Source organism: Mirounga leonina, unplaced genomic scaffold (assembly GCF_011800145.1).
Source record: "Mirounga leonina isolate KUSES-001 unplaced genomic scaffold, KU_Mleo_1.0 Mir_173, whole genome shotgun sequence".
NCBI lineage: Eukaryota > Metazoa > Chordata > Mammalia > Carnivora > Phocidae > Mirounga > Mirounga leonina.
Window position 1 is genome coordinate 1,290,523 of NW_023270447.1, and position 144,179 is coordinate 1,434,701.

General features: G+C 42.4%; 3 protein-coding genes across 4 annotated transcripts in view; 1 reads left to right on the forward strand and 2 right to left on the reverse strand.

Moving 5' to 3' along the window:
- Positions 1-1,679, reverse strand: part of DDX20 (DEAD-box helicase 20) — a 10,354-nt gene extending 8,675 nt beyond the window's left edge. The window contains exons 1-2 of one of the 2 annotated variants that reach the window (XM_035017767.1): positions 1,357-1,679; positions 879-973 (exon numbers count right to left, since the gene is read on the reverse strand). In XM_035017767.1, coding sequence (XP_034873658.1) covers positions 879-973; positions 1,357-1,657 — 396 coding nt within the window. In that variant the 5' untranslated portion in view covers positions 1,658-1,679. The other variant, XM_035017768.1, reaches the window with a different exon arrangement.
- Positions 1,680-15,960: 14,281 nt separating this feature from the next.
- On the forward strand, positions 15,961-29,789 carry INKA2 (inka box actin regulator 2). Its single transcript, XM_035017769.1, has 2 exons — positions 15,961-16,140; positions 27,181-29,789. Exons 1-2 carry the CDS (start codon positions 16,105-16,107, stop codon positions 28,006-28,008), a joined length of 864 nt encoding a protein of 287 aa, XP_034873660.1. The 5' UTR covers positions 15,961-16,104; the 3' UTR covers positions 28,009-29,789.
- Positions 29,790-37,502: 7,713 nt separating this feature from the next.
- RAP1A (RAP1A, member of RAS oncogene family) lies at positions 37,503-110,511 on the reverse strand. Its single transcript, XM_035017770.1, has 8 exons — positions 110,167-110,511; positions 60,872-60,955; positions 56,475-56,543; positions 54,433-54,489; positions 51,983-52,123; positions 50,012-50,155; positions 44,586-44,701; positions 37,503-41,535 (listed from the first exon to the last, which is right to left on the reverse strand). Exons 2-7 carry the CDS (start codon positions 60,926-60,928, stop codon positions 44,615-44,617), a joined length of 555 nt encoding a protein of 184 aa, XP_034873661.1. The 5' UTR covers positions 60,929-60,955; positions 110,167-110,511; the 3' UTR covers positions 37,503-41,535; positions 44,586-44,614.
- Between the last annotated feature and the right edge of the window lie 33,668 nt (positions 110,512-144,179).

Here is a 144,179-nt window from a genome sequence, read left to right on the forward strand (position 1 = left end):
AGAGGAAAATATGCCAAAACAGTTAACAGCAGTTTCTTTCTGGGTAGGTAAAATTATGTGCTGTTTCCTGGTACTTGTTTACTTTTCTGAATTTTCCAATTTTTCAAAAATGAATATGTATTACTTTGAGAACACAAAGATCTGAAGTTTAAAAATTCAAATTTGGTTTATGGAACTTATTCAGCGTTTTGGCATTTCACCTACTGCCAAATTGTCAGAAGCCAAAATCTCGACTACATCTCAAATTCACAAGTAGACTAGCTGAAGTCTTTGGGAAGCAGAAGGATTTCCTATGTGCAAAACCCAGAATTTGGTGGTTATAAGACTCAAAAAGCTCTGAATATGGATGTACTGGCATACTGTTTATACATAACATGGGCTCAGCCAAACTTTGTCGAAGAGACGATCCCCAAACCTCAATCGCTTATTAATCTGGGTAAGGCCATCTTTAGACCTACTCCAAGAGAACCTAGAAGATGGGAGCTCAATAGAACACACTCACTGAGCCAGCGACAGCCAGAGCACCACGTTATCATCAATCAGGCCAAATACTAAATCCTACCACATTCGGGTCAGCAAGTAAAAGAGTAAAGAAAACCTATCTGTATTTTCAGGTAATGAAAAAATTGACACACACGGCAGACTTAATCTATTTAAGATGCAGTAACAGAAATTTCCAAACCTCTAACACTGATGAGGGATCCTTGGTTACCACCCACACCACAGCCACGCAACAGCTTTAATGTCTACTTTGTTTCTGTACTTTTCATATGGCTTAACTCAGTCATCATCAAATTCATCTCAGAAGCTACTGGTGTTGCATCCAACCTGTGATAAAATCCACATACCCTCCTTTGGGTCCTCTGAGCTACACTCACCTGGGTACTTAGGTTTTCAAGAACAAGAGAGTCCAAAGCAATGGTAGAGAACACACAGGTTTTCCCAGTGCCAGATTTGGCTTGAACAATTAAATCTGAGGAGAAAAAGGTACATGCATCACTAGCCGGTACTGACTAAAGAAGCTTAAACACCAACACGAAGTCACAGAACCAGAAGGTTCTCCAGAGATCACCGAATTGGCGCATTCGTTTGTAGTTAACTCAGAAAAGCATGAGGCCACATCCGGACACATGCCTCTTCCCTGAACCTCTACTTCGTCTTCTCGAATTGAGAGTCCCCTGCCACTGTACCAAGGGCCGTAACCATCTTCCAACTGAACACCGCGTCTCTGTTCTACAAGAAGGGAAACTGAGGCTCGAAGGCGCACAGCGCCCGGCCGCAGGCCGAGGCCGGCAGCGGCGGCCGCCCTGGGGCTCCTCCCGGACCCCCCCGGCCCGAGCGCGGCCCCGCCCTCACCGAGCCCGCAGCGCCCCAGCGGGATGGCCTTGAGCTGCACCGGCGAGGGCCGCTCGAAGCCGGCCGCCCGCAGCCCCTCCAGCACGGGCCGCGACAGCAGCAGCGACTCGAAGTCGGCCGGCTCCGCCAGCAGCACGTCCCCGGTGCGGGTCCGCGGCCCGCTGACGTCGTGAGCCGTCCGCAGGCTCCGCACCGGCCCGGGGACTGGCTCCGAGGCCGCGAGCTGAGCGGCCACACGCTCCGCCGGCACAGCGGCCTCCACCGTCGCTAAGGCCGCGGGGGCTTCAAACGCCGCCGCCATCGTCGCCGCGCCGCCCGATCTCGCGGTACTTGAGGCGAGGGAGGGAGCCTGGGAGCGAGAAGAGGAAAAACTTTATTGGCAGTCCTCCCGGCAAGACACTGACATCCTTGGCTTGAGAGAGGGGCGAGGGGACGGAAGTCGGAGGCTTGGGAAGTCTCGGAAACAGCGATAACGACAAAAAATGAGGCCCGAGGAAGGCGGGAAGAGGGAGGAGAGGAAGGCGGAGGCTACCGGCGTGCGGCCGCGGGCGGCCTGCAGAGGGCGCCGCGCGCTCAGGGTGGGGGCGCCGCCCCGCCTCCCGGGCCTCCGTGGGCGGCCCGCCCAGCCCCGCGCCCCGCCCCGCCACGCTCACAACGCGGGCTTTGTGATGCGCGCGGGGCGTCACGCTCCCCGCCTCCGGGCCGCGGGCGGCGGGCGCCTGCGGCCGGGCCTGTCCCCGCCCGCCCGGAGCTCCGAGCACGGCCGGGCAGGACTTCCCCGTAGTGCGGTCCGTGTCCGTCTCGGTGCCGCTTCACTCCTCTCTGTCCCCAGCCCCAGCGCTGTAGCTGGCGCGCTGAGCGCCCATGCGGTCCACTGAATTGCAGCCAGGCCCCGACTGACACCTCCCAAAGCCCTAGCTCGGCCTCACACCTCCTGAACTTAGATTTGTACATCCATCTGCCTTCTCAGCAACGCCACTCAAGTCTGATAGACATCCCAAATCTGCTCCTGTCCCTGGCGCTATGCACCACCATCTCACGGGTGGCAACTGACAGTCTTTGCCACTTTCCCTTCCTTTAAGGTCTCTGCTCAAATATCGCCTTTCCAAAGAGGTCGTTCCTGACCTATTATTTTTTAATAAGTTTTTTTAATTTAAATTGAATTAGCCAATATATGGTACATCATTAGTTTCAGATACAGAGGTAAGTAATTCATCAGTTGCTCATCACATCACCTGCCCTCCTTTTTTTTTTTTTTTTTAAAGATTTTATTTATTTATTTGAGAGAGAGAATGAGACAGAGAGAGAGAGAGCATGAGATGGAGGATCAGAGGGAGAAGCAGGCTCCTTGCCGAGCAGGGAGTCCGATGTGGGGCTCGATCCCAGGACCTGGGGACGACGACCCCAGCCGAAGGCAGACGCCTAACTACTGAGCCACCCAGGCGCCCCAGCAGCGGCCCTCAGTTTGTTTCCTATAGTTAAGAATCTCTCATGGTTTGTCTCCCTCTCTGATGGCTTCCCATTTAGTTTTCCATCCCTTCCCATACTATCCTCAGCACCATTTCTTATATTCCACACATGAGTGAAACCATATAATTTCTCTGATTGACTTATCTCGCTCAGCATAATACCCTCCAGTTCCAACCATGTCGATGTATTTTATTTTTTTTATTTTTTTTTAAGATTTTATTTATTTATTTGAGAGAGAGAGAATGAGAGAGGCAGACACCCTGCTGAGCAGGGAGCCCGACGTGGGACTCGATCCTGGGACTCCAGGATCATGACCTGAGCCGAAGGCAGTCGCTTAACCAACTGAGCCACCCAGGCGCCCCCGTGTCGATGTATTTTAATTCCAGTAGCGTTAACTGTGTTATATTAGCTTCAGGTGTAAGATATAGCGATTCAATCATTCTATACATTACTCAGTGCTCATCATGAGAAGCTTACTCTTTAACCCCCATCACCTATTTCACCCCGACCTATTATTATCATCTAACCTAGTTTCCCCATCCCCTGAGCTCCCCTACCTTTCCCACCACTCTGTTCCCTTGTTCTGCTTTATTTTTCTTCATGGTACTTACCACTACCTGAGATTGTGTTTATTGTCTGTCTCCCCCCCTCTGTGAGGACAGGGACCTGTCTAGTTCTCTCCTGTATTCCTAATGGGAAAAAAGCAGATCTGAAACATAGTAAGTGCTTAATATTGAATAAACAAGCTCCTATGACCAAGTCTTAGTCATAATTCCAAATTTAAATATTTCTGGACCCTAATCTTATTCACAATTTAAAACCCAAAGATATTCTACGTCCAACTCCCAACTTTTTCTTTTGTCCTTATATCATCATTCTGATCATTATCTCTCCCCCTATTTTCACACATTTGCACGTACCCAGATTCCAAATGATGGGGGGGGGCGCTTTGGCAAGGTAATCCCATTGGAAAGAGGTCCCAAAGATGTATTTTGCTTAGAAATTTAGAAAACATTGAGAAAATGTCAACTGCCCATGTGAAAGAGGGGGGCCTGTTGGGATTGGGCACTGAATTTCCAGGCTTCCCCATAGTACCCCCGCCTCTCACCCACCTAACCCCCACATCCCACACCTGAGAATTATTGTAGACCCCACCATCTACCATCCCTCTCCTTTTCTAACAATTACCTAAGGGCAGGTAATTTGACCTCTACATATTTTATTCATTCCTCTATCCAGTCCCCCTGGCATGTATCCTATTTTAAGCCCCTTTATCATCCTAGCTGTTGAAACAACGTCCAGAATGGTCCCCCTGCCGAGTTTCTTCTCTCTCCCAGCCACTCAACCCACAGGTGCCGGAGTAATCCTTCTTAAGTGTGTATCTTAGGTTGTTTGGGTCCAGCTTCAGGTCCTGTTCCTTTTAACAGCCTTTTTTATTTCCCACACCAGACCCCCACTTCACACTATAATAACTCCAGTCTCACTCTCACCATGTTCTATTTACTTGTTTGCGTGTCCGTTCCTCACTATGAGCATCTCAAGGATGGGATTTTATCATTCTGTGCTCTCCAGCCCAGCACAGGCCCTTGGTGGACTTAACAAACATTGACTCTTGCTCAAAAGTCTTTGCTGGGTCTCCATGCACATAGCAGTAGTTCTGTAGAATTCACACCAGTCACTGATGAAGCAGCCAGCTCTCATGCCAAAAGAAACAAAAGGATTACTCTTCCAGAAAAGAACATTTCCAGTTTTATAGGCATTCTGTGATTGTGTCTGTTGTTTATGATGTCTCACGGACACAAATATTGCAGTAATGTTGATAGGAATAAATTGTATTGCTCCAGCTAAAAACACAAATCAATAAAATGTTTTCCTCAGTAGCGAAAAATGTTAATAATGTTGTTGGCTGTAACTTTTAGTGCCATAAAGATAAAACCCAAAGGTAAGAGACCATTTAATAACTGGGTAAGTTGTGAGGGTAACATACACAGTAAGGAGTCGGACTCTTGTGTGCCTCCCGGCCTCCCCCAGGGTAAAATCACACTGGGACCCCAGCCTTTTCTTATGGCATTCTGTCTACCTTGGAAAGCCTTTCCTCACCTTCTGTACCTGGGAGCTAAAGAAGGGAAGGATTCCTATGCACTGAAAAGCAAGTAAAACGTAGACTCGGGATGGATGCTGAGGATTAATGGTCCCATACGATCATTTCCAAGTGGAGGTTTCTGTACCGGAGGAGAGAAAAGCAGTGGAAATAAAAACATGGACATAAGGTGGCCCATCCTGAGTGTGAGGATCCATGGGGAAAATGTAGAAAAGAAAAGCACTACCATTTTTACAGCAACTTCTTCTCATTTAACCCTCAAAGCAACAAAGGGTAGGCAATACTAGTTGCATTCAACCCGCAAACATTTCTTTATTCTTTCTTTTGACAATCATCTTCTGAACACGTAATATGAATCAGCCCCGTGAGGGAGATACAGAAATGGGACAAAATAAACAGAACTTTGCCCTCAAGGAGAAACATACACGCAAACAGGTGGCCCCGATCAAGGAGGAAATATGCAAGTGGCACGAGGTGGTATAAAATCATATGCAATCCTGACATTTTTCCAGGGCCTTAGTTCAAGTGTGGCTGTCATGTGGGAGAGAGTGAGAACTTCTGAGAAAATAAGGAAAACAGATTTTGGTATTCAGAGAGCAATAGCTTTCTTCCCTATACCCTCCTCATCTCCACCCCAAATCAAAGTGCCTCAAAGCGTGCATCGAACTATCGGGAAAACTCCATGCATGGATCATTCCTTACCTAATCCCTGAGTCTAGTACTTCTGCCAAAACGGCAGCACCAGGAGGCAAAGCTCAAGTCCCATGAAGCACTGGGGGCTCATTTTCTGAGCCGATCCTGAAGGATAGATAAGGAGTTCATCAGGCAGTGGGGGTGGAAGGAGAGCTCACCAAGCAGACAAGTCAGAGAGATATTCTGGGCAAAGGGAACAGTTTGTGCAAAGGCGTGGAAGCCTGCGAAACCATAATAGTTTAGGGAAGACACGAGCTTTAGTGTGAACAGAGGCAAGTATGGCAGCAGGTACCAGGAAATGAGCCTGCAGAGATATATCGGTCCCACGTTATGGAGGACCTTGTCTGCTACCATAAGGGCGATCAAATGAGTGTGCTGTGCTCTCCCAATGCGGCAGCAGAGCGGGGGGGGGGGGTGTCTGTTATGTAACAAGAGAAATACAGTTGGAAATGTGGATGGGGCTTGATTCATGACAAAGCTGAGGGGTTTGGGTTTTAACTTGCAGACCGTGGAGCATCGTCTAAATTTGGGATCTAATTGGAGGCAGGTAACTGCAGGCCCACATCACACACTGTTTCTCACACCCGATGGCTCTTGGGTGTTTTAGGTGTTGGCACAGTGCTTTCCGAGTATCAGGGCTTACCTGCGAGCGGCTTATCCAGCAAACTGACTCAGCATGCGTTTCCTCGCTCTCTCTCCCAGACAAGGGGGACCTTTCCTCCTGCGTTCTTCCATTCGTCTGCTCAGTGAACTACTGCCATCAATAAACTTCAGTTATATGAAGTTTATCAAGTCACGATATCTGGCCATCTGGACGGAATTTATTGTTTCGTGATCTGTTCAATCCTATGTGATTACCTCCCAACACGGAGAATAACTATTTTTACATGTGCCCCTGGCCTAGGGGGTGACCCTATGTTCAGTACCTTTTCAGACGGGAATTAGGAGGTGGGGAAGCAGCCAAAGCCCAACCCCTGAGCCCTGTGTAGCCACCTACCACCCTGGGCATTTGCCTGGCAGGCTTTCGGGAAAGAACCCCAGGTCTTTCTCCCTCTCTCCAGACCCGGGTCCCCTCTGCCCAAGGCCCACGTTGATTAATTGCCCCTTTTACTACCACGGCCTCAGTCTTTAGGGAGGAGGGCGTCACCTTTGCTCTTCTCCTTGTGAGAACGGGGCCCCATTCATTCTTGTCCAGGCAGCATAATAAATAACCTGCCCCTGTTGGCAGGGAGTTTATTAGAGACTGATGGGACATTTAACAATAACTGGGGGCCTGTGATTTATTAGGTAGGGAGGTTCATGGCGTCTCCAAAGACTGGGAATGTGGAATTTAATTGATAAAGCGGCTGTCAGCAGCAATGAGATGCACTCAGTAGAATATGCATTTGAGGGATTCTCTTTGGAGCTGTCAGGAAGGGCTTCAGCTAATCATATTCAGCTCCTGCCGATGGTGGTGTCTGCTGGATATGTGCGTGAGAGACAAGTGGCAGGGAGGGGGACTCTGAAAGGGGCCCGGGGAGGGAGGCACCTGTCAGTTGCCCAGCCCGATGGAAGAATGTGACACAAATGAGCAAACGGAAACAAGATTCCCATCACCCTCAGTGAGGACTCCCCTTCCAGAGGCCTTAGTCTCTCTCCTGCGAGCTGCTCAGGAGAGCAAGAGGTGCTGAGCACCCACTTCCTGGAAAAGAGGGGAAAGGAAAGAGTCAAGTGGCAAGAAGAGCGATTTGCTCTGGAACTCTAAACTCCCTGCACCCTGAGGTTTCTGCGCCAGAGACCCGTCCCTTGCTTTCCAGCCACTGACCCTCAGATACACAACGCGCGCTGCCACGCCCCACAGTTACCCTGCTGTCCCCACACCAGTTTCCACGCGCGTCCCTCCAACCCCTGGTTCGGGTGGCAGCGCCCCCTGTCACTGCTGCTTTCATGCCAAGAACAGAGCCTCAGAAACTCGGGCGGAGACTCACCTTTTGTTGTTGTTGTCTCCCAGCTCTGGAGCCCCCAGGATTCAGGCTGAGACCCTGGGAGTAAATGCCTGTGGTCTGTGCAGAGCAGGCAGCTACCTACCCCCCACTCCGCCCCCCCCCCGCCTTGGCACACCCTCCACCCCGTTTCCTGACAATAAGCACAGATGATGGCACAGCTCTGTCCTCAGGCAGTCTTGGGCTTCCCTGAGGCAGCTCTGCTCGAATTCTCTTAGCCCCCATCCCTGGGGCTGTCGCTCAGCCTTAAACAAGGCATGGAAGGCCCGAGAGGGGCTTTCTCAGGTCAGGCTGCTTCCCTCCTTTGATCCTCCTGCATCTATTCTTAGGCCCCAGGAGACTGGTCTGCCTCCTTGTTCCCTTCAGGGAGAGAAAGGGAGGGGAAGGAAAGCGCCAGGGAAGAAGTAATTGTCACTGTCTAATCTGAGCCTCGGTGGTGACACTGAGGGACCTCAGAGCAGAAGGGATACAGCAACTGGTTTGATTAAATCCAACCTCTCCCGCAACCTTGTTAAATTAAACTGACAGGCCGAGAGCAGACGCGGGAGGGCAGAGGGATCATCGCCTCGGGCGGGGGTGGAGGCGGCCCAGGGCCCAGGTTGGTAAGAAGATCAGATGGTAGCGGAGCAGCGGCCTGCCCTTTTGTTTATTTGCTGACTACAGATAGGAGATGAGATTTATGGACGTACGATGCTTAAGTACCTGTCTGAGCGCAGGCTGGTGAGGCTGACGCAGAGGCAGACGCCTACCTCCCTGTAGGCTCTGCAAACTCCCTCGGCAGCCGGTCCTCACATTTGGAACTGTGCTGGTGACATTTCAAAGGGCTTCTACACATCTAACCTTTACAACAGGCAGGGAGCAGAGGGATTATCTGCCCCACCTTACAGTTAGAGAAACTGAGGCACGGAGAGATTACAGGGCCAACCAGAGTCGGGCAGAGACGGGCAACAGAGACTGTCCAAGACCCCTGGTCTCCTGCCTGTGTGGCTTCTGGCCCACATCGCCTCCAACATTACGCCATATGGCAGAATTTCCCCGGTTTTAGTCCCCGGACTGCTATTTCTTCTCCCACCCACCAGAGAAATGTAAGCCACACAGTTTGCTTTGTGGGCCGTCAGCAAAATGCCAATTCCCAATTGGCTTGGGGCAGCCCACCTGCAAAGCACACAGCTAGCTTCCAAAAAGTCACGAGGCCATTCTGTCATACTCATGTCACCCTCCCACACTGCCAAGCTCTTCCGAGCCATTTCCACTTCACCTAATCACAATTCAGAGGAGAGGGGGTAAGCCCGAGAGATTGTTAGCCCACCAGCAACAGCAATCGTAGGAGGCAAACACCGATACCCTGCTGGCTTCCTCACCTGTCACCCAGTTCCTCACCTGCCAAAGCTAATTTTCCACTCACCAGTGGGTGAGAGCTCATTTCAGAGTGTCTGAGCCCCCCCCCCCCCCACACAAACACATGGATACACACTGTTATTGTGAACAGAGCGCTGCCTCACCCACGATGCCCTTGTTCCCACTTCGGGTGCACGCCATCGATTTGTTCATGGACACCTCCAGCCCTCCCCGATCTCTGTTTCCGTAGGGAAGACATCGGGATGAGGATACTCCAAAGGGGGTGCACACCGATTGCCAGAGTGCACGGTCAGACCTGCCTCCTCCAGGGGCACACTCATCACACACCAACCAGTTCATGATCAAATCCCGCAATAGGGGAACAGGGACAGGAGGAAGGGGGAGAGAGGAGCAGACTTTCAACCACCATGAAGGACGCTGGGTGAGAGTGGGCACAAGGTGGTAGCATTTGCTTGATGAGGATGTTTGGTTTCACTGTGAACATCACCCACCATGGGAGGGCGCATATGTGCCACACCAGATGATGTATCACCATGCTCTTTCTCTGTGGTTACCCCATGATTCGGATCGCCACTCTTGACCCGAGAAAGATAGGAAAGGGCAGATGGACTGGTAGGTCGAAGGCACTTAGACAAATACCACCAGCCTCCTAAACTCATCTCTGGTGTTGTCACTCTCCACACCCAAACCCAACATCTCCAATCCATCTGAACTCCTCTTAGGCACCGAGTGGGATTCCTCTAGAAAAACCTGCCCAAGTGAGTGGAGGGGAAGGTCATCTTGCCTGGGAGGCGGGGAGGAAAGACCACGGGGTCCGGGCTCTTGTGTTGGTTCTGCCATTCGCGACCTGGGGGATCTAAGGCAAATCACTTAGCATTTCTGGGCTGCACTTTCCCGACCTGTAAGTCATAGGCTTGGGCAGGAAACACAGACTTTGGTTAGAGTTTTAAAACTTTAAAGATCACAGAGGCGAAAAGTGAGACACAGAGAGGTTGAATTACTTGTCTGAGGCCCCGTGGTGAGGCAGTGGGGTGACCAAATGGGTGTGGGTTCTGGAGCGAGAACCAGAGCCTTTGTGTGACCGGAGGGGAGTTCTGGCTCATCTCCCTTCCTCATCTGCAGAATGAGGCAACAGGAGCCCCTGCCTCTGAGGGTTTGGGAAGAATGGATGAGCGCCTGATGCAGGGAAAGTCTTCCGTAAATGTTAGCGAGCACTATTTTTAGTGACAGACCGGAGGTTCAGACCCACACATTTGGTCTCTCCATGAGGTCACAATCCCCTGACTCTCTAGAAGGTCCTCCTCAGCTCCAAAATTCTATGATTCCAACTCAGAAAGATGAAAATGCAAGTTAGTTCCAAAACCCTCCAGGCAGAGACACAAAAGACCATTTTGGGGCTTCATTATTCACTCTCCAGTGCTTCAGTCACTTCCTATGGGTGATGATTCATGGGAAATAATCACAGCAAAGAAAACCTGTCCAAAGGCGGGCAGGGGGTGGGGGGAGCAGTAAAACCCAAACCCCTTTGGACGTTCAGCGCCTCTTCTTAAAAATGCATCTTCATTTGTGAAGTGATGACAAGTGCCTCTTGGTCTCACTGCCATTCCACTCTGGAACTTGAAGCTTCCTTTAGGTGTAGACTCCTGCCCTGGCCCCACCCCCACAGAGCCCCAGGGAGAGGGTCCCACCTCTCTGGCCTGGCAGAAGCCCTCCCAGCACCAACTGTCACCCCGGCCCTGGCTGCCCTCTGGGTCCCCAGCCATACTCCAGGGCTGACATCTGATCAGGGCTAGCACAGTTCTCTGGCCCCTGCAGAAGACCAGAAGCCTGCTGGAAGCAAATACACAGTAAGCCAACCCTGAGACGTGACCTCTTTATCTCCCGGACCCATGGCCTCAGGAGGAGAAGCAGGTAGCCTTCTTTCTGTCTTGCTAACAAGTCCCTCCCTGGCAGACCGCCACCTCCTGGTTTTTGCTCACAGCTCCCCGAAGCTCCCGCTCCGCAGGGATGGTAAGTAGCGTGTAATGAAATGAGCGCTCACTCTGAGTCACAGGCCATAGGAGGGAAGGTTACAGGGAAGCCAGCGCTGGGCCTCCGAGTTGGCGGTGGCAGACCTGTCCCCAGGAGAGTGCTGAGAACGAGTCCCTCTCCTTTTCCGTGCAGTTTGCGTCTGCAAGCAGTAGTTTGCGCAAATTGCATAGCATTTCCCTTAGCCGTGCCCTGACATTCTTCAGGAGTTCTTTGCAGTTGAAAAATACTTGCTTTTCCAGTAAATGTTTGCAAAATGGAAATATTTGCTTCCCGAGTAGCAACGAGACCATTGCTTAGGCATCATAAGTGCAAGATCCATTTGCAAATAATTCCAAAATAGGGCTCAGTAGCCGCCCATATTTGGACTGGTCTAAATTACGGTTCATTATTTGGACTAGTCTAATTTGCACTAGTCGATTCCCTCTGAGTTGTTCAAGAGAGATAGCCCATTCATACCTGGAGTTTTCCCAATGTACTCTACTGCTATTTCTTCCTCCAACACTTTCCTTCTGTGCCCCTCGAAGAAATTTTAGCACCTGCAGGACTGATGGCCTGGTCTTGCAGGCAGGTGACTTGGTAGAGAAGTTAAGGTTGAGGGTGGTGCTAGGTTGGCACTAAGTGTAAATCGATGGTGGGGTTTATGGATGGGGAGCTACAGGAGCTCGCCCCCTCAGTGGCTCTAGTCATCTCTGGTATCCCATGCTAGGGCACATCCCTCCTGCTTTCCGCAGAATAGGTAGTAGAAAGAAGGAACGGGGAGACTTTGTTCCACCAAGACAGTTGCTCTGTCTTTAAGTGGGGAGAACGAAACTCCATGTTTGAAGACATGAAAGGTAAGGAGCTCTTTTTTTTTTTCATACCCTTTGATTCCTTCAGCCAGTCAAAAGATTTTTCAATTGAAATCCAAAGTGAATCTTTCCTTTAGAACCGAGAGACCTCCCAACATATAGGCCACTTGGTCCCTCTGTTGTCCCGCCTGGAATTGGGATTGCATGAGGCAGAGACCCAGTGCCCTGTCTAAGGTGGGACAGAGGACTAAAGCTAGGAGTTAGATTCTTTCAAGAATAGCTAGGCCTCACTCCGATCCCCTCCCCACTACCCTGACACGTTCACAATCAGACGCGCAGTCTCTGCTCAACACCTCGGGGCCTGCCTGCTAGGCAAGGTCCTCTGCCTGGAGAGCAACAGTTCCCCAGTGCTATCTGAGCACATTCCAGCAGCACGTGTTTATCTCCAGGGTCAGCCTTTCCTGTTGATGCTCTGGAGGTGTGTGTGGGGGGTGGCGGAGAGGGGGATCGGGATAATGGCTGTTGGCAGGCACAGGGCATGGAGGCAGGAGGGCAGTGGTGATACGGACCCCACTCTGGGGAGGGGGGTGTTATGATGAGGTTCCCAGACTGTGTGTGGCCACGTATGTCTTTCCTCACATTGGTATGAGCTCCTTGGCTCTTCTACTGCTAGGGGAGAGGAGCACTGCCTCACCCAGGGATGCATCTTCCAGAGCTGGCTAGGACGCAGTGGGTGGGGACCTCCAGGTGGGGGCCACAGGATATGGAGCCAGGAGAACAGCAGTGTTTCCATTGTTTCGCTTAGGATGTGAGCTCTGTTGGGACACAACTGGTTCTGCCTCTCCCTGTGAGCTCAGTCATTGCTGCCAGGACCTCCAGGCTTTGGCAATGGGACAGAGGAGGCCACCCTCCCTGACTAGGCTGGGCAAACCCCATGAGTCTGACACCCTTAAGACACCGGTTTCCAGGAGCTGCACCCTCTCTCTCAGGAGAAGTACCCACCACACACCGATCCCCACTAGCAGGGGGCAAATGCCGAGCTGCCTTTCTGGAGGGCTCCACCCCAGCACTGGATGGCTTTGAGAAAGTATGTTCACAGCCTATCTCAGACCTTTGAGATACTCTTTCATTTTCAAATGAGATAATCTCATCCTCCCTCCAGGCTGAGTTTCGGGGTGCAGGAGAGAGGAGTTTGAACTATTTGAGTCTTCTTTAACAAAAATGAATCATGTCCCCTGCCCCCCATCCTCAGCCTAGGAATATTTACCCATGTTTATATAACTATGGCAACAGGCTTTATCCTCCACCACTTAAACCCTTATAAAAAAAGAGGAGAAGAAGAAGAAGAAGAACAAGGAAAAATGGAAGCAGCAGTCCTTTTTTCTGCCCCGGCCTGAGCTGTCTCTTCAGAAGCAAGGTAAGAGAGCCCCACACACCCTGGTGCAGTGTCGGCCTTCTCAAGGGCAAGTCGGCAATGGTCCAACATCGTGAAAGGACTTAAGAGTCTGACAGCCATTTTCTTCCAAAATCCTGTGGGAACCACACAGTAATAGCACCTCTGACTTGTCTGGGACCTCTCTTTGGAGTACTGCACTGAGATTATGGTCATCAACTTTTTTTTCTTGCCATCTCCTTGACTTTAAAAGTAGATGGATTTCGTAATGTATATAATTGTCATATACCTGAAACTAGCATATTATATGTCAACTATACTTCAATTAGAAATTAAAGTGGATAGAATGCAGTCTGGCTTTGCTAACAATATAGTCTTCATCTCCGAGATGGATTCCTCTTGTCCTGACTGCATCACAGATCATTGTCAAAATAGAGTTTCTTAAGAGTTTCGTAAGGAATAGATAAGTGTTAGGCTCACATAGGTTTAACTATACAAGGGAAGCTGAGGCCAGTAAAAGGAAAGCATTTGTGCAAGTCAGACTGTGCTGTCAGCAAGCTAGGGGTGCTAACCATTTAGTCTAAGGTTCTTACCAGGAGATCAGCCTGCATCTCTTGGAGTGTGAAGTACGGCCATCCTCTTAACTTCCAAGAGGATTCCAGTCCAGGAGCTCTCAGGATGGCAAAACTGGGGCTTAAACTTGACTCCAAAAACTATTTCAACCATAGACCCACTGTTTACTCACTGCCTTCTATAGCCGCCACTGCTGGGTGCTGGAGCTCTAAGAGTGAGCAAGGCCTGCAGGGGTGGAAACCCTTTGGTGGTGTTTCTCCCAGTGTAAGATTATGTGTGGATTATGATAGTGGCCAGGGGCCCCTTTCTATCCCAATCCCAGAAGATTCAACTCCAGAAAGGGTTCAGTCAGTCTGGGGACAGCAGCTGCGTCCTTGGGGGTGGCTCCCACTGTGAACAGGCCTGGGGTACACAGAAAGGCCCCCCTTGGGGATCTCGGGCTCCCAACTGCAAGGAAGCCTGCTGGCCAAGCACAGCGCCTCACGTGGACCGGCGGGGCCGCATTGGCCCCGGTAACCTACCAACCTGGAGAGCAGAAGGAAATGTGATGTCAGGCTAAGCAGCTTGGGAACGCCAAAGCAGATTCTCAGCTCCATCCTGGGGCCCTCAGGTTTTCCGACTGACAGGGGATCCTGAGCAGGGACCGCGAAGGGAGCGCTGGTCCCTGGGCTTGGCAAGGAGCCACGGAGACAGAGACTTCGGACCGAGTTCCGACCCACCTACGCCTCTTCTTTCTTTTCTGGAACCATCTGCTACCGCTGCTGCAGCTTCATCCAAAGGGGGCGGGTGGGGGGGGGCTCAGTTCTAGGCCGAAAGATAGGGGCAAGGTCCCCTGTAACTGAGGACCCAGGGTTAAGTGAAGGCATCCAAATGGACTCTGCAAAGTCTTCATTTCTGAAGATGTTCATTTTTATCCTCCCTGCCTCTACCCGCCCCCCCCCCCCCCCCCCCCCGCAGGAGTGGCAGTCTTTGCTGACCATGATGGGAATGACTGCAGCGCCTGCATTCTCTGCCCCTTCTCCCACGTCTGCACGGTTCTGTCACAGAGACCCCAGATTCTGCCTGGGGCAAACTTTCTCCCGTTAATTATCTTGAAATAACATGTCGCTAATTACCCTATTTACTCTGGGGTCCTGCAACACCGCACCCCCCCCCCCCACAGGCCGGGGCGGGTGGCGCGGAGCCTGGGCCCCGGGAGTGACCCACAATCTGGCCGCACGCGGAGGCTGGCGTGGCGGGTCCGGAGCTCCGCGGGGAGGGGCGCCCGGCCGGCTTGCGGCCGCTCTTAGGTCCACCTGCCCCAGCTCCGGCCCGGGCTCGGGCCGTGTGCATTGACTAGAATCCGAGCAACTTTGAGGCCCCCTCCCTTGAGCAAGAGTTAGGATAACTGACACTGGGGGAGTACTGGGGAAGAGAGGGGCTATTCCTCCACTCCCTGCCCACCCTGTTGAAAGCAGCCCCATCCCATGACCCTGTTTGCTGTTTTCACGAAGAATCACTACCTGAAATCACCGCGTTTGTTTATTTTAACCTGTCTCATCCCTCCCCTTCCCCGCCTCCATGCACGTTCTTGAGAGCAGAGACCTTGCCTGTCTTAATTCTGTCCCCCCAGATTTACACCCTTGCGGGGAGTACAGCAGAGCCTCTGCTACGGTTCTGTGTTAAATAAGTGAAGTGGCTCCTCACCTCCACCGGTGAGGAGTGGGCTGGGGGGGGGGGTACCCTACACCTTGGAGGTGAACTAGACCCACACTTCAGGCTTCCAGCACACTTCCAGAGTTCAAAAGAGCTGTTGATTGGCTGCTTGGTGGAGGATGTTCCTTTTCTGATCCGAGTTTGGGAAACAGGGTTGAAAGAAACTAAGGCACTCGGCCTCTTCCTGAGACCACTACCCAGTGCCCGCCCGTAAGACGCTGCTCTCTCTTTATGACCAAGCGGGGATCACGTGCTCTGTTGGGGGACGTCGGTACAGTCTGGCGTCACCATACCCCCGGCCCCCCTGCGAGGACCAGGTGTCGCCCGGCCAGCCCCCAGTCGCCGCTGCCCCAGCCCTGTGCCACCCCCCGCGGCAGGGTCCACTCGCCGCAGCCCAGCCCGCGCCCCTCGGTGCGCCCGTCTCATTGGCTGAAGGCAACCCCCCTGAATTCTCATAGGCTGTCCCACTTTTCCTCCGCCCCCCGCACGGACAGCGCGCCGCGAGAGCCAGGGAAGCTGCTCTAAGTCCGGGCCTGGGAGCCGTGGCTCGGCTCGCCGCTGCGAGAGGAGCGGAGCGCGGGGCCGGGGGCCGCTGTTCCCACCCGGGGACGCTCTTGCGGAGCCGAGCCCGGCAAATGGGCGCACGAGGAGGAGAGCAGGGAAATGGACTGCTATTTGCGCCGCCTCAAACAAGAGCTGGTAAGAGCGGAGCGGGCGCCAGGGGCGCGGAGGACTGCTCCGCCCGGACGGCACCTGGCCCCCGCCGCGGGCCGGGGAGCGGGGAGTGCGCGGCCGGAGGAAGGCCAGAGACGAGGGGACGGGCAGGCAGAGGGCAGGGCCTGGCCCGAGGGAAAGGGCCGCGAGGAAACTTGGAGCAAAGATTTGTGAGAGTGAGGCAGACACGAGCAAGTGACGGAGACCGAGCAACCCAAACCCGGACTGAAATGCGCCCAGAGAAGGCGCCGGACACACGGGGGCACACTCCCAGACGGGGCGCCGGGAGCAGGGCCGGGCGCGCGGGCCGGAGGGCAGCCGGGGACCGCTGGCTCGCAGGGAGCTGGCACCGCCTGAGGCCCCCAGCCCCGCCGGGCTTGGCAGAGCTGGCGCGGCTGCGGGGGCAGGCCGGGCCGGCTGTCTGCCCGGGCTTGTCTGCCAGCGGGGGGGCGGGGGGGGACTGGCAGCTGGAAGGGCGGGGGAGGGCCCCGCGCCCGAGGCGGGGCGCCGCCTGGCAGATCTCGAGCGGAGCTGCGGGGGCCCGGCCAGATGTCAGGGCCGGGCGTGGGGAGTGCGGAGGGAGCTTGCGGAGGCCAGGGGTGCAGGGGTCGGGAGAAGGAGCTCCGTCTGGGATCCGGGCATCACCCAAGTGGGGGAGGGAAGGGTGCCCCCAAAGCTCCGTTAGGTTGATTCTCACCGACTTCATATACCACCCCCTCCCGCACACACACCTGCCACCTTTCTGGTTCCCGCAACCACCCGAATTCACACAGATAAGCACGCCCCGCCCCACCTTGGCCCCCAGGCCCGCCTTTCTCTCAATCCGACTCCCTCCTGTGCCTTTGCCTCTGCCTCTTTTAGTTCCTTTTAGTTTCTCTCGGAGTGGACCTCTCCTTGGTCTCACTTTTCTCCCCTCTTCTTTCTTCCTACTTTCAAGAGCCAGGGGCACCCAGGCTCTCAACAGCAGACCTGGATCCATGGCTCTCCAGATTCCATGACAGCCTGTCCCGCTCCTGCAAACGCTACACTTCCCCCCCACCCCCACCCCTCCAAACTTGGCAGCTGCATCTGGGGCCAGTTTTGGGGGAGGGCAGCTTGCAGAGCAGGTGTTCTCACTGATGCTTCCTGGTCAAGGCTCCCAAGCACTCTTCCTGTCTGTTCCACTCCAGCGTCTGTTTCTCAGGTCAATGGTCACTTCTCTGGGACTTCCTCTTCAAGCCCCTTTTGTGGTGACACTCAGATGGGAAAGTTACCCAGAGAAATGCTGCCTAGGTGAGGGACAGAGAAGTCGCCACTGTGTCCCTTCCCATGCTAGTTTTCCCCGGCTTCCCATGTCAGTTTGGGATGGTCAGCCCCAGCCCACACATATACAATTCTGACTCTTCCCATTCATTTGTCCAATATCAGAAAGGTCAAGGTCATCACAGATCATGTCTGAAGTCCAAGGCCCATGCTGAGAAAAGAATCTAATAGAGTCCTCTTTTTATGCTTGGAATCTGGGACCACACCACCCACCTCAGGATCTGCCTTAATAGAGGGTTTGTGGGTGTTCCTGGCATAGGCTTGAATTTTAAAATCCTACTGATTTGCATTTTTTATAGCACCCTAGGTGGGAGGGGGTGAGGGGAGGAAGACAGTCTGTGGATGCCAGGAGAATAAAAAAGGCAAATAAGAATCTGCACTGAACTGAGCTCCAGGTCTTGATTTGCACCCTCTCCTGCCAAGGACTTGAGCCCCCAGTCCCTGAGAGGAGGAAGGGGAGAGGCTGAAGTCACTGAGCTCCCCATTAGCTTTCATTGGCCCTTTGTCTGAGCAGCTTCAGCCTTTGACTCTCTCGGAGAGGAAGCCAAATGCCTGGCCTGGGGCCCAGAATGACACTCAGATGGGAGAGCTCTGCAGCCTCCCCCTCCCCCACCCCCACCCCCAGGGTGCCCCGCCTCCTCCCCCTCCTCCCCTGTGCCAGGCTGCCCAGAAATGAGACAGAGCAGAGTGACAGGCAGAAGCATTAGAGTCTCCTTTACTCTCCAACACCTCAGCCCGGTGCTTAGGTAGCTGAACCAAACCTCAGGGCCTCAGTTTTCCCAATGGGAATGAAGAAGAAAGTAGAGCTGAGTTAGCCCAGGCTCAGTCCTTTGGCTCCTCTAAGGACTGTGCGGATTGACTTCAGTGCAACATGGTTGTGACTAGGATGGGGAGAGTTCATTTGTTTATACCCCAGGTCTGCAATGGGGTACAAAAGGCATATGGTAGTCTTACGTCATGAGCTTGTGAGGGTGGGGGCAGGCGGTGGGGCTTGTGTGTTTATCCCAGGCAGAATCTTCCCTGCCACCGAGGGGGACTGTGTGTTGCCTGGCTTTGCCTTAAGTTAGCATGTGCTCAGGAATGGCACGCATGTAATACTAGTCACGTTCTACATTCATTTATGCCACCAAATCCCTTCAAGAAGCCTGTGTCCTACAGACACTGGGTTAACCTGCTGGAAAAGGAAACGTTAACAGGTCATGACATTATTTTTGTCAGGGGTGTTCTGTGTCCCCTCCTGCATTCTGGCCCTACTCTAAAAGTCAAAGGAGGCCCAGAAGATCTAGACAAGAAGAGCATGCTCCTGAAAACCAAAGTGGCAGAATTTCTCAATTTCTCGGAGCAGAAAACTTGCTCTCTAACAAGTGAGCCCTGCGGGGAGGCCAAGGGTTTGGGGATCCTAGCTCAGTTAGATTGATGCCTAGAGGCCTGGCCCTTTCCCCCTGCCTGGAAGGAGACCAGGATCCGTTTCGGGGATGAAATGGGGCAGGAAAGTAGCCGCAGCTGACACACTTCTTCATTAGGATGAGGGGGTCAGGGCTGCCACAGCTCAGCAGGGAACATCTCTCTCTCCCCTCCAGCCACTGGAGAGGGGCCCTGCACGAACACAAGGCCTTGGGACCAGCTGTTCTTACACACCGCTCCCTTGAGGGCTTCCAACAAATGGGGTAGACACAGGAACACAGAGAAAGCAGATGTAAGATGCTCACAGCGTGTTCCTCATGAGTCAGTACCAGTGTAGAGCAAATAGAGTGTACAGAGGCTGAGCGATAGGGGCTCAGGAAGTCCAGCCAGGCAGGAAGGCTTCCTGGAGGAAGAGGAGGTTGATAGAGGCCAGCTCCTGGAATGCCTGTCCTAGCTGAGGCATGATGAAGCAGCAGAGGGACTTCTCTGGGGCTGGAGAAGGGCCTTCTAGGACCACTCCGTATTTCTAGAAGGAAGTTATCTAGCCACTAGTGGCCACAAGTTCAAGAGGTTCTGACATGTGGAGGAGGACCAGAGCCTAAAGGCAAGATAAGGACAAAAGAAGGTGATGGAAGAGATAAGAGTAGGAACAGCCTGCAACTCTAGGGACCAAAGAGCAAATTTCCTGAGGTAGAAAAAAGCTTTTACCAAGGATCTCCTAATGTGGCCTCCTTTGACTTTTAGAGCTAGGGTGAAGAACGGGGTAGGGTCAGTGAGGGAGGAGTGTGAACTGTGGGACTTGGGGGCAGGCCAGCTTGAACTCAAATCCTGGCTCTGTGTGACCCAGGCAGATTACTTAACCCCCCTGTGCCTTGGTTTTCTCATCTGCAAAGCGGGTTTTTTAAATTTTAAAACAATTTTTAAAAGATTTTTATTTATTTATTTGAGAGAGAGAGAGAAAGCACTAGCTGGCAGAGGGAGAAGTAGGCTCCATGCTGAGCAGGGAACCCAACACGGGACTGGATCCCAGGAACCTGGGATCATGACCTGAGCCAAAGGCAGACACTTAACCCACTGAGCCACCCAGGCGCCCCTAAAACAGGGTTTTTAAAATACCTACTTTAGGGGCGCCTGGGTGGCTCAGTTGGTTAAGCGACTGCCTTCGGCTCAGGTCATGATCCTGGAGTCCTGGGATCGAGTCCCACATCAGGCTCCCTGCTCAGCAGGGAGTCTGCTTCTCCCTCTGACCCTCCTCCCTCTCATGCTCTCTGTCTCTCATTCTCTCTCTCACAAATAAAAATAAAAAAATAAATAAAAATAAATCTAAAATAAAATACCTACTTTATACAGCCACTGTGAAGATTAAATGGCAGCTGTCTGTCCTTAGCCTGTATCACTGTGCCCGGTGACCTCCTGACGGATGGATCAGGCTGATATGCATGAGTCATTCATTCACAGGACACATTAACGGAGTTCATCCGATGTTTAAAGCACCTGACCAGACACGAGCACTGTGGTTACAAATACAAACAGACACAGAGCCTGCCTTTGGGGGAACCCCCCTGTTCAATAGGGGAGGTAATAATAATAACAGTTATTGGGCGCCTGGGGGGCTCAGTCGTTAAGCGTCTGCCTTCGGCTCAGGTCATGATCCCAGGGTCCTGGGATCGAGCCCCGCATCGGGCTCCCTGCTCTGCGGGAAGCCTGCTTCTCCCTCTCCCACTCCCCCTGCTCGTGTTCCCTCTCTCGCTGTGTCTCTCTCTGTCAAATAAATAAATAAAATCTTAAAAAAAAATTTATTGATGTTAACACCGATATGTCAGGCATATAATGGATTATGTCATTTAATTGCCAAAGCAACTCGAAGTTGTACTTCCCTTATTCCCATTCTATAAATGAGACATGGGGAGGTTAAGTGAGTTGGCCAAGGTCATAGAACTGGTAAGTGGAAGAGCGGGGCTTCAAACCCAGCCAGTCTGACTGCAGAACTTACACTCTTAACCAGTACATGTAGTCATATGTCCGGTATAGAAATAGAGGGTGCATGCTACATAGAGGGGGAATTAGCTCCAGCCGGGGGATCAGGGAAAACTCCGTGGAGAGGTAGCATTTGCGCTTGACCTTGAGGGATCAGCAGGGAGGTGACCAGGAGAAAAACAGCATTCCAGGCAGATAATGAAGCAACAGGAGCGGAAGGCACCGAGATGGAAGCAGAGGGGATGTTTGAAGACTACAGGAGCTTGGCTAGGATATAGGGTATGTGCAGAGGAATAGTGAGCAAACAGGGCTGAAAGAATCATTGAGAGCAGCCCATGGGGACCTTGAATGCCATGCTAAAGGGCCTGCCCTTCTCTATGTGCACTGCGAGAAGCAGGATGGGAAACGTGCCCTGGGATCTAGGAGGTGCGTGGTATGGGGTGGAGGGGAGGAGGGAGGAAACTGAGGCAGGAGGATGAGTTAGGTGGTGATCGCAGAGTCCATGCAGGAGAGTAGGAAGGCCTGAACCAGAAACGAGAAAAGGAAGGTAACTTCTGGAGGTCTTGATGGACTGCCTGTAGCAGAGAGGAGCTAAAGCCGGTCAGGGGAGGCAGGCTCCCTGCGGGGCAGGGTTGGGCCCCTCTCTCCGAGCGTCTGCCTCTTGCCAGAGCACACGGCCCCTGGTAGATGGTTCGGTCAAGAGAGGGCTCATCCATTTCGTACTTCTTTCTTTACTCTCCGCCCTCCTCCAGCTCTTGGCACAGTTTCCTCTTTACCTTCCTGTTGCGTGTCCCAGCCAAGAGCAGGGGACTGTGAAGGTCCCTATTCACTGGACTGGAGAATGGGCCCCTTGGCAAAAGCAGGGCTTTTCCCGTTTCCGGCCCCGAACCTCCTTGTAGCTTCCCGAGGGGCTGAAAGGAACTGTGTGGGGGTCTTGTGAGTCATGGGGGTGGGGGGAGTGGGGCAGGGCACACTGCCAGGTCCACGGGCGAAGCCGGAACCTGCGTCAAAGGATTCTGGCTGAGCTAGGAGAGGGCGTGAGATGGGTGGATGGAGGGCACAGCTGTGGGATCAATCGGAGGCCGAGGAGAGGGCTTGGGACGGTTGCCGAGGATGCTGGTGTCACTTTCCCATCGCCACGCCTCCCATACCACAAAGGCCCAGCGAGTGCCAAGGGGGACAGTGCTGTCCGTGCGCAGCTGACGCCACACTACCCCTGGAGGGCACAGTGCTGCAGGTCCAGGACGGTGGGGTCTGCTTCCTAGGGCATCTTCACCTTCAGCTCCAGACAGACAGGCCTTCTTCCTTCTTCAGATGATTCAGTGAAGAAGCTCTGTCAGTGGAAAGCAACTGAACTGGGTCTTGGAGTCCCTCCAAGACTTCGTGCTCTTCCTCCCCATAGGATGATAACTGTGCTTTGCGTATCGCATTGACTCTCCTGGGTTCTTCTCACAACAACCCCACGGGGCTGAGAAGCCACATCATGATGACCCGGGAAGCCCACTGGCCTGGAGTAAGAGGGCCAGGCTTGGGGGCCCAGTCTTCCCATGAATACGCCTCGGACCCAGCCAATAAATCTGCCTTTGCACTGGAGGCGCTCGGGATGACATTATGTGATACTCAGGTGAAGAACTTGTAGTTTTACATAGTTACCATCTGTTTATGGCAGGTGTATGCATTTCATGTAAGTTCCTACATGAATACGTTTATTTACACAAACAGATTTACATGCAGCATTAAGTAGGAGATGAGCTCCTCCATGGATATGGTGAAAACTGTGAAGTCAGTCTAGGGAAGGATGTTGAGGAAGAAAATGAACATCTCAGATCCCATTTCTTACTCCGTACAGTGGGGTCACCAGCTTACCACAGTAACTGTGGGGGTCCGACAAGGCGAGAGCGAAGAGCATCACTTTAGGGCCGGAATCCTCTGAGTTAGGCAGCTAGGACTCCCGTGGAGGGTGCCTGGGGGCCATCCAGCTCTCACACACGGAGGAAGTTTGAACTGCAGCAGGAGAGACTGAAGCGTGACGTGAAGAAAATTTTAGGGGACGCCTGGGTGGCTCAGTTGGTTAAAGGGTCTGCCTTTGGCTTGGGTCATGATTCTGGGGTCCTGGGATCGAGTCCCATGTCGGGTTCCTTGCTCAGCAGGGAGCCGCTTCTCCCTCTGCCTCTGCTGCTCCCCCTGCTTGTGTGCTCTCTCTCTGTCACTGACAAATGAGTAAATAAAATTAAAAGAAAGAAAGAAAGAAAACTTTTAGGTTGAAACATTTCGAGGCCCAGGAGGCCCCAGGAGATAGGAGATGGCTGGTGGGGGCAGGGGGTGCTTGCAAGGAGGGTGGTGAGACCTTCATGGTCTTTCTCAGCAAGGAGTCCCACACCCGTCTCTGGGATGTGCTGCTGGGGAAGTATGTCTGATGGTGGAGCAGGTCTGCCTGGCATGCGTGCGGGTCAGTGAGCGTGACTAGGGGTGGACAGAGGGGAGGTGGCTGTTAGATCCACTCCCACTCAGACTAATCAGAACAAACTAGACCCTCTTAGGGCTTTTCCAACTGGCCCCCGAGGGCAAGCTGGGTATGATTTGGTCCCTGTCCTGAGGAAGGACCTGAGGCTCTGGCACTGGGAGGCCAGAGAGGAACTCAGACCCCCACAGTCTGGGGACCGGGATTTAGTGGCGATCATTTCTAGTTCGGCATCTTCTCTGATTTGGCCCCTCTCCTTTGCTCCCACCCCACACTGTTCCCTCTTGGGTTCCTGAGGCAAGAGAAACCCTGGGATCTGCGAAGGTCCCACGCTCCAGACGAAGACAGCAGCTTGCCCTCTGGCTCTTTCTCCCGGGGTGACATCATTCCCCTTGGGACTGGGAAAGGCAACTCGCTCTCAGTCAAGACCCAGCTGATGCCCCGGCCTCCCCGCCTCCCACACTTCCTTCTCCTCTGGTCTCCCCTCTCACAGCTGTCTTCTACCCTCAGTGTCAGCACCGCGGCTGGCCAACCAAGCCGGCCTGAGAATGGGCAAGAGGATGCGGGGCTTCCCTTTCCTTCCCTGGCTCTTCCTCTGTGGGGGGCAGGGGTGGGACAGAAGGGACAGGACAAGAGTCGTGTTTCTCCTTGATTGCACTGGGTAGATGAATGGAGTCCTGTCATTACTATGTGCTAAGGTCTACTGAAGAAGAAGTGTTCTGGAAGTTCTTAGGAAGTCTTATGATAACCGCCAGAACTCACCTCCAGGTCACGCATAAACACTTATGACCTCACCTCATCTGGCCAGAGCTGTACGAGGCAGAAACTCTTATTCCCATGTGGGAGAACCGAGAAACTGAAGAACAATTTAAATAACTGGTCCCGGTCATACAGCTACTACTATGTGGCCGAGCTGGGATTTGAACCCTGTGCCATCTGTCTCTAGAACTGAAGACCTTAACCAGTGCAGAATATCATTTTCCAAAGGGCTGTAACTTCACCCCCTGTTTACTTAAATGGGGCCTCTGTTTTATGGGCAGCCCTGAATTCATACATACCCACATACATTTCTCACTGGAAAACCGTACAAAATGTCAGCATTATTTCTTCAGGATTTTTCCATACTGGAAGAGATTGAATGGGGTCATTTCATTCCTCCCACTGCCTCTGACCTGGACTGTGTTCAGCCTTCTGGAAGGAAGCCTGCAAGCTCAGACTCCTTGCCCGTTGGTGAAATGCAGCTGCGAGCCACATCCCTGACTCTTTCTCCCTGTGGAGTGTGTTACTGCCCGAGGGCAGCAGGTCTGGAGAGATGACTTGGGGCATTCAGGGGTACTCAATATGTTTTCTGGGTGTGTGGCTGGGGCAAGGTGCTAGCTGGGTTCTGGGGAGACCTAATAATGCGTAGATCTCCGACCCTGCCCTCAATGGTAGATGCTCAATGGATGTCTCACGAACAACTGAGCCTTTAAATGTGTGGGGGTGCCGGGGCGGGGAGGTGAGTAGCACTCCAGGGAAGGGCATTTGAGGTGTGTCACTTAAGAGGTTCTGACAGCAGCCGGGGGCACACATATGGGGACTGAGACACGCTTCTGAGTGACATGATCACAGGAGCGTGCTGGGAAGCCTGATCTGGTGGCCGGAAGCCTTCCAGGAGGCTTCTGCATTCCAGGAGACAGAAAAGCAGATGTGAGACATCTGGGGACAAGAGCAGGGGCCCTGGGTGGAAAAGCCAAAAGGGACTCTGAGGTCTAGGTTGGGGTGAGGAGGAAAGGGGTATGAGGGAAAGGGCAGATAAAGGGAATTCAGAGAAGCGGTGAGCAGTTAGAGACCTGGAGGAGTTTGGTTGGAGGCTTAGGGTCTCCTCCGACTCTGCCCTGGGTCTTCTCAGCTGCGGCTGGGCTGTCTCAGAAAGGAGAATCGGTCAGGAGGCTGGAAGCCAAAGAGGTCAGAGAAGGGGCCGTCAGCAAGCACAGCCACCTCCCAGGCTGCATCTCTTGCTGTAGCTGCCACTCAAATGGAGCCTGCTTGCCCGGGGAATCTGGCAAATCCCAGGGTTGCCAGGGCCCCACCCCCACCCCCCCGCCCCTGACCACCACACTCAGCAAAGGCCTCCCAGTTAGTCCTCCCGGTGTTAGTGCTGCCGGCTCAGGAGAGCCTGGTGTGGTTCCCCCGCCCCCGCCAGGGTTGGGGTGGGCAGGGGAGGATTTGACCCAAAGCCCAAGAGGGTCAGCTGTCCGTGCTCCCCTGAGCACTTCTGTGCCTCCCCTCCCAATCCCTCCAGCTTTCCACCCTGTGGGCTTAGTTCTGTGCATTAGGACAAGGCTGGGAGGTAAGATGATCCCAGCGGGTCTCTGGGGGGCTTAAGAAACAGATGGTCCCCTCACGCGAGGTTTGCTGTTGGTAACATGAGCAGATCTGGGGAGGGAGCTGGCGGGACCAAGGCAGCTTGGACTGTGAATGTTATCAGACCGCATCCCCTGCCCAGCCTCCAAACTCGGCCCTCGCCCAAGTCAGCCTCTCAGCCCCTTCCAGCTGGCACCTGGGACCCGGGCCTTAGACGCCCACAAAGGGACTGGGGGACTGGCCTCCAGTGTCCCCACTCTTGGCCCGAGCCGTGAAGCCAATTGGGCTGAGAAGGCAGGAAGAGCACGGGAGCCAAGTCTAAGAGCAGCTGAGGGAGGACAGGTGTTTGGAAGGCAGAGAAGGGGTGGGAAGAGCTTCTGCAAACAGGAGCTTCCTGGCCTCCATCTCTCTCTCCGGACTGGCCAGATGTGCACAGCAGTGAAAGGAAACCCCCGGCCTACCCCTTTTCTTCGGGAATCTGAGCTCCTTGTCTTACCCTCCTGTTCCTTTCCAGCCTTCTCCACTGCTCCGGGGAGGGCAGCGTCGCCCTCAAAGCCCAGCCACTGCCCCGCCATCCTGAAGCAGGCAGTGCTCGGTAGTTAGGGCCATAGCATTTGGAGTGAGTGTCCCGTGTTTGAGTCCCAGCCATATGAGCTGCGTATGTGACCGTGGGCAGGTTACTTCCGCCCCACCAGGGTTAACTTGTTAAAATGAGAACAATAGCAACCTCATAGGGTTTATACAAAGATCCTAAGAGGTGAGGGGCATAGAGCATTTAGCTCAATCCCTATTAAATAGTAAACACCTGCAAACTGTCGTGGCCGTCATCATCATCATCATCTCGGGGAGGCTCGGGAAGAGGAGGGCACAGCACATAAAAGGACAAGGATGGCCACCAGAGCTGCGTGCACCCTCGAACCGGTCTCAGCTCCACCTCTTCTGTTGACCTTGAGCAACTTACTCACGTGCCTCCTCCCCCTCATCTGTAAAATGGCAACAAGAATAGTCACTAACTCATTGACTAGTTGGTGAGATTAAAGATAGATCAACTCGGGTCACCTGGGTGGCTCAGTCATTAAGCGTCTGCCTTTGGCTCAGGTCAGGATCCCAGGGTCCTGGGATCGAGCCCCGCATTGGGCTCCCTGCTCAGTGTGGAGTCTGCTTCTCCCTCTCCCTCTCCTTCTGTGCTCTCCCTCTCTTTCAAATAAATACATAAATAAATAATCTTTTTTTAAAGAAAGATTAATTGATATATGTGTATGCATAGTCACATACATGTGGCCGAGGACAGCACCTGCCTTAGCATGTTAGCGGCCATTCACATGTTATGCAGCCATATCAGCGTTGAGATTCCTCCTCTCCCAGCTTTGAGCTGCACTGTACTGGGCCCCACGGAGGTGGGGTCAGTGGCCGGCTGGAATGACCTGGAGGTGTATATGTGGGCAGTGGGGAGTCTAGGTTCAGGGCCAATGAGGGGCAGCGCTTCCCCCAGCCCCGCACGGCTCACTGGCCTGCGCTCTCCCTCTCGCCCGCAGATGTCCATGAAGGAAGTGGGTGATGGCTTGCAGGACCAGATGAACTGCATGATGGGCGCGCTGCAAGAACTGAAGCTCCTCCAGGTGCAGACAGCTTTGGAACAGCTGGAGATCTCCGGAGGGAGTCCTGCCCCGGGCTGCCCGGAAAGCCCCCGGACGCAGCCCGAGCCCCCTCCATGGGAGGGTGGCAGAGGTCCTGCCACGCCTGCAGCCTGCCCCATCTCCAACCAACCTTCTCTTGGCGCCAAGTTTCCATCCCATAGCAGTGCCTGTGGGCGGGACCTGGCCCCCCTGCCCAGGGCACAGCGACCGGAGCATCGAAGCGGTGCCCGGCAGGGGCCAGAGCTGGTGGAACCGGAAGACTGGACCTCCACCTTGATGTCCCGGGGCCGGAACCGACAACCTCTGGTGCTAGGCGACAACGTTTTTGCAGACCTGGTGGGCAACTGGCTGGACTTGCCAGAAGTGGAGAAGGGTGGGGAGAAGGGGGAGGCGGGGGAGCCCAAAGGGGAGAGGGGCCAGCCCAGGGAGCTGGGCCGCAGGTTTGCCCTCACAGCGAACATCTTTAGGAAGTTCTTGCGCAGTGTGCGGCCTGACCGAGACCGGCTGCTGAAGGAGAAGCCAGGCTGGGTGACGCCCACGGTCTCCGAGCCCAGAGCCGCCCGCTCACACAAGGTCAAGAAGCGGAGCCATTCCAAGGGCTCTGGGCATTTCCCCTTCCTGGGCACTGCAGAGCCCAGAAGGGGGGAACGTCCTTCCACAAGCTGCCCCAAGGCCCTGGAACCCTCACCTTCTGGCTTTGATATTAACACAGCTGTTTGGGTCTGAGTCCTAGAGACAGAACATTGACTGAACCCAACATGACCGGGTCCCAGTGCTGGGCCCTGGGAAGGATGGGGTGTGGGCACTATGGCTTTCAAAAGCCTAACTCCGAATTCCTTTCCTCCAGAAAGGAGGGAGAAGCAGCAAGAGTGTCTGGAGCAGGGCTGACCAGTGTGTGGTTGAGAGAGGCTGGCTTGTGGGGAGGTGAGGGCTCCTGGGCTGAAAGAGAGACATTGAGAGAGACAGTGGTGCTCACTTTGGGACTGCAGGTGACAATGAGGGGCCGGGGGAGGAGACCAGGCAATCCTGACATTCCTTCAGGGCCCCCAAAGACTTCAGTTGAACATTCTGTATGGATTAGGGCCCTGGGGTCTCAGGTTCCCCCAGAGAGGCCCCCGACCTGGCCCCAACCTTATAACCATTGGCTTCCCTGGCAAGGCACTGCTCCAGACACAGGCATGGAAACCCCAGCCCTCCTGGGATGGGGATCAGCAGATTCCCACCCCCACTCCCTGTCGCCTTTAAGATTTCAGCCCGTACCCGGGTCCTGAGACATGGGCCGAATAAGGAGTGTACCCAGGGGAGTACTTGAGATAGCCCTATGTCTTTTCAAAAGCACAGGAAAGATATCTATCTGTATAGCACTTTAAACGTTGGAAAGCCTTTTCATGTCATCTTCTGAGTAAGCAAGTAGGGCAGTTACCACCCCCATCTCCCAGGTGAGGAAGCCGGCCTAGATACGCCCCCTGCGGGCAGGAGGCAGACCGGAGCAGTGCAGCCCTGGAGTCACACGCGCTCCTTCCCCCCGCACCCCGCCTCCAGCACCGAACCCGCACCCCGGACACAAGCGCACGGGCATCCGCCGGCGCGGCGAAGGTGCGCCCACTCGACGCGCGCACTCAAGTTTAGATTCCCAGCCTCACCCCGCGGCCTCCCTCCCCGCTGGGCGCGGAGGCCCGTCTGGCCGGACCAGACCGGCGGCGGGGAAGGGGAAGGGCCGGGCGGGCAGCTCCGCTCCGATCGCGCGGCGCCTAGAGCTTTCCTGGAGCGGCGCACGTGGCCCTCCCGCCCCGCAGGGAACGCCCGCTGGCTGGGAAGAGACAATGCGGGTCCCTGTTTGGGCCCGGCCCCGCCCTGCAGGCCCTCCCCCTCTCCTCCCCTCGCCCCTCCCGGCTGATGGGGGGTGACAGCTGCAATTAGACGCAAGCCGCCTTCCCGCCCTCGGAGCATTAACAGCTAACTGGAGGAGAAGAATAACAAGCGAGGCTCTTCCTGCATCCTGGACCCCTGGAGACCAAGATGGCGGAGGGAGGAGGCTTCGCGCGGCCCCCCCACAGCCGGAGGTGGGGCCAGTTAGGGTCACTCTCAGACCCCCGCTCCATCACGTGGGAGATGTTTGGTTCTTGGTGGCGGAAGCTACCAGACGAAAGGTGCTACTTCTAGGTGTTTTCTCCAGTGCTCGCTATTTGCCAGGCAGTGTGCAGAACCATGCCTTCCAAACTTCAGAATGGCCCTAGAAAGTACCATCTTCCCGGTAAATCAGTGGGGGCTCTTTAGGGGTCAGAGAGGCTGCCCAGATCAGGCTTCTAGCTAATGGAGGAGCCAGGATTTGGAACAGGATTGTCTGGCTGCAAAACGGCCTTTTCTCCTGTCCCTGGAGTTTGCTGGTAGAGCCAGCCCTTTTCTGGAGGAGCAAGTCCCCGCTCATCCTTTCTGTCTCCCCGGGGAACTGAGATAGTTCAGTGTGGGGTGAAGGCCCATTGGCTGTGTCTGCCTTGCTGGGGGGCGGGGGGGGGGGTGCGTGTGTGTGCGTGTGTGTGTGTGTGAGAGAGAGAGAGAAAAGGGTCCTCTCACTAGGCCGCGGTGAAGTCACCAAGCTTTCAATCCGGAATGATTCCACAGGAAACCAAGTCCCCTCTTGGCCATTCATCTGTGACCCATCTGTTCTGTGGACCGGCCATGGCAATCCGGACCGAGTGAACCAAACTTTATTGCACACCTCCCAGTGCCAGGCACTGCGACAGGAACTCAAAACAGCAAGGAAAAGGACCCGGCTCCTGGCTCAAGGGGTTCAGTGAGAAGCAGCAACTCCTAACCCAACGGTTGGCCAGAAGGGATCCAAGGGAATGAAAACTCATTTTAACTCAGGCCAGAACAAAACAATTAGGAGTGACATTTGCCACCAACAGAACTCACAGGCATCGGGCGCCGCCATCTTTGTGTTCTCATTTCCTTCTCACCACACTCTGAAAGGGGCTGCTGATCCCCTTACTTTACGTGGAGCCGCTCAGAGAAGGCAAGCAACTTGCCCAAGGTCACAGCGGCGGAGCTGGGAGTGAACCGGTCGCGATAGACTCCCAGCCTGGTGCTTTGCACACTACCCCACAAAGTGTCCATTTCTGCTCCAAAAGCCAAGTCAAGAGGAACAACAACAAAACCTGTCCTCCCCATATTATCCATGCATGGATAGTAAATGGAATGCTCACTGTCCGGTGGGGGAATTTTGCCCTGGTCTTGACTGGGCTGGTGTAATGCCCTCATCACTAGGTCATGCTTTGCTAATGAAAGACTATGGCCAGTTCATTTACACACACACACACACACCACCACCACCACTAGTTTTTCCTTTTCCTTCTTTTTCTGGGCTTTTGTTGTGACAGGATGGAGAGTGTATTTCACTGAAGCTGAGGGGAGAGGTGAATGGGAATGCCTGGGGCCTAAGTGATGCAGGAAAAGTGTAGGGGTGGGGAGCAGCGGGATGAGGGGGAGGTAGTGGAAGTTAGCAGAGGGAAATTCACAGCTTAATTCTGCCCCTGGGGCTCATTTTATGGTTAATTAGGACATGCAAATAAGCTGGAAGCTCATTTAATACTCTCCCTGGCATGGAGCCCTGCCTCACACCTAGCCCACTTCCCTGGCAGGTACAAGGACCCCCTGATTGGCCCAGGCCCCCACCTGCTTCTCTGTGGCTCTGTGCAGAGTGTGTCTCTAGATGTTCCCCCACCATAAGCAGGAGCTAGAAGAGTCCTTGCTGGGCCTGCCTGGTTTCCCTCCTTTCTTTCTCTTTCCAACCCTTCAGGACTGGGACCCCTCTTTCCCAGAGGGGCGTCCCCAAGCACCTCCCCTGCACCCACCCCTCAGGTTGAGATCTGAACCCAAACTTGCCCAGAGGAATAGAGACCTGGTTCGGCTCTGTCCCCACGACATCCCCCTTGCTCCCCGTCGGGGAGGGAGCACCCCATCTTTCCCAAGTCACACCATTTCCTACAGGGCCTCCATAAAAGCAAAAGCACAGCTTGTGACTTTGGGTAGCAGGGGCCTGTCTCCAGCTTTCAACGCACCTCAGGTCACCCCCCACCTTCTCCACCCAGAGCAGTTAAGGCACTTCTGCCAGTACAATGGAATGTGCACTGGATTAGGAGTCCTCCAGGATCTGAGACCCATTTCTGTCCCTGTCAGCTTGAGTATGTCGCTTGACCTCTCTGAGCCTCATTTTTCTTGTCTGACATGGGGATAATGCAGGGCTGCTGGAGCTTTGAAGGACGTAATGCACACCATGTAGACACAGCAGAAGCTCTCTACTGGGTCACCTGACCTTCGGTTCGGGCACTAACCATGTGAACCAGAGCGAAACTGCTAGAAAATAACAAAAACTTTCACTGGGGCTTGGTTTCCTCTTCTGTTAAAAAAAATGTATACTGGCCCTATTACCTCACCAGACTGTAGCAAGGATCAGAGAAGACAATAGGTTTCTGTATTGTCTTCTATTGTCTTCTCTGCAATGTTTTTGTACATGGTAAAAATATAACCCAGGTGGGCTGTTACTTGCGAAATGGCAAACAATTTACACTTTCTCATAGAGGATGATGTGTGTTGGGGGGGCTGGGTATGGAGAGAGCAGCAGGGGGGCTGAGCGCAGAAATGGTGCTTGAGGACCCCAGTGCCTGAGGATGTGCTCTAGGGAACACTGCCACCCGTCTGTCCCTCACAGTCCCTCTGTCCCCAGCTGGCCCTCACAGTCAACCCCCGGGCCCTCACATTCCTGGCAAGGACTGGAGAGTTGAATGAGCCAAGTTCTGAAGGCTTTGAGAAGAGTCCAGCCCCTGATCTGCTCTCTGCTCTTTAAGGCCTTGGTCCCTAGAGTCCCTGCTAAGCTCCACACCTCACCCCCTACCATCCCCCCAGTCACCCTGGGGACTAATGGCCTAAAGATGCTAGTGGCTGTCCTGCTAGGATCCACTCCCCCCGATGGGGCTGGAGGTGCCCTGAAACCCTCTCTCACAGGAGGTCTCGGGGCCCAGGATGGTGCAGATGGAGAAAGGGCCTAGTAGATCCAGGGCACAAGGCAAGATAAGCACCTCAGACTGTAGTTACCCCCTTGGTACTATTTTTCTTTTTTTACTTTTATTTTCAAACTATGCTTTACACCCAACGTGGGGTTTGAACTCAGGACCCTGAGATCCAGAGTCGCATGCTGTACTGACTGAGCCAGTCGGGCGTCCCAGACAGCAGTCACCCCCCTGGTACTATTATTAGGATGTTCCTGCCTCCCTTTTACTTCCTCTACCCAATCCTTAGAACAAAGAGGATGAAGAGAACTCTCCCAGATTCACTCTGAATTTGACAAAGGACTTAGAACCTGCTTCTCTGCCCGTGCTCTTCAATCAGTCTGGACACGCCCGCTGCCCACCACCTCCAAGCTTCAGGTGTACCCCACCCCCAATTCTGCCACATGCGCACACAGGGGTCACGGTGAAGTCAGCCTTGCCTGAAACATCCCTGGGTCCACATTCCATCCCCTCCTGAGCCCTCCTCTTTCTTCCTCCCCCTTCCTTCCTTTCTTCTAGGGTCCCCCCGCCCCTGCCCTGGTCTCTCCAAAGTCATCTTTGAGTTTCTGGTCAGAGAGAGGCCCCTGAGGAACACTGAGGCAGGGAGCCCTCCTGGGGTGCCTACCCCTCAACACAGTGCTTGGGGCAATCATAATCTGACAAGGGACTGCCATACTTGTTTGTGCTGCCTCTTGGCGGGGCCCGGGTGCGGGAGGGAGCAGGATCTCCAGCTCCATATACTAAGGCCTCAGGCTGCAGCTGCTGCACTCCCCGGCTTCCACTCCACAGAATCCATTCTCTCTGGATCTGCCCCTCTGGGCATGGCGCCCAAGATGACCGCCCCATTCCAGGGATCTAGGAATCCCTGCCAAAAATCACCTCTCGCATGCTCAGCACCTCCACCCTCTCCTGCCCATGACCCAGCTCTGGGCTGTCCTCCCGGCCCCTCTTCCTGCCCTCTCCAGTCCCAGAAAGAAGCCCCCTGGCAGCCTCCAACTGGTCAGGGAGGGGGGCTTCAGACACAGCAGATGCCACCAACTGAGGCTACCTGGTGGCTCTCAGGGGCACTGCTTGTTGGGGGGTGGGGGGGGAGGTGTCTCCTGCCAAGGGAAGAGTCCGGTTTTGTTTTCTGGTTTCTGGCTCTGCTGTCACCCCGTCTGGCCGCTTTCCCGTTCCTACCGTGCCTCTCCCTTAGCCCCCTTCCTCTTCTCCTCCTGACTGGAGGCTGCATCTGCAAGGAAATGCTGCCCCTCGGCGGGGAGCACAGGGGAGGGGAAGGAAAGGTCTTCAGGTTCTGTGACTTCATCCTCACCTGGCCTCACTGTTCTAGGTGTCTGGAGGCCCCGCCCTGCCCACTCAGACCCTGGGGTCTTGCTTCTTTATCCTCCAGGGAGGTGTGTTACTGAGCACTGCAAGCGTGGGCTCTTTGCCTCTAGGTCTTTCCATGGGCTATTCTCAGAGACTCCAGGTTCCTCAAGGCCCCAGACTGGCTTTTTACTCAGCTTTCGCTGCAGTTTAAAGGGCACCTCCTCTGAGAAGCCCTCCCCAGGGGCCTCACTTGTGCCCGTATACCGAACCACAGGACCCACTTTCAAATCGCTCCCGTGCATGTTCATCTAGATCGTGAGCCCCTCTGGGGTGGCAAGTACTCATTACGCATTTCTGTATCTTGGTGTGACTGTGACCTCTCCTCGTTGTCAGGGTGAGCCCTCTGCCCAGCCCACTCCTGCGACAGGAAGGCCAGCAGTCAAGGCCTCCTCAGCTGCTCCCAAGGCCCACTTTCAGGACAGCTGACAAGCTCCCTCCTGGCCCCGTCTCCAAGCTGTGGTGCGGTCCCCTCTGCGCCACCTAGTACTTTGGCTTACTCCACCCTTGCTTCCCAGGTCAGTTCTGTTCTCCTGCAGGCTGCCTGGGGGCCCCAGTGTCCTTGGGCCGCCCAGAACTCAGACCCTTCAGATGGCCACCACAGCTGCTTCTCTCCCAGGCTGGCTCCGTCCCAAATGGGTCCCCATTTCCAGCCCAGAGGACATCGCTTTTACCCCAGCCTCCAAATTGTCCCCCTTTCTGCCTGCGCCCCCTACACCGGTCTTGCTGACCTGGCTCATCTCCTTGTCCATTCTGGCAACGACCTCTGGCTCCAGACTTACTCTCCCCGAGGAGTTTTTCCTAACCTGCCTTGCCAGGGATCCCCACCCCTCCTGGGGACATTGAGTCTGCTAGATTCTCCTTCCCCCATTGTGATTATGGAGGGTTAGGCAGGGCGGGGCAACGGGGAAGGAAGTTGAGAGTTGGGTGTTCGGGCTTCCCTACCTCCAGCCCCGCTACTGGCCACACTCCAGGCATTGTCTCCAGCGGAGGGGGGGACCGAGCTGCCCACAAGGCCAAATTTGTAGTCATTTGTATAAAGTGGTGGGAAAGGGGAGGGTATCAGGCATAAATTTATTTTTTAAAGCAAAAAAAAAAAAAAAACACAAAACCAAAACCCAAAAAACCCAACAGAGATTCTTCCCAGTGGGCCAAGTGCAGCACCTGAAATCCCTACACGGACTCAGGCTGGGAACGTGGGCCTAGAAGGGCCAGCAGGCCTGCGAGCACTCGCTCGAAGCCTGCCACGCACACTGCCACGGTGCAGGGGCGGCCCAGGGAGCCTGCTCATTACCACAGGGAGCACTGGGCCAGACTGACTTAGGCAGGTCTTAGAATCCCTGGTCTGAGGTTCCAAGCATCTTTTGAGATAAGTCCATTTATATAGCAGAAAATAAGGAGGTAGGCTCTGCATCTGAGATTTCAAGGGCCCAAAGAATTCCAAATCCTCTGGCCTTGGCTTCAGGACCCTGCCAGGAGTTTGGGGATCAAGTATCTTTAAACTTCTCCCTTAAAGGTATCCTTTCCCAAGAAAGGCAGAGCTCAGAACCTGTCCCACAATTCCATGCCCTAGTTTTCCCAACTGGGAAGGCTTAGCATCCCCTTAATCCCGGCGGCCCCTTCAAATTGCTCAATCCACCCAACTGGGGACACTGGTGATGCGACAGGAGCTACAGTGTGGCCTGTGCCTTCCCTCTCACCCACAAGGGAAGGCCTGGATGACGGGACCTTGGTGGGGAAGCTCGCAGCTACGCAACAGAGTGAATTCAGGAAAAGAGCCCCCTTCCTAGACTTCCCGATCACTGGTGGGTGCCGAGGCAAGGGCTGGGAGGGCCAGAGGCTGCGGTCTCCCACTGTGAGCTAACAGCAGGGGGAGGAAAACTTGGGAGGCTGTGAGGGTGGAACCCAGATTTGCTGCATGCCCCCAAGGTGCCAAAAGGCCCAAGGGGAGCAGAATCGTGTCAGATAGAGTGGAGCAGCAGAGTTAATAAGGGACATTTTTCTCTTCAATCCGAGTATCTTTGCCTGCCAGAGTTATTAATGCTGGTTCCCTTCTAAACTGAGCTTTTGTTTGCGAATGATCACGACCACGTGACTGAGACCAGCTTCATTCGGGAAAGGGGGTAAATGAAGTGAGAAATGCAGACTGGAAAGACCATTCGTCCATGGGGAGTCACCCTTGCAACCCTGGCGTTTCGTCCAGATCCCTTCTGAAATTTCTCCGTCCCTTCTCCGTGGCCCCCAGATGAGCGCCAGGCCCTATTTTCCTAGCTCACCCTACCAGAAGGTCACCTTCTTGTTTCAAAGCCGGCCACAATATGGCTCCACCCTACTCCCTAGCCCATGGCTTCCACATTAATGCCAACTTCTTGCTCCCGTTTCCTGCAAATCCGTGACACTCTACCCCATGCTCACCTATTGAAATTCTACCCTTTAAGGCCAGTTCAAACTCCCCTCCCTGAAGCATTCTGGCTCCCCCAGAACAGAAAGCATCGGTCCCTTCTCTCTCCTACTACTTTGCCGAACACTTCTTTATGGTACTTTTTATTGGTTCTTTGTGCCCTCCCAGCTTCTACAATCCCATCCTTTCTTCCCACCGCCATGCTTGCCCACGCTCCTATCTGGCTCAGCCCCTTTACTTGTGTGCTAGATTCCGTCCCTGTAGCCTGTTTTCCTCCTCAGTGGGCCACTCCTAGGCGTGCACCAACATGTGCTGCTGCAACCGTCTTAACAGGAGTCCGCACCTGACCTTTCCAATGCCCCCTACGGCCCCACTGATGGCCCATCAAGGTCACCATGACCTTCATGCTCTCCTTTGCCAATCCCTCTTCATCTCCCAACCTCATGATGGAGTCCCTGGACTTCTCTACCTACAGTCAACACTAGCAGTCCTATTCAGCTCCACGTTCTTAAACATTCAAATGGTGTGAACCTCCTGGCCAGGTCTCTTCATCTGAATTCCAGACACCTATCCAACTGCCTACAGTGCAACTCGAGGATCTGACCCATTCCCAACACTTTGTTCCAAACGGAACTTCCAAACCTGCTTCTGCCACAATCTGCACTATCTTGATTATTGGCAAGCAATCTTGGGGGTCATCCTTGATTCCTCTTTCTCTCACACTGCACTTGAGTCAGGAGGTCCTGCCGGCTCCACTTTCTCCTAACTGGTCTCCACAAGCTATTCTCAACTCAGCAGCCAGTGTCCTGATGAGAGGCTGTCAGATCATGCTCTCTATACCCTTTGCTGAAGTCCCTTCTGTGGACCCCACGCAGCCAGTGCTTGAACTGTACTTGAACATGTAGGCACTCGTCCATCTCATGGCATCTGCAGACCCTTCCCAATGCACCGAAGGCCGTTCTTTCCCCCATGCAGTTGGGTGGGCTGCACATTTCAAACATTTACACAAACAGCAACTTCAGCAAAGATATAAACCTTCAGCCCACCACAACATTCTCTCCGCCCAGCACTCCTAGCCTTTGAACTCTTCTCCACAGCACTCATTGCGTACGTACACACACACACACACACACACGCACGCACATTTTTCTGCCTCCTGCCAAAGATTCCTCGAGGGAAAAGATTTTGTTTTGTATTATTCACTGCTGTATTCCCAACATGCAGATCAGTACCTGGCATAGAGTAGAAGCAACTATTTGCTGATAGGCCCCTAAGGATCATCTGCTTTATATGCCCTACAAGAATTTGTACACGGTTAAAAGCAAGCACAAGAACTTGCACATGGTTAAACTTTACCAAAAAAATACACTGAAAACAACAGCTCAAAATAAGAGTCACATCACGGCTTAAAACGGGAAGGTTTATTAAGGTTTTTCCTCAAGAGGAACAGCCAAGCCCATGCTTCTTAAGAGAAGCAATTAGCAGGAAATGTATGTCACACCTTGAGCCCAGAATCACAGGAGGCTTCTTCTTAAAAAGCCAGAGCTATATCCCCCAATTCCCTTTTAAAGCTCTTCTTAATGTCTGCAAAACAATCGATGTCGCCTTCCCAGAAAACAGAACTAGGCATCCAGTTCAAAGTCTCCAGCTGTTCTCAACAAGCAAATTTTAGTAAGACATGACATTAAATAAATGGACTGTGCATTCAGCAAACCCAAGATGAAACTGCAGTAAAAAAAATTTCATATTCAATGTAATGTCTGTACTACATTTTCAAGAATAACTTGCATTTTTTACATTTTTGGGGAATAGAAATACTAAAAGCTTGGCGGCTGGACTACCTCAAAGCTCACATTCATTTCCTTCCCTGCACAAGATGGGCTTCTTCCAGATCCTGGACAAGCACCCAAACCACTCTACCCTTTTAAGTTTGGAGCTGAGTCAAGAGGGGCTATTTCAATACACATTTAAGTAGCACCTTTTTAAATAAGTACAAGACCCAAATAAAACAAAAGGTTATTATTACAAGCTATTTTCTTCCTCCAGATACCAATTTCTTCACACTCTGGTTTCACCACACACATATAATTTTTAAGAGCATATTTTAGGTCTTCTAGCATTCTACTGTGATTGCGTAACAAGGAAAAAACTGAGGTAATCTTTCTTCCTGTCCCTCAGTCCTAAAAACAAAAATCAGATATATGAACTGACAAATATATGTGTACCTAATGAGGAAAATGAGGCAAAATATTTGAACTTGGGCAGGTCCAGATAACGGAGAACGTTCCTATATAGAGAAAAATAGCTCCAGACCAAGTAGCCTGTCTTAATAATGCTGGTAATAAAATAGAGATCAGTACCTTCCCAAAGATTAATTTTTCCCAAGTACATTCTAACTTCAAAGAAACAAGCTGTTTCACTGAGGGGTAAAAGGCGGTCAGTTATGATGGCAGATCAAGATGCCAAAGAGAGATTACTTCAAAGCTGTAGGGGAAAGAGAATAACATACCAACACCCATATTTCTCCAAACATTCCTGAGAAAACTCTGTGACCAGTTTAATAAATTACAGCGTTTTCATATCTTTGATGAATTTCTTACATATCTTTCCTGCCTGGTAGATTGGAAATTCTTGAGGAAAGGCCTTTATGCCTCTTCGTGAAGCAAGCAGTGTTTATTTATAAGAACAGATGGATTGAATGCATACTGTTCATTCAAGGCTTGCAGAAGTATTTAACTGATACTGAAGCTCCCCCTGGTGGAGGGTAAAATGATAGATTATGTATTTACTGTTAATTTTTAAAACTAGATTGGGGGCACTAGTAAGCTATTAAAGTCATTTGTGTTTTAATGGGAAAAAAATTATCAACTATGATATCAAGCCTCCTTTAAATGATATGTTACTCATCTGGCCAAAGGCGTTCTACTTTAAAGAGTCACAAATACGAACGTGGTGTCAGTTCTTGGATGTTTATCATATGAAATTCATATATATTTGAGGGCTTTTTTACTTTTCAGCTATAAAAAGTACATCAAATACATCTTATTTTGGGGCACCCTCCCCTCTGAAACCAAGACTACAGAGTCCACAGGGACAAGATGAAAGCACACCTATCTTCCTTTCTGACAGGCTACCCTTCCGCCTTACTCAGCATGGCAGATTTCCTTGCGGAGAGTAATGCATCTCCCTGACTTCAGTGGGTCCTGCTCTGCATGCTGCTGTGTGCTCTGGGGCACGTCTCTTCACAGTCCTATTGGATCCCAAGTGGACTGTGTAAGATGTGACCAAGGAATCCAGCACTGTCATCTTTCTCTCCCATGTTCTGAAATGGAGGGCAAACTGATGCTATTAGTCCAGCACAGGGGAGTTACTCTTGGGAGTTACTCTTACTTAATGATTTCTTATCTATCTGGCAAATAACCACACAACCTATGTAACAGGTAATATTTAGCAATTTTTACTTACGTGCGAGATGTTTTGTCTATAATTTTAAGTCCAAAGGCATGTCTGAGAGGTGAGTTTTCAAGCAGAATGGCTGTAGAGGACCTTAAAATATGCCACCTTGACCTGGACAGACTGGCCCTAATGCTTCACTTATTTATTTTTAATTTATTGCATTTATTAGACTTTTGGCCCCTCAATCCCAGACATCTGTGTAACTGGATCAGTAGAAGGAAAGTATTAGTTAACTAAATTTATTAGAAACTCAAAAGAATACAATTTCCATTTTTTTTTTTTTTTTTTTTTTACAATATTTTAACATTTTCTTAGGTTGGTCAGAGCTTACATTTGAAATCTTATTCCTAAATCTCAATTTAGTAACCGATGGCCTGACCACATTCCTGGGAAGTCTCAGCAAGGCATGAACACTACTTCATACCTAGTTGCAACGAGACAGTATCTAGATCCCTGAGCAGCTATGTAGACTTTCTAGGACTAGTCTCCTCCTCAGTATTTGGGGACAAGGCACAGGGTTTTCTCAGCTTGTTTCTTGCCTTCGCCAGCACTTAACTGGCCGACAAGCTGTTTTGCTCTACCTCTATGGAGAACACGTAAGCCATATCGATACCCTAGATCCATGTCCTCATTAAGTGTCATCTTTGTAAAAACAGAAACAACTGGGAAGGAAAAGAAAAGCACCACTATATAGCCAGCTAAAATTTTAACTTAGCGATCTTTTCCATACTATGACTACTACACTACTTCATATACAGTCGAAGCAAAAGCAACTGACACATTCTCCGTATGCGTTTTCACTTTTCCCCACTTCTCTCAAATTCTTCAATCTATTATAAAGCAAATTTGAATATTTTTACATAACATTTCATTGGTGGGCTTATACCCAACATATTAACAATGACAAAAGGATTCCCTTGATGAAATTACAAGCTGTGGAAGATCTGAAATAGTAAAGTTAACCCCTGATACAGTATTAAACTTATTTTTACATATAAAAATAATACACAGTGGGATATTTTATTCAATAAGATACAATCTTTAAGATCAAGAGAGAATATACAAAACTAATCTATGTAGTCCGATGTAGTCTGCTGTATAGTAGGAATAAATACATCTAGAACAGAAAGTGTGAGGTCTGTTCTTAGAGAAATTACCAATGACTTAGGGGTTTAAAGCCAAGTGTTCTGTAGGTACAGGCAGAAGGGAGCTACTGTTGCATTTTAAAACAATGTGGCCATTATAAAATAAAAGCCTTAAATCTATAAACAATAACAAAAACACACAAACCAAATGAAAATGTACTAAAATTTAATCATCCAAAAAAGCTGTAATTTAATCTGACAGTAAAACACAAGAAGCAATATTAGAGTTGGTTTAGTATATTATATATTTTAGCTTTGAAAGCCATAGAAATCAGTTATCCCAGTTTTTTTCCTATAAAAGACCCATTTTTCCAAAGCATTATGCACAATTTTAATTAGAATATAATGACAGAATGATATTTCATAATTTTTAAATATAAAATGAAGTCAATGACTCAAAAAGTTATCTGCTGCAATGAGTTTGAGGGGAAATTTCATAATCTATATCATTACAGATATAAAGTATAATGGTTCAACTTTTAGTTCTTGACAGGGAGGAATCATGATAAAAAGGTCAATATGAAATCATCTGATTATAGTAGCAATATCTAACATTTGAAATGCATCCATGCTCTTTTGTATAATCATATTAGAGTCAAGTATATTTATTTTCACATCTGTTATAACTGCTATTGCAAAGGAGAAATACTATTGTCTTATTTTCCAAGAGATATACACAGAGCAATTTTTTTTTTTCTCCAGGGAATCTGTGCAAACCAATATAAGATTTAAATTCTTCACATAATATATAAAACAGGAGAAGCCTCTTCAGATTTAATTTTTGAAGTCTGGAATGCTGGCACTTCCCAATTAGGCAACAGTTCTTCATTCCTGTAATCTAGAACATTGAATATATATTTATATTTATATATATATAAAATATATATATACACACATATATGGTTAATCTCTTGATGTCAGAAGATGGTAGTGAACAAGGAGATATTCAATCATATAGAAAGAAACAGATATTGGCTGAGTGTTACTAGACAACTAAATTATACTAAACAGCTACAGTAACAGGGCTATTTTAAACTCCTTTTGAAAATGTTTAAAAAACAGTTTTATTAGTTTCACAATCTGACAGTCCTGTCTGTAAAAAGGAAAACAGTAATTATTTCTATCCCATTATCATCTTATTTTTCCAAAAAGGAAATGATACCTGTGCATAAAATTTCTTTATCCAACCATTTCAGGACTATAGGATATTAGGATTACCACTTTTTTAAAGATTTTATTTATTTATTTGAGAGAGAGGGACAGAGTGCATGAGTGGGGGGAGGGGGAGGGGAGAGAGAGAGAATCTCTTAAGCAGACTCCGAGCTGAGCACAGTGCCTGATACAGGGCTCGTCGGGGGGCTCGATCTCATGACCCTGAGATCATGACCTGAGCTGAAACCAAGAGTCAGACGCTTAACCAACTGAGCCATGCAGGCGCCCCTAGGATTACCACTTCTAATACAGGTTAGGACCAGAAGAGATGACACAGAAGAGCTGACCCCCATATGCAAGGGCAGAAGAATCCACGTTAGTTGTATTGCTCAGCAGAAAAGAATTAGGTTAAAGGAACAATTTCCTGAAGATGAATTTCTCTTCTAGTCTTTAGAAGTGGGACACACAAGAAAGAGATTAACATGTTTCAATACAATCTTACTTAAAGGGTAGGGTCAGATACACTGCCCTCAAGGTTCATGTACTCTTACTAAAAACATATATAGCTACTTAAATTTACCCCTTATCTCGGTACTTTTCAAGTGAGATCAACATGGCACTTCCAGTCTATAATCACTCTGTGATTTCTTTGCTTTGCCAAGTATTCTGACTGCTAATTGACCCGTTATTTGGTATTTCCAAACATCCACAGAGATCTCAGGTGACTTATTAAACATATTGTTAGGCTGACTTACATATCAGAGCCTAAGAATTTATACAACCAGGATGAAAGTCTTATTTCTAGATGTAGGCCAAGATTTCTCTCCTCTCAGGTAAAACACAATACACTGCAGGGTGTATATGAATGGATGCTCATAACAGGCCAGAAGATGGCACCTCTTCCTTTAAACATAAGCTAATCATTTTCTAGAGAATTGGAAATTAAACTAGGTTCAGCTAAGGTAATGGCATCAACGAGACAGTCAACTACAGCTGACTTAACTAGGAGAGTTAAATGATATAGTTCAGAACAGGAACTGAAGTCCTCTTTTCCTTACCTTTTCACCCTTACCTAAACAAACACACCAGCAAATTTTAAAATAATCACCTTCACGGAGCTAATGATTTATAGTTACTGAATCAAGATTTCACTTAAAGCCTAAAGCAAACATCTGACCAGAAGCTGTCTTTCTTAAATCCAACCAGAGGCAACCCCATGCTGTTTCCTCCTTTCTACCCATTTTCCTTGACCTTCATTTAAAAGGGGGGTACCAAGAAAATTAAATTAAAGGGAGTACAATTATTGAGTTGTTTCCCTGAAGAGAGAGATTCATCCAAGTCTCTCAGGAAGCACATATTAGTTAATTTGGTGCTCTGGAAGAGGTAATCTGCTCGATGGACCCAAGAGACTTACAAGACTTAGTGTAAGCAACTCTCAATTGGGAACAGTAGCCTTTCCTCTGACCGAACCAAGATTAGTAATATGCACATAACTAGCACCAAATTACCTCATAAAATAACTTCATGAAAATATTCTTTTATGGCATAGTTTATAGCGTTTGTGAAGATAAGGAGAAATTGTTCAAGGGATTTCATATACACAATTAGATAAAAAGAAACAAATGGTCCCACAGGGCCTGGTTTCTCACTTGATAGGCAGCTTCAATGCTGCCACTAATTTCTCTCCAATAGGTTCACTTTAACGAAAACTTAAGCGGTACTTAACGTCAACTACTACTTAGAAGCCTATAGACAAAACATTTCAAAGAAGTCAACCTAGAACCGAGAGGAAATGACTACCAAAACATGCACCAGATACCCAGCAGAATGGCTTGAGTTAAAAAGACTGACGGTACCATCTTTGGTGAGGACATGGAACTCATCAACTGCTAGCAGGTGTGTAAACTGGTACAATTACCCTGAAAAACTTTTTAGCAGTATCTACTAATGCTATCCATATATAGTGTATAGTCTGGCCATCTCGTTCCTAGGTACATACCAAGTAGAAATGATGCACATGTGCATAGACTCATGCAAGAATGCAGAGAATTATCCATCTTAGTTCTTGAAAAGAACCCAAATGTCCATCAGCAGCAAAATATGTAAGTTTCCTGCTAGTACAGTCAGGCAATGCAAATGAACTACTGCGGCCCATATGCTACTGCAGTAGTACCCTTCTAGGGCAATTCTCGAAAACATATTTTTGAGTAAAAGTCACCAGACAGAATACCTGTTTTTGTTAATGTTAAGTTCAAAGAGAGGCAAAACCAATTACGGTGTTAGGAATCAGGGCAGGGATTACCCTGAGAGAGGAATGACTATTATTGATACAAAGAGGTGTGTTCACTTTGAAATAACACATCAAATGTTCACTTAAGCATTTTGTTTCAGATGACCCATGTTCGGCTTTAATTTGGCAGGAACTCAGGAGTGACCCTGGAAGGAATTCTACCTATTCAACCACTATTTCTAGAATACCTGTTCTGTAGCTGGCACCGGGGACACGGTGGTGAACAAAACATCTATGGTCCTTGCCCTCGGACAGCTTAGAATCTCATCTCATGGGGAGAGAGACAAATTATCAACAGATGAGCACATCTACAAGCCATGTATCACATTTACAAGACACAGAAACCTGGAAATAACCCTAACAGGTGGAATGGGAAGTGGCTAGGGGTGGGGAAAGCCCAAAATAAGAGCGTGAGCAAGGCGTTTGTTCTGCTTTCCGGACCTTACCTGGCTCAGAGCTGCTGCTCACTGTGGGTCTAAAGCAGAAGGCATGATTTCTTTTTAGGCTTCTTCTTTTCCACTGGTGTTTTTCTATTTATCTGTCTGACCAGGTCATAAAATATCTAAATAAAAACAAGAAAAAAAGTCTTATTCAACAAACACTTGAGATCTTGCTCCACAAAACCATCTTGGTTCTGTTAAATGTTATTCTGCTCTTGGATCTGTATTTTGCTGCTTTATTCTAACAGCAGGTTTCTCAGAAGCCCCAGGTGGCTTTCAGTCCAGGTAAAGCAGGACTTACCAATTTACTGTGAGGGAAATAACCTGCTCTTACATATTCAATATAAACTTAAGAAAAAAAGTTCATAGTGAAAAACAAGGTAGTGAAGTTATATTCGTCATGGACTCGTCTATGCTTCAAAACATAATTATTAAGGGAATAGTTAATGCTCAACTTGAATCTTCACATTTATTTTATTTTTAAAAACTTCAAACTTGGGTGCCTGGGTGGCTCAGTTGGTTAAGTGTCCGACTCTTGATTTCGGCTCAGGTCATGATCTCAGGGTCCTGGGATCAAGCCCCGTGACTGGCTCCCCGCTCAATGGGGGGTCTGCCTGTCTCCCTCTCCTTCCGCCCCTCCCCTGCTCTCGTGCGAACTTGCTTTCTCCCCCTTAAATAAATCTTTAAATGAAAATAAATAAAAATAAAAATCTCAAACTTACAGAAAAGTTACAAGAATACCAAGGACTTGTTTGTGTACATTCTTTACCCAGACTCACCAATTAGTAACATTTTGCCATGTGTACTTTATCATTTCTCCCTAAATACACTCTTATTTTCTAAACCATCTGAGAGTAGTCTGCATACAACAGGTCCCTTAATGGTTGAGTATGTATCTCCTAAGAACAAGGATATTCTTCCATACCCATGTTACAGTTACACATTGAGTACATTTAAGCACCAATACGTTACTTTGTATCATCTATAGCGCAGATCCCAATTTTATCAATTATCCCAATAATGTCCTATATAGAATTCCTGCTCCCCCCCACCAAAGGATCCATCTAGGATCACATACTGCATTTAATTTTCTGTCACTTTAATCTTTTAAAATCTGGAACGGTTCTTCAGTCTTTGTCTTTCATGACATTGTCATTTCTGAAAATGGATGGCTAGTAACTTTATAGAATTTCCCTCAGTTTGGGTTTGTCTGATGTTTCTTCATGAGTAGATTCATGTTATGTATTTTTGGCTGGAATAGGACAACCGTGTTCCCCTCAAGATACCACATGTAAAAGCAAATGATTTTTGTTTGCTGCTTTTGGTGATAGTAATTTTGGCTAAACTGAAAAAGAGAAAAAGTGTGTGACCCCAATTTTAAGTAATAATCTCTGTTACTACATCTTCTGGATTCGTTTTGGATGAAAAATGCAAGGCATCAGAGACAAAAATACAATAGTACTTATTTCACAGAAGATTATTTTAATACCGATATGTTTATATGTTTCATAGTGCTAAGTATGTCCAAGTATTAGAACAATTAAACAACAGATCAGCTGAATTTGGTTCTTTGCTATGAAATGCAAATACTTACTTACTAATGACCCGAGAAGCAAATATCGCAGAATCTCTTTACTATTACTCATCTGTAATAAATAGTGCTTTGTAGAAGTGTATCAAAAGGCCCTAGCTTTTAGGGGCATTAGAGGGACAAACAACAAAATCTGAATATGCACTAAACAGGGACTGTGTAAATAACAATTTTCTTGATTTTAATAACTGTGGTTGTGTAAGAAAATGTCTTTGATCTAAGGGTACATACATACACTAACATATTTAGGAGTAAAGGAGTGTGATACTTAAACACTGACAAAATATTAACTAGTGAATCTGGATGAAGAGTGAAAAAATTCTTACTGTTCTTAAATATTTTCAGTAAGTGTTAAAAAGTAAAATATTTTAAAAATCATTTCTTTAAGATGGTGCCCAGATAAAACAACTTCTATTTATTTTTTAAAATGGTCCTAAGATTACAAGGCTAAATTATTAAAAAGAAAAGCTTTATCCCAAAGCTTTAAGTGATTCATTTATATTCTTTTCTTTCTGCTCCATCCTCCCCACTGCCGTCTTCGTCCATTTAACTTCTCTATTATCTTATTTCTAAGAAAGTTGAAAACACTGGATTTATGAACAAAACAGCAGTTTCACAGCTCTGAAACTCTCTCAAGAACTTAATATGCATAAGCTACGAACAAGTTCTCTTTTGTTCCCTAGCCTTAATGCGTAAGCTAGAAGATGAAAAATTAAAAGGATAAACTAAAATAGTCCAAGAATCAAAACCACATATTTCTTCACGCCAGCCAGTTTTGGGTTTCTGGTACTACACTAAAACTGGTTTTGTAGTGATATCCTCAATGACTTCTTTGGCAAATGCTGCCCACTTCACCGCAGCAGCTGGTTCAGTGATGGAGGCAAGTTCAAACTATAGTATTTGGTTAGATACGCTTAGAGGCCTCAGCCTAGGTTCTTCCTCATCTCTCTGAACTATAGAAAAATCTAAAGGGAAGACAGAATAGTTTCTCAATCCCTCTGCCATTACTCAACTGGGATGTCTTGATTCCAATTATTATTCCAGCCTCAGCAAAGAACAATTAATTCTTGATTAAGACTGATGTGATTCTGGTACTGTCAGTCCTACTTTCAGAACAGAGCAAAAATGGTGTGGGTAAGAGTTTAATATATATATTCTGCTACAGGTATCAGGGAATTAGAGGGCTATTTAGCCAAGCAGTATATCCCTGTGTGATCTGAAATTTGAGTCCAACAAAAATCACATGTATATTTACAAAGCATTAGCTGTCTGAGGAACTATGAACTATCCAAGGAACTCTGTAGCTGGATTATCAAGCTATAAATAGAGAAACATTAAAAGAAACTCAAATATTATACTCTAGCATAAAGTTTGTATGTCCCTCAAAAGAGTAAAGATCCTTAAATAGGTAACGTATTCCATTTTGTTTTACTGTTCTCCGTTTTTAATAAACCCTCACATCAAGGTTTAACAAGACTGCTGTGAAAATGGAGCTCTGGGGCACTGGAAACTATAACCCAAGAGGCTTAGCAAGTAGCAGGTGAGTTGTCACAAACATGTAATGCTTTTTAAAAGTAAGGAACACCTCCAGTCCATGGTGCTCACTGGACCCTGGCCCAACCCAGCCCCAGCAGAGCCAAGTCCTATGAACCTGGCAGGCGGGTACCAGTGAGGGTGAGAACAGGGACAGCAAGGAACCAGAACCCTAAGGCCAATCATCCTGCAGATGGTGACCCTGTACTACTGTTTCCCTAACCAAGCTCATGCATCAATCCTAATGCTTTTTCCCCCCAAGATTTATTTATTTACGAGACAGCGAGCGTGCGAGGATGCACGAGCACCAGCCCCCACCATGCTTTTTAGCTCTGTTTTTTTTTTTTTTTTTGAGAAAAGACTGTACTAAAACTTAAAATTTTAGGGGTGCCTGGGTGGCTCAGTTGGTTGAGTGTCTGCCTTCAGCTCAGGTCATGATCCTGGGGTCCTGGGATGGAGCCCCATATCAGGCTCCCTGCTCAGAGGGAAGTCTGCTTCTCCTTCTCCCGCTGACCCCCCACCTTGTACACATTCTCTCTCTCTCAAATAAATAAAATCTTTTTTTTTTTTAAAGATTTTATTTATTTATTTGACAGAGAGAGAGACAGCAAGAGAGGGAACACAAGCGGGGGGGTGGGAGAGGGAGAAGCAGGCTTCCCGCCGAGCAGGGAGCCCGATGTGGGGCTCAATCCCAGGACCCTGTGATCATGACCTGAGCCGAAGGCAGACGCTGAACGACTGAGCCACCCAGGTGCCCCTCAAATAAATAAAATCTTAAAAAGCAAACAAACTTAAAATTTTATGATTAGTAAAATTTTTAAAGTAACATCTATAAAACTGTAATTACACAACAGAGAAAGTTGAAGCTAAAAGCATATCATACTTCCTTTCATTTACTTGGCAGTGAAAAAGAAATGACTGTTGAAGATCTCAGTAGGGACTTGTTCCCCACTAGGATGCAAACTTCTCTAGGGCAGGAATAGTGTCTGTCTGGATCACTGGGATTACCCCAGTGCCTGACACACTGCCAGACACATAGGCACAAAATAAATATTTGCTGAACAAAGTGCCAGACACTGCTAGACACATAAGCATGCAATAAATATTTGCTGAATAATGAAATTTATGAATTTTTTATGTACTTATAAAAACTGGTTTACCTAAAAAAGTAAACTTTAACATTCTTGGTTATTTGAAAACAGAGGATCTGTAGCAAGCTTAATTTTTTTGCCTGTCAGATGTTTAAAGTAACTTAGTCATTTTAAAAGTCAAACAAGAGCCTATAACCATAATATTAAATCAAGGAAAAGTGACCTACAGACCCAAAGGCCAGAGAGAAACAGCAAACAAAAACACAGGATGCTGATAACCTAAGGCACTCATAAGTCTCACCTATGTTATAAGTGAGCTAAATTGACCGATGACCTGTGATACCACAAATGACAAGCAAACTGGCAAGTGAAGACTTCTGCATCACGGGGAAAGGAAAGAAGCCTACTCTCGTTGGCTGGTTGGTTTTTTTAAAAAAGCTTATGTTAAATATGTTAAAACAAACAAAAGCAAAGAGAACCTCTTGAGGTTTTGGTCAGTTGGTGGCGGCAGGTGGAAGTGCACGGATCTTTCAGGGATCCAGGAAGGTACTGGATTGACACCCAGGCAGCGGGCATGCTTATTAAGCATTTCCTGTCACAGCTACGTTCTCAGGATAGTGGAAGGCTTAAGTCACAGACAAAAAAAGCCTTGGGCACCTGCTGCACCAGGCCTCAAAGAGCGGGTGAATTCCAGTTCCATGCCCATGCTCACAGATTCCTCCCTTTGAGTCAGAAACCAAAGGCAGGCACGACTCAAAACACCAAATTCTGTGGTATCCATGAGGTATTATCTTTCTGTATAACATAAGTTCACAAGCTCAGTAACTACTTTGATTTTTGTATTTTCCTACTTGACTTTACAACCTCTTTACACACATGCGCATAGGTAACTGTTACAATGCAAGGGTGACCGGACCATGTGCACACACCACCTTCTGGCGTATCATTCAGAAGCTTAGCAGGATTGAAACACATTGCTTAGCTTAAACTTTCTCTTTGCCAATAAGGTAAATATCAGTGTCTTCATCACAGCCATCAAAGTGATTTTACTCGAGTGAGGGAATATGGTTTCTAGGAATTACTTAGTGTTCTCTGTACACTGCTAGAATCAAGACCACTTAGAAGAAAATTTTTTCTTCAAAAAATTTGGTTTTGGCTATTAACTTAAAGGTAACTAAAAAGGCACTTGTTTGTGCTGCCTAGCAGCTGTAGGTTACCTCATTAACGTTGATCTTTGACTTTGCAGAAGATTCTAAAAAGGCACAGTTACACCACTGTCTTGCTAAATTCTGACCCTGTTCTTTGCCAACTACTCGCTCATCTTCCAGGTCACATTTATTGCCAACCAAAATCATTGGAACCTGTGGGAAGGAAAAAAACGTAATGTGAGCACTAGCATACTTGTTTCTTAGCCTCTTTTAAGTAAGCAACTACCTGTCACCAATTGAAATGTATTAGTTAGGACTATAAGCTTCACCAAGTGCTTAAAAAAATTCTATGTATGCACATTGGGGGAAAGAAGGTAGATGGAGGGGGAAGAGACAGAAAAAATATGGAAGAGATCCTACTACGTTCATTTGCTAAATTATTTTAAGGATATAATCACATAATTCTCATGTGGACTACTAATAATAGCTGAATTCCAAGTACAAAAATCTGAAGGAAAAGGAATCTTCTGCAATGCAGAGAAGAATGTACTCACTGGGCCTAACTGTGGTTTAAGTGCTTCATCTCAAAGGTCCAACAAATTCCAAAAGTAGTTGGCAAGACCAACACAGTAACAGGTTCTACTTCTATGTTTGACATTAGATCTGAAGACCAGTTTAGGTGAGATGTTAAGAAGGAATAACAGCTTAACAATAACCCACAAAATAGAGCCACAAAGCAACCATGCCTTCCCTTTTTCCCCATACCAGAAAGGCTGCCCCTACTTGCAATAAAACAAGTTGCTAACAAACTATATAACACCCTTAGATAAAAGGTGTCCACAGAACCCAGTCATTTGTGAGGTGATGCACACTACACACAAGAAAGGATTTAAGGGACATGGTGGATCTTGTACCTAAAATAAGCAGTACTTGGGAGAAGTGTATCACAAGTTAGATGAAACATTCTAGACATCTACAAGTCCATCTTTTTTAGTTATGACATGAGATAAAGAGATTAACATCACCAGAATTCGGTGATTTGTATATAATTGCCTATGAAAACAGAAGTCCCTTAGATAAATCACTCATGGGAAGCAAGAGAACTATTCATTAGGTTACGTTGATCATGAGTCATATGGTAGAAATCCCTTCCGCCTACAGTATTACCCAAAGTTAAGGTCCTGAGCAGATGCATATGTTCCCATTAATAATGAGAGAGAACATGCAAAAACAGAAAGAAAGGTACAAATGAAATTTTATATCCCAATTTATACAACCGAAAAGGAACTCTCTGTAGTTCAAAACTGAGGTAAAAACGTAAAATATACATTTCATCTTTGCAAAAAGGCCCAACAGCAATGATGTTATTCATCAAATAAGAATTCTGCAACAAAAATAAAATGAAAAAAATATAAAAGCCCAGTTAATTAAAATCGTCAACATAACTCAAAGGAAAAAACTGTTTAGTACAAACTATACCAAGAGAATTTTAGAAATGGAAACATACCATTATGGTTCTTACTAATGTTCTTTGAACACTGTTTCTGACATAACTACCACCTTTCAAAGCTCAATTCGAGTCCCACTTCTCCCAAGTACTGACTCCTCTTTCTTCCCTACTGCACTTATTAACACACAGCACAATGAGCACTTTATCAAACATGCCCTCTATCTTAGCATATAATCTGTAGGTAAATTCAGAAAGTTGAAAAAATTTTTTGATCACAGAGACACCTTTAGGTTTGTGGTAGATACCCTCCAAATCCTCTTAACAGAAAAACAAAAACACTTTTTGGCCACAGAGAGATAGCAGTATGTCTTAGAGTGAGAAAAACAGGGGTGCCTGGGTGGCTCAGTCAGTTGAGCGTCTGCCTTCAGCTCAGGTCATAATCTCGGGGTCCTGGGATAGAGCTCCACTCCCTGCTCAGCAGGGATTCTGCTTTTCCCTCCCCCTCTGCTTCTCCCCCTCTGCTCGTGCTCTGTCTCTTTCTCTCACTCTCAAATAAATAAAATCTTTAAAACAAGTAGAAAAATACTTACATCTTCTGTGTCCTTAACCCGTAAAATCTGTTCCCTCAGGTCCTGTAAGTCATTAAACGTGGACTGAGCTGTAATAGAATATACTAGTGCAAACCCTTGGCCATTCTTCATATACAAATCCCTCATCGCTGTAAATTGCTCCTATAATAAAAAATGTACAATTATAAGTATGATTTCTTGAATGTACACTGGAACAATTTACATCTGAATAATCACAAGTAAGCTACTCAATTTTTTCTTACACTCTATCATGACAGGAAATATAAGACCTATTACACAGTTTCTAGAAACTCTGAGATAGATGTTCTTGTTCCCTACTTATACAACTAGAAGCAATGACAATGAACTAAGGAATTAGAAGATTAGAAGGGAGATCTTAACCACCTTATCATGCAATATCATGCTTTCTGTGTGGTTTAGAAACTGTACATAATTCCTTTGTACATATAGATCCTAATTAAATTTTTTGATGCTTCTAAAGATGACCTCCAAGAAAGTGCTGTTAGAAAAGAGAAGCCTGAGTACTGAATCCTGAGGCCCTCCAACATTAAGGGGTTGGGGAGATGAAGACAAATCAGGAAAGGAGACTTAGGAGTAACCAATGAGAGAGGGAGAAAACCAAGCAAGTGTTGATTCCTGGAAGCCAAATGAATAAAATTTTTACAGAGGACAGTGATCAACTGAGTTGGAGGTTGCTGAAAAGTCCAAGGGAGTTAGGATACATGCAGAGGACTGATCATGAATGACACGCCATGGACTTGAAGCCATGTGAAGAGAGGGTTAGGATATGAGGACAATCAAAAGATGGTGGGATAAATGGACTGCAGGTTCCAGTGAAGTTGAAGGTATAAAAGGAAGTGAGATGGAAAAACAAGAGGTAGAGAGTAGCATGCTTGAAAATGAGATGAAGGTGGTATCACAGTTATTGGTAATCATAGTCTAGGTAAGACCATGGGCGGGAATGGCTGAAGCAGTATGGAGGTCAATAAACTGGTAGGCCGAGGAAATGGATCATCTATAATATCCATATAGGTTCTATTTGAATACTAAAATCACCAAGAATTCTGACTGAAGCAGTGATGAGGAGAGTGAGCAAAACTCTTCAAGGAATAAGGAGTGATCTGGGACACGATTAATGAGCATCAACTACTTTCCAAGCTTTATGCAAGGCACTGGGGACAAAGACAACTAAACAGGCAATTATGACACCATACACTGAGCACTAGGATGGGAGAATGACAAGATATTTAAGAGCACAAAGGAAAGATCTCTACAGTAGGGAAGAACTTCCTTAACTTGGACAAGAGGAAGAACAAAAAACTCCTTCACCCTTGCGGAGGTGATGAAAGGAAAAAGTAGAAAAGTGCTCTTTAACTACGGGGGTATCTGGGAACAGAGGGGAATGACTGCTGATTCAGAGGCTAAGGAAATTAGGGGAGGTTGGAATGGCAAAAGGGGGAGATATTTTGAGTCAGCAGATACAAGAAAGATGTAGTTCTAATGATCCCAAGCTTCCTTTCCCACAAAAGAATGGAAAAATATAGTATCATTAGCACTACAATTGCGCCAGTCTACTTATATGCTTTTCTCAATGACATGAAACTTTCTCATCATTCATAAAATTATGTGGAAAATTTGTGCTAAATTTTAAACAACTTATAACATTTAAGAATACCATCCATTCTAAAGCTGAGAACTGCCTAATAGGTAAAGTCTATATGTATGGAGGAAAAAAAGAAAAATCACTTAACGTGTGCATTTATGGCAGTATAACAGGAAATCATCAGTAATTAATAACAAAATTATAAAGGAGATGACAAATGAAGGCAATGAAAATAAAAGCAAATACTTGGAGCTCATACTATGAAACAGGCATTATGCCAAGTGATTTATAATCATTATCTCATTTGATCATTACAAGCACCCTATGATATACTTATGTCATCATACTGTAGTCATTTAAAGATGAGAAAAATAAGGCTCAAAATAATCCTGAGGATTTTTGTCAGAAAACATGTATCTGTCAACAGCCCCTTGATATGTTAAAATACTAATAAAAGGCAAAAACAATTTTGATAAAAATTAAAGACTATGGTGCCAAGAGACAAAGTCTTACATAAACCCAGAGAAATACCCATTTTAACTAAAATTCTGGATTTAAAATACCTTTTTTAAAAAAAGCAGTAATAGGGTAATCCTCATCTCAATTTGGGAGAAGATACCCAACATACACATTCTGTAGGTGAACTTGACATACAATGTAAGAGTGGTATGTGGACATGAAGTACATCACAGATGGTTGGAAGCACATAAGAAAATTTAAGAAGCCCTACATTTAGATAATTTGTTCTTAATCAGAGTAATTACTTTTACTCAGAGGAATTATTCAGATGACAAAACCTGTTCACTAGTTAACTAAAATCTATCAGAAAAAGAGAAAACATCCTTACTGTTCCCGCTGTGTCCAGGATTTCGAGCATACACTGTTGGCAATCTACTTCAACTTGCTGTTGGGGAAGGGAGGAAAAATGAAAGAGTAATATCAAAATCAAAATGTCAGTCTGTTTTCCTGCCACCTCTTCACTCCAAGTACCTATTAACAACTACAAAGCCTTTTCTCTAGGAGTTTGCTCTATTGGCTGAGACTTAACTTGGCACTATAATAAACAACAGGAGGTCTCAAGCATGTTCTATTAATACTACGGAAGCCAGGACTGTTAATGCTGAGTTTAGATATTTTCTGACCACTATAAACTGAGTAATGATTTTTGCTATTATTAGAAGGTAACGGTCATAGACTCCAATTTAAGAAAAACTGCAACAAACAGGTATAGTTCTAACAGAAATAAAAATGTATAAAAATATGTATATTTGTATTCTCTTCAAAGAAAACAAAGCACAAAAGTATTAAATAGCTCAAAATGCAGATAAGATTTTAAAGAAAATTTTACTAAAATACGCCCCAAATTTAATATAGGAAAATTTTAAGAGATAAGGGGAATGCAGAGGTGCTAAAATGAGTAACACTGAACTCATACAGTCCTCAAGACTTTAAGGAAAAGGTATGTCTTTGGAAAAGCTATGTGCATAAGGTGAAATTTTATATACTGAATTGTATTTCCCCAGTGTTTTATAAAGTAAGAGAAGGTTGGCCTAAAAGAAGTATCAACTTATCAACTGTGTGGAAAATTTTTAATAAAGAAGTGATAAAGAAAAAGTCCAATCTTCAACATTCTAGGTACAGATCTGTTTGTAGTTACAGCTTTAGCCAGCAACTTGTTTGGGAGCAATTTTAGTACGGCAACACTGTCTTCTAAAAATAAGTGTATTAACATAAGGCCTATTTTAAAATCTTCTGCGTCAGATCAGGGATTGCTGAGAAGCACCACTGGTGGACCTACAAACTCAGTGTCACACCACTTACAGGACTCCTGTGGTCATCTGCACAATCAGTAAGTGGGCATGCTCAGTGAACAATGAATTAGGTCTGTAGTTTCTCAATGTACCTGGAACACAACTTTATTTCCAATTTGCAGATAACGAAACTGCTCTGCCAGTATGGCTGGATGAGCTTACATAATTTAACAAAACTTGTAACACTATTAAGGATAAATTCTACAACATTTAACAAAGTAATCCTTTCCTATTTGTTGAGAGGTAGGTTTAATTCTCTTCCTCCCCTCTTAACATACTTGGGAAATAAAATCATGAACATTCCTCATAATGTTAGTCTTATAATGAAATAAAATAGTATTCTGTCAAGACTACTGAATTTTTTTCTTTTGAATAATCTTTATGTTTTAGAACTTTGGCATGAGGGTCGCAATAAAATTGAGCAGAAAGTACAGTGTTTCCATATACCCTTCTCCTGCTTCCCACTAGCCTCTCCTATCATCAGCCTCCCACACCAGAGTGGCACATTTGTTAGACTCAATGAACCTACGTAGAGACATCATTATCATGCAAAGTCCACAGTCTACATTACGGGTTTACTCTTGGTGTTGTACATTCTATGGGTTGGGAAAATGTGTAATGACATGTAGCTACCATTATGGTATCATATAGAATCCAGTATCTAATTTCTTATAGTCTAAAGATAAAATCCCTTAAAGTTATTCTAAAACTAAACAAAAATAAAAACTTTTGGTCACAGGATAACTTTGAGAATAAAAGCGATCTTAATTTTACTTCACAAAAAGAGTTGTCAAAAATATACCTATTTATATGCAATTTTTCTAAATTAAAAAAACCCCTCCACCAGGAAAATGTGTACACTAAAGAACAGATTACTAATCAGTAACAGAGCATAGAGTTCTCTGTAGCTAAGTAGTATTTAATGAGAAATATTCTGTCCTTGTGAAATTTTTAAAAACAGGTATGAAACATTTGTATCACTTCTCAAAAAATATTTTTAAAAAGCAATTCTATGGGTCAAGTTTTAAAGTCCCAAGGAACTACTGGTAAGCATGTGTACACAAGTTTCACATTTTACCTTTCTGTAGGAATCTTCTATCGTTGGGTCATATTTTTCAACAAAAATTCCCTGAACAAACTGAACTGTCTAGAAAAAAAGAAGCAGAGAAAAATTAAGAACTTAAAAGAAAAATCAACTCTTCTAGAATGCTACTTACACCCTTATAAGTGATAAAGACTAAATGAAATTATGTGAAAATTTTGAGTAAACATGCAGATGTACAGTCTCATTATTTTTCAATACAGGGATACACCCACAACTAAGAGGGCACATTGAGAAAGGAAGCGGTTGTGTTAAAAAGCTGTCAACAATACTGCAGCCAACTCCCACTGTGAAATAATTACTATATTAAGTTTCAAAATACAATGAAGATACAAATAAGGACACAGATCCAAATTAATGAAAAAATGAAAATTTATCAGTATTTAAACTCCAAATACCTCTTTACGCATCTATAGTAACTTTTATTTCATGCTCTTAAAGGAATAAACAAAAGGTTCTAAATCTTTGAAAATCTTAAAACAGTCTAATTGTGGGGGAAAAGAGAAAAGGAAATTAGAAAGTACTGAATTTACTAAATTTACAGTCACATTCAAGTTTCATGTTCTCCCTAGAAGTAGGTATTTTTCCCATTTGCCACTGAGATTCAAATATACAACCTTTCTGATTCCAAAGCCTTACTTTTTTCATCGGAAATACTGCCTACTCATCTTTTTCAGGTTACCTACTTCTTTCTCTAAGATTTCTATAAATACAGACTTGAAACTAGGTATTTTATCATTTGGTAAATAAAAAGAAGTACAGAAGATGGTTGTGAAATATTGCCTGGACAGCTTTGAAACAAGGTCTGGTACATTGTCACCTAAAAGCAAGGAAGGGTAAGAATGTGGCCCGAGGTCACATGCACGATTTTAGCTTGAGCTAAACACATTAGCCGGAATATAGTAAACTTCACACTTCTTCCTCTAAGCTCCTGTTCTTCAAAGGAGACTCAGGATATAATTACACCAAAAACTTTAATCGTTATTTTTATCAAGGATTTAATCACCTCATCTTCTTAGCACTACATAGAATTCAAACATGGAAAACTTCCTAATATGCTTTATACTAGAACAGAGGTTCTCAAAATGTGGTCCAGAGCAGATGTTTAGAACAAAACCTATTGTTCTCATAATACCATGACGTACTTGCTTACTCTCATAAATTTACAGTGTTTTCCAAAGGGTATATAACATGTTATAGCTAGATACTAGATGCAGAAGCAGGTATGAGAACCCAAGTGCTTTCTCTAAGCGGTTGTTAGAGACTAGAAAAAATGAAAAACAATCTCCCACTTTTCACTTCCTTCTTCCTAAAGCAAGCTTTCATTGTTTCTCTGAATCTCATCTCCTCAGTTCTCAGGGACATCTTATTCATTCATACCGACTTTTATACCTTCCGTTTTCCTACTGGATCCTCCTCTTCCTTCCTTACCTACTGTCCTTTCTGTGTTAAAATCAAAAACAGAGACCAGCCTGAAAATTCCCTGAGCAGATAAAACCAGTTTAGTCTGTAAACAAAGCTTAATTTAGTTTATTTAGCAAAGCTAAATTGACCTGGGGGTCATTTCTTGCTTATGCTTCTGGAAGTCAAAAGCAAAACTTCACACTGTTTCCCAAGGTTGATTTGAGGTAACCACTAACCAATTCTCTATCATTTAAAGAAAATTCTAACACTATAACCAGTCACTGAAGAATAAAGCCACTGTTTTCTCACTCTATAAGCTGCTTTATAACAATATACCCCTGAGCCTCATTCCATGTTCTGGTTTTGAAGGTTCCGGTTTGCAAACTGTCTTTTTGGTGTGTGCACAATAAACGTACTAATTACCACTTCAATGATTCATTAATTTTACTTCTGTTATTTCTTGAACTTTTGACCCCTGTAACAATTATTCCCTTCCTCTCCTATGTCTTCATTGTCCTTTCCACGGGATTACTGCCTCCAGCACACAAACCGTTTGCTCTACCATCTCCCACCCAGAAATAAAAAATTTCCCTTAACTCCACAACTCCTCCGGCTTCACCTCCCCTCTCTGTTCCCTCTCATAATCAAACTTCACCTGTCTACAATCGTGGTTCTGTTTCTTCAGCACTCATTTACTCTTTAACTCACCCCAGCATGGTTATGGCACTATGACCTTACTGAAGCTTGCCTTTAACAAGTCCAGCTACCTCCATGTTTCTGTATCATCTCTTTCCTCTCCTTTACTTGACTTCAAGTAAAGCTGCTTTCCTTACATGCAAGTATAAGACATACTCTTCTATGTTGGATTCTTCAATCCTACCTACTCTTTAAAGGTTGAGAAGCACTCAGAGCTCAGTCCTGAGTTCTTCTTTCTCTAGTCTCTTCCTAGACAACCTCACTTATTCCTATGGATTTTTATTTTCAATTATTTTATTTATTTTTGAAAAGGTAATCCCATGGACAGAGGACAAAATACAAAAGACACAAAAGAGTATGCAGTGGTAACCAACCCTACCTATCACCTTTGTTCCCAATTATCCAATTCCACCCCCAAGTAACCAGTATGTTATCTGTAGTTTATTTAACCTTGCAGAGATAGTCTCTACATCTTATACTATCTTCCCCCTTAGCCTCCTTTTTTTACTTATCAAATGATAGTCTACACTGTTTGGTACCTGTTTCCCCCCTAAATAATACATCTTAGATATCACTATATATCAGTATATACAGAGCTGCTGCATTCTTTTTAATAGTTATATATTATTCTACTCAAAATGTATATTAAAAACTTACTTTTAACCAGCCCCTACTGGTAGACATTTAGGTTGTTTCCAAACTCTTACCACTGTAAGGAATGTTGTGATCGATATCCTTGACCATGTTATTTTGTATATATGAACTTATACGTGAAATTTCAAGAGACTTGCTGAAAGTTATATGCATTTAAGTTATTATTATTATTTTTTTTAAGTAATCTTTATACCCAATGTGGGACTCAAACTCACGATCCCAAGATCAAGAGTCGCATGCTCTTCCGACTGAGCCAGCCAGGTACCCTGAATATGTGCATCTAAAATGACAGCTATTCTCATTCACCACAGAGGTACTAATTTACAGGTACTAATTTAAAAGAAACATAATTCTCATGAACTTAAATACCGTTGATATATTCATGGCGCCCCAAATCATACCACAAGTCTCTCTTAAGCTTATTATCTTGAGGATCCAATTACTTATTTGATGTATTTACTTTAACATCTCACATAACCAAATTTGACATGACTCTTGATTTTTACTCTCAGATCTGCTCACTCTCCAGTGTTTCCTTTTTACTTAAATGATCCATCCATAAAATTAGTAGCTCAACAACTAGAAATTTGGGAATCATCCTCAACAGCGCCTTCTCTCCTAGTCCTCACATCAATCCAGCACCGAGTTACTTAATTCTCAAAACATCTACTTTTCTCTTCTTCGCTGGCACAGCCCCAATATAAGGTTCCACAAACAATCGGGTTCAGTCAACTCCCAACTGGTCTCCCATGTCCACTCAGCTTCTCTTCTAAATTACTTCACACAGGTTCTGTTTAAAATTTATATCCAATTCTGTCAACACCCCTCCCACCCCCGAAAAAAACACTTTCAATGGCTTCTCACTGTCATTAGGAGTAAGTTTCAAGTTGTTATATGGTCTTCAAGTCATGACGTGGTCCCTGCCTCTCACTTCATTCCTTCTACTTTCCTTCCAGTTCACTCCTGCCTTGGCAATTGTGACCTGTTCTCAGTTGTTCAAATGCTAATTGAGGTTCATTTGTCATAAGGGTCTCTCTTAACAGTCTGTACTTTTATTTCAAAGTATCTCTCTCAGAATTATAATGAGGGAGTTCTTCATTTAACTTTGTTAATTATTGTATCTCCTTCACTATATGGTAAGCTCCGAGGGACTATGACTGTTTTTGTTCACTGCTGTAACCCTAGAGTTGACAGTGTAGAATCTCAATAAATGTTTACTAAATAAACAAAAACTAACTTCATTTCACTTAAGTCTGGGGTGGGAGCAGGCAGGACTTACTCCACTAGTATCTGAAATAATCAGTCCTCCCCACCTGGAATGTAAGTTCCTTAAAAATGAGAACAATCTTATTCCTCTTTGAATCACAATCACAGAGTGCTTAGAACATGGTAGGCAACCGGGAAATATTTGTAAGTGAAAGAATGAATGAGCCACCGTTGTACAGACCGTACACATGTGTGGTTACTGAATGAATCTCTGTCGCCTCCTGCAGGTCAGATACTAGGCATATAAAAATACTGCCACCTTTTCTCACTAGTGACTAAACGTCTAAGGCAAGCAAATATCAATGTTCTTCTTGTACTATGCTAATTCAGTTAGAGTTAGGTGGCTAACTTACCAGAGCGGACTTCCCCACGCCTCCTGAACCAAGGACCACTAGCTTGTACTCACGCATGATGTGGTCTGTTTAAATACCGGCAATCTGGGGAAAAAAACAAAAACCTAAAGATTAATAAACATGCTGAGAATAGCCAAGAGTGTGCAACTGTTACATGAAATATATGGTATTTTGTTTTTTGTTTGCTTTTTCCTTTAAGACTATTAAGAGGAAGACAGGCACACAGTAAAACCATGCAGATTCTAAGCTAAGTTTATAGGACTACTGCCAGGCATTTTAATTCATTAAAGATCATCTCTGACTAGGCATCAATCACCATTAGAGCCTGTTCATGTTACTTGTAAGTAACTGTTACTTGGAAGTGACTGACTAGAAAATAAGGTGATTAAAACTAGTAGTTGTCTTATAACTACAATCATGAACCCAATTCTTCATAAAGCTATTGTTTAAACAACTAACACACTTTTTTGAAAAATTCACTCATTAGCATTAAAGTATATGTTATTTTATTTGCTTAAAATATCATGGTAATTATATACTATTTTGATCATTATTCTATTATAGCTGAACCATGTAAAATATTACCTTGAAAATTATTAGGATACGAAAGGGATGTTAATTAATGAAATTGTTAAAACTCTATAAGTAGGTATTAGCAATATACTCCATAAGGCCCAAATTGCTAGAAAGGATAAAAAAAAATATATAAACTTTATCTTTTTTATCTCCACAGTTATCTTTTTTTTTTTTTTTTTTAATTCATGAGAGACAGAGCGAGAGAGAAAGGCAGAGGGAGAAGCAGGCTCCCAAGGAGCAGGGAGCCCGATGCGGAACTCGATCCCAGGACCCTGAGATCATGACCTGAGCCGAAGGCAGACGTTTAACCATCTGAGCCACCCAGGCGCCCTATCTCCACAGTTATCTTAAAAGGTAAAAAGGCAGGAAAGAATTTCTAATGGCCATGATGGAATAAGTATGAATGGACTTTCTATCCCACAGTAAAAACCAAAGCCAGATAAAATATGTGAAACAACTGTTTTCAGACATTTGACAATAAGCAGTACAGGACTATGATCGCCGAGTGATGTGACAAAATGAAGTGAGGCCTACACCTGCCTTGGCTTTCTGCTTGGAGGCACTTTTCAGACTGAGGTACAGGGGGGAAGAACTCAAGCAGAGACCAGAATGTGTATCAGAGAAGAGGGAGTTAAGCACAGAAAATTCCAGAAATCTGCACAGGCGTTCACTCGAGTCTCTGACCAAACATTAAGCAGAGCATGCAGGATGAAACTCCATGAGGTAAAGGCAAAGAATATATAGGGATCTATAAGCTGAACAATTCCAGGTGCTGAGAAATATTGGGAGTTTTGGTCAGGAAAGTTCCCCTTGTTGAAAAACAGGCAATTCACTTGAAATCCCAGAAGACTGACTGACTTCTTGAGAAGATATGCAAGACAGAAGAAAATGGAGTATCTTTAAAATGCTTCAAGAAGGGGCGCCTGGGTAGCTCAGTCGGTTAAGCATCAGACCCCTGGTTTCTGCTCAGGTCATGATCTCAGGGTCGTGGGACTGAGCCCTGCATAGGACTCCACGCTCAATGTGTAGTCTGCTTCTCCCTCTCCCTCTGCTCACCCCTGCCCCCTGTGCTCTCTCTCTCTCAAATAAATAAAATCTTAAAAAAATAAAATAAAATGCTTAAAGAAAAAAAATGGTGAATCTAGAATGTTAAATACAATGAATCTATCCTTCCAAAATGAAAGTGAAATAAAGTTTTTTTCAGGAAGGAAGGAAGGAAGGAAGGAAGGAAGGAAAAGGACATGAAAGGAAACAAAAGAAGGAAAGAGGGAAGGAAGAAGGAAAAGCTGGGGAAAAAATTTTACCAGTACCATTTAAAAAAAGCAAAGGAAGGGCGCCTGGATGGCTCAGTTGGTTAAGCGACTGCCTTCGGCTCAGGTCATGATCCTGGAGTCCCGGGATCGAGTCCCGCATCGGGCTCCCTGCTCGGCAGGGAGTCTGCTTCTCCCTCTGACCCTCCTCCCTCTCATGCTCTCTGTCTCTCATTCTCTCTGTCTCAAATAAATAAATAATTTTAAAAATCTCTAAAAAAAAAAAAAAAGCAAAGGAAGTTCGTCGGGTAGAAGAAAACGGTAACAGACGGAAATCTGGATCTACATAAAGGAATGAAGATTACAAAAGGAATAAAAAGTACCAAAAATGGTGAATGAGAGTAAATCTACAAGACCTTTTTGACCACTTAAAGCAAAACTAAGTAACAATATACTACAAGGTTTTACAACACACACAGAAGTAATAGCACAATAATACCACAATAATAGCACAAAAAAAGGAAGGGGACTGGAAGTATATTGTTCAAGGTTCTTACAGTGTATTTGTAGTAGTATAATATTATTTGAAGATAAACTGTCGTATGTTAAAGATACATACTGTAAAACCCAGAGCAGCCAATGAAAACAAACAGATTCATCCAAAAACAGCAGAAAAAATACAAAAAGGCAGAAAAGAACAAAGAAAAGATGTGAAAAATATAAAACAAACAGCAGGAGAGCAGAATTAAAAGGCAACCACACCATTACATTAAATGTAAATCATCTATTCCAATATTCCAAAATTCCAATTCGAAGTCAAGATAAGAAAGCAAGACCTAACCATGTTGTCTTCAAGAAACAAACTTTAAAGATACAAGGAAAGTTAAAAGTAGTATTTGTTGGTGACAAAGTAACAGTTGCTGCTAATATCACTACTGTGGTTTGTTGCCTGCACTCAAAATAGAAACAAATACTAGAGGTTAAGGAAAAATAAAGATTTTTTTTTTCTATACAAGTGTTGGGGACCCTAGATTATGAATCCCTACCTCCTCCAAGCAGTTAGCATTTTGGTTACTCTAATCAAACTCAAACTTTTTGGTTTCACATCTTCTTTATACACTTTTATATTCTTAAGAGTTTACATTTACATGGATTCTCAGGAATGGATATTGGATTTTTTCCAAATACTTTTTCTGCATCTATTGGTATTATGCAGTTTTTCTTTTTCTTCCCACTAATATGTCTGCTCTTTCCACTTCTATTCAACATTGTTCTAAGCTAGATATAGTAGGGTCTAGCCTATGCAAAAGGAAGAAGTAAAATTGTCTTTATTCACAGATAACATGATCCCATATGTACAATACACAAAAAGAGCTACCAGACTTACAGGTGAATTTAGCAAGATTTCAGGATAAAAGGTTGATACAAAAAAAATAACTATTATATTTGTATGTACTCTCAAAGAACTGAAAAATGTAATTTAAAAAATACCATATACCAAAAAAATACCATTTACAATAGTATCTAATAAGAAATAAAATACTTAAAAGATGAATTTAACAGAATATGTGCAATGCTTATATACTGAAACTACAAAACATGGCTCAGAGAAATTAAGGACATAGTAATTAGAGAGACGTGCCATATTATATTAAGATATGTCCATATTATTGTTAAGATGTCAATTCTCTCCAAGTTGGGTCTACCGATTGAATGCAATCCCAATCAGCAGGTTTCTTTTTTGTAAAAACTGACAAGATGACTTTAACATTTTTTTGAAAATGCAAATAACTTAGTATAGTTAACAGTTCTGAAAAAGAAAAAAAAGTGTTACACTGATTTTAAGACATAATATAAAACTACAGTAATAAAGATATTGTTACTGTCATAAAGACAAACGGATCAGTGGCACCAAATTAAATCCAGAAATAAAACCACATATCTATCTTCAGTTCATTTTTGATGGAGGGACTGTCATACCCATCCTTCAAGATAACCCCCCAAGGATCCTGGCCTCCTGGTATTCATAACTTGTACTGTTCACTCTCAGTTTTCATATCCCTGTGTAGTTTCTTCCTAAGATTGGTTGTGTGACCAACAGAATATGGCAGAAGTGACCATATGTGACCTCCTTTAAAAGGCACTGCAGCTTATACCATGGTCTCTGGGATCATTCTAAGAGAAGCCATTCACCATGTCATGAGGACATTTAACTATCAGCCCTTCAGAGAGGCCCAACTGGAGAGGAACTGAGGACTCCTACCAACAGCACACTTTACCAAACATGTGAGTGAGCCCCCTTCAGAAGTGTATCTTGCAGTTTTAGTCAAGCCTTAATTTAGAGGATTGCAATCTTATGAGACCATAAGCCAGAACCTTACAGTCAAGCCACTCCCAACCCCTGATCCACAGAAACTGACAATAAATGATTAATGTTGCTTTAAGCCCAGTAAGATTTGTGTTAATCTGTTACATAGGAATAGATTGTTTAAGATAGGGGCAAAAGTAATTCAGTATGTAAAAGTCTTTTGAACAAGTCAAGCTGGAAAAAAATAAATTTCAACTCTTACCTTTGTTCATAATAGCCAAAATCTAGAAACAACCCAAGTATCCATCAAGAAGTGAATGGATAAATTGTGGTATGTCCAATCAATGGAATACTACTCAGTAATAAAAAAGAACAAACTACTGACAGATTCAACAAGATGGATGAATCTCAAAAAACACTCAGCAAAATACACAAGAGTGACTACTTTATGATGGGGCAGGGGTGAGGACTATACTCACATAAAGGAGCATAAAGGAATTTTTCTGGGTGACGGAAATGATCTGTACTTTGACAATGGTGGTGGTTACATAGGTATTTCCATTTATCAAATCTTACTGAATTGTACATTTATTTTTTAAAAGATTATTTGAGAGAGAGCGTGCACAAGCGGGGGAGCTTGTGGGGTGGGGGGGGAAGCAGGGGCAGAGGAAGAGGGAGAAGGAGAATCCCTAATGATCAAGGAGCCAGACGTGGCACTCCCCCACAGGACCCAGAGATCATGACGCTTAACTGACCAAGTCTCCCAGGCGCCCCCTTTTTGAATTGCACATTTAAAATAAGTACATTTTAGGAACCCTCATGCACTTTTTTTTTTTTAAGATTTTATTTATTTGAGAGAGAGAGAATGAGAGACAGAGAGCACGAGAGGGAAGAGGGTCAGAGGGAGAAGCAGACCCCCAGCTGAGCAGGGAGCCCGATGTGGGACTCGATCCCGGGACTCCAGGATTATGACCTGAGCCGAAGGCAGTTGCTTAACCAACTGAGCCACCCAGGTACCCCCCTCATGCACTTTCTATGGGAATGCAGACTGGTGCAGCCACTTCAGAAAACAGTATGGAGGTTCTTCAAAAAATTAAAAACAGAATTACCATATGATTCAGTAATTCCATTACTGGGTATTTACCCAAAGAATATGAAAACACTAATTCGAAAAGATATGTGTACCCTTATGTTTATTGCAGCATTATTTACAATAGACAAATTATGGAAGCAATCAAAGTGTCCATCAATAGATGAATGGATAAAGAAGATGTGGTATATATAGACAATGGAATATTAGTCATAAAAAAGAATGAAATCTTGCCATTTCCAACAACATGAATAGATCTAGAGAGTATAATGCTAAGTGAAATAAGTCAGAGAAAGAGAAATACCATATGACTTCACTCATATGTGGAATTTAAGAAAAAAAATAAATGAACAAAGGAAAAAAGACAAACAAACCAGACTCTTAAATATAGACAACTGATGTTTCCAGAGGGGAGGTGGGTGGGAGGACAGGGGAAATAGGAAAAGGAGAATAAGAGTACAGTTATCACAATAAGCACTGTAATGTACAGAATTGTTGAATCACTATATTATACACCTGAAACTAATATAGCACTGTATGTTATACTGGAATTAAAATTTAAAAATAAATAAAATTTTAAAAATTTAAAAAGAAAAAAAAACAGGGACATTTTATTACATGTAAATTGTAGCTCAACAGAATTAATTTAAGAAAATCCAATGGGGAAAAAGGTAAATTTCTCAGAATACCAGTTACATATATAGTTTTATAAACTGAATGTGTCGCCCCCCCAATATGATGATATTAAGAGGTGGGGCCTTTGGGAGGTAATTAGGATTAGAGGAAGATTAGATGACTGGATTAGTGCCCTTAATAAGAGTCCCAAGAACTTGCTTCTCTCACTCTCCACCAAGTGAAGAAACAGACAGCCACCTATAAGTCAGGAAGCAGGTCCTCCTCAAACACCTGATTTTCCAGTGCTTAATCTTGGACTTCCCAGCCTCTAGAACTATGAGAAATAAATTTGTTGTTTAAGCCACCTAGTCTATGCCAATTTGTTCCAGCAGCCCTTACTAAGAAATATAGTAAGGATAAATTATAGTAGACTATGCAACAGACATGGCAGCAGGTTATGATTGCTGTTCTGAATCAAAAAACATTTACAAAGTATCTCCCAGGTACCAATTCTGTATTAGGTGCAAGGGACACAAAAATGAAAAGTATGTTTCCCATCCTTGAAGAGCTCATGGAGGAGGAAAAAGTAAGTAATTACAATATGATGTGAACATGTTTTTGTGTGTGTGTGTTTTTTTACAGAACAGAGATTAAAAGGTTGGGGAAGGATGGAGAAACAGAGGAGAGAGCAGGTTTTTCAATGGAGGTTACAAGAACTAAATGAAAAACTGAATAGGAATGTTCCAGGTAAGTAGGGAAGGGCATTCTAAGGAGAGGAAACAGCTTGAGCAAATACTCTAAATCACTAAATACACAAGATCCAGGGAATACCCCACAGCTGGGTGTGGCCAGAACAGAACTTGTTTAAAAGCAAGGTATGGAGGGGCGCCTGGGTGGCTCAGTCGTTGGGCGTCTGCCTTCGGCTCAGGTCACGATCCCAGGGTCCTGGGATCGAGCCCCACATCGGGCTCCCTGCTCAGCGGGAAGCCTGCTTCTCCCTCTCCCACTCCCCCTCTCGCGTTCCCTCTCTCTCTGTGTCTTTCTCCGTCAAATAAATAAATACAATCCTTAAAAAAAAAAAGCAAGGTATGGAAAATGGAGCAGGGTACGGAGACTGGGTTATGCTTGCAAAGGCACTTAATCATGTAAAAGAGTCTACAATTTAGTAAGCAATGGGGAGAAAACAGGTTTTTTTTTTTTTTTTTTTTTTTAAGTAATATAGTCAGATATATATTCTGGAAAGAAAACTGCTAACAGTATATAAAATGGACTGAAGGAGACACCAGAGACAGGGAGAATAGTCAGGAAGCTATTGAAATAGCTCAGGTGGAAAATGACACAGGCCTGCATAGCAGCACCAGGGCTGATGAGGGGACAGTGGTTTTCTGAAGGTAAAACCGACAGGCCTCCGTAGCTAGTTACAGGTTATTATTTAGGGGAATGTAGAGGAATCAAGGGTAACTCCTAAATATCTACTTTGGGTAAATTAGGTGGCTAAAAGGAGGTTTAAAAAGAAAGTTAATATTCCTGCCCCAAATTAAGTTTGAAATTCCTATGGGGAAAAGTAGGTAATATGTGGTATTTAAAACTCTTGTCTGGAAGCTCAGTAGAAACCAAAGGGCTAGAGGGTACAGACTTAGGAGTTGTTGTAAGCAATGTTAGTAGTTAAAAACACAGCAGATGAGAATTTATTAGGTGAAAATAGAAGAAAGCTAAGAATTAAGCCCTGAAAAAGACCACATTTTACAATGTAGATGTACAGGAAACTGGAGGAAAACATGAGCTGGAAGAGGTTCGTGCTGGACACTAATCATCCTATACCTCTATCTGTATCAGGTGGTTCTCTGATTTCTATGAAAACAAAATTAAAACAAACACCTTGATTATTAAACACAAGAGCATATATATATCCAGACAGATCTACAATATCTATAACCCCCTCCTCAGGTCCCTGGTGATTCTTAGCTGGGGACCACTGTCATTTTAACAAGATGTAAATACATCATCTCTCTAATCCGAAAATGTGTATCTTTCAAGAGGGAATCCTAATATAGCAAGGCTCATTTATATTTCCCAAATTGCCTCCTAGGGCAACAGAATTTGGGAAAAGCACTCAGACATGGCCAAATTATTTTGGGTATTCTGCAACAACAAAATATTTGGCCCCTGTTCCTCAAATCAAGTAGTAAGATATTCAAATCCCAAAGTTACTTTTCATATATACGATATGTACAGAACTTTACACCTAACAAATACCATGGGTCATGAATGTATACACATACACACACATGCAAATACAAAAATAATATAGCTCAGATAAGAAAACACACACAAATACCCAATAAGGAATAATGTGGATTAATATTTTCTTTTGAAAGGGGTTAGTTCTAACTCATTACTGCCAAGTTAGAAAACCACTATGTTCTTCCAAGCAAATCCCATGCCTTTTTATGGAAATCTCTTGTGCCCTGCACTCCCAACACAGCACCAGAAAATTTCTCACTCTGGTTAAGATTCTCTGACAAATAAGGAGGACAAGAATAAACATTACACTATGTTTAAATTTTAAGTCAATCTTGAGTTCCTAACATTATAGTCTAAGCTATAATACAATTTTTTCATTCTTCCTTCAGCAAAACTTCTAAATTTCACAAAATAACATGACTGTCTTTATGACACAAATCAATCCCAATTTTGTTTCAGTTTTTAAATATGTAAGCTAATTAATTACAAGATGAAATAGTTTCTCCTACACAAATGAACCTAGAAAACAAAGTTCATTTAAGGAAATTTGGTTGTGATGAGAAATTTCAGAGAAAAAATTTTTTACATTAAGGAACACTGAAGGTAGTTTTTTAACAAGCAGTTATATTGTTGATTATATTTACAGAAGCCATGAATATTTTATTTTATTTTAAAGATTTATTTACACATTTTAGAGAGGGGGAGAGAGGCAGAGGGAAAGGGGAAGAAGACTCTTCGCTGAGCCTGGAGCCCAACAGAGCTCTATCTCATGACCCCAAGATCACGACCTGAGCTGAAACCAAAAGTCAGAAGCTCGACCAAGTAAGCCACCCAGGCGCCCCAGAAGCCATGAATATTTTAAAACTGACAACTGACCACACATGCTGGGGGTGATGGTTAAGTAAATATGGAAATCATGGTAAGATTTAATCTCCTAAAATAAAGAACAATGTTCTTCACATTACTTCATAATGGAAATTCAACTTTTTTTGGTAACATGAAATCACATTATTATCTCATTGCAAGAATCTCTTCCTTGATACTTTCTCTTCTTGTTCTCAAGATTAGCACTTTGGGGGTAGGATATATATAAAGTGATCAGACATCACATATTTGTAAATGAAGTATATAAATTAGTCTTCACAGTCTAAAACCAGGCACATTCAGCCCAACAACATTCCTACCCCTTCCCATAATGAAAGGAGATAAACTCTTATAAATAGAAGAGGCCAACAGGGATTCTCAAGAAGAGCAGACAATCACAGATTTGAGGAAAACAATTTGACAGAGGCAATGAATTCAACAAACAGAAGAACAAAAACCAAAGAAAAAAGTTAAGAGGACCTAAAAAGCACTGTAAAATAAATTAATATCCCTAAAGAAACTTAGAAAGTTATCAAATCTATGCAAAAGATACACTAGAGATTTAGGAAATAAAATATATGACCACCAGAAAAGAAATCAGTAGATGGGCTGAAGTGAAAAATGGATATAGCTGAAAAGCAAGTCAGTGAAGCAATATACTGAACCTACCCAAAGAGTGCACAACAAAAGGATAGAGAGATGGAATATATGAAAGAAAGAGGTAAGAAGGCTAAATCTCAAAGTTCTACTAACTATCTGACAGGACGTCTAGAAACAGAAGAATTGAGGAAATAATAGAAAGACATTTCCCGAGGTAAACTAAGAAAATTAGGCATCTTCAGATTTAAAGTGCTCAATGAACGCCAAACATAATAAATAACAACAACAAGATATTCACAACTGAACATACAGGAGTTGAAATTTCATACCACTGAAAGTGAAGACAAAATCCCAAAAAGCTTCTAGAGAGGAAAAATATATTCCCCTCCCTTTGAATATGGGCAGGTTTATTTATTTTTTAAATTTTAAATTCAATTAACTAACATATATTGTATTATTAGTTTCAGAGGTATAGTTCAGTGATTCATCAGTTGCATATAACACCCAGTGCTCATGACATAAGCGGCAGGTTTATTAAATAAAATATAGCAGAAGTGATATTGTCTGACTTTTGATGCTAGAAAGGGTGGCCAGAGCCTCCTCCTGGATCTGTCTTTTGGGAGCCATGCCATGGGGCCCAGAGCTGTCAGGATGCCCTGAAGCCACCACTTCAGAGACTGTCGGGACAGAGAGAGTTGCGTGAGGAGCCCTCAAAGTTTCAGTATCCACAGATCTGTGAATAAAGAAGATTTTAAGATGATCCCAGACAGCCACCATCTTGACTGCAACACCTTGAAAAACCTTAGGCCAGATCCACCCAGCTGAGCCACTCCCTATTTCCATACTCTAGAAAACTAACGGGTGAGAATACATGGTTACTGCTTTAAGCCACTACAGTTTGGAATGGTTTAATAACTAAATATAGCAGGAAGAAAAGAAAATATAAAGGAACAAAGAACAGACGGACAAATTGAAATGGCAAGATGTCCAACAATGCAAATATATCAGTAATTACATTAATAAATATTCAATAGGAAAGAAAATTAAAACACAAGGCAAAATACGTAATGTAAAAGTTGACACAACTAAAGGGAAAACTAGAGAAATACACAGCCATGATTAGATTTTAACATGACTCTCAGGAACGGACAGAAGAGGAAGATAAAATCGGTAACAAAGATTTGACCAAATAATGAATCAACTTAACCCAATAGTCATATATATATATATATGGAACACCATACCTAACAACTGCAAATGACACATTTTTTCAGGTGTACATGGATCATTTATTTTTATTTTTTAATTTTTTAGGAAGACTTTTTTTTTTAGAGAGAGAGTGCACACATGTGAGCAGCAGGAGGGGCAGAAGGAGAGGGAGAGAATCCTCAAGCAGACTCCCTGCTGAGCTAGAAGCAGGGCTCAATCCCAAGACCCTGAGATCATGACCTGAGCTGAAACCAAGAGTCAGATGCTTAACTGACTGAGCCACCCAGGCTCCCCATACTTTTTATTTTTAATTTTCCTAAGATTTTATTTTTAAGTAATCTCCACACCCAATGTGGGGCTTGAACTTATAACCCTGAGATCAAGAGTCGCACATTCTATAGTCTGAGCCAGCCAGGTGTGCCTGGATCATTTACTAGTAAGGCCATGCTGGGCTCAACTAATTTCAAAGAACTGAAATCACAGAGTATTCTATCCATAATGCAATCAAACTACAAACCAATACAACAAAAATATAACTACATAATCACAGAATGTTTGTAAGCTAAACAACACAGTTCTAAATAATATATTGGTCAAATAAGAAATCAAAATGGAAAGTAAGCAATTAGAACTAAATGACAATAAAAATACATATTAAAACTTACAGGTATGGGTATGCTAACAAAAAAAGGAAAACGATTCAAGAAACAAAAAGGCATTAAGAATAAGAAATCATGACAAGCAGATAAAGCAGTCAAAATTATGGCTAGAAATCTAATCATTGCTGTAAAATATGTACAAAAACTTGGAAATAAAACTCCATGATTATCTCCACACTGGTTAGAGAGGAGTTAGGAAGGGAAGTTAAGGCATGTTGAAGTTTTTCTCTTGCTTGGGGGAAAAAAATAAGATACTGAGTCTCTCTATACATTGAAAAAATATAAATGTAGACAGATGAAAAATACAACTAGATTATATATAATTTAAAAATCACTAGGGTAGGGTGCCTGGGTGGCTCAGTCGTTAAGCGCCTGCCTTCGGCTCAGGTCATGGTCCCAGGGTCCTGGAATCGAGCCCCGCATCGGGCTCCCAGCTCCGCGGGAAGCCTGCTTTTCCCTCTCCCACTCCCCCTGCTTGTGTTCCCTCTCTCGCTGTGTCTCTCTCTGTCAAATAAATAAAATCTTTAAAAAAAATAAAAAAATAAAAAAATAAAAAAATAAATAAAAATCACTAGGGTAAAGAAAACTTGACCAATTCAACCAAAGTTAGAAAATGAAAAATAAACAACAGGAAAGAAAGGTAAACAAAAGATAACAGGAATAAGACAAAAAAGATCAGTAGTCCTGATACAATAAAAAGAAGTCCTCCTAAATCCTAAGTTTACAAACCACAAATGATAAAAGCTTATTTTATGAAGTCTAGGATGACAAATATAAGACCTGTTAAACAATACATTTAACTTCCATGTAGCAAATCTTATGACATGTTGTATGAATAGCTGGTTTTGTCTTCTCTTGTTTTACATACAGAAGTCAGTATTCAACAACAGCATGCCTGAATTAGAGTAGGTGTTTCTTTTCTGGAAATTCAGTCTAAAAATATCTCTAGATATGGTCATCTAAGCCCTTTGAACTCTACCTTCATAAAATAGTCCATTCCATTTCTGGGTAACCTAATTGTTATAATGTTCTTTACACCGTTCACTGTTCTATTTCTTTGTAGTGGCCACTTACTGGGTCAGTCCTCTGATGCTAAACAGAATAAAGAGAATTCCTCTTCCTCTTCCATATCCCTCTTCCTCTTCCATATCCCTCAAATATTTGAAGACAGTTCCCCACCCCCCTCTAATATCCTCTTTTTCAAATAGCAGTCCTATTTCCTTTTTTAAATGGTAAAGTTTCAAATTCTATAATCATTCTGGTCTCCTCTGCAAAAGCTTTAGTTCTTACTCTCTCTTAAAAGTATTATGTGCTAATTAGTACTATTAGCAGGCATTACTAAAAAGCTTAAAATAAAAAAAAGCAGTCACTGTATCCCCTTTAACTTACAACAGCTACTTCAAACTTCTAGCTTCTTTGAATGTTCTCCTCCATATTTCTTTTGAGAAAGAGAGAGTGCATGATTGGTGGGGGGGGGGGCAGGAGTGTGCAGCAGAGGGAGAGAATCTCAAGCAGACTCCTCACTGAGCGAGGAGTCCACCATGGGGGCTCAACCTCAGGACCCATGAGATCATGACCTGAGCCAAAATCATGAGTCAGAGGCTTAACCAACTGAGCCACCCAGGCACCCCAGTAACACGGTTTTTAAAAAACAATTTTAAGAATACAAGGTTTCTACAGTTTCTTACATTCTTGCATTTCTTTACTGAATGACACTTCCTCACTTTTTTATATATTAAAAAGGAACACAAATTCTACTGTTTTAAAAGAAACTCATCCATCAATTATGCCCAAGTAAATCTTTACCAAAATCTTAATACTGTACGACTTAAGTTTGAGTGAGACAATCATCCCATTCACTGCATCCTTGAAATTCTCCAAAAATTCAAGTGAAGGATTAAAATATTTAATCCAACCCTCTTATTCAGGAAAGCAAATTTGACAAGTGGTCTTGAAAAGCTTAATATACTATTATGACAACACATGCAATAATCTACCATTGAAATTATTCCTTAAACAAAAAGTTACTTAGGTATCCTTTTTTATAATAATCCTATAGCATCTGTGGTTGTAGCTCCTCTTTCATTCTTAATCCTCTGGGGTTTTTTGATTGCTCTTACCAGGTTTGTCGTTTTCTAGGAATCAACTTTGGCTTTGTTCATCCTTTACTATAAGCTTGTTTTCTATTTCTTTAATATCTGATTTTATGTCTATTTCTTCATCCCCTTCTTTATTTATTCTGTTCTTTTTCTAATTTAGCTTGGATGCTTGGCTCTTTAATTTTCAGCCTTTCTTCTTTTCTAATTAATATCTCAAACCCTCCATCAGGGATCACATCTTAGAGTATGTCTTTTTGAAGTTGTCTTAGAGATGTTCTATTGGTAGTAAAATCTCTGTTTTTATTTATCTGAAAACTTTGTATTACCTATACTCTTAAAGAAATTTTTGCCTTAAGAGTTATTTACTTGCAGCCCACTGTAGTTATTATCCTCATGTCTTTTGGTTTCAATTTTCCTTTCAATAAACTGCAGATCTTTTAAAAATAATCTATCTTCTCCCCCTGGCTATTTTTAAGATTGCTCATTGTATGCAAATTATATTTTTATTTACCCTTTATTTGACTTCTTGAATTTGGGTCTTTTTGTAGTTTTAGAAATTCTCAATCATAATCTCCTCAAATATTCTTTCTACTTCATTTTTCTTCATATCTGGATTCTGCTTAGATTTGTTAGATTTTCTCATGCTCTTCTTCTATTAGTTAGGACATAGACTAGGCTACTGTAATGAGAGACCCTAGGAGGGCTTAAACAAAATTCAAGTTTCTTCCCTCTCTCATATGACAGTCAGAAGGGATATAGTCCAGGGGGCAGCTTAGCAGTCAGAGAGCTAAGTTCTTACACCTTGTTGCTCTGTTGTCCTTGGAGTACTGCCCTCTTCACAAGCTAAAAATAGTTCACTACCAGTCCAGAGGAAGGAAAAGGTATATCTCTTTCCTTTGATAGGCATAACCTATAAGGTTAAAACCTACGCACACATAACTTCCACTTCCATCTCAACTGCCCAAACCCTGTCATGTAGTCAAACTTCACTATCAGAAAGGCAGTGAATGGGAAGCTGTAGCGGGACAGCAAAGCATTCAACTAATACATCCATTACTTAGAGAGAGACAGGAATTAAAGAAAACTAGAAATTTCTACTTCTCTTTTCTTCTCTTACATATGTCCTATCCCTGTCTCTTTATTTTGGTTAATTTACTTTTCAGATCGTCTTCCACTTCACCAATTCTCTAGACTAATCTGTTTTCAAAGTGTTCCATGAAGCTTAAGCTTATATTCTTTTTAATTTATATTATTTCTAGAAATCCCCCCTCCCTTTGTCTACTGGTAATTTTTTGTGATCTCATTCTCATAAGCAATACAGGGAAATGTTTAAAGCCTGAACTTAGCATCCACAGTGCCTGGCTAGAATTCTGCTCTACCACCTACTGACCTGACTACATTTTTCCTCCTAAACATTGGATACTGGAAATGCCTCTCATTAAGAAAGGGAGAATATAAGAGTACTCAAAAATATGCCATTCTGTGTGTCTTTGGGTACTGATATGCACTGTGGAATCCAGGAGTTATCAAAAAAAAAAAAAGGTGAATGCCTCTCTTGTTTTAACAACAGCATAAATCATCCAAAGATGCATCAAAGGGAACCTCTTTTTACATGTATCACCACATATTTAGTAAAATGAATATTCTTCAGCAACTGTTATCATCACAGGCAAATAACACATTTGTAAACCATGGAAGAATGTTACAGGCAGTGACTAATATTTTCTAGGTTGACAAAAATTTTTTTCCTTAAAAGATAAGGCTTACCAAATTAGGTTTACTAATTTATACTAAGTACTGCTAAATATATCAATTCTGAAATATTTTTACATTTGCACAAATAGAGGTATTTAACATTATTCCCTTAATGGCACTGACACATAAATTATATAATCATAATTTAAAAATGCAAGACTAATATGAAAGCAAGCCACAGCTAATGAAAAAGTATGAATTTAGAATAATTAGTAAAGCAAAACAGCAGATATCACTAAATTTGTGATATCTTTATCCTTTATCCTTTAAAGACTATTTCACTTCTTATCATCAGCTGAAATGTTGTGACCTTTCCTGGAAGAGAAAACAAAATGATGTGACCAACAGCAACTAAACTTCATACAGCATTTTATTATTTACAAAGCTCTTTTCTTTTATTGTTCAGTTCATCAAAATCAAAACTGTACATCATTATCCTAATTATGAAAATGAGGAAACCACACAAGGTTTAACTTGGGTTAAATGACTCAGGCACAAAACAACTAAGAGGCTGTTTTTAAATGCCATTCTCTTTTCAATGTATCATGCTCTGTTATTTATTTATTTATTTTTAAAGATTTTATTTATTTGAGAGAGAATGAGATAGAGAGAGCATGAGAGTGGGGAGGGTCAGGAGGAGAAGCAGACTCCCTGCTGAGCAGGGAGCCCGATGTGGGACTCGATCCCAGGACTCCAGGATCATGACCTGAGCCGAAGGCAGTCGCTTAACCAACTGAGCCACCCAGGCGCCCGAATGTATCATGCTCTGTTATAAAACAACAACACAACAATAACATAATAGCATACATTTACTGAGAGCTTATCACATGCCATGTACTGTTATAAGAAATCCTCACAAAAAGCTTATGAAGTAGGAACTAATACTTTGCCCAAACCACACATCTAGGAAGAGCTGCCATGATTCAACCTTAGGCAGCCTGGTTCCAGAGTTCACATTCTTTAACCAACATGCTAACTTCCTTCTATACTCACGTATGTACATGGAAACTTGTAAATGCAGACTACCTTTGAAAGGAAATTGAGGAATGAGGGGACATGGAAAGAAGGGAGATTTTTCACTGTATGCCCTGCATATATTTCTTGAAGGTGAGGCAGAGGAAGGGGGTAGAGAAAGAAGCAGTATTGTAGACATGGAATTCCATTTAAAAAGGCAGACTCAAGAAAATGAGTCTAATAGAAAAAAACTATTTAGAAAGAAGGCTAGGTGGTTTGAGTATTTTCAGTGAAAGGCAGTGGGAAAGGAATGAGTACAGACGTTAAACAGTAAGCTAGCAAGCTACCAAAGGCCCTTTTGATATTCTAAGAACTTGAACCTTTCCTAACAGTGGGGGAAAGCCACCTAAGGCTTTTGAGCAGAGAATTTGAGGAAAGAAAAAAAAAAAAGGCTCTATGAGAATTGTGTAGGTTGGAACAAAGGAATGAAAAGCTGGAGCAGGGAAATCAGTTAGGAAAGCAAGGAATGGGGCTGGGATTTGAGATAGAAAGAGGGTTAATCTTAAAGTAAAGACATAGGTCAGCAACGTTGCTATGAACAAGATAATGTGTATATAGCCCTTAGTATAATGCCTGGCAAATATTATCCACTAAAAAATAACTACTATCACTGCTTTACTACTGTAACTAGAGTGTTGCTGATATTTTGACAAGAATTGTGGAAAAGTAATATAAGCCAAGAGTGGACTGCACTGTCAGATTAGGAATCCCAAATCAGGAGGCAGATTAATAAAATTTATTGATTCTGAACCTTACTGAATTGAAGGGCCCACAGCTCTTTGAAAACCATAAACACATAGGGGGAAGTAGAGCCCAGGGAACCCAAATTAACACCCCTGACTGAAATGAAAGATCTTTCTGCTGGCATATCTGGATCCAAAACCAAACTCTATACATTGCATGAGCCTGGACAAGTTATTTGCCCTCATTAATATGCAATTTTCTTATTAACAAAACAAAGCTGGATTCAGATAACTTGACTTGGTTCTGATAATTAAACAATATAACATTTTAGGCACATATAAAATAAAATGCCTCGCATGGGAGAAGTTAAATGCTTTTTCCCTCTTAAAACTGAAACAAATATAGGACCAACATTTTGGTTTGATGAAAATATTGCCACATTAGAAAACTACTGTTAGGATCCTAGTTTACTAGTTTGTTTGCTTTAAGATCTTTAAATCTATCTTAGCATGGCCAGAGTTGTCTTGAGTTTCTGATTCTCATAAACTCTGAAGTTCTACCCAGGTTCCTATTGACAGAGGTTACTGGCTTTGTGACAAGAAATACCACAGGCAGACATCTTTGTCTTTTAAAAATCCCGTTGAGAACAATCTTAGTCCTAATCAACTTCTTAATTTTGAGATGAGAGGAGGTCAGAAAAAATATAATAAAATTACTTAAAGCCTTGTTTTCATGACAGAGAAATCAATTTGATCAGGTCTAGAAACTGGCCATTAAAATGAGAGTAACTTAATTAGGGATCTTTGATTTTTGTGCCTACCACAAAGAAATATATAAAAAGATATAAAACTACTGATTTTCTAGGATCTATTTTAAAGAGTTACATTGGGTGAACAATTTTATTTTCTCATAATGGAATCCGATGGAGATCAAGTAAATGGGAGATCTTAATCTGGCAATCAGGAGTTATAAATTGCTGACCACATATGTTTATAAGTGGATTTCTTCGTAAGAATCAAACAGTTCCAAACATTTTTCCATATGGCCATCAACCCTGGTCAGATAAGCTACCATCAGCTTATACCTGGATTACTGCGATAGCCTCTCATCTGGTTTCCCCACACCCAATTTTTCCCCCTCCAATCTTTTTTCCCACAATAAAGCCAGAACGATCATTATCAAATCATGTTACTGATCCATGTCATCCTCCCAAATCCCTCCAGTTAAGATACTACAGTGCTTTCCCACTACTTTTAAATGAAGATCAAAAACGTTAAGATGGTCTACAAGGTTCCGCACAGTTTGGTCCCTAACTCCTACTCTAGCTTCACCCCACAATATGCTCCCTCTCATTCTCAATGCTCCAGCCAACTGGCTTTCTTTAATTTTCTCTAATGTGCTATGTTCTCTCCTGCCAAAGACACAGGTCAGCTGGTGGAAGTGTTTTGGAAAAAAATTAGGCAGGAAAGGAAGACAGGGAGTTCATGGGGCATGGAGGTTTGTAATTTGAAAAACTGGTATTTGAATTTCAAGAGCACCTAAAGGCAATGGGAAGTTAGACAAGAGAGTTGTGCAGACCTCTGAGATGTATGCTGACTTCCAAAGAGGAAGGAAGGCATCCTAACTGGAGTACAGTGTGATTAGTTGGAGATAAGGTAAGAGACAGCTAAATACAGGCCATGGTAAAGTTTTGGCTTTTACTTGGTATGAGATGGGAAGTCACCAGATGGTTGTGAGCAAAGGATGCCAGGTTCCCACTGAAATTTTAAACAGCTATCCTGATATGTGGTGAAAGGAAGGAGGAGGTGAAGGGCAGAGGTAAGGAGAACTATGTGAAAGCAAATGAAACAACTCAAAAAATGGTAACATGGACCAAAGTAGTAGTGGTGGAGTGGTAAGAATTAGTTATCTTCCAGACATACTTTGAATTCAGGGCCAAAAGGAATGAGGAGTTGGGAGGAAAAAATAATTAATAACTAATAAATAATAATCAAGACAATAATAATAAAGAGAAGGCACCAAAGCACAAAACCATGATGTTCAGAGAACATCAAGCAGAATAAATACCAAAAAATCTACACGTAGGCATAGATTCAAGCTGCAGAAAATCAAAAACAAAAAGAAAATGTTGAAAAAAGCCAGAGGGGAAAAAACACCCTACTTACAGAGGAATAAGGATGAGAATTACGTCCAATTTCTCTTCAGAAGTAACACAAGCATAACGAGAGGGAAGTGAAATATTTAAGGTATTGAAAGAAAAAACCCACCAAGCTACACTTCTATATTCAGCAAAATTATCCTTCAAATGAAAGATAAATACAGACTTTCTCAAACAAAAATTCACGGAATTTGTTGTCAGAAGACCTACCCTGCAAGGAATGTTAGAAGTTCTTTAGAAGGAAGGAAAACAATTTAGGGCTGGTACTTGGAACTAAATATGAATGTATGAAGGTAAAATAAAAACTTTTATTTTTCTTATCATCAGTAGATCTAACAGATAACAGTTTGTTTGGAATACTAACAACAGTCTACGGCCATACCACCCTGAACGCGCCTTATCTCATCTGGAATAATAACAACAATATATGAGGTGACTATAGCTTATGGATAAGTGAAATGAATGACATCAATGTTGTAAGAGACTGGTGGGAGGAACTGGGAATACTGTTATAAAGTACATGTACAACCTTGTGAAGTGGTATGGTGTTACAAGAAAGTGGACTTGGATCAGCTGTAGTATTTTAAATTCAAAGGCAACTACTAAAAAAGGTATAACTGATATGGTAAGAGAGGAGAAAAATGAAAGTATATAAAATGTTCAATTAAAACAAGAAGGCAGCAGAAAAAGAGATGACAAAAAAAAAAAATAACAAGGACAATGAATAGAAAACAGTAACAACTATATGGTAGCTATTTATTCAGCAAATCAAAAAATCACTTTAAACATGAATGGTTTAAATATACCATAAAAGACTGCCCAGTGGACCAAAACCCAAAATCCAACTATATGCTGTCCATAAGAAACCCACTTTGAATATAAAAACACAGATAGATTAAAAGTAAAGGAGCAAATAAATGGAGCAAAATATACCATGCTAACACTAAAAAAAAAAAAAAAAAAGTTGGAGTGGCTATATAATTTCAGACAAAGCAGATTTCAGAGCAAGGAAAATTATCAGGGATAAAGAGTGACATTATATAATGATAAAGGAATCAATTCTCCAAGAAGATCTAACAATCCTTAATGTGTATGTGCCTGACAACAGAGCATCAAAATACACGAGACAAAAAATACAACAGCAAGGAGAAATAGATGAATCCACTATTATAGACTCATGGAGACTTCAACGCCCCTTTATCAGTAATTGACAGATCCAGCAGGCAAAAATCAGTAAGGACATATTTGAACTGAACAATACCGTCAATCAATTGGATCAAACTGATATTTATAAAATACTTCATCCAACAACAAAATACACATTATTTTCAAGTGCACATGGAACATTTCCAAGATAGACTATAATCTAGACTATATGTCTCAATAAATCTAAAGGAATTTAAGCCATACACAGTATGTTTTCTGACCACAGTGGAATTAATCTAGAAATCAGAAAAGGACATTAAGAAAATCCCCAAATATCTGGAAATAACATGTTTCTAAATAATCCATGATTGAAAGAAACCAAAATGGAAATCAGTATTTTGAATAGAATGAAAATGAAAATACAACATATCAAAATTTGTAGAATAGAGAGCCCAGAAATAAACCCTTACATAAATGGTCAAATGACTTGACAAGGGTACTAATACCACTCAATGAGGAAAGGACAGTCTTTTCAACAAATGGTGTTGGGAACTGGGTATTCATATGCAAAAGAATTAAGCTGGATCCTTACCTTACAGTTTATACAAAATTAATTCAAAATGAATCAAAGACCTAAATGTAAGAACAGAAGTATAAAACTCTTAAAAGAAAACATAAAGGAAAGCTTCATGACATTAGACTTGGCAATGATCTCCTGGATATGACATTAAAAGCACAAGTATCAAAGGAAAAAATAGATAAATCAGACTACATCAAAATTTAAAACTTCTGAGAATCAAAGGATATGACTAATAGTGTAAAATGGTAACTGATGGAATGGGAGAAAACATTTGCAAGTCCTACATCTGACAAGGGGTTAATATCCAGAATATATAAAGAACTCCTACAACTCAACAACAAAAAAACACCACAATTAAAAAATGGGCAAAGGAATAGACATTTTTCCAAAGAAGATATGAAAATCACAAATGGCCAATAAGCACATGGAAAAGATGCTTAACATCACTAATTATCAGGGAAATGCAAATCAAAACCCCAATTAAATACCACTTCACATCCATTAGGATGGCTACTACCAAAACAAATCAAACGAAACAAACAAATGACGAAACCAGAAAATAACAAGTATTGGTAAGACTGTGGAGAATTAGAACCCTTGTACACTGCTAATGGGAATGTGGAAAACACTATGGCAGTTCCTCAAAAGATGACATACAGAATTACCATATGATCCAGCAGTTCTATTTCTGGGTATATTACTCAAGAGAACTGAAAGCAGAGACTCAAATAGGTATTTGTAGTACATCTGTGTTTATAGCAGCATTATTCACAGTAGTCAAAAGTGGAAGCAACCCAAGTGTCCATCAACAGATGAATAGATAAAACAAAATGTGGCATATACATACAACGGAATATTCAGCCTTAAAAAGAAGGAAATTCTGACACATGCTACAACATGGATGAGTCCTGAAAATATTATGTTAACTGAAATAAGCCAGTCATAAAAAGGCAAATACTGTATGATTCCAAGGTACAGGAAACACCCAGAGCAGTCAATAGTCACATTCATAGACAGGAAGTAGAAGGGTGGTTGTTAGGGCCTGGGAAGAGAGGGGAATGTGAAGTTAAATGTCTAATGGGTACACAGTTTCAGTTTGGGAAGATGAAACAAATTCTAGACATGTATGGTGGGAACAGTTTACAAAAATATAAAAGACTTAATTCCACTCAACTGTATACTTAAAAATGAGTACAATGGTAAATTTTATGTGTATTTTACCACAATTTTTAAAAATACGTAATTCATCATATTAACTTAAAAAAAATCATAGGTAGAGCAGTCAGCAAAGGAGCACAAGAAGCAGCAGCCAGTGAGGTAGGGAGAAAACCATGTGTGTGGCTTCTTGCAAGACAGAGAAGAAAACATCTGAAAGAAGTGATCAACTGCTATTTTCAGGAGTCCAGTAAGAGAAGGGCTGGGAACTGACCACTGGGGGTCACTGGAGACTTGAGGAGCTCATTTCAGTGGACTAACCTAGGGACAAAAGCCTGACCGAATTCAGGAAAGAGTGAGAAACTGGAAACAGAATTGTAGAAAATTTTTTGAGGAGTCTGCTTAAAGAATAGAGAAATGAGTGTTCACTACTACAAGGAAAAGAGGTTTTGGGTTCAAGAGGTATTTTGTGTTATTTATTCTATTTTTATAGTGGGTAGACATTCAGTACATCAAACATTTAAGAGCTACTCAGTAAATGTTTGTCCAGGATGAACTATTTATTCTCAAGACTTCAGTTTACCACTTGACACAGAGGTTAGTGCTGTAATTTTGAATCTTGCTTCCCCCCCCCCCAAACATTATCTCATCATCTTTTCTCAAGGGCATTAAAATTTTTAATGAAAACCATTTGACAAATAATACTGCAGTAAATGTACAATAATTTGCTCTTTTGACCAGATATGTCCAAATGTTCTTTATTATAGATAATGCTACAATGAATCTTTGTGCGTAAATTTTTATCCAAAGTAATCATTTTTCTCTGGGTTACATTCTCAGATGGATCATTACTAGGTCTAAGATTAGGAACATTCTTAAGGTTTTTCATGGAGACTACTAGGATTATCAATTTGCATTCTCATCAGGAATATGTGGATCCTATTTCACTATATCCCTAACAGCACAGAGTTTCAACTTAAATTTTTAAATTTTAACCTAAATGTTCTTGGTTTAACTGTATCATCAAAAATGTATTATCCTAAACTTAAATTTCTTTGATTACCTTGTGAAGTTAAGATGTTTTTCAGATATTTATCAGTCACATCTTTTCTCTCTTGCAAACTGCCTATTCTTTTCTCATTTGTCTTTGAAAAAAGTTGTTTTTCTTATCAATCAGTCTTTTCTGCTTATTTATTAAGGACAGCCACCCTTTTGATTATTCCAGGTTTCCCCCCAGGTGTTATTTGCTGTTAATTGTTCATTTTATCATATTCAAGTTGATTTTTGTTAACTATGTTAAATCTATGTTTTCCTTTGTCAATTTCCCTCCATAGTTCATAATTTGGTTTGTAACAGCTAAGAACTGGGTATTGGTGGATTAAAGCAAAAGACTGGATTTTGGAATGAAAGTTCTGTTGTAAAGAGGGTAGAAAATCTCCTGCATTATCAATATCTGGTTTACTGTCTGGTTTCCATGTAAATGGAAAGTTTAGAAAGTTTATAAATGTATGGCCAATAAATAAGTATATAATAAAAATCTGGTAAAAGCAACTAAAAAACAAGACTTGTATTCAGAACACCTGTAATTAAGTGCTGGCTCTACCACTTATCAGCTGGAAGACTTTGGCCTTCTTAATCTCACTCAATTCTTATAAATAACAGCATCACATTGAGGGCTTACTATGCATCAAGCATGATTCTTAAGAACTTTACTTCTATAACTATATAAATACAACTCTATGATATTATAATCACCGTGTTGCATAAGAGAAAACATATAACCTAGAGAGGTTAGAATAACTCAAAACTCATACACAATTAGTAAATGGCAAAACCAGGATTCCAACCTAGGCATTTTGACTCCAGTGGCCCCATCGTAGCTCCAAATCACTCTATTATATGGCCTCTTTCATCTTAAAAAAAAAAAAATGGGAATGATACCATCTATCTCACAGGTGTGGTGAGAGGATTAAATGAGGCAATATACAAGAAAGAACTTTATAAGTGTAAAGTGGCAAGTATAATGAACCATATTATTACGGATTTTTGTTCCGAATAACAACAACAAAAAATCAGATAGATACTTTGTATGACTTAAAATTGGTTAAAAACGAAACAAAGCAAAAAAGGAGAACCCTCTTACACTGTTGGTGGGAATGCAAACTGGTGTAGCCACTCTGGAAAACAGTATGGTGTTTCCTCAAAAAGTTAAAAATAGAACTACCCTGCGACCCAGCAATTGCACCACTAGGTATTTACCCAAAGGATACAAAAATACTGATTCAAAGGGATACTCGCACCTGATGTTTATATTTATGGCAGCATTATCAACAATAGCCAAAATTTTGGAAAGAGCCCAAATGTCCATCACTGATGAAGGGGTAAAGATGTGGAACACACACACACACGCGCGCGAATACTGATGAAGGGGTAAAGATGTGAAACACACACACACACGACTACTACTCAGCCACCAAAAAGAATGAAATCTTGTCATTTGCAATGACGTGGATAGAGCCAGAGTATTATGTAAAGGGAAATAGCCAGAAAAAGACAAATACCATATGATTTCACTCATATGTGGAATTTAAGAAACAAAAAGGATAAACATAAGGGAAAAAAGAACAAAGAGGGCAAACCAGAAAACAGAGTTTTCATAACAGAGAACAAACTGAGGGTTGCCGGAGGGGAGATGAGTGAGGGGTGGGCTAAATGGGTGATGGGTATTAAGGAGGGCACTTGTGATGAGCACTGGGTGTTATATTTAAGTGATGAATCACTGAATTCTACATCTGAAACTAATATTACACTGTATGTTAACTAACTGGAATTCAAATAAAAACTTGAAGAAAAAAAAAGATGGTAGCAAATTCTTCAAAGCATATACTGAGAATTAAAATCCTTACAATAACCTGTTAAAAGTACCATGGCTCTTGCTTTCTGGCTGGAATAAAAAATTCCTGCTTTGGCCTAGAAGAATACACAATTTATTCCATAAAAATGATAGTGCAAAGCATGATCCCTAGCAGTGCAATTCAGTTAAATATGACAGTTTAGAAATCTCATGGAAACAAGTTCAGCTTGTCTTTCTTCCTTAGTCTTGCCACTTCTTCCTCTCCTGTCAAACAGGAAGATTTTAGTTTATACCTGTTCCTAAGATCTGTAGTGCCATACCACCTACTTCCTCTTTTCTATCCAAATTCTCCATGCCCTTTGAGATGCATTTCAAGCCCCAACTTCAAAGTTTGTATCAATCAATTCATGCCTGCAGTCTTCTTTACCTGATCTCTCATTACTTCTTTTTTTTTAATTAATTAATTAATTTATTTATTTTTTAAATTTTATTCTTATGTTAATCCCCATACATTACATCATTAGTTTTAGATGAAGTGTTCCATGATTCATTGTTTGTGCACAACACCCAGTGCTCCATGCAGAATGTGCCCTCCTCAATACCCACCACCAGGCTAACCCATCCTCCCACCACCCTCCCCTCTAGAACCCTCAGTTTGTTTTTCAGAGTCTATCGTCTCTCATGGTTCGTCTACCCCTCCGATTTCCCCCGCTTCATTCTTCCCCTCCCGCTACCTTCTTCTTCTTCTTTTTTTTTTTCTTAAGATATATTGCATTATTTGTTTCAGAGGTACAGATCTGAGATTCAACAGTCTTGCACAATTCACAGCGCTTACCAGAGTACACACCCTCCCCAGTGTCCATCACCCAGTCACCCCATCCCTCCCACCCCACCCCCCACTCCAACAACACTCAGTTTGTTTCCTGCGATTAAGAATTCCTCATATCAGTGAGATCATATGATACATGTCTTTCTCTGTTTGACTTATTCATTACTTCTTTTATAAAACTACTTAGTTACATTTTCTTTTGTTGCCATATAATTCACATTCCATAAAGTTCACCATTTTAAAGTATATAATCCAGTGGTTTAAATTATACTCACAAGGCTGTACAATCACCAACACTAATTCCAGAATATTTTCATTGCCCTAAAAAGAAACCCTACATCCAGTACTAGTCACTCCCAATTTCCCCTCCCCAGCCTCTGGCAACCACTAATTTACTGTCTCTATAGACTTGCCTATTCTAGACAGACATTTTTATAAATGGAAAAACAGAATTTGTGATCTTTGTGTCTGGCTTCTTTCACATATAATGCAAGGCTCATCTATGTCATAGCATGTATCAGTGCTTCATTTCTTTTTATGGCTGAATAATATTCCATTGTATGGCTGTACCACATATTGGTTATTCATTTATCAGCTGATGGACTTACTGGCTATTGTGACTAATAATATTATGAACAAGTTTTTATGTGAACATATGTTTCTAATTCTCTTGTGCTTATACCTACAATGGAAGTGCTGGGTCATAATGTAACCAGGTTTAACTTTTTTGAGGAACTGCCAGACTGTTTTCTACAGTGGCTTTACCATTTTACATTCCCACCAGCAGTGCATGAGAATTCCAATCTCTCCACATCCTTGTCAACACTTGTTACTGTCCATTTTTTAATTACAGCTATCCTAATGGGTATGAAATGGTATCTCATTGTGGTTTTGGTTTGCATTCCTTAATGTCTCTAGCTATACTTTACCTTATGTGATACATATGCCTCTAATTCATAGTCAGTAAACCTCTTCTGTAAAGAGCCAGACAGTTAATATTTTTTGCTTTGCAGACCACATGATCTATGTTACACACTCTCTTGTTTGTTTTTTTAAACAACAAAAGCAAATACCATCTTAGCTTGATTGCCATATAAAATCAGGCCTTAGATTGTAGTTTGGCAGCCTCTACTCTGTGTCATAATTAGCTTTACCTTCTCTATCAATGCTTCAACTTTGTTGAAAGCAAGGCAAGGATTATTTCATACTCCTTCATAGTGATGTGCATAGAGCCCATGAATACAAAAGCAGAGGATCTAAAAATACTTTAACTGAACTTCTTACACAAAGAATGTCCCCAATCAAAAGAAATATCCATCTCCCCATAGGTATTTACACAATATAAAGTATACTAGTTTTTTTTTTTTTTTTAAGATTTTATTTATTTTTTAGAGAGCGAGCGAGAGAGAAACAGCATGAGAGGGGAGAGGGTCAGAGGGAGAAGCAGGCTCCCCGCTGAGCCGGGAGCCCGATGTGGGACTCGATCCCAGGACCCTGGGATCACGACCCGAGCCGAAGGCAGACGCTTAACCATCTGAGCCACCCAGGCGCCCTAAAGTATACTAAGTTTTTAAAATGATTGCTGAAAGTAAAAAGTCATCTTTCTTTTGAAATTGGGCAACTTGACTAAGAATATCAAAAGAATCAGAGAAAAAAAAATCTTTCATAGTGCCCTCTGAATCAAAATTATATCAAAAGTTAATTAACTTATTAAAATAACTTTCTAGCATCAAATGCATTTTAAGGATATACTTCCACATCAGGTATCTCTAAATCCTACAGCTACAAATAAGATTAAAATTATACTAATATACTATGGCAGAACTTGGTATTTATTCTTCTAACTTGATATATAGCCAAACAAAACAAAACAAAACAAAACAAAAGGTACATACTTCTGGCAAATGTGAAAATCCAGTAATTTCAACAATTTGAGTATTACATTCTGGAAATTATAGGTTGATCATATAGAAGGAATTGGTTCTACATAGAAACTCTTTGATATGGTAGAATGAAAACTAATGAAAGAGACAGACATCACTATCTCTGGGAAAGTCACTGAACTTTTTGAAGCCCAGATTTCTCATCTTTAAAAGTAGGAGTGATTCCATTTGTCCTACCTTTTTCACAAAATTGTGAAGATCAAATGATACAAAGTTTATAAAAGTCTATAAAAAGCACTCTACTAATAACATTACTAATATATTGTTAGAAGAAATAACCAAAACCAAGCTTTCACTATTAAAATAAGTATAAACAAGAGTTCTCTGGATCTTCATAGTTATAACAGGTATTTTTCCTAATGGTCCTAATGACATCATTGAAGACTATGGTGATTCATTTTTTAAGACTAACAGAGGAATGGAAATCAGCACAAACTGGTCTCACATTCTGAATGGCATAAAGGTTAACCAAGTGCATAAAAGTATTCAGACTGGTTCCCCAGGTCTTGGGAATCTAAGACAACATTCAATCTTTTGCATCTTTAACTTATTCCAGTTAAAAGGAAAAATGTATTAAATATTCCTTTAAACACTAAACTGCCCAGTAAAAATTCAATGGGAACCAAACAGTAACCTCAAAAACGAAGTCAGAATCCATGTAAAGTTTTGATCAACAGAAAAGGGATAATAAAACAATAATATTTAATATTCAATGCTAAGTACTTCATATGGACCATACCATTTGATTTTCATGACCATAAAGCAGGGTTACAATTATAATCGTGATATTATAGCTAAAGAAAGTAAGACTAAGAAAAGTATCGTAAAGATTGCACACAATAATTTGCATAGCTGGGATCAGAATTCAGGTAATATGACTCTAGTGCCCACATTCTTAACCTAACTCTATGCCTTCTTCCTAAATTGTTTATCAGATTTTATTTTCTATAATAAAAGCAAAACAAGAACAAAATCCAAAAAAAGGCAAAATTTCCAGATGTGCATTTCATCTCATTTTCTTTCCTAGTCCAATTACTACAAAACTGATAAAAAGTAGTTAATGACCAGAAGCCTACACAACAAAATAGGGTGATGAATGAAGGGTTGAGATAACATATCCTACTTATTTTAGTATCAGCTTCTATTTAATTTTTTTAATTCAAGATTAAGCCTTGTTTCAAGGGATTACAATGCTCACAGTGGCTACATTCTTTTAAGAAAACCCATTCCAATGACTATAAGTCTAAGTCACTGTGGTTGATATGTGCTAGAATAGTTGCCTCAGAGAATAATATTTGAAATACTATTTGTTGACAGAAATGATCACTAGGAAATACTTGTCATCATCCAGGTCCACCCACATTCCATCAGCATAACCAACTAATCCCACCTCCACTTTCCCTACTCCCATTTTTACTTATGTATACATCAGTGTAAGGTCTGGTACCTAATGAGTCTGCATGTTTTAAGAAACCAATTACAACAACCTCCTTGAAAATTCTGATCAAAGCTTTAAAATACTTTCAACTCTGAAAATTTTAACATTTTTGCCAGGAAAATTCTAACTAGAAAGAATATTAATCCTACAAAATATCTGCTCAATAATAGTATCTAATTCTATTTTTTAAAGTTCTGTCTGGGGGCACCTGGGTGGCTCAGTCGTTAAGCGTCTGCCTTTGGCTCAGGACAGAGTCCCACATAGGGCTCCCAGCTCCATGGGAAGCCTGCTTCTCCCTTTCCCTCTGCCCCTGTTTGTGTTCCCTCTCTCGCTGTCTCTCTCTCTAATAAATAAAATCTTTTAAAAAAAATAAAAAAAATAAAGTTATGTCTGAATGAATTGTATCTTTCTTTTATCTAAAGAACATTGTATAAGGGGAAAATAACCCCCAAATCTTGCATTTGACATCAATATGTTGAAAGACAATGACCAAGGGTCACAAGCCTGGAAACATTTAAGGATATCAGAACTGCCAAAAAAACCCCCCAACATTTAATAAAATAATTAAAACTACAAAAATAAAATGTAGGGGTATGAGAACAATCTTTAAATTGTCATAAAAGAATTATTCCCATGATATATGATAAAATTTCCAAGTAACCACATACACAAAATACAACAAATAAACAGAAATTATATAGCACAGTTGAGCAATGACTTTGTTATAAAACACCTGAAAATATGATTATAGAGGAATTTCTATGTAGAATTAATTCTTGACAACAAGTATACCAGCTATTTTCAATGAAGAGTAAAATTCTCAATATAGTACAAATTTAAAGACTGACAGGTTATCTACAACATTCATACACATTCACATTTATTAGAAATTTCTCAGTATCTAGGGCGCCTGGGTGGCTCAGTTGGTTAAGTGACTGCCTTAGGCTCAGGTCATGATCCTGGAGTCCCTGGATCGAGTCCCACATCGGGCTCCCTGCTTGGCAGGGAGTCTGCTTCTCCCTCTGACCCTAACCCCTCTCATGTGCTCTCTCTCATTCTCTCACTCTCAAATAAATAAATAAAATCTTTAAAAAAAAAAAAAGAAATTTCTCAGTATCTAGATGTTATCTTAATCCTTTGGTATGTAAGAAAGTATCAAAGTCATATATAAACTGAAATTTGGACAATGCTACATACAAAGAAATTGCAAAATTACCAACTCTTAAAACTGTGCTTGAGTCTAATACTTTTGGACTCACAGAATCCTCAAAGTTCTACAAAAATGAATTATTACAATACTTTGTTGATAATGATTTGCCAATTTAAATAACTTCACATAAGTTAAAAGATACCAATCAATAATAACTATTAAAATTCTCTTAAGCATAAAAAGAGTTTACTTTGAGGTCTAGATCTGAACTAAGCTTGTTAACTGGGAAAAAGTATTTATAGTCAAATCGAAAGCCACCTGACTACAGAAAAAACTTTATTACTAAAGCCTTGAGGGTCAGGGTTCAAAGGCCGATACTACAATTAAACATATATGATTAAATTTTCTAGAGGCTAAAATCTCAACATCTAGATCTAAAGTCCTGTTTCTAACAATGCCTTTCATTGGCTAGAAGCAAATAATTGAAATTATTAGCCCAAATCAATCTGTAAAGCACACCAAGCACAGCAAACATCAAACTTAACTCGGTATCTAGATTAATACAGGGGAAAAAAAAAAAAACAACCAACAGCAGCAGCATTTCAGTGGTCTCTAATACCGCAAATACCCATTATGTTGATCTAAGAATATAAGACAGTGAGAGATACCGGAAAATAAAACCAGTTGTCGAAATTTAGTAAGATAAAAATATTATGATGCCTTTTCTCAAAGTGTTAATTTATCTCTTTTCTCAAAGTTAATTTATCAATTGTATGGCCTTTAGGTAACAACACCATTGGAAAAAGCCAAACATTTTTTGAAAAAGCAAACTAGTTCTATGTTGAAAAGGTGCTCCATTCTGAGGGATGCATTCATTTTTTTATTCCTTAGTCTGCATTTGCAGAAATGTATTTACAAATTTGGCACCAAGTTAAGGGGGGGGGGAAGGGAAAGAAAAGGAAATCTGATGGAGAACTTAGAGAGACACATGCTGTCTCTCCAAATTAGAACAAAACATCTCTAGCTCTAACTGGCGGGGCTCCGCTACTAAACGGCAGTACAGTGGATACAAAAACACTAAAATGAAAAAGCCTGCCACATTAATGTTATGAGAGCAAAGAAAGAGAGTAGAAAAAATCTGGTCATTTACTAAAGGTTCTGTCAAAACTGGGGTGATGAAGCATACAAAAGGAAACACAGAGGTTTACTTTTACAAGAATATCTTATCAGCACACAAAAATGAAGCAAAAGAACTGTGAAGTCCAAATATAATTCATGAAAAAGGCTCTTGATCATTAAGAATTACTAGTAAATGTCTAAATTAATTTCCTTTTTTGCAATACCTGGCCTGGTATAAATCAGTGTGTATTTGTGTATGTCTGTAATCTGAGGAAAATCCTACAGCACAGGTTTTCCGCCACACTAAAATTTCAGACACTTTGATCCCTTTACCATCTCCTAGCCTATCATCTCCTCTCCTTCTCTCCCAAACCTGGATTCCAAGAGTGATCATCAGTGTAGCTTAGTAGCTAAGCATAGACTCTGGAAACTAAATTTTGGGTCTGAAGTCCAGCTGTTACTAACTTGCTCTGTAATCCTAGGCAATGTCTTAACCTCTCTGTGTCTCTGTTTCATCATTGGGATAACAGTGCCTACTTCACAGGGTTATTTTGAGTTAATGAGTTAGTATCTTCAAAGCATACTTATATATGTGCGTAGCACAGAGTAAGGGCTCTATTTGTGTTTCCTCTTTATCATTATCACATTCTTTGTCTGAGTTATTGTTTGCCCAGCCACTTCTATTCTATATATTCCTGTGTTTCCCCCCAAATCAGCCAGTGTAACAACCACGAATGAATCTTTTTTTTTTTTTTTAAGATTTATTTATTTTAGAGAGAGAAAGGGAGAGAGAGTGCACACACGGGCACACAGAGCAGGGGGGAGTGGCAGAGGGAGAGGGAGAGAAGCAGACTCCCCGCTAAGCGCGGAGTCTGACTCAGGGCTCAATCTCAGACCCTGAGATCATTACCTGAGACGAAATCAAGAGTCGGATGCTTAACCGACTGAGTCACCCACGTGCCCCAACCATGAATGAATCTTAAAAATCTCTCTTTATTGCTGGAGAAAACACCATTATGTAACTCATGTCACTACTACAAATTCCTGGTCTGAAATCTCACTTGGACCTTCAGTACTGCACATCATCCTTCTACCAATCATTGCTTTACTTCCTCCCTCATTCCCTCCCCTCACTGGTAAACTTATCAAGTCCAGTCACTATGATCTTTTTCCCTCAAGTCCCATTCGGGGGATAAAGTCCCTCCTCACCTTTTTTTTTTTTTTTTTATTATGTTAATCACCATACATTACATCATTAGTTTTTGATGCAGTGTTCCATGATTCATTGTTTGTGCATAACACCCAGTGCTCCATGCAGAACGCGCCCTCCTCAATACCCACCACCAGGCCATCCCATCCTCCCACCCCCCTCCCCTCTAGAACCCTCAGTTTGTTTTTCAGAGTCCATCGTCTCTCATGGTTCGTCTCCCCCTCCGATTTCCCCCCTTGCTATCTTTTTTTTTTTTCTTAACATATATTGCATTATTTGTTTCAGAGGTACAGATCTGAGATTCAACAGTCTTGGCACAATTCACAGTGCTTACCAGAGCACATACCCTCCCCAGTGTCTATCACCCAGTTACCCCATCCCTCCCACCCCACCCCCCACTCCAGCAACCCTCAGTTTGTTTCCTGAGATTAAGAATTCCTCATATCAGTGAGTCCCTCCCTCACCTTCAAGGTCAATCCCTCTACCTGCTCTCTACTAATTCCCTCAGCAATTTTCTGTCATGCAAGCTAGAGACATACATGGCCACAGACAATCTGTTCCCCAAATATGATCAACAGCTAGGTCCTGTGAACTTCATCTCCCAAATATTTCTTAAAGTTGTTTCCCTTTTCATCCCTATTTCATCTTTGTTAATTGAAGCCCTCATCATCCCTTAACCAAATTTTTCCACAAGCAATCAGAGATTAAAGAGAATCATAAAATTGCAACTATCAGAAGCTGAGGGAAGAGATGTAATTTTGTGGTTGTTTGTCAGCCTCCATCCAGCCTTACACCCCTCAAATCCACCCTCCAATTCAAGCCAGAATGATTTATTTAAAATGCAACTCTATATTGTGGTTCCTGTGCCTAAAATCCTTACGTAGTATATACCACTGTCTCCCTATGAGTTCTTAACCATTCAGGTTAAGAGACTGGCCCTTCTTCCCACCAACACAGATGTACTTCAAAAGGTAAGAGGATCTTTTGAAATGCTATGCAAAACAGAAAACAAAAACACCCCCCCCCCTTTTCTTAGAGAGGGAGAACACATGAACAAGTGGGGAGGAGGGAGAGACAGAGAGAGAGGAAGTCTTAAGCAGGTTCCACACCGAGCACGGAGCCCAATGTGGGGCTCCATCTCATAACTGTGAGTTCAAGATATGAGCCGAAATCAAGAGTCAGGCCTTAACCGACTGAGCCACCCAGGTGCTCCAAAAACAAACCTTTTTTAAAACCTAAGTATAATTTTCTGAAGAAAGGAAGATGGTCCAAAATTTGGTTCAAAAATTTCAAATTCTCACTGGAGGCTATGACTCCAAAAAAGTTCCTTCTTCTAGAGGATTAAGGCCCAAGCTGATTACCAGGGCCTGTAAAGCTCTCCATGATCTGGCCCCGGTCCATGTCAGACTCACCAGCTGTCTTTCTATGTGGGCAGATATCAAGAATTGGTGAAGCAGACATCTGTTATTTTTGCATTAGTCTAGTATCCCACCTCCTCCTTTTGGTAACAGCATCCTAACGCTCTGTTGGGAAATAACCTCACTCCCTCACGGCAGTTTTGGTGGAAATGTCAATCAAGGTGTCCCACCCTCTACTGGGCAAAGGAGCTCTCTTACCCAAACTCAAGGTAGGCCAATAAGGCAGAATCTCTTAAGAAGCTGAATCTTGAGCAGAATGATGTGAGGACTGGAGAAGGTTAGAGCAGATTCATTCTGACTGTGCTACACTAAAGACACTGTTTATTCCTGCTACCTAGGTCTCAAACCCTGCAAACTGTCCCAGTGCTTCTTGGGGCTTCCTTAGGTCTGAACACTTCTTTCTTTTTTTTTTTTTTTAATTTTTTTTTTTTTTTTTTTAATTCATGAGAGATAGAGAGAGAGGCAGAGGGAGAGGGAGAAGCAGGCTCCCCGCGGAGCAGGGGGCCCGATGCAGGACTCGATCCCAGGACTCCGGGATCATGACCTGAGCTGAAGGCAGACGCTTAACCGACTGAGCCACCCAGGCATCCCTGAATGCTTATTTCTTAAATTCTATTATTCAACATCCTTCAAATACATGTCTTTTTCTGCTTAAATTAACCATTTTAGCCATTTGTTCATCCTTTTATTGGAAAAATATTTACTGAACTATGTGATGGTTAGTTGTATGTGTCACTTGGCTAGGATATAGTAGAACCCAGTTATTCAAACACACACAAAATCTAGGTGTTGCTGTGAACGTATTATGTAAATGTGGTTAATACCTATAACCAGTAGACTTTAAGTGAAGGAAATTATCAATAATGTGGGGGAGGCTCCATCCAATCAGCTGAAGGCCTTTAACGGCAAAATTGAGGTTCCATGAAGAAGAAATTCTACCACAAGGCTGCCAGGGAGTTCCCAGCTGCCCTGCCCTATAGATTTTGGACTTGCTAGGCCCCAAAACAATGTAAACCAATTTCTTGAAATAAATCTCTCACTATACAAACATACATACAAAATGTATAATATTTGTGCGTGTATGTATCCTACTGATCTATTTCTTCGGAGAACCCTAATACAAATACCTACTATACTGGTGCTGAGAACAAGACAAAGTCTGTTTCTGTTGCTTGCAACCAAAGAACCCTAAGTACTATTATATATGTCACTGAGGAGAGGAGAGTTCACAGAGCTCCCTGTTTCACACATGTGCTTATCGTTAAGATCAGAGCTCTAAGTAGAATTTTTAAATTCTAAACCTGATGGCAATAAAAATAATTTTCTAGATTCCTCCAAAGTACAGGGAAGTTAAAGAATGAAGGCATGCTTTAAGAAAGAAAGGGTGTCTAAAATAGTCAGAATGCGTGGGTTCCTTTACGCTAGTTCAGGAATCAGCAAACTATGACCTGCAGGCCAAACAGGGCCCACCGCCTATTTCTGTGTGGCCTATAAACTAAGAACGGTTTTTAGAGTCTTAAATATCTTTTCTTTAAATCAAAAGAAAATCAGCACTTCATGACATGTGAAAATTATATGAAATGCAAACTTCAGTGCCCATAAATAAAGTAGACACAGCCATGCTCATTTGTTTACATATGGTCTCTGGCTGCTTTTGCCTCACAGTATTGCAACAGAGACCATATGGCCCTAAAAACCTAAAATATTTATCTGGCCCTTTACAGAAAAAAGTTTGCTGACCCCTGCTCTAGTTTACCAAAGAAAGCATTAATTTACCTCCAGGAGGAATGGGCAAGAAAAGAGTAACATTGTTAGAAAAGAAGATACAAGAAAAGGAATACATTAATTGTACTATTTATTGAGTAGTTATCATACACAAAATGCTGCTTTGCGCACTTTATACATTAGTATTTCTAATCTTCACATCCCTGAGGTAGAGACTATTATCCCCATTTTATTGATGAGTCAGAGAGGCTCAAACGAACTTGCCCAAGCTCAACAGATATAAATTACAGAACTGCGATTACAACCCAGGCAGTCTGCCTCTAGCATCTGTGCAGTTAACCACAACACTATACTGCTTCACCACTGACCTTCTTCTCTATCTAATCTGTGCTGCATTAATGAGCTGATTTTCCTTAGAATTCAAATATTACAAATTCTGTAAGTGAACCAATACTGGACTAAATGAAGAAGTTTGTGGCACTGCATTCCTTTGAGAACTTGAGGGATTATAAAGATCTATGCCTATCACCCTTCTTAAAGACAGGAAACTGAGGAAGAAGATCCTTGGACTAATCATTGCTTTCCTGGATCCCATACTGGAACTCAGAAGCTCCGGCAAGCTTCCATATGCAGGCTAAGATAAAGCACATTTTCCTCCCCCATGTCTTGCCTCATCATGACCAATTAAATAAGAATCTCTGGATAGTGGAGCCAGGATGTGGTTATTTCTCAAAGCTCCTCAGTTAATTCTTATGTACAGCCAAGCCAGAATGGAGATGTACCACATCAGTATACCTCTCTCCTTTCAAGGAGAAGAGTGATAATGAAAAAGAATCCAGGTGAGGGGAAGAGCAAGGACAGAGATGGGGAACTTGACAAAACCTGTCTTTAAAGAATGGAATTTTTATTTAGTACCACAGCATGATAGTAAAGAACACTTCTAGTCTTCATGTCTCACCTCTGTATCTGAAAACTTAAAAAAAAAAAAAAAAAAGCTATGAAAACAATATTTTTACATGTACGTATGTTTACACAGGAATTTCAGCAAACTAGTAACTATTACTTTTGCCTTATCTATATTTTTCACTTGATCCATATTTTTTATGTGACCTGTTATTTCTTTTTATAATGTATTACTTGTTTAGTTAAAAACAGTTTTTTAAAAATAGTGTGACTAAAAAGATATTCAAGGGTTACTTAAATTATATTTTGAATAGAAAAATTATATAAAAAACTAGTAAAAATTACTTAATGCTGTCGTGGAAGTTTACTTTCTGTCAGGGCACAAAACACAGAATCTCCCTACTTCTCTGTACAGTGGAGATCTATATCCTAACAAATCTATTAACAAATCTTTTCCACCAGATGGCTATTACTAATTAAAGTCTTACTGGTACTAATTTATCACAATATTTAGTGTGAGGAGAAAATATTTTAAATAAGAATAAAATGGAAATATTTTGAAGTTTTACAAACACAAATGTCTATCACACATAAATGATTTTTACAATCATTTATAGTAATCTCATATAACATTTAGTTAAAATAAAATCTCCTTATATGGACTATACATTTAAATGAATTCTCAGTTTTTCATTTGACTTCAGGGTTCAGAAAACAAAGAAGTAGGCAATGCGGGTGGTAAGGCAGACCCAAGCAATCATAAGGCTTGGCCAAAGGTCTAAGGTCATAAAGAGTTAATGCTCAAACATATGTTGTCATTTGTTTGCTGCTGTGATTCTGAGCAAAGGACCCAGCTTTGTGTACATTCATAAAGTGTTTAAGTTAAATTCTGCACCACAGAATAAAATCTCCCACCTGGTTAAATGGTGAGCCTCAATAGACAAAATCACACTTGAAATGCTAATTTTTTAAAACATACCACGCAAAAAAAAAAAGACTACTACCATGAGGGAAAACAGATGGTTTTTCAATTCACTAAATAAAGAACTGTGATCCAAAGCATGGGGAACCTCTGCAATGAGCCTAAGCTAGCTGTGGTGACAACTCAACTCCAAGAGAGGCTACTCCTAGAAAACAGACCTGTCTGAATTGCCTAGGTAGAGTATCGGTTATTATATTTATTAGAATTAGCTTTCATCCTAGTGGTGAGTGTAGTACCCTCAGGAGGGATTTTTTCATTACAAAGGTCAACGAATTCTTCCAGAACACTTAAAGCATTTGAAAGTCTCACTCAAGAGTGTGTCTTAAAAAGGAAAACTAGCTCATATAATTACAGTAGGGTCAGAATCAACATTTAAAGATTTTAGTGATGGTGTGAGCACTTAAAATTAAATTTAAATTTAAAGGTGACCTGAGAAAAATTAGCCTTATTTTTTTTTAAGATTTATTTATTTGTCAGAGAGAGAGAGAGAGAGCACAAGCAGGGGGAACAGCAGGCAGAGGGAGAAGCAGGCTTCCCGCTGAGCAAGGAGTCGGATGCTGGACTCGATCCCAGGACCCAGGGATCATGACCTGAGCTGAAGGCAGACGCTTAACTGACTGAGCCACCCAGGCATCCCAAAATTAGCTCTATTTTTCAAAAACAAAAAAATTTCTACTTTGAAAACCAAAGTATAATTCTTTTGCAATGTTTAATGGTTTCCTATAAAGAAACCTGTTTCAATCTAGCAAAAAACACTAATTAGATTAAGATTCTGTAAAAATCGGGTGCTGATTCACAAGTATTCTAATATAATAACTATTCTGATATATTTTGAACTTTATGAGACTCTAAACCTCAGAAAAATGTATGAATAACTCTGAAGACAATATATAAAGGAATTCTATAAAAACAAGCAGAAACAGCACAGCAGGGCATACCTAAGATAAGTACTTACCAGAAACGTAAAATGAGAAAGAGAATATATTTCCTTTTAAAAGGAAGAAAAGTTGGATTGCAAACAGAGTATATGTCCAAGATACTTCAATCAATAAACCAAAGATTAAAAGGCATATTTGACAGAAATGTTGCAGTTCCAGGGGCGCCTGGGTGGCTCAGTTGTTAAGCGTCTGCCTTCGGCTCAGGTCATGATCCCAGGCTCTTGGGATCGAGCCCCGCATTGGGCTCCCTGCTCAGTGGGGAGTCTGCTTCTCCCTCTCCCACCCCCCCTGCTTGTGTCTCCTCTCTCACTGTCTCTCTCTCTGTCAAATAAGTAAAATCTTAAAAAAAAAAAAATGTTGCAGTTCCAAATATTCCATAAAGCTCACAGCTCAATAGTTTTTTTTCTTTACTTTGCAACTGAGAGGTGCTTTTAGAGTTCTGAATCACTGCTAGGCACTGAAAGTTCTCAAGCCTAAAACTGTAAATCCTCAAAAATCTGTATTATTCTAGTCTAGTTAAAATACATATGCTTGTCTTTAAAAAACAATAAAACAAAAAACCTAGCCAAACTTAACTGTAACTTGTAATCTGAAAAATATACAGACACATTTGCTTACTTAATGGAACATTTTATATTTCCAGATATAAAAGCACAACATTACAAAGTTATTAGTAACTAAAATCTAGTAGCAACATCAGAACAGGCAAATAAGGAGAGCCTAAAGAAAAAAAATTCAAGCATGTAAAGTACTTCCAATTCTTAAATGACCCAACAACTCTCACACAAATGGGAATTTATTATACAGAAAAACACAAGCAAAGATGCATGCCCACAACAAAAAACAAAAAACCAGGAAACAAAAGGTCTTTCAATAGAAGAATGGATAAATTACTGCACGTCATTAATGGTGGTTGTCCTTGGGAAAGGGGCTTTCACACTCTAAGCTATACATACCAAAAATATTTAAATGTATAGAATAATATAATTCTACTTCTTGGAATTTATCCTAAGGAAATAATTAAGAATGCATGGAACAATTCAACTGCAATGATATTCATATCAGGTTTTTTATAACAGAAAAAAAACCTGAGAAGTACAAGGAATCACTTAAAGAAATGATGGCAAATTCATATAATGGAATACAATGCACTGATATTTATCCTTAGATATTAAAATATGTTCATTTTTCACAAAAAATTCACAATATATTTTTTCAAAGGGAGATGAAATACTATGCATCTGATCTCATTTTTTAAAAGAAAAAATAAATATGCATTGAAAACCACTGGGAAAATTGTATACCAAAATATTAATAGGCTAAGAGGTAAAATCAAGGGTTTTGTTTTTTTTTTAAGCTTATTGCATACATTCTCATCAGGGGCAGTATCACCCCCAAGGGGGTGAAAATTGGCTATTGAGGGGCAAAAAAAAAAAAAAAAACTCTTAGCATATAAAACACAAATTAACATACAGTACATAAACATAGAGTATATCTGTGCTATTAAAATTTCATGGGGGTATAATTAGGAAAAAAATATCAAGACTGGGGCAGGGTGAGCAAGTAATAATGCTAAAAAGGTTGACGAACACTGCTTCATTGGTACTCTCAATTTTTCTACAATGAACTTGATATTACTTGAGTTTGTTTTTTTTTTAAGACTTTGTCAGAGAGAGAGCGAGCACAAGCGGGGGGAGGGGCAGGATGGCGGGCAGAGGGAGAAGCAGGCTCCCCCCCTGAGCAAGGAACGCGATATGGGACTCGATCCCAGGAGCTGGGATCATGACCTGAGCTGAAAGCGGATGCTTAACCGACTGAGCCACCCCGGTGTCCCGATATTACATGAGTTTGGATAGTAATATATATACATTGAACTAATTACAAAGGGATATACAATGGAAGTTAAGACATAGCATTAATTTTCATTTTTAAATATAAAATTTATTCCTATACTCCTCTAAGTCTTTAAAAATACAATGCAGACTATTTGTTCAATATAATACTAAAATGAAAATATAAAGAAAATGAGAAAATACTGCATCAGAATCATCTGGAATCACTTGGAGAAGTGAACTACAGATTCTGCAGTAAACTAAATCAACTACAAAGTAAACTACCTTTACTGAAAGGTAATCAACCTTACTGCAGACCTAATAAAATCAAAATTTCTATGCATGGGGCTAGTGGCTTTTATTCAATGAGGCACACTTATATCATCATACCGCTCCATAGAAATACGTAACACAGATATATTTTAATTTGGTCTAAGACACTTTTTAAATTATGTACTAAAATGATAAAAATTAAAATAAACTAAGAGCCCAGAAATCTAGGAATCCCTGCTAAACTCCTCTTTTTCCTTTAAGGAACTTGAAGATTCAAATTTCTTCACAAACTATCAAGCACACCCTATTACTCACGATCTCTACTGGGTACAAGGCACTGTGAAGAATATAAAAGAAAAAAGCAGTATTTGTAAATTTTGCCACTAAAATAAACTCACTTCAGTTAAATCTGCAAAAACCAGCATTAACCACTGGCTTTCTCAAGGCACCATTAGTCACACAGAAACACAGTTTCTAATCTTACGATGCGAATTAAACAAGTAAGGAACAAAAGTCACTGCTGGATAATAATAACTAGGATGCAGTCCGCTAAACTCAGTTCTCTAGTTAATATACTTCAGTGGCACGTCAACCTCGAAATACGCAGAATTCAACATTTTGCCTACACCAAATTAAACATCTCCCATGTTAAATACTCTGGGTTTAAAACGTTAAGCCACCAATGCCAAGATTTATTGCATACATAAATAATTAAACTATCTAAGTGCATAGCTAATAGTTCTATTTAAGGAAAGAAGAATACAAGGAGATTAGTCAAAGTAGTGGATACAAAGTGTAAGATACCGCTCCAGTCCATAGCAATCTTTTCCAATTCCTTACAGACACCTATGCCACCTTTTGGTGGTGGTAATAATCCTTATAGTGGCAGCAATAATACTTAAGTACTTTTTGTATGCCACATACACTTATTTAATCCTCAAACATGTCTAAGAAATAGGTACTATTCTTTTTTTCCATTTTACAGATGAAAAGACTGAGAAGAAGTAACAGCTAGTAGGTGTTATCAGCAAACTTTCACTGAGTGTTTTGCCTGCTGGCCACAAATATTTTATTAACAAATGACCAAATATTCGGTGAGATTTGGCACATCATCTGTATGAATAAATTTAAATCTTGTATTAAAATAATTATCCATAAAAGAGCATATAAATGAATGTAACTGAGGCAAACCTGAGTTAGAAAAATGGAACAAAAATTTTCCAAGTCATCATATCAAGTAGTACAATACTTTTCCAGTTTTTTCTCACTCCTTACACCCAAAAAATGACAACTTAATTTTGCTTGTTTTGTTTTAAAGTACAGATTTTACTGTTATATATTCCATCTCAGGAATGCATCCTGTTTATTAATTCATTTCTAAAGCCTTTAAACTCATTTTATCCCCTAAGAATCTTCATCTTTAAAAATTTCATTAAATTTCATTTCACATTCTATAATGAACTCATTTTAAATTATAAAATATGAGTGATTTTTATAAAATTTTTATAAAAATTCAGAAAATAAAAGGTTTAAAGAGAAAAATAAAGACCACCTATAATCCCAACTTCAAGATAACAACTTTAGTCTTTTGGTATTTCCTTTTAGCCTATATATGAATAGGCATTTTGTAAAACTAAGAACTGATATTATATAAACACTGGTAATGTTTATTTCTCTCTTAACAATACAGCACTTTTTAAAAATAGTGCAAATAAAATTATGATTGATTTTCTACAAAATACTTTGGTTTACTAGACTTAAAAAGTAGTTTGTTATACTGCGAAAATTAACCACAAGGTGGAGAGGAGATGGCTGGTCCTTCATAGAAAGAGTTCTCTCTCTTGCAAGTATTTGAATATTTTTTAAAAATCATTTTTAAATTTCACTGATTAAATAAGCATTTTCTTTTCATTACTGAAAAACTTTACATGTCCATCTTCAGCACAGCAGTACATCGAAAACATGGTTATAGAAGTGTTATGGCTGCAAAAGATCAAAACTGTGACAATTCACTGTAGACACAAGCTCAGCCCAGGACACTGGAACCCAAGCAGAACCAGCTAAGAACACCACAAAGTGATGATTCTTTTTATCTAGTGTCGAAGGCCTATTGCTTACATACACGTGCAAGCAGATGGTACTGAGTGGTGACACAATCTCAAGCTTGTTCTATTGATGACAGTAGTCTAAGTCTAAAGCATAATGGGAATAGCAGAATTACTACATCATCTAAAACCCCTCTACTCATGGTTTCAACTGCAGATTTTGGTTGGTTCTTGATTTATAATGCTGTCATATTCCAATGTGAAAATTATGACTTTGGAGTACGAGAAGTTACTAATATTTATTCAAAATTCAAAGGGATGTTTTACAATGGAGTTTGTCCTAAGTGTGAAATTCCATTCAAAAGACACAAAAACTTTTTTAAAAGAGTATACTACTTGACCAATTTTGAGTTACTCAAATTCTAGCCTTACCATCTGAATGTAAAAGAAACACCATCAAAATAAGCTACCACCTGAAAATCTAAACAAAGGTGGGTCTGAGACATAAGATTCACCTTCTAAGCTCACTTGCCCATCGTTTTTCTTAATGTGATATTCTCAAATAACTAAATTAATAAACGTTTCACCCACAATTTTTAGATATACACATCTATAGAGCTAATTGTTACTTGTACTTTATATGCAAAACAATTTTCTGAAGCATGAAAATCTCATTCCAGGAGTCATGTATGCCATTACTAAACCGATTATATGATTAGAGTAAAGAGCAGCAGAAGCAGTCTAACAGCTGTCATATAGAAATCTAGCAAAAAAATCCAAAATAGCAAAAAGAGCACTTCAAGGATACCAAGAACCAAAATATCATACAAATTTATCTTCTATAGACCTGTCATCTTATAACCTTAGTCTCAGACAACTGGAAACATATTTTAAAATATGTTCCTTCTTCACAAAAACAACCCTATTCATTCTATCTAGATTTACTGTATTATCCTCCCAACTCAAACCAACAAGACAGATCCCATACTCCATGAAATAATGATACTGCCACACATGGTAAGATTCATCATATCCCCTCTGAAGGTCCCTGCAGGCCACCATATCTAACCTAAGTGCTCTTTTTACTTGTTCAACATTAATTTATCTCATAGCCCACGTTTCATCAATTTCGTTTCTGTTTCTGTGAAAATAAATTTCTCTTCCAGTCTATCATAGCAACTTCCACGTATTACCCATTCTCCCACAGTTAATCCTGTATCATAATCCCTTCCCTTTTGGGACCTTCCACTAAAATAGTTTCTTTTACTCTCTAGATTACCTGCATTTGCTTTCCTCCCTTAGGCATCCATTCCTATTAGGTATTCATTTGAAAGAACTCTAAACCTAAATTTATTAGGATATTAATTCATTTGAAGGATTAGAAGAAGCTTTGTAAGTAAGTAGTTCAGAGATCTCATACTACTATTCTGCCTAAGTATGCCCTCCCACACCACTGAAACAGTCAGAGATTAGGTGGACAACTTATATTGGCTACATAAACATTTTGACTACTGTTTTTCCACCATCTCAGTTCAGAAAACTATAATAAATTTTTAAGTTAAAAAAAAAAATTAAGAGCACAGAACCAAAAATGGTATCTTGAATGTGAATACAAAAGATGGTATCTTGAATGTTTTAAAAGCTAAAAACATTACAACTAGTCAGTTAGAATCTAAATGAAAATTATACTTTCCAAGTTTGTGGTCTTTATTTCCCTCCTCAGGACTTGTACTCTGTGACTGATCTAAATAACTTAACACCTCATGGGGGGAGGGGGGGAATTCTACAGGGAAAAAAAAGTGAAGCCAATTACTTCTGAGTAATTTTCTAGACTCATCTAGAAGAAAAATGATGTGTTACACTGAAGAAATGATTATAAGGATACAGGGATTCAGCTACTTATTCATTCACATCTGTGTCTGCATATAAGCAAAATACAAATATTTATTGACCACCTATTGTGTGCTTTGTAATGTGGTAGTACCTTCTGGAAGTTTGCTGTCAGCATTATCCTTTATAATTAGAGTTTGTTAATTTTTATAAATTATATAATTACTTTGAGTTTTATCATCTGTAAAAAATGAACAATATCTATTTTTCAGATTTGCTGTACAGATTAAATGAAATGTAGTAACTTCACCTTCAAAAAAATATTACTTCCCTTCTCCCTGTAGGTCCCTCTACAGATCAGGACATTGATCAGTGGTTCTCAACCTTACTATGAAAAATCTCTTTTCTCCACAGATTCCACATCTTTACAGATTTTTGTCTATCAACTGCACTGACATTTAATTAACTAGAGAAGTAATGGCTAATCAGATGTCTCAAACTGTCAAAGACATAAATACTAATGAAACCCAATGTTAGGTTCTTGAGGTGCAAGCATGATGTTTTATTTCATTAACAGCTTGCAAATCACCACAATATGTGATAATGATTTGTGATAATTAGCCACAAAGATTTGAGTCAATATAATTATTGGTCAAAGCAAAGATACACAATATTTCACCTGTTTAAATCTACTGAGAGCACAAATATAATTTTCATTAGGCTTTTTACAATACTGAGAATAATTCATTCCTTTCTCTGCAGACCCCTGAGAAAAACATAATTTATGTACCATGTTCGTGATTTTCTATGTCTAGAGAAACTACTGGTTACCCTACAGATTTAAGCCAGTATCATTAGTAACACCAACTTCAAATTCAAAAGTTACACATATTTATCCATAGAGGTAAGTATGTACTGATATCCTGTGTCTTCCCTTTATATATTTTTTAAATTTCTTTTATTGTTACGTTATTCCCTTTGTATTTATAAGACAAAATCCAAACCCTTCACCAAAGATCTATGTGATTTGTCTCCTGACAAGCCCATCTACCAGTCTCCTCTCAGCTTATCACTATGGCTTTCTCAAACATAACTTGCTGCTTCTCACTTAAGGGCTTTTGTACTAACTGGGCCCTCTGCCTGGTTCACTCTTCTTGCGGATTGTTCCATCTAGCTTTGTCATTCAGGTCTCAAATTAAATATTATCATCTGAGTTTTCCCTCAACACTCAATCTAAAGCTTCTTCATGGCACTTGTGACCTCTGAAATTATCTTGTTCACTTATTTACTATTTCTCTCCACCACCACCAAACCCCACTTGTATAAAGAGTTCCATGACAGCAAGTCTTATTCATTGCTCTATCTCTAGTTCCTAGAATAGTACGAGGCACCCCATAATCATGCAATAACTATTTGTTACATCACTAGTCAAAATGTTTAAGAATGTTTTGGGGAAAGACTGATTTCTTAGTCAACAACTTACATTTAGCATTCAAAATTGCTGATCCAAAAGAAATAAGAAAAAATGTTTTTTGACTATAAAGAATAAGAAAAATGTATACAACGTTCTGTTCAACAAGTGAGCTTTATTTTATTTCATCCTTTTGGATAGAATATGAAAGTCTATTCAGGTTTCACACACTTCGTATGTCACTTCATGTAAAAAGAAAATGAATTTTTTTATTTCAGTTTTACTGAGGTATAATGTATAAAATTGTGAATTTTCTTATAATCGTACACCATGAACTACCAGCCACTCAATCTAATAACTTATTTTTCCTGCAAGCAGGACAGCTTCTAAGAATGTAAAACATACAGACTGGGAAGGCCATAGCTGCCCTAACAGTGACCATGCCAGAATGGCCCAAACCAGGGAAGATCTTGCTCTCAGCTATAATGGGTTGGGAAGGAGGGAAGGATAGAGTGATCAGACCTAGGAGAATAATTGTAGTTCTGATTTCTGTTAACAAACAGAAATATCTTCAAACCAAATCAAGAGAGACTCAACTAGAATCTTATAGTTTGAGACATTAAATAATTGTTTTGAATACCTGAGGTCTCTTTAGCAAATGAAATATCATTCGGTTGACAAGATAATGGGCTTTTGCAGTTTCACATAAGAAAAACACAGTATTTGAACTAAGTAACACACACCATCGCAATACTATGTGCTACATTTGCTTACTAATTTAAAAATATTTTCAAGAATACTTTTAAAAGCAAGAGATTTAAATGAAAATAACTAACAATAAAAACTTTATTTCTGGGGGCGCCTGGGTGGCTCAGATGGTTAAGTGTCTGCTTTCAGCTCAGGTCATGATCCCAGGGTCCTGGGATCGAGTCCCGCATCGGGCACCCCGCTCCGCAGGAAGCCTGCTTCTCCCTCTCCCACCCCCTCTGCTTGTGTTCCCTCTTTCGCTGTGTCTCTCTCTGTCAAATAAATAAATAAAATCTTTAAAAAAAAAAATTAAAATTAAAAAAAAACTTTATTTCTGGGGCGCCTGGGTGGCTCAGTTGGTTAAGCGACTGCCTTCGGCTCAGGTCATGATCCTGGAGTCCCTGGACCGAGTCCGGCATCGGGCTCCCTGCTCGGCAGGGAGTCTGCTTCTTTCTCTGACCCTCCCCCCTCTCATGTGCTCTCTCATTCTCTCTCTCTCAAATAAATAAATAAAATCTTAAAAAAAAAAAACAACAAAAAACTTTATTTCTGAATTTAGAAAATATTTGAAAACTAAAAGAAACATTTAAGAAAGATATAACAACTCAGTGGTTTAAAAAATGCAAATACCTTGAAAGTATCACAAGCCCATATTTATTTTTTAAAAATCGGGTGTTGCTTCTTTTCTTGACTGGTGGTATTAAAGGAAGACAGCAAGCAGATAATCCACAACCCATGTGAGTTTACTTACCAGTCACAAAGAAACATTAATATCAGTCTGTAGGCTAACCTGCTTACTTATTCAGCCAAGTGGAAAGTACAATTTAGCACAGAGCTAGAGCCAGGTACCAAAATGACTAAGAATGGCATGTGTAAATTTTTTTTTTTTTAATTAAGAAATTAAAGGGGAGGAGAGAAGTACTAAAAGTAGGATTTCCTCTAAAGATCACATACTCAATTTCCTATTTTTCATTGCTCCATATTTCACTGACAATATTCTAAGCTGCTTAACGAGAAGCCTGTATTTCACTTTTCATCACTTGTGCTCACATAACTGATGCTTCTGAAGCCCAGTTGCATGGACAGCAGAATTTAACCTTACAGTGAAGTATTTTAAGATAATACTTCCAGAAATATAATGTCTAAAACTGAGGAGTCTTTGTTAACTAAGAACTCAAAATGCTAAATAAATAACATTTCTGCAGACTATGCATTTGTCAAAGAGTGTAAGCATATGCTTTTCACAGGTGAAAGAACAGGACTCTTTTACCCTTTGATTAAAAAAAAAAAAAGTAGCAACAACCAAAGCATGGTGAGTCCTACCTTCTTTCAGTGGTTCCTAACTCCATTTAGCCTATCCCTTAGGCACAGACTATTTCTTTTGAATTTCATCTCCAAACTGAGTACACTTAAAGACCCAGAGACTTCCACAACAGCAACTCCCAGCAACTCTCCCCAAAACCTACCCTCTTGTTTTCCATTAAACCCTCAGATTTGCCTTACCTTTGTTATCAAGCCAGCCTCCTTGCCCTCAGTGCCTTTCTTCCTGGATTCACTCTGTATTCTGTACCCAGATTCATCTTCCAAAAGATGAATGCTCTGATTGGGTCATTTTCCTCATATCAACACTTGTGCTCCTAAATAAAAGTCTGTACTTCTCAACCTAGCATTCAATGACTTCTACAGTCTAGCCCAACAAATCTTTACAGCCTTATCACCGTATTTTCTAATTATACAAGCTCAGGCTTCTGTCAAATCAATCTCCTGTCCTCCAACTTGTCCTGAACTTTCTATCTTGGCTCATGCCATTCCTACCATAAAGAATGTCTACCACTCCCCTCCAGCTGCCACTGCTCATGGCCCTTTTGCATCTCTGCATTTATTCATGTAAACAAGGACACACAAATGATATCTCCTGCCCCACCCCCCCAAACGGGCAAACCCCCCCCCAAATTTAACAACAGCTGGCTCTTATTAAATGCCTACTATGTGCCAAGCAGTTAGTTTTACATATTATTTCTAATCCTCTCAGCAAACTTATGAAGTAGGTATTATTATTCTCCTTGTAAAGATGAGAAAGCCAAAGTTCAGAAACATCAAATCATACATTTAGTAAGTTATCTCACATTATATACTCAGTAAGTTGCCACAAATCATATACTTAGTTAAGTGGCAAAGCAAGGATTTGAACCCGGGCTGCCTAAGTCCAGAAACATTGCTCCAAACCCTAAGTCAGTTGGCTTTTTTTTTTTTTTTTGGTCTGAACTATGTGACTACCCCCCTCATCTATCTGAAATAATTTAGTTTTACATGATATCTCCACCTACTACATACTATACAATAAGCTTTCTCATGTTTGCCAGTTTAGTAAAGGGAGAACATTAAAATGCTATTTCTTTCCAATAAAAGAACAATGTTCAAATTGCAATTTCAAGGAATGTCCTTTTTTGTCACAAAGATTACTTTCACCTAAAATATTTCCAAAGAAATTCATTCCAACCAACTTTTTCAAAGATGATTGCAAATTACCAATCATACACTATGATGGTTTTACAGATTATTAATAATAAGAGGATACTGCGATCACCACCCACGTATTGTAACAGATATCTATCAAATTGGCAAAGATTGTAAAAACTGACCTACTCAATGCCATTGAAGGTGCAGTGAGACACACACTCTTATACACAGGGTAACCACCCTCTGATCCAGTTATCCCACTTCTGGGAATCTATCCTAAAGGAAGAAAAAAAAAAAAACAGAGATGCAATCAAAGATAAATGTACAAAAATGTTTGCTCCAGTGTTATTTAAAATAGTATTATAAAGAATCAACCTAAAAGTCCCAAGCTAGGAGACCAATATCCTGTTCAGAGAAAAACGTAGGAACGAAACAGTATATATAAAAGTATAATTCCATTTTTTTAAATTAAAAAATCTATACATGCAAGGAAAGAACTAGAAAAGTGTACATTAAAATGTCAGCAGTAATTATTTCTGGGTGATGGGTTTATAGATGATTTTCAATTTCTTCTTTACATTTATGTTCTTTTCAAAATTTGCCACAATGGAACATGAATTACTTTAAACAAGAAAAAAAATATTTAAGCAGCTATACTCACTGAAAATGATCCTGAACCTATAAAGGCATGTTACTTGGAAAAGAAACACTTCCTAGTGCAAAGAAAGTGTCAAACTTGTTTCATTTCCACCTTCTGTTAGCTCACACTTACTTTTAGACTGTGTAAAGAATGTCACCCAAAATTCAGTAGTATTCATAAACTTGCACAAGGCTCACTATCTAAAAGTCAGCCAGTGTTTCAACAGAAAGCACCAGTTAAATGAACTGTTTTATTGTATGTCTATTGAGAATAATAAATGTCCAATTAATCCTAACTCAAAACATGCAAAAGGGAAAAACCAGAAAAACTATTCTTGTTTTGCAAATTAACTATGTATACTGCTGTTGCCTTATAAGCCCATCATAGTTAAGTCTGGAGTGGGGAGGAACTTGAAAATAAAGCTGGCAAGCTACCAACATTCATTAAAAATGCACATTGATGCCATTTTTTTCTACATGCACATTTCTGTTCTAGGGCATAGTTAACTTTAGTGGCAAAAGATGATTTTTATCAGTGTAGAAAAAAAGATTAAGCTGGTCTACAAAAAAACAAAAGCACAACAAAAAACCCTTCTTGCATTAAACACAGAATTAAAATTGCCAGCTGAACCAGGAGGAAAAAAAATTCCTACCATTTGGCATATGTACAGAAAAACAATTTGCCAAAACAAAAACAAAAAGTCTTGAAGTAAAACAGGCATTAAGCAAAAAATTCTTATTTTACTGTATTTTAAACTGGAAAACTGGTTTGCTTGTAATACTAAAAAGCTGTTAGAAAATAAAGCCACAGGGAAAAAAAGAAAATAATACCATAGAAATAGTTGTTGAGCAACTAGGAGAAAATTTAAAGTATTACACTGATCTTACTTAGAAAATGAGTATCATTCTATTTCCACTCTACCATGAAAATCCAACATTTATTTATAAAACATATGTCAGGTTCTGGCAAACAAAATAAATTACTAGACTATAAATTCCTTAAAATAGAAGCTACAGTCTCACATCTCCGTTTCCATCAAAGAACCTAATATTGGGTCATGCAAACATCTGTTCAATGACTGAATCTGAAATCTATTAATAAAATCATGCAACATTTTTACATGCATTCAATGGAATGGAAAAGGTAGATCAAAAGACATCAAAGATTTGGACTAGATACTGAAAACTACATAAACTCCAAAGATCGGTCTAAATTTCAACTGCTAAAATAATTAAGTTATGGCTGCTTGCTTAATGTTTTATAATACAGCCAACTTGTCTATAACAGAATGATCCTGTTTATAAATGAATTTTTAAATATCACTGAAAATACAGTGAATGAATTTACTCTTCAGATTACACATCGGACTGATATGAAATGTTCAGTCTGCAACAGGAGATAATTTCCTACTACTAACTTAGAATCTTACAAGCTGCATTTGGGATTTGTCCAAAAAACAACTGCACCCAGTTCTTTGTAACTCTCTTACTTTTACACTTTTGTGGTTGATAACGAAACCAGAGTTCTATCCTGAGCAAAGTTATTTCTTACAACCAGAATAAATGTGTGTAACATAGCACTGTAAACAACCATGGAATGTTACAGGTACATATACTTATGAGTTCAAAGTAACTTACTTCAAGCTTTGATTAATTCAACAGTATCTTTTACCAGTTACAATGTATAGTTTAGTATATTCCTATTCTTATGAAATATGGACTAACTTAAATATATTCTAAAACCAAACACAGGGTTACATATTTAATTCCAAATTTAGTTAACTTTATCATTCCACACTTTGAACCAATCTGTAGCAATGTGAACTACATACATAGGCTAGAAATAGAAAACTGGGTATGCAAAGAAATGTTTTTTCCAGATTTATCTGGAATTAGCCTAAATAAATAAGACATCAGTACCTTTAAAAAAAAAAGCCATTAATTTGTCTACTGATTGAAGTTAATTTCATAAAACACATTTAATCCTCCCTATGCATATCATATATTTCTGAAAATCATATTAAAACCAGTATTTTTAGACCACTTATAAAAGTACACTATTTTTTGTTTCAACTCCACCTTAATCATCACACACAATTTCCTTTTCTTATTGGTGCACGCATGTACCTTCTACGTCTAAAAGGCCTATTTTCAAGTGCAAACGAGAGCATGGCATAGTTCTCTGTTGAACTGCTTTGCTGATCAGTACATCATAAACTAAGCTTATAGGTTCAATACTCTTCTGGATCATTTAACTTTGAAACAAACTGGACTCTTAACCATTCATCTCAAAACTGTGAGAAGGGGACTGTAAAGAGTGTGTGAATCATTCAGTGTCCATAATCACTATTACAAAAATTCATAACCTGAATGGGACAGTACACGTACATGTACATGAAAGACTGAAAAGTACATAAAAACTACCACTTGTAATCCCCAAATTTCACGAACAGAAAAAGGGGGTGGGGGGAAGTGAATGCTTCATCTCAGTAACATAAGAAAGCTTAAACATATTTATGTTTAACACTAATCACTTCCAAAAGATGTGAATTTGGCATTAAGTCATGCAGCAATATATGACATCAGAATGAACAGAAAATACTTGGAAATACGCCATAACTCTTTTTAAAATTAATGAGTTTAATCTGAAAAGGAACATCAGGAGGAAGTAAGATGATGTTCACAATTTTAAATTCACCACAAAATTAATATATAAATGCTTTATACAAATTTTTTGACTGAACTAAAATAAGAGAATTTTAGAACTGGAAACTTAGAGGTTATTTGAGGTTCAATGAACATCAGCTGGATCCCTAGCATGTGTCAGCCACAGTGCTAGGTGTTTGCAGGTAACTCAATTATTCAACTCACTCACTTTAGAGATGGTGGAGTTCCCTGCTCATGCCAAATCAAGCCATCTAGATTTCAGAACTAGAAATGCTGAGCAATGCCCTCACAGTGGTATAATTCCTATCAAAACAGACTGGTATCGTTCTCCCTTATAAACTAAATAAAATGTCAACGATGCAAAGCTAACCTTATTTAACAAAACAATAGTCCCTGTGTTTTGAATAACTATAAAGAATTACAACAATCTAAAAATTCAACTAAGTACTAGCTGCATAATTTATTGCAAAGAACAAAACACGGGGCTGTCAGTTTTAAGATTCTAAAGACATAAAACAGAAATTAAATAAATTGCTGGTATCATTTAAAAATCCCTTTGTAAAAAAAGAAAAGAAATTATCAATATGAAAAATTAGATGCTTGATTAGAATGTCTATTTTATATAACAGATCATCAGCCATATAATAACAAAGTTCATGGATGGTAGTAAACTTGGGCAAGACTTTTAAGTTATTTAACTATTAGATTCTGACAGAATGTAAAACTTCCTGAGGACAAAGACCCTGTCTAATTCATCTCTGTATACCCAACAATTAGCACTCTGTTGTTAAATGCTGGAGAGGTGAACTAACATACGAACTCTAAATTCAAGCTACTGGAAAATTCAACCTAACAATCTAGAAGATTTTTCTTTTATAACCAAAATGATTTCTTCAAGTATTAAATAATACTCAAGGCAAGTGACATTGCCATAACACTAGATCAACAACTGTGGCTATCACTTTAACTAGTACAACATACTATTTGAAGGAATTCACAGATACATCAAGAAGACAAGTAAATTCATATACTTTGATTCAGCAGTCCTTACTCTGGAAATCAATCCCAAGAAAATATTCCAAAAGAAAGAAAATGTTGCATATACAAAAGTGTTCATCTTAATTTTAATAAGGGGAAACCGAAACTACCTATATGCCCAACACCAGGTAGATGGACTATTTTGCAACCTCCGAAAAAGGCTTAAAATAAAGATTAGCCTCCTAATTGGTCTTCCTGCTTACACTCTTGCCCACCTCAACTCCCCACCAAGTTGATTCCCACATAGCAGCCAGAAGGATTTTCACAAATTCTTCTACTTAAAACCTTCCAATAGTTGATTGCTCATCTCATTCAAAGTAAAATTCCAAGTTCTTACCATGACCTACAAGGTTCAGTTACTTCTCTAACCTAAAGCTCTCTCACTCACTCTTGCTTACTGTCTTCTCAAAAGGCCAAGTACACCGAGGGGATCTTTGAACTTGCAGTCCTCTCTGCCTATAACCTTCCCCAAGAGAGCACACCTAACTCACTTCCTTCAGGTCTCTGCTCCAGTCTCATGACTTCCCTGCCACTGCTTCTCTCTTTCCCCTCACCCTACTTTATCATCTAACATATTCTACATTTATTTGGTTATGGCCCATCTCTCCTGATTACAATATAAGCTCTATGACAACAAGAACTTGATTTTATTCACAGAATATGCATTCAAAAAGCATTTGTTGAATTAATATTAAATGTTGATACAATAATTATTAACTACATGAAAAATCATGCATATAAAGAAGCTCAGAAGAGAACAGGAAAAATGAATAGTTTGATTTGTGAACATTTTCAAGTGTTGATCATATAACTAAGTAGTACAATAGAAATTATAAGTCAGTTGTGATTATGATTTTAGGCTGCCAAAAGTGACTACAACAATCTTACTTCCTTGGAAGCCATTAATGTATTAGCTTAAAACTGGTAGTAGTTATTAGTGACACCTTTTCCTCATAAAATTGTAATAACAATTATTCTTAAATCTTGTTCCTAAAGACCCAAAATTTAGCCTGTAAGTATTGGCACGGTCATTCCTGAGGCTACATAGAAAGTGAACAAAGGCTTTTAAACAGTTTTAATATGGAACTGAATAATAGGGATTCCAGTTTGTTTTTGAGACAGGTATCTATGCTTGGCTTCAGAGCGAACCTGAAACTGAATGCAAAACTTTGTGCATAAAAGTCTATTACTTTTTTTTTTTTTTCCTGGGGAGAGAGACTATATATTTCATCATAATCTCAAAGGTGTCAGTGGCCTAGAAAAGGTTAAGAATTAATACTGGAAGTGCAATATTCTAATATAAGCCACCTCTCAAAAGGACAGAAGATATATAATACCTAGCCGCTTCTTTGTAATCATTCAATTCATCCACAAAATACCGAGTGCCTACCTTGTGCCAGGCACCGTGTGATCCTCAATATCCTACACCTAATCATATTTTGCAGTACATAATTGAAAATACCAAGGAAACAAAGTTCAGTTAAACACCAGACTAAAAAATAATTTCAACCAATGCAAAAATAATTTCAACCAATGCAAAAATAATTTCAACCAATGCAAATATAACTTCAAAACAGAAAGTGTTGTAAGAAATCATAATAAAGACAGAAAAGAGCTCAGGGCCTGATTTAGTGTCTATTATGTCAAAATACTGCAGATATCAATTACATCAAAAGGAAAGAAAAACTACACACACACACACACACACACACACACACGCATGCCCGCCTCCACACACTGACAGGAAACCATAAGAAAGTTTCCAAATCCTGTTTCCAGCAGCATCCCTTCTGAGACTGCCCTGCAGCATGCTTTTGAAGGTAGGCGCCCCACGTTAAAACTAAGAGCTGCTACTTTACTCTTACTGTGATAAAAACAGAAAGAATCATCATCCCACACCCAGGAAGCAGAAAACTGTGGCCACCTGTAAGGCTGTGGCCCATTAACCTCCTGCCCTGTTATTCCCTTTTTTCTTATACCCTCCTCCCTTCAAAGCAGTGGCAAAACCATCTTCCCTCCCAAAAAGGAATAACGTAACTCAACGTTAGTTCTTTTTCCCAAGAGGTCAAAAGGTCCCCCAAACTCTTGGTGCTTAGCCCTGAGAGAAGATTCCATTTTTCAGGCACAAGTGTCTTCCCCTCACCTTCTCCCTGTAGCAGTAAATTACACAATTCAGCTGAAGACACTGTCCTTAACTTCCTGAGGGGACAAGCGACACTCCCACCAGCCCCAGTCTGAAGGAAGCCAAGAATCACACGGTGACCCCTTCCCTAAGAAAATTCAGGGAAGAAGCACAGACCCACGAAGAGCAACGCCGAAAAGGCGTACACATGGCAAGCTGCGGAAGACGTGGGTGAAAGAGGGCGGGAAAGGGGCTGGGAGGTGGAGTGGGATGCAGAGATGTCAGCCCTCTGCACTGGGGGGATAAAGGAAGGAAAGGGAGACCCTGACCCTGACAGAAGTGAACGCAGAGAGGGCAACGCTCCCGTCTACCTGCACCTTCTCCAGCGAGGGAGGAGGGCAGAAAATTCACCCAACCCTCCAACCCCCTCTTCGCGTGACCCCCAAGGGGAGAGCTGGGTTTGAGGGAAGGTCTGACCCTAGTCTGGGGACCTGCAAGAAGAGAAAAAAGGCAGCGATGTCTAACCCTCTGTATCTCTCGGGCACTGTGTCCGAGGAGATGGCGAGGGAAACGGGCTTGTGCCATGACACCTCGAGCAGTTGGAGGGTGGGGGACACAATGTCCTCTTTCTCTCCCACACCCGGCCCGGGCCCCTCCCGTCCGTCTCCCGCAGGCCCAGCCACAGTCGACCGGCTCGGTCCGCGGGCGTGGTTGGCTCTGGCCCTGGCGGCGGCGGCAGGGCCTCCCGGAGCCCCGGCCCCTCCCTCCGGCCAGGCCCCCGGGCCGCCGCCCCGGACACCGAGGGAACGCGGAGGAGGAAGGGGGAGCCAGGGGACTGACCGGCGACATGAGCCGCCTCAGCCCCGGCTCGGCCGACCCGCGCCCCCGGCTCCCTCTGGGGCCGACTCGGGCTCCCCGCCCCTCACTCACCCCCCCGGTCCGGCGCCTCCTCCACCTCCTCCTCCACCTCCTCCCTTTTCTCGGCCGTGGCTCCTGCTCCGGCTCTGCGCGGCGGCGACGGCGGCGGCGGCGGCGGCCTCGACAGCGGCGGCGGCGGCGGCGCCTCCAGAACGCGCACGCACGCAGCACGCAGGCCCCGCCCCCAGCTCCGCCCCGCCCCTCCGAGTCGGCGTCAGCAAGGCTTCGGTCCCACCTTCCCCGCGGCTTTCCGGAGTCCGCTTAAAGGAGCCGCGCAGGAGAGGGTGGTGGGAACTGAGAACCGTGTGGGAGGAGCGGGGTATTGGGGCCTTGCGGAGGGCTGGGTGGGAGGCTGCGTAAGGCGGGAAACGAAATGAGGAAGGGTCCGAAGATTCAGGAGGAATAGAATTTTGGAGGGAATGCAATCATTCAACAAGTACTAATTGAGCACCTAGTAAGTGCCAGGCACTGTTCTAGGCGCGGGGCGGGGGGAGGGGGATGGGGGGAGGGGGATCACACCATAGGGCAAGCAAAGGCCCCTCGGGAAGCTTGAATTCTAGTGGGGTGGGAGAGAGGAGACAGACAACAAACAAGTAAACAAAAATGTCAGGTAATGATAAGTAGTGTGAAGAAAAATAAAGCCAGGAATGGAGTGACTTTATAGCTGGCCAGATACTGCCCCGCAGAGGAGACCTTTGAGTACCTATCATATACATATGATGTGAAGGAATAAGCCTAGCAAATACCTAGGGTGTGTGTTGGGGGGGGGGGGGGGGGGGGTTGGCAGGGACAGCCTTTCCAAGCTGAAAGATAATCAGCCATAAACTCAGAGGTGAGAATAATACACCCGGTAGGTTGCAGGAACAGCAAAAGGCCAGTATGGCTGAATGGAACCAGCTAGCCAGAGAGCAGGTGTGAAGAGAGGTGTGGAAGGATTAGATCCTGTGGAGCCTTGTGGGCTGTTGTAAGAGCAACTGAAAGCCATGGGAGGGTGAGCAGAGGAATGACCACATCTGATTCACATTTTTAAAAGTTATTCATGCACATATTCTTTACACATATTAATGTGTAAAATACAGTAGGGAAGCACAAATGTCTACAAGAAGACCACTAAGGATGTTGGTGGTGGTAACTTGGAATAGGATGGCAACAAAGGAGTGAGAAGGCTATTCAGATACATTTTGAATTGGCATGGATTTGGCAGAGAGTGTGTGAAGGAAAAAACATCATGGATGATTCTTAGGTTCAGGTCCTGAAGGATGGGTTAATGGTGGTGCCATTTCAGAAGATGGGGAAGACTCAAACAGGAGAAATTTGGGGATGGGGGAAATCGGGAGTTCTGTTTTGTACATGTTACATAAGGTGCTTGTTATATATCCACATGGAACGTTGAGTACAACAGTTGGATATAAATTTGGGATTCATCAGCAGGTAGATGCTTTTTACGCCTGAAATCTACATAAAAGCATTTAGGGAGAGTAGCTGGAGGAGAGGACTAAGAGGAATCCAACACTTGGAGATTAAGTAGAAGAGGAGGAGGAGCTACCAGTCAGATCAGAGGAATACCAGGAAAGGGTGAGTGGTGGAAGATAAGAGAATTGTTTCTGGAAGGTGGGAGTCATCACTCTTATCAAATACTGCTGAAACAAGTAAGCTGAGGACAGAGTTTGAACACTGGATTTGGCCGGATGAAGGTTACCAACGTCCTTGATGAAAGCAGTTTCAATGGTGTTGTAGGGGAGAAAGTCTGATTAGGGTGTGTTAACAGAGCATGGGAAGTGCGGAAAAGAGAGTGTTTATAGCAAGTCTAAACAGCTCTTGAGGAGCTTTGCTATAAAGAGTAACCGAGAAAAGGGTAGTAGCCCCAGGAGTATTTGGGATCAAGGGAGAGTATTTTAAGATGGGAGATGTTTTCCTTTGTTGGTGTGCTGGACCGATCCTTCAGAGAGGCAAATGTGATGGAACAGAAGACAAGAGGAGACAAGTGCAGAAAGATTGTCCTCAAGAAGATATGAAGCAATGAGACCTAGCATGGAAGTTAAGGTGTGGCCTTGGATAGGAGCAAGGACAGTATGTTCACACACTATTTGGGGGGAGAAGGCAAAGTCTGTGGATGCAAATGCAGGTAGGTCAGGTAGTCCATTTGGTGGTGGCATGCTCAGACCACTGCAGAGCAGAAGGGGACAGGTGGGAGCTAATATCCAGCCCCTGTTCTGCCAACCCAGCAGTGAGGCCATGGCCGCCTGGAGGAAGTGGGGGGGGGGGCACCTTTTCTAATTACTCCACCTGGAAGAGTGGTGCCTTTTAGCCATCCTCCCCACCCTCCTACACACACACACACACACACACACACACACACCGTGCACGTTTTCCCCGTTTGCACGGAGTACTGAATGTGCCGGATACCTCATTGGGTCTGAGGAGATAGATCTGGGCTGTGTGCTTTCCTTTATTCTGTGCAATGAAAAACTGTGAATGGGGAGGGGCTATTGGCTATTTAAGGAGCTAGAAGAAGGTGAGCAAGAATTCCCCTGAAGGGTGGAAGAGTTACTGGAGAAGTATAGTGTGGACAGTGCTGAGGGCCCTATTGAGTTGGCGGTCCTATATTGAAAGTGAGACCATTCAGCAAGGTTGTGTAGTTTTCTTCAGCCACATGCCATTGCCTGGGGGACTGCAGGAGGGTTGGATTTGATCCGGGCTGGGTTTGCTGATGAAAGTAAATGAGGGGGTGAGGGAGTGTACCCCAGGGAATGGTTATAGTAACAGACCTTGGAATCTCAGCTGGGAAGGAAGAGAGGCAAGTAAAAAAGCGGTGGGGTCAGTGGTTTGGTGGTCCCTGTGAGAAAGAATTGTTCAGGAGGAAGCAGTCGAATAAGTGGGGAAAGGGGACTTTCCAAGGATCAAGCATGGGGAAGGTTGAGTGAGGTGGTTGGGAAAGAGGAAGCGAAGGCATTTGTGAGAAAAATGGGTTCAGGGAGGAGCCATGGAACTGAGGAACCAGCAGGGCCCTCGGGCTCTTGCCCTGTCACAGCATACTTGAGCTGTTGGTTTGGGGGGAGGTTGAGGGAGCTATGCAAACTGGAGAGAAACTGAGCACAGCAGGGGATAAGCCAACTGGACTCTGCCAGGGCCTCTTTATAAGTCTTGGGATAGCCCACTGGGGCCTTTATTTTACCTGCCCTTTTTTTTTTCTCCACTGACTGAGGACACCATACATTTGTGTACACTTTATCCTACCTGGTGTTTGACAGAAACTAAATGACATATTTCCTCCTAAATCCTCCTGATTTTGCCTCTTCTACTCGTGACACTATCTTTTTCAGTTACTCAGCCACCAAGCCTCAGCTGCCTGTAATCTTCCCCATCCCTGTGCCCCGTCAGTCCCCAAAGTGTAACAATCTGCACCATCCAGTGGAACATTCTGCCATGTTCTTTATCTACATAGTCTGGTCCAATAGCCCCATGTGGCTATCAAGCCCTTGAAATGTGGCTAACACGACTGAGGAACTGGATTTTCAATCTTATTTAACTTGAACGAATTTAAATTAGCCTTAAATGGGCCCATATGGCTGGGGGCTCCTATATCGGACAGACGGGTAGAGGTCCTTCCTACACAACGTCTCTTCTACCAGCCGCTCCTCTCTCCTTCCACTGCCATGACTGATTACCTCTAGTCCAGACTTTTCCTGTAGTCTCCTCTTTGGTCCCCTGCTTAGTTCCTTTCCCTTCCGTCCATCCTGTGTTCTTGACAGAACCACCTCTCTAAAGCAGTGGCCAAATCAGGACTCCACCCTATTTTTAAAATTATCGCTATTTCTCTGAAGAGCATTTATGCCTCTCTCTGACTCTGAGTACAATCACTGACCCTCAGAGAGAATGTCCTTATACTGGGGAGAAACAAAAAAAGGACAAGAAGCAGAAGAAGCCAAAAAGCAATTATTTCACAGCACTCCTATTACAACTGAGAATTTCTTAAGTTGGAACGCCAGGTTTGGGGCAGCGCTCTTGGAAATTAAGAAGCAATGAATGAAAGAAGAACCAGCAGGGGAAAAAAATGAGGCGGGAAACAGCTTTTTGAAATAGATCATAATCAGGACACAACTAATAGCCAGTTCTTGGAGGATGCTAGAAACAACGTGGAAGTGGATGAGTCTTTGTTCCAGGAGCTGCACGTGAGGACGATCTCACCTACAATCCCGCTGACCCAGAGAGTGACTGGACTGGCGAATGGATCTTCCTCTCTGCAGAGCTTGACTGCCACAGCGTGCTGAGAGGGTGGTGATTTGCCTTTCTTTTTTTTCTAAGAAAAAATCGTTTTCAGGAGCATATTCTTTTGCTAGCTTTCATCACTGGACTCAATGAACTGACCTTAAAATTAAAACAAAAACATAACCATGACATTTCCTAACATGAGATTCAAATTTTGAGAGAAACAGACTAACTATACTTCTTTTCATGCTACTGTTCATTGAGAATTTCTTCCAAACACTTCCCAACTTAGGGCACTTTTACAACTCCATTCTATCTCATAATCCTAGAGAGCGCAGGTATGCTTAGAACTAGCAGGACCAGCACAGCTAGATACTCTGATGGAAAGGCCCTTTAAGAAGCATTCAGATTGGGGAACCTGGGTGGCTCAGTCGGTGATAAGTCGGCTCAGGTCATTATCCCAGAGTCCTGGGATCGAGCCCCACATTGAGCCCCACATCGGGCTCCCTGCTCAGCGGGGAGCCTGCTTCTCCCTCTCCCTCTGCCTGCCTCTCTACCTACTTGTTCTCTCTCTCTCTCTCTACCTACTTGTTCTCTCTCTCTCTCTGTCAAATAAATAAATAAAATCTTAAAAAAAAAAAAAGCATTCAGATTGTGATACAAATCAATAAAAAGAGGCTTCCATCCAATCAATGTTTAGAAAATGTGTTTTTAGACCAGGATTCTTGGAAACCTGTAACCCAAGAGTAGAAGTACATATGCTATGCCCCGCAATACCTAATACACTTTTCTTGTTGGTGCAGTGGTTTTAAGGATTTGAAGAGCAGGCATATTTTACACAAAAAATATACCTCACACATATAGGACCTTACAAACATTTAGTCAACAAATCTTAACTGAGTGCTTGCTACTTTATGCTTGTTGCAAAAAAAAAAAAAAAAATACAAAGGACCTGGCATTGGTATACCATTTTACAGTTTCCAAAATGACTCTACAGTACCTAATTTAATCCTACCAACAATATCATTAAAGTAGGTATAAGTCTCATTTTGCAGAAGGGAAAACTTGCTTAAAGGGATTAAATGAATTGCACAGAAGCACAGAGCTATTAATTGGCAAGATCTCAAACAGGAACACAGACCTTTGGGTGTCAAAACATTGATTAGATTAGAATATAAATTCCCAGAGGGCACGGACTTGATCTGTTTATTACTGTATTCTCAAAGCCTAGAATATAGGAGGCATATTGTAGGTTCTCAATAAATATTTCAGGAATGGGTGTGTGTGTGTGTGTGTGTGTGTGTGTGTTGTAGAGGGAGGGCTAAGGAGAGAATATAAGCTAACCATCTAATTCGTTAACATTTTTGTATATTTTAATTAATTACGTGCTAAGCTGATCTTTTCTTTATTAGTGCTATTCAAAGTATGGTTCACAAACTGGTGCTGGCCCACAAAATTTTTTTATTACCAGTTGTCTTGGTCCATTCGGGCTGTTGTCACAGAACACCACAGACTGGATAGCTTGTAAGCAACAGAAATTTCTTTTTCAAGTTCTGGAGGCTGAAAGTCTTGAGATCAAAGTAAAGCAAGGTCACATTCTGGTTAGAGCTTGCTTTCTGGTTTACAGTGGTGCCTTCTTGCTGTGTCCTTACCTGGTGGAAGGGGCTAGAGATCTTTCTGCAACCTTTTTTTATAAGGGCACCAGTCCCATTCGTGAGACCTCTACCCTTATGACCTAAGCAAGGTCTCCCAAGTCCCCACCTCCTAATACCATCATCATCTTTGGGGGCTAGGATTTCAACATATGAATTGTAGGGGGATACAGACATTCAGATCATAGCACCGGTTGACATTAAGTGCAGAAAACAAGAGTAAGCACTTAGAATCCTTTGCGGCAACTTGAGATTGCTGGGACATGCAACCGAGCGATCAGGAGACTTGTCCAGTTGAGCAGGGCAGAGACAACAGGTGTTGCCTGACGGACTCGTGTGGTGGGTCACGTGTGGTATGAGTTGGGTACTAGTCATACAGCATCCAGTTTGTTTTTTAACCTTTTGACCCTTTTCACCTATTTCTCCTACTCTCTCACCCCCATCTCACCTCACCAATTTGTTCTCTGTATCTATGAGCTTGGGTTTTGTTTTGTTTTGTTTTGTTTTCCAGATTCCAAATAAAAGAGAGATTTGATAGTATTTGTATTCTCTGACTTATTTCACATACGTGTGTGTCTGTGTGTGTGTATATAAATTTCTTTACCCATTAATCCATCCATGGACACTTATGTTGTTTCCATAGCTTGGCTATTGTAAATAGTGTTGCAGTGAACATGGGGTTGCAGGTATCCTTCTGAGTTAGGTTTTCATTGACTTTGGATAAATACCCAGTACTGGAATTACTGGATCATATGGGAGTTCTGTTTTTCATTTTTGAGGAACCTCCATACAGTTTCCCATAGTGGGTGCACCAATTTGCATTCCCACCAACAGTGCACAGGGTTCCCTTTTCTCCACATCCTCATCAACACTTGTTTTCTCTTATTGTTGTTGTTGTTGTTGTTATAATAGCTATTCCGACAGGTGTGAGGTGATATCTCATTGTGGTTCTGACTTGTATTTCCCTGATGATGAGTGATGTTGAGCGTCTTTCATGTACCTGTTGGCAAGAACAATGTCTTGTCATTGTTCTTTGGAACAATGTCTATTTAGACTTTCCGTCCATTTTAAAATCAGATTTTTTTTTTGTTTTTTTTAGGGTTTTTTTTTTTTTTTGGCTATTGAGTTGCTTGAGTTCTTTGTATAGTTTGGATAATAACCCCTTTCAGATATAGGATTTGCAAATCTTTTCTCCCAGTAAGTAGATTTCCTTCTTATTTTGTCGATGGTTTCCTTTTCTGGGCAGAAATTTTTTAGTTTGATGTAATCCCACTTGTTTATTTTTGCTTTTGGTGCTCTTATCTTTGGTGTCAGATTTAGAAAAATCATCACCAGACCTATGTGAAGGAGCTTACCTTCTAAGTTTTCTCCTATGGGTGGGGGAGGGGTGTGTGTGCAATTGTAAATCTCTTTCTTATAGTTTATTATTAGTATAGAAATTTTTGTGCATGTGTATTGATTTTGTATTCTGCAACATTACTGAATTCATTTATCCTAATAGTTTTTCGATGGAAACTTTAGAGTTTTCTATATGTAATATCATGTCATCTGCAAATAGTGACACTTTTACCTCTTCGTTTCCAACTTGGATGACTATTTTTTTTCCTTTTCTTGCCTAATTGCTCTGGCTAGGACTTCCAAACTGTATTAAATAAAAGTGGTGAAAGTGGGCATCCTTTCTTGTTCCTGATTTTAGAGGAAGAGCTTTCAGATTTTCACCATTGAGTATGATACTAGCTGTGGGATTGTCCTTTGTAGCCTTTATATTAAGGTCTGTTCCCTCTATACCCTCTTTGTTTTTATCATAAATGGATGTTGAATACTATTTATATGTTTTCTATTTATTATCTATTTCTATTTATTTGTTTTCTGCATCTATTGATTTTGTCAATATGGTGTATTACCCTGACTGATTTGCAGTTGTTGAACCAGCCTTGCATCCCTAGAACAAATCCTACTTGATCATGATATATGATCCTTTTAATGTGTTGTTGAATTCAGTTTGCTGATGTTTTGTTGAGGATTTTTACATCTATATTCATCGGGAATCTTGGCCTGTAATTTTCTTTTCCTGTGGCTTCCTCGTCTGGTCTTGGTATCAGGGTAATGCCAGCCTTATAAAATGAGTTTGGAAGTACTCCCCCCTCTTCTATCTTTTTAGAAGAGTTTGAGAAGGATTGGTATTAATTCTTCTCTGAATGTTTAGTAGAGTTCACCAGGGAAGCCATCTGGTCCTGGACTTTGGTTCATTGGGAGGTTTTTGATTACTGATTCAGTCTCCTTACTAGTAACTGATCTGCTCAGATTTTCTATTTCTTCATGATTCAGTCTTAGTAGGTTGTATGTTTGTAGGGATTTAATGATCTAATTTAATCCTGACCAGTTTGGCTATTTGCCACCCACCTTTTCTCCTCCTGGATATCCTTTACTTTTTCGGAAAGAGAACACCTCATGCGTTCAGAATGAAAGAGTTAACAACAAATTTGAATTTAAAAACAAAACCAAAACTGCTTTTTCACTGCAGAAGCTATGTCTACTGATCTGATGCCACGGAGGCATTATTGCTCATAATTAAGCATGTGGTCTCTGGAGTGAGACTACATGGGTTTAAATGCAAGTTCTGCCACTGACCAACTGTGCAACCTTGGGCAAATTGCTTAACCTCTTGCAGCCTCTGTGTTCTTACCTGTGATATAATAAAAGTACAGAATTTCACAGGGTTTTGGTAAAAATTATGTGATCGGGCATGTAAAGTGCTGTCACGGAGCCTATCACACGATGACAAGATGTTGCTTTATGTTATAATAAATATTATCTATCATTATTTCATCTGGGGCTCATAAAAATTCATGCCATTTGAAATATTTAAAAAACCTGGACTATCAGGGTGATTCTGTAACTATCCAGGCTTGTCAATAGGTGGTCACCTTTCAATTATTCATATTACTAAAAGATAATAAACATGAGCTAATTCAAAAGCCCTTTATATTTGTTTTTTAATGCATTTGTGATCTGGGGGGCAATCCATGTGTCTCCTAAGTGGCCATTAAAGGCAGTTTCTATTTCTGCAGCACAGGTCGTTTGGGTGGTAACAGGAGGCAGTCAGGTGCACGTCGTGCCTTGTGGGGAACTACACTGGAGTGGAGAGTGCACACACAGATAAGCAAGAGTTGTTTGTTTTGGGGTGTATGCACTGCCTATTTATATGTTTTATACCACAGACTTTATATGCAGGGCCCCTTTCTGCTAAGAGGTAGACAACTCCTTTTCCATTACCTCCTGGGAACACTCATCTGGAAGGAAGCATCTATGCAGCCACTCGGCACTCTAACTCCTAGAAAGAATCAAGGATTTCTGCAGCAGGGAAGTTGGATAAGGATGAGCACCAGGGAGGACACTGCTGGCCACTGAAGGGAAAGCCCAATGTAGGCAGGAGGCCAGAATGCGCCAACAGCAAGCAAAGTTTTTTCTTATCAGGAGAGAAAAGCTTGCACTGAACTGCGCTATCAAGGAGAAGGCGACATGTCCCCAGCCATCAATAAATGGAGGGAAAAGGAATCCAAGCGGGCTTGCCGCAGCTTTGTGGATATAAGTTAATGTAATTTATTCTGTAATAAAATTCAAGCACATGTAAAGCACTGAATTAAGCAACCTGAATATAGATAGATCTATGAATTTATAGAAGGCAACATAGTGTGCTTAGGTTTGCTAGATTTGATGAGTAAAAAGACAAGATGTCCAGTTAAATTTGAATTTCAGATAAACAACAGATATGCTTTTAGTATAAATATGCTCCATGCAATATTTGGAGTTTGTTTATCTGAAATTCAGGACTTTCTGTATTTTATCTGGCAACTCTAAGTGTGACTAAACATGTAGGCTCTGGAATCATCCTGTGTGAGTGAGTTCAAATTCTAGTCCTGCCACTCATCAGCTATGTGACCTTGGTCATTTTAGTTAACCTCTCTGAGCCTGAGTTTCTCTGTGTATAAAATGAAAATAGCATTTACCTCATTGAGTTGTTGTGAAGATGAAATAATACATAAAAATTCATAATGGTAACTGACACATAGTCAATGCTGAGAAACATACTTCTGTAGGACACATAAATGGTTATTTACTAACCCCCAGTTTTATCTTGAATTGACATTATGATTCCAGGTGCCCTTTTAAAGGTACTATTTTCATGGTACTTTCACGGTACTTTCAATTTTGTTTACAGCCAATTAAATGAGGATAACTTTTAGAAGCTATAGCATAAAGGAACATACAACCAACATCTTACTATCAGTCTTCCTGTTTCTTTGCTTAACACTTGGACCCAATCTTAGAGATGTCCTAAATGCCAAATTTCCACTGAGAAATTTGTATAAACGCTCGTGAAGTATCACTTGAGTATTTACTGGATGAAACCCAGGAGCCAGGGCCAGCTCTAGAATGAGGTTGTGTCAGAATAATATTTGCTGTAACGGGATTTCATGCTCTGTAGGTTCTTTTAAGAGCCGCCATCTTGTACGGATTTCCAGTTCTTGCATATAGGATTCTATTAGCATACAGTTAAGAAGCAGACAAGAGGAAACATGACGAAATGAAAAGAACAGTAGACCTAGTATCCAAAAATCTGGTTCTACCACTCAACACAGGTCACCTAGTTAGTACTTTTAAACATTTGCTTCCTCATTTATAAAATGAAAACATCAATACTACCTGAAAGGGCAAGAATTAAGTTAAATGAGATAATATAATGGACAATACAGTACTGGGAACAACAGAAGTGCTCGATAAATATTCATTAGCATTCACTGGGCATGGGCTTGAACTCACGACACTGAGATGAAGACCTGAGCTGGGATCAAGAGTCAGATGCTTAACGGACTGAGCCACCCAGGTGCCCCTGTGCTACTTTATATGGCTGAGTTAAAATAGTAACTCCTTGCTTTGTCCCTGTCTGCTTCTGGATGAGAACCAATAAGTTCCAAACAATGATACAACCTAAGGGGAATTCAAGCAAGGACTGCATCTTTCTCATTGCCAGTAACTCCAGTGGGGGGCGGGGCAGTGGTGAGATAGGGAAAGGCCAGGGAAGGTGTTGGAAATTTCTTTTTCATTTAATAACTTAATTGAACCAGATAGCAATCTTTGTGTGTAAGAAATATTAGTTTGAGGCCAGAAAGTAGAAAACACACTTCCAGTAAATTTATAACATTAATTTTGAGTTGCAGGAGCAAATCCCAAATTCAAACCAGATTCAGAAGTTATGACCTCAGCTCTTCCAGAGTTTGTACTGATTAAGCTTGTTACAGATTAACCAGAAGTAGAAAGTATTAGGGGAAAAACCTAGAAGAGAAAAATAGAATTCATGAGACCATCCAAGCTCAGAGAATGAAATCTCCTGTCTTAGCATTTGCTACAATGAAGAAGTATGGGATTTTCTAAGGAGGAGTAAAAGGGTGAGCATTAGGGTTTTGCCAAGGAGAGTACCAAGGGAGTCAGTTGTTTTGGACTGGAAGGTCATTAAGGACAATACTGGGATGATGGTAAACCGGGGGGACAGAGTTGGTAGTCATAGAATGAGCTAGATGACTGTTTTGAAAGTCAACTCAACAACATTCAGGTTTTTTTAAAGATTTTTATTTATTTATTTGAGAGAAAGAGAGAGAGGGCACAAGTGGGGTGAAGGGCAGAGGGAGAAGCAGACTCCCCACTGAGTAGGGAACCCGATGCTGGGCTCCATCCTGGGACTCCGGGATCATCACCTGAGCCAAAGGCAGACGCTTAACCAACTGAGCCACCAAGGCGCCCCATCAACAGTCCTATGTTAACAGTCCTTATATGTTAAGTGTCAACTATGTGCTCAACAGCGTAATAAGCGTTGAGGGGCTACAATGACACGTAAAGCACAGACCCGTGAGACCTGAAGAGGAAGAAGATAAAAGGAAGGCTCTCACACCAGAGGGTTAAGAAATCTTTGACTAACAATTTGCTACCAAGAACAGGATGCCTGACAAAATGCATTAAGTGTCATTAAGTGTCAGGTACGGTGGGGACATGATTGGAGGCCTTGCCTGGGCTTTGAACTTGGCAAGGGGTAGAGGGCAAACCTTTCTCGAGGCCTTCCCTTGCCTCCTGTAGAACTGAGGTGGATGGTGTAAAGGAAGACAAGCCAGAGCGTGTGCGTCTCTGGACAGGGTTCTGAGATGAATCATAATTTTCCTGGGGGAGCCTATAGTTGTAGGGTCCTGCCAGCCCCCTCTTCATCCCCTGAGCTGTAATTGCCAAAATGAACAGATTATCACAATCTCAGCCTATGCAACTACCTCCCTAATGCTCATTTGCTGACTTTAATGAGTTCCCAAACCCATTTGTGATCTTACAATCAGCTCAGGTTCACCCCTGAAAGAAAAGCGCTGAAAGTCTTGTTAGAGAATTCGGCTCTGCAGAATGCAGATACATTGATATGAAAATAAATTCAAATGAATTCTTGTGGGCATTGTAAGGCATCCCAGTTTCCTGATACCATTCAGCACAAAAATGTTAGGTGTTGGATGTCCTGATGAGCCATCGGGCGTACAAAACCTGTCTTGCAAACTACATTCATCTCCTTTTGTTCTCTCTTCACATTTCACAGCTTCCTCTGCTCTGCCTAAAAAGGAAAACTCACATCTTCGAGCTGTTACAATAAAACTATTGGCAGTGTGTAAAGTGAGAACGGAGCCTTGCCTTAATTTATTGCACCATGTAGATTTATTACACATCAGGGTAATAATAACAACACCACGACTTGCCGCCTGATAATCTCCTATGCTCCAGTAGGAGTGCGGGGAAGGGAGCCTGCAGGCCCCGCAGACTCCCTGTATGGTGCTAAGCACTCCGGGCACGCTCCTGGCCCAGTGCCACTGCACGATGTGATAATACTGGGCCACGCAGCGTCAAGATGTGATGCAGAGCTGGTGAGGAGATGTAGTGATTGGACAGAAAACCCTGGAGGCCATTTGCCAGGGCTGTGAGAGCAGTGTTTCCACAGTAGCTCACTGCCGGGGGAGGAAGCATCCCCAGCTACCTTCTTGTATGTAAGAGGCTCCTCCACCTGAAATCTGAGGGGAACACAGGCTGACAACATTTACCGGGCATTTTACCTGCCTTTAGGTGGCACCATACTTAGAACCTGGGACCTTCCAAGGTAAATTTGTTCAGCGTCTGAGGAACAGTTAACAATATGCGGGGTTAAAGACAATCACCCCTCAGGCCCAGGGTCTCCTTCGGGGTGTTGGTCTCACTTCTGGGCTGCTTCTCTGTCTGTTCATGGCTTCTGAGTCCAGGGGCGCCCAATCCATCTTGGCTGCTTCCGGGGAAACTGCTCTGAGGCGCTGGGGCAGTCAGCCTGCCCACCGTGCCAGTGACATCCTCCCAGAGGACAGCATTCATCAGAGGGGCCCTCCTGCTGCTCCGCTTGCTCTGGAAGCTTCTCATTAGGGTTTCTAATTTTTAAGATAATGGGAACTTAATGGGGATTATTTTGATTTTCTCTCACCAGCCAAGGCTTTTGTCCCCGAAGCCCTGCTGCCCCCAGCTGCACTGCCTGAACAAATTGCATTCTGAGCAAGCAAAAGCTGTGGCCCAGGAGACTGTTGACGCAACCTCAGAAACACAGTCCAATCCCATGGCCCGGTTTTCTTTGCTCTTATGCCAAGAGTTTTGCCTGTAACAGTATTTGGGTTTCTGGCCATCTTGGCAACCCCTTTGGACCCACCCGTGTCTCTCCACCAATTTTTAGAGGGAAACATCTTTAAAAATCATCAATGGACGAATCAATTAATTAATTCTAAGCATTGGAGAGGCTCAGGCTCCTGTTGGTCTTTTGCCTCTCCTTCCATGTTTTATAAAATCAAGAATTTAGTCTGCCCATGATCTGTTACCTGGTTGTGCTCTAGGACAGAGATTTACCCTCCAAGGACAGTGCCAAGATTGAAAGGATTGGAAAATCATGTGTGATTAACCCTCAGAATAATCAAAGGACCTCAATAAATATATTTTGAGATCATGAGGTCCTGGGGATCTGAAGACATTGTCCCTGTCCTCTGCCAAAGCTTTGGTTTTCTTCTCAACAAACAAACTTAAGTTTGTTTGTTTTTGCATTTGTAGGGGGTGGCCGGTGGGGTCAATTGGCCCTTGGGGATTTCTATCTTGCCAAAATGATGGCCAAACTACAAAAATGTGCAAACCACCTTCACAGAATAGGCTCGTTTTGGGTGTCCCCTTCCCCCTGTGCGCTGCTAACTATGAGGACCCCCCAGCAAATCCCGAGTCTTGGAAAGCACTTCAGTCCTGTGGGTGCTGATTACTGGCGGGTAAGAAACCATGTCAGCCTTCTGTCTGCAGTTTAATGGAGTTATGATCACTATCAACTTGAACCTCTGTCAGTAGGTCTTCATCTCACAACTGACTCCAAGGTAATCTTGCAACATGGAAACCAGAGTCAGAGAGGTCAATGAGTCACAGAATGAGATAAACAGGGCCCTAGGTCTGTTCAGAGAGGTGACAGGCTTGGATGTTTCAAAGCACGTTGCTCATCACTTCTGAAATAGGGCTCAAGATTGTTGCAACTAAACTTGTTTTAAGGCTAAGTTTATCAGACAGGAAATTCACTGCTCAACCATTTTGTGGAATGACCGTCAATGGGTTGGCCCAAAAAGGAGGAAGAAGGAAAAGGATGCCAAAGACAGCAAGCGACAATGCAAGATGGGAAGTAGGTAGGAAACGTGGCGCCGTAAACAGGTCAAAAAATCAAAATGATTTAAGGGTAAAAGCTAAACTGTGGACATCCTTGCCCCTGGGAATTGATTTCGAGGGGAACCAGCATGTATCAGGGACTCAAAGAAGACTATGGATCCAAGCATGGTGCTGAGGGAGAAGGTGGAAAAGAGAACGAGGCAGAGACTTTAGGCCCACAAGAAGCAGCCTCCCGACCCCAAAGGATGTCTGTCTCACCAACAGCGTCCAGGAGAGCAGACAGTGGGCAGAAATTCGGCCCGCCAGCCCCTGGTTACTGATTGCTCTGGCAGTTTCCCTGTGGGCCACCAGGCACATGCTCTTTGGCTGCCTTCACCAGCCTGTAGGTGCTGACTTGGCTGATAGTCTCCACCGCAGGCACCGGGCCTCTTCCCACTTCCTCCTCTTCACGCTGCTCTTGTGAGCGTGGCAGCCAAGGCCTCCTCTAGCCTGCTTTGCCCTCCCTTACCGACACCCAATGTTTGGGAGGGCCGATTGCAAATGATCGTTTCCATCTTTTCTGTTGTGCTCTTGAAGTTTGAGCAGAGAGGCAACTAAGGGGCCCCTGAGCAAATAAACATCTCCATTTCCAAAATGAGTGTGAAATAAAGCCCAGCCAAGAAAAGCAAAGGCGACGTTCAGGGCAGAAGCTGAACAGGATCAAAAGCTGAGGAGAGTCTCAACCCCTGCAAATTTTACTTGTTTTGTTAAAAAGAGAAGGAAAGAAAAGAAAGAAGGTAGATACTATCCCCTTTGTAGGCATGGTGTGAAGACGAATCGAAAAGATGCTCACTCTGTTTTTAAATTGCAGTCCTGAACAATTCAGCTGGGAGAAGAGGGTTTTGTATTCCAACACAGCTGTTCATGACGCCTCCGACTTGGAAGGAGTGAGGTTGAGGTACTTTACAAAGGAAAAAAAAAAAAAGATAATTGTTATCTAAAATGTTCTACCTTGACAAAAATTTAAAGTTCTGTGGACCAGATCAAGGAACAGTCTGTCAAATCTTCACTGCACCCCAGCTGACACCCTATTGTTTGCCTCAGCCCTGCGAGGTCATCTTGGCACCTTTTATCTCAAAATGCACAGTAAATACTCATTAATCTCCACAGCATTTTCAAGTTGATCAAGTCATTCGCACTTAGAGCAATGACAGGCGGGGTAGTAGGTAGCAATTTTCCTTTGCTGTCATTAGCCTTCCCACATGCTGGGAAATGGGCACGGAAGGCTTTGAGGTTCTGGGCCAAATCAGTGGTGGTCCAGGAACCCAGCATTGGGTGCCTCTGTCCTCTCTGGGAAGTGGCTTCTGGACTCCGCGGCAGGTACTTTTCTGAGTCAGCGACTCCTCCCGTCCAAGGGGCCCCAGGTTGTTGACCTCCGCTCCACCTCTGGGAAGTTCTCTGGCAGTTGAAGAAAATGGAGCAGGTGGGAAAGTAGGGTGAAGCCTTGGAGATTTGGTGGTTGGGTGCCTGAATGGATCCAAGTGGGGAAAAAGGGCTCTATGATTGTGAATTAATACAGCTGGAGGGGACTAGTTGCAGACTCAGCTTTGTCCTTAAACTCTGGTAAGAAGCTAGCAGGATGTGTATGACCTCCCTTGATAATGAAGCATCACGGTGCCCAGGCCGAGCCTGACCCCTGGCCTCACTTGTCCGGCCTGCCCCCTTGGGTTTGCACACATCCTGCAAACCTTGGGAGGGGCCGTATTGGGGTAGATTTTCTTGAGGCCTTATTTGTTTCCACCTTCAATAGAGAGCCACAGGACCTTTTACCTAGGTTAATCAAGATGATCTTAGAGTAGCTAGATAAATTCGGTATCAGCTGGACTTGGATCTTTTTTTTTTTTTTTTTTTAAGTACTGGAAGAGAAAGACGGACAATTTTCACCAGGTAGAAAAGATTAGAACAATGGGTGCTTGTTTCCTCCCATCTTCATGATCTCTTGCCTCAGAAAAGTGGGAGGAAAATGAACTAACACATTATTTGATGACTGTCCCCTCCCCGCGCTGTAGGCTAACTCTGTATCTCAGCAGGAAATGGGGGAAGAGGAAGTGGGAACTGACATTGAGCGCCAGCACTATGCTAGTCACTTTATAGAAATAATTTAACTCTCCCTCCCCATACCCTACTATGTAGGTATTATTAGCCCAATATTTAAAAAAAATTAAAAAAAATTTTTTTTAATTTAAATTCTATTAATTAACATATGGTGTATTGTTAGTTTCAGAGGTAGAATTCAGTGCTTTATCGGTTGCATATAATACCCAGTGCTCATTCCATCAAGTGCCTTCCTTCATGCCCATCACCCAGCTATCCCATCCCCCACTGCTATCCCCCTATTTTTAAAGACCACTCTCTTCGGCTCTTGTAGTTAGGAAGCCAAGAAACCAATGTTTAAACCCTAACAGTTAAAACTGACTCCACATTCCTTCCGTGAGTATTGTTGTCTTGCTGACGCGCCCATTCTGAATGAAGACTGGCCTGATCCTGAACTCAGCCTTCAGCGGGAAAAAAAGAGTAGTCCCGTACTCTCTTCTGACACAACACGGTTATCAGACTGTCCAGTGACACGAAGGGTCAGGATGTCAAACTCATTTTGAAACCCTCTTTTGCTGAAGGATCTGAATGAACACTTTTTTTTTCCAGGGTGTGGGCTGCAGGTCCCTGAGAAGGTCATTGGCCTGTGGAGGGAGATAGTCTATGACTTGTTTGTTGAGAAATCCTCTTAGAGTTTACCCTCAATCACCTGTCAATAAATTTAGGGATACCTTAAACTAGAAGAAACTTCAAAACCATACCATTTTATCCTTGTCAGAAAAGTAATCATTGCCAAATTGATCGAGGGCCTATTCTATGCCAGGAACTGTTCTTTGGGCTTTATATGCGTTATTTATTCCTCTAACAATCCTATAAAGAAGGTACTATTAGTTTCTCCCATTTTACAGTTGAAAGTACACATGTAAGGTGTTAAGAGAGGTTAAGTGACTTGCCCAAGGTTATACAGGAAGGAAGTGACAAAACTGGGATTTGAACTTCCCAATCTGGGCGCCTATCAACTATACTTTCTGCTGCCTGTCATCAGGGAGGATGGACAGAGATAGAAAGGCTCATTCCTGTACTTGGAGAAGAAGAGTCTTCTTTTCTCGTTTTCCATGTACAGAGTAACGGCAACCTTCTGCCACATAGAGCCCTGAGCCCCTTTACCCCGAGATGTGTTAACCTTCTAGACGCCTGCTGAGACTAATTCCTCAGTCTCTCATGACAGCTTTGCTTGTCTCTTTCCTTCTCCTCAGGGGGTCTTCAGCACCTTCCTCTTGTGATGGGAATGAGGGGTGCTTGGAACCTTAGGTCTTCCTTCTCAGCTGAGGGTTACCCCGCTGTGGTGGTCAGTGTCCTCGTCACCCACGGGCAATAGAAATTGGCTGCAATTCTACTCCTTGGGCCTAGAGGAGGCCACCATCATCACTGACCTCACCAGAAAAAACACAGGCAGTTTACCCACACTGAACACGGTGGTTGAGGTTAGTGAACGTGTTCTTTTTTTTTTTCAGTAATCTCTACACCCAACGTGGGGCTCAAACCCATGACCCTGTGGTCAAGAGTAGAATGCTCTACCGACTGAGACAGCCGGGCACCCCATTGAACGTGTTCTTTTATTGTCTAAATATAAGTATGTGGACCTCACTGGGGGAGAGACCAGGTCTTCAAAGAAAGGTCCTGGGGCTCCCACCCCCCTCTGCTATGGAGAAGGGAGGGAGTGAAGCCCTAGGAGCCTCTCTGCTTTTGATTTTGACTGCTGAAACTCACATCTGCTTACCCTTTCATGTGTAAACCAGGATTCACAATTACTCACTCCACTCAGTTGTCTAAACAACACATAGTTTCTTTTCTCTCTGAATCACCCTGATATCTCTTATGAGCCTGCACCTGCTGGGTAGCAAGAGGGGAAAAAACTAATTTTAGTTCAATAGGTTTTAAAATTTAGTCATTCACTGATTTAAGCAGTTTCTTTAGGCCTAACTCTGTGTCTTTGGGTTAAGGCTCAGTCTTTCAGTTTCTTCCCATCCTGTGCTTGCTTCTCTCTAAGTGGTATTCGTGGTTCTGAGACCAGGTCCTTGGCTCTCTCGTCACCGCTATGCTCTTTTAAACATGGTAGGCTAACAAGGGATTTCACAGGGAATGGGGAAGAGCTGTCCTGCTTTGATTCTTCTAATTTATTTCATTCTCCTTCAGGCAGAGACCTGGACAGGAGGGGCCAGGAGAGGGCAAGGGGGCTCCGGGCCTGGCACGTGGCCTCCTCTTCCAGCCTCCTCCTAGCATCGGGCTGGAAGAGGAGGCCTACCAGCCTCTATCACAACCAGAGGAATCTCTCTTTGTACTAAGGGGAAACTGAAATCACAGTGCTTGGGTCTTGAACTTCTAAAGAGTGTAGATTACCCAGGTGGTTTTTCAAGTTTGTAGTAACAGTCCTGACCTGCCTGAGGCAGGATGCCTCCAGGCAGGCCTCTGGGATGTGAGCCATAGAGAGATTAAGAGAGGAATTGAGGGCGCCTGGGTGGCTCAGATGGTTTAGCGGCTGCCTTCAGCTCAGGTCATGATCCCAGGGTCTTGGAATCGAGTCTCACATTGGGCTCCCTGCTCCTTGGGAGCCTGCTTCTCCCTTTGCCTCTCTCTCTCTGTCTCTCATGAATAAATAAATTTAAAAAAAAAAAAAGAGAGGAATTGAATTGCTATGTTTGCTGAATAGCATATCAGTGTAAGCTTGGGATGGTTGAAGGGGAGAGTGGGATTCTAGAATGTGCTTAGAAGGACTCCTCAAAGGAGAGGCAGTATACTGCCGTGCTTAAATGCACGGACTTGGGGGTCCAGACTGAGTTCTGCTATTTCCTTGTGATTTGGACAAGTTTATTTGCTTGAAAATTCAGTTCCCCATCTTTAAAATGGAGGATTAGATAATAGCAGTATCTACCTCATAAGATGATTACAAAGTTAACGTATATGAAGAACTCTGACTTTTGCCTATTTCACAGTAAGCACTCCACACATGCTAGCAATTTATTATTTTTTTTAAAGATTTTATTTATTCGAGGGGCGCCTGGGTGGCCAATCGTTAAGCATCTGCCTTCGACTCAGGTCATGATCCCAGGGTCGTGGGATCAAGCCCCGCGTTGGGCTCCTTGTTCAGTTGGAAGCCTGCTTCTCCCTCTCCCACTGCCCCTGCTTGTGTTCCTGCTCTCTCTCTCTGTCAAATAAATAAATAAAATCTTAAAAAAAAGATTTCATTTATTTGAGAGAGAGAGAGTGCACATGCACATACGAGCGGGGGTGTGGGGTGGGGAGAAGATGGCTCTCTGCAGGCAGAGGCAGAGGGAGAAGCAGACTCCCCGCTGAGCAGGGAGCCCGATGAGGGACTCGATCCCAGTACCCCGGGATCATGACCTGAGCCGAAGACAGACCCTCAACCAACTGAGCCACCCAGGCGCCCCTAAATGCTAAGTATTTAGAAGACAAACACATATAACATTAGATTTTAAGCCGTAGAAGCTTCTTATGTATGATATAGGAGAAAGAGCATGGATTTTCAAAATAGCCTAAGTTATATGATGTTGAGCAAATTATTTGGCCACTGTGATACTGGTTCTGAAAAACGAGGACGATCGTATCATAAGAAAGCTGTCGGAATTAAATGAAATAATGTGCGTAAAACACTTAGCAAAAAGTTTGGCACACAACTGAGGATCAACCAAAGTTTCTTCCCTTTTCTCCTCATGTCAGTGACATGTTCTCTTATAATTGTTTACTGTTACATCCTCAACCAGGAATCTTAAGCTTTTATAATCTCCTAACTGGTCAGTGCAGAGAAGCTCCAGAAATTCATTGACAAATTCAAATGAGCCTCCAAATCTGGGGCTCAAGACCCACACCTTCTCCCCATTGAGTGTGGCTGGTCAGAGGACAGTTGCTTTAACTCTTCTAGGCATATATATTTCTCTCTTCTCTTTATTAAAGTGACAGTGTGGTCCCTTGGAGGCATTTGCATCTGCTTCACTCACATTGCTCAACCCACACTTGGAGAGAAATGTGTTTGCATAAATACTAGCAGATGAATTTTTTAAATATCACTTTTTCTTTCCTGGCACTTGGTGAGAGAAATGAGCAAATATAAACAGAAGAGTATCACACCAGAAATATAGCAGATGGGTTCCTGCTGGGGATCTGGACTTTCCTGGAGTTTACACATTTGGGAGATGTAGGATTATGACAAAATAAACTTGTAATGCTCTTACTTTTTGCTTCTTGGGCACAATATTAATTGCTTAATGATGGGGCTTAATGTATACTTTCAGCCCAAATTTTCCCTTTGGGGAATAAGCAGGATGCTGTAGGCACTCTCTGCAGGAGGGATTCTCTTCCTAAGCTTAGCATAAATCCAGTTTGATTGAGGAATCAAGGGCAAGAGAAAAAGAGAATGTTTATCTTCACTCCATGCTGCAAGAGCAGGGGAAAAAGGAAACTCTTCACTTCCCAAGTCAGATGGCTACATGCTTCCCAACCAAGAGTTTATTATGAATATTTTAAAAATGGAAGCTGATTGCACACACTCCCTGATCAATCCTGCTTTGGGCCACCTCAATTCAGATGGTACATCCTGAGAAACACATCCATACCTGGGGAGTTGATCATGAAACATCCTTAACTCCAGTAGACACCTTTGGCACAGACTTGGTAAGATATTATTTTCATTCATTCATTTAACAAATTTTATTGAGCATCTACTGTGGATGAAGCACTAATTTAGGAGTGAGAATATAGCAATGAAGAAGACAGGTATGGTCCTTGGCTTCACAAAACTCAAGTCTAGTGGGAAAACACTTATGTTATGATCTAATCATTCTGTTATTCAGGTATTAAAAAGCACAGTAAACTAATTGTTTTCATTTCTATCAACCATAATATGTCTCAAGGACTGGCCTTGGACAAAATGGGAGGTGGAAGCTCCCTATGGGCTCTTGTTGTCAGAGCCTCCATGGGGTCATTAAAACCATCTTATGGGGGCGCCTGGGTGGCTCAGTAGGTTAAGTGTCTGCCTTCGGCTCAGGTTATGATCTCAGGGTCCTGAGATGGAGCCCCACATCGGGCTCCCTGCTCAGCGGGGAGCCTGCTTCTCCCTCTCCCTTTGCCCCTCCCCCCCATTTGTGCTGACTCTCTCTCTCAAATAAAGAAATAAAATCTTTAAAAAGAATAAAACCACCTTATGACAAGCCCCTTTTCCACAGTTGATTTGGCTGACTGCTAGTCTTCATGGGTTGTCCTTAGGGCCTCAAGAAAATGCTATGAAGGATCCTACCTGTCCATAATGATGACTTCCGGAACTCAGAGAAAGCCCCACCTTTTATCAATGAGTATTAACTCATCTTTTATGTTTATCCATTAGGTTTAACAAGAGAGGTGGCATGATATATTGCAAAGACCACAGGCTTTAAAGTTAGCCCTGGGTTCTAGTCTTGGCTCAAACATTTATTAGCCATTTCCCTTTGGGAGGATTATTTCACTTCTCTGTGGTTTAATTGCCTCATGCAAAATGGGGAAAATAGCACTTAACTTGGGATTGTTCACATTCTTAAATGAAATAATCACTAAGAAGTGCTTGGTATGCAGCACATTCTCCTCCATGATGCTTGGGAACTATATATGACACAGATCTTGCCTTTGAAAGAATACAGCATTTGCATGAAATATTTAATGACAACCATACACAAGCTATTTGGTAAATGATAAATTATACCCATAGTTGACTCTGCCCATCCTGAATGCTGCCAACTCTTCCTGCTTCTGCTGCCCCAACTCTGTTGCTCAAACCACACTTCTCCAGCAAGTGGCCTTGCCAGGAAAGCCCCAAAGAAATCAGAATGCTCCAGTAAGAAACCAGAATAAGAGACAGACACTTCATGTTCTTTTAAATGAGATCCTCAGCTTTGTCACACCAAGTGTAGCCCCCGTCCTCCATTTTACTGTTTTTTCCGCTCACTGGAAATATTTTGTCTTATCTCCAGGATGCTGGAAAATATGGAGCTGGAGATAGAACTTGTGGCCACATCTGGCAGAGAAATACACAGCTAGATGCTAATGATAATGCCTTAAGCAATTTCTATGTCCTTTAAGACCCCTGTACCAGAAATCCATGAATCTTACAGCTCAAGAGGGGTGAGATTCCCCCATAGAGTCTGAAGGGCAGCTCCCACCGATTGTCTTGTCCTACAGGGACTTCCCCTGGCTAAGTGATGGGCTGATGGGAAAATCTCCAAATTGTGTACATTAATTAAATAAAGACTCAGAGTTTTAAAAACAGGAAACAAATATAATGTCCAAAACAGAGCGAGTGATTAAGTTAACTCTATGGGTTAAGTTAATTCTATATATATATATATAATAGAAAGTTATGTAACCATAATTAATAATTTTAATAACAGAATTATTATATATAACAGTTACATATATAGCAGAGTTATTATATATAATATATAATAATAATAATAATATAATTTTCCATATGATAGCAGGAAAAAACAGTAAGATATACTTAGCAAAAAGCAGTGTACAAAATCCTATATACAGAATGAGAGCGACTGTGTTAAAAGAATAAATCTATGCCTGTAAAAAAAACTGTAAGGAAACACTTTAACATTTGAGTGTTGGAACTGTGGCTAATTTTTTGTTTCTGTTTATTTTCATAATAAGCATATATTGTTTATAGCATCTTAAAAAAGCATTTTGAAATGAAGACTTCTGAGGCCAAGCATATGGCCGGAGGCAATTTGCATGTATCATTTCCAAGAAGGATATTCAGTAATTCACCGGTTGGCTCTGCTGGGAGAGGGTCGAAGTGAGCAGAGGCAACACTTTTTTAGGAACTTAACAGGGATCAGAAAGTTTGCCCTGATCAGGTCTTGACTTCTGGTCTTTCTTCACAGGGACTGTAGTTGTTTTCTATCTAGCTGCCGAGCCTCGTTAGCTTTAAGTCTCCCCACTTCCTCTTGAGATCAAGCTCCGCTCTTTCCGAGTCATGGCATCTGGTTGTGCACTTATGCGGGATAGGGGCAGGAGGGCTGCTAGAGATGAAACCCAAGGCTGAGGCCGGCCCCCCTGCAGGGTCAACTGAAGCGGAACTTGGCTGCAGGCATAAAAAACCCAAATCAACTTATTTTGTTTTCCTCTGTTTTTAAGCTAGTCTCCAAACTTCCTGGTTTTGTCCTAAAACGAGAACCAGCTTGTGAGCAAATCCTGTCATCCCCATGATCTGAGACAGCCTATCTCAGGGGACATTTTATACCTTTTTTTTGTCTTTTTCCAAAAGATTCTCCTGGAATCTCACTTTAGTGGTACTGCGTGCCTCTTGGCCCTTGTTCCTTGAGCACGTGTTTTTTCTTTCTGGCTTCTTGTGACAGTTTAAAAGTCGTCGAGAAGGACTGTGGGCTGGTCAGCCAGATCCCCACGAAATCAGACCATTAGACATGTTCCAAGGCTTCGGCCTCCGTAGGAGTCATGTCCTAAGCAAGACACACGCCCTGGTGGCTTCTCAGCCAAGCCCATCCTGGTGCGGCAGCGTCCCTGCATCCCTCAGCACAGCCACCGCCTGAGTTGGCCATCGTGTGTGTGCGCGCCCCCCCATTCTGCCTGCAGCCTTAGCTTAGCCTTGGGCCGGCATCCAGCACCACTATTATACTTCAAGATCAGGTCTTAGGAAAATATGCATTCTAAAAAATCCCAACTGACTGAAAAGTACCAAGAAGTCATTTGGGTTACACCCTGACTCTTGTCACCCAGATACCACGTGACCAGAAAGGGAATGGCCCTGGAGCAACATCATTGTGTCCCTGATTAGCAGCCTTGCCGCAACCTGAACAAAGAATTCCAAGCCCCGGGACCCAGAACTTGTAAACAGAAGAGAGCAGTCAGGTGACTTATCCAGCTGAGCTTTACTAGACAGCCCAGTATTAGCAGTTCCCGAGGGGCCCGCACTTAGCCTGAGTCAGCCAGGGTGTGACAAGCCACAATGCTGATCTCACCTTTGCAATCCACCCAAGTTCCCCGCCCCTTCCACCGACTCAGCTGCTGTCAGCCACCTCTGCCAACTTGTTCATTTTGTTTCTATTTTCCTCCCTCTCTCTTTCTCTGGGCAGTCACCTCTTCTGCTATTTATCCCCTAACATATCCGGCTGATCTTCAGAGATCTGCCGTTGAAGTATGGTGACTCATTTGTTACTTAAGGTATTTTGGGTTTGTTACTTCTCAACCACTTTACCAAGAACCACTCGGAGCCAAAACAGAGAGAGAGGAAATGGGGACGTGCAGATGGGAGGGGGTGGGGCAGAAATCCAAAGCTGCTATGGAAAAATTCAGCGGAGGGGCCGTGGTCAAAGCTTGGACTCAGAGAACAAGGCCATTCCAAAAGCAACAATGGGAAGGAAACAGTGCTTTGATTAAAACTTCATTGAGAGGCCTGCACACACACCCCATAGTTCTCCCACAACAGAGATGGTGTGGTCAGGAATCCAAAAGAATCGCCATTGCTCTTTGGGAATATTTATGAGCAACCACACCCAAACTGTGTGGACTTGACCAAGGCAAGGTAGAAGGGTGCAGCCGGGGGACAGCCAAACACCACCTGCAAGATATAATCCAAATCATCTGCCCTAAACTTCCGTCTCCCACTCCCCAATTCCATGTGCCTTTGGCTCGATCATCTAGATTTGCTTTGTGGCTAATACCCGGTGTGGAGCTGCAGCTGTCCTGAGTAGACAGACGCCGCTTACGTCGTGAACAATGGAAAAATCACGTGGGACAGGTCGGCCAGAAGATTCATGAATGTATATGTTTGAGAGACTTCCAGAAAGTTGTTGTTTAGAAATTGTCCCCCCAAGCCAGACTATGCAGTACATGATGCTTCTGCTTGCGCTGTAAGTCACTCGTGTTTCGGTTCCCATAGCTTTAGTAAGAGTGTTGAATTGCTGTTTGCGACATTTACCATCCGTTTCTGGTTTGGGGCTTGCAAGATTAGCATGCTGAGAGTATTCATTCCTTTTTAATTATGCATTCTTTACTTTGACAAATATTTCCTAAATGCTTAATGTTGGAGGCAGGCCTTAAGGTCCAGAGCTGGGGCATGAGATAGAGCCCAGGCTTCCGATGAGCAATTCCGGAACAGGATTCTGAACTCTATCTGGGAGGAAGAAGCTGATGAAAAGAGAGAGATACTATTTCATGGATTTCATGACAAATCTAATGATTATTCAGTCTGGGCTGTTGATTCCTTCTTATGCAGCATGGTACGTTGTACTTCAGCTGTTACGTGCAAACCATCTTCCTGGAAACAGTGAGAAATACAAAGAAGGTATGTGACAGAAGCATCGTATTAGGATGACAAAACAGAAAGATGGAAGGATGCAGGCCTCTGATGGCATCATAAAGCTATCTATCTCAGCCCAGACGACAACAAATAGTATCATAGAGATCACAGCCTCCAAACTACAAGAAAACTTACTTTGAAAGTTACTTGTTAAAAACCCTAACCTTGGGGGCGCCTGGGTGGCTCAGTCGTTGAGCGTCTGCCTTCGGCTCGGGTCGTGATTCCAGGGTCCTGGGATCGAGCCCCACATCGAGCCCCGCATCGGGCTCTCTGTTCAGCGGGGAGCCTGCTTCTCCCTCTCCCTCTGCCTGCTGCTCCCCCTGCTTGTGCTCTCTCTCTCTGTCAAATAAATAAAATCTTAAAAAAAAAAAAACCCTAACCTTGATTTCCATAAATTAGGAAAATTTAAAATACTTTTAAAGAACATTAGGAATAAATTATAATTAATGGTTCAGAGAAATAAATAACTATATTTATATAATCTTATATATAACCAAGATTAGATAATGTAGAAACTAAAGAAACTGTATTTTAAGACTTGTTTGATGCAGCAAAAGCTACAGAGAAATTACAGAGAGAAACTTACAAAAGCTTTAAAATGCTTCGTTAGAAAAGAAAAAAGTCTAGAAATTAATGAGCCATATGTCCAACTCAGGACACTGGTAAAACAGCACACACAGCATACCCACAAAGGAAGTAGAAATAATATGGAGGAGATATAATAATAAAAGAAATAATATGGAGGGGAAATTAATTAAATAGAAAACAGAGGCTCCT

Bases quoted from the DNA above. Each gene is read 5' to 3' on its own strand.
- INKA2 (XM_035017769.1), top strand. From the start codon at position 16,105: ATGGACTGCTATTTGCGCCGCCTCAAACAAGAGCTG. The intron at 16,141-27,180 runs GTAAGAGCGGAG...TCTCGCCCGCAG, and splicing joins GCCGCCTCAAACAAGAGCTG to ATGTCCATGAAGGAAGTGGG.
- RAP1A (XM_035017770.1), bottom strand. From the start codon at position 60,928: ATGCGTGAGTACAAGCTAGTGGTCCTTGGTTCAGGAGGCGTGGGGAAG. The intron at 54,490-56,474 runs GTAAAATGTGAA...CTTCCCCAACAG, and splicing joins TAGAAGATTCCTACAGAAAG to CAAGTTGAAGTAGATTGCCA. The intron at 52,124-54,432 runs GTAAGGATGTTT...TTTTTATTATAG, and splicing joins TCCTGGACACAGCGGGAACA to GAGCAATTTACAGCGATGAG.